Raw genomic sequence first — 114,540 nt, 5'->3', positions numbered from 1 at the left:
TCCACCAGAAGCCTACTAGAACTGATCCAAGAATTCAGCCGAGTTGCAGGGTACAAAATCAACGTACAGAAATCGGTTGCATTTTTATACACCAACAATGAAGCAACAGAAAGAGAAATCAAGAAACGGATCCATTCACAATTGCACAAAAAACCCTAAGATACCTAGGAATAAACCTAACCAAGGATACAAGAGATCTGTATGATGAGAACTATAGAAAACTTATGAAGGAAATTGAAGAAGACACAAAGAAATGGAAAAACATTCCATGCTCATGGAAAGGAAGAATAAATATAGTTAAGATATCATTACTACCCAAAGCAATCTACACATTGAATGCAATTCCAATCAAAATTGCACCAGCATGCTTCTCAAAACTAGAACAAACTATCCTAAAATTTGTATGGAACCACAAAAGACCCCGAGTAGCCAAAGTAATACTGAAAAATAAAACCAAAACGGGAGGTATCACCATCCCAGACTTTAGCCTCTACCACAAAGCTGTCATCATCAAGACAGTATGGTATTGGCGCAAAAACAGACACACAGACCAATGGAACAGAATTGAGAACTCAGAATTGGACCCAAAAGTATAGAGCCAACTGATCTTTGACAAAGCAGGAAAGAGTATCCAATGGAAAAAAGACAGCCTTTTAAACAGTTGGTGTTGGGAGAACTGGACAGCAACATGCAGAAGAATGAAACTAGATCATTTTCTCACACCATGCACAAAAATAAACTCAAAATGGATAAAGGACCTGAATGTGAGACAGGAAACCATCAAAATACTGGAGGAGAAAGCCGGAAACAACCTCCTTGACCTCAACCGCAGCCATTTCTTCACTTGACACATTCCCAAAGGCAAGGGAATCAAGAGCAAAAATGAACTATTGGGACCTCATCAAGATAAAAAGCTTCTGCACGGCAAAGCAAAGAATCCATGAAACTAATAGGCAACTGGCGGAATGGGAAAAGATAGTTGCAAATGACATATCAGATAAAGGGCTAGTATCCAAAATCTATAAGGAACTCACCAAACTCCACACCTGAAAAACAAATAATCCAGTGAAGAAATGGGCAGAAGACATGAACAGACACTTCTCCAAAGAGGACATCCAGATGGCGGACACAGGAAACGATGCTCAGCATCCCTCCTCATTAGGGAAATACAAATCAAAACCACATTGAGATACCACCTCATGTGAGTCAGAGTGGCTAAAATGAGCAAATCAGAGGACTCTAGATGCAGGCGAGGATGTGGAGAAACGGGTACCCTCCCACCTTGTTGGTGGGAATGTAAACTGGTACAGACCTTCTGGAAAACAGTGTGGGGGTTCCTCAAAAAATTCACAATAGAACTCCCCTATGACCCAGCAATAGCACTGCTAGGAATTTACCCAAGGGATACAGGAGTGCTGATGCATAGGGGCACACGTACCCCAATGTTCTTAGCAGCACTTTCAACAATAGCCAAAACATGGAAAGAGCCTAAGTGTCTGTCTACTGACAAATGGATGAAGAAGATGTGGTTTATCTATACGATGGAATACTACATGGCAATGAGAAAGAATGAAATCTGGCCATGTGTAGCAACAAGGATGGACCTTGAGGGTGTTATGCTGAGCGAAATAAGTCAGGCAGAGAAGGACACATACCATATGTTTGCACGTATAGGAGGATTAGGAGGAACCTAATGGAGGGCAGTGTGGGAGAAGAAGGGGAAAAATAGTTGAGGAGAGAGAGGGAGGCAAAACATGAGAGACTCTTGAATGCGGAGAACAAACTGAGGGCTGATGGGGGTGGGGGAGAGGGGAAGGGGGGTGATGGGCATGGAGGAGGGCACTTGTGGGGATGAGCACTGGGTGTTATATGGAAACCAACTTGACGAAAAACTATTAAAAAAAAAAAAAAGAATATCCTGACATACCAGTTCAGGAGCTCAAAGCAAGTGGTGTAGAGAGGGAGCATCTGGGGGCTCACGGCCCTTGAGGAACACGCAAGCAATCCCGGACATGAGAGCCTGACATTGCAGCTAACTGTTGATATACACAACCGCGCCAAAATACACCCTCAACCTGAGCACATGGTGCAACGGATTCCGGCCTGCCTATCCCAGGTGCCCAGCATGGTGCCTGAACACAAAGCGGCTACTCAAAAACTGAATTTAGCGCCTGCCCTGGGGAGAGTGATGGGGATTCTGGAGCCACCACTTAGCTCTAAATCCAGCTCTGCCTCTTACGCCCTGTGTCACCCAGACAAATCCCTTCAACTCCTTGAGCCTCAGAGGCTCATTAGGAAGACACAGAGAGTTGCATCTCTGGCCCCACCAGTCTGAGATTCCACGGTTCTGGAGATCAGGTGGCCCATACCGGGGAGACTGGATGTGGATGGAAAACTCCTCCGGTGATCTAGACAGAGCCTGGGACAGGCGTTCTCCCTGGCAGACTTCATGCCACAGACCCACTGAGAGCCGCCATGAGGACACAGAATGAACGAGAGAGCCCAGATCTGCTCACATGGCCGGAGGCCTCAGATCCATGAGTAACTAATGGGGAAACAATATGATTCCACCCCTTGGAAAGCTGAATTAAAATCTAAGTGGAAACAGGATTTCAACACTGGATAGTTAAAGGAATTAGAGCCTTTGTCTGACAAATGCTGAGTCAGTGGCAACAAGTCTGTCAGAGTTCCTACATGGCACGGCCAATGTGGGGGCAGACTCGGAAGGTGGGGGACATGGCCACGCCACCACTTCCTCTCCACTCCACCATGGGCCTGCCAAACCCTGGCCCAATCTGTGCCCTGTGGCCCTGATTTAACCAGTGTTTTTGAACATTCCTGGATCCCTGGACCTGGCAGGGTCATTCAGCTCAGCCACCCACACAGTAAGTGGCAGGCCAGAGGCATCCATCAGTCAGAGGGTCCTGGGGTACAAGCGGCATCGAAGAAATAGATGTTCATTAGGCACAACTGGGCAGACACTACGAACAGCCAGTGGCAGCAGGTGAGACAAGCTGCTGGTACATGTGACCCATCAACACGACAGGTCACTTTAAGAGCAGGAACGAAGAAATAGTGCAGTGGTATTTCAAGGCCAAGGCAGAAAGCCTGCCCCCAGTTCTATGTTTGGATTTGTCTATTACTCACACGCAAAAGTTTTAAAAACCAGTATCCTCAATTTACAACCCCAAACCTCTGGGATAATCCAAGCCATTACGTCCAAACCCATTTATCTCCTCCCTGGAGAATAATGCATAAAGAAGCATCCAGTATGAGCTAAGGATTATGGGCGAGTGAATCATGCCGCTTCGGAATGAGCACTCCAGAGGTTTCTGAGTCGAGGGCGCCATGCAACCCGTACGATCCAGGTGAAACCAATTATCATCTGGAAAACTTGGAAGCTTAGCAATGCCACCAATGACCTTTCTCTTACACAAGCTTTACCCTTACATTTTTATCAGAAAATCCCACGCCTGGGACTCTCTGGAGTTTCTAAGTCTCCGGAAATAGTGTCCCAGGGTGATCCGAAATCCAAGAGCCTCAGCAATTAACTATGCCCTGACTTGTCGCCTGTCTAGACGGGTCTCTTGTTCAGGGCAGTGCAAATTTTCTCTGACATCTTGCTATCTTGCATTCCTTTTTCTTTGGGAAGTATCATCTTGGAAATTCCAGTTAAATCCTGCAGGAATACTTGAAATAGAATGTTTATTCGCTGTCACAATTACTTCAGTCAGTTAACTGATCCATAAATATTGACTAAAGACCCTCCCCCAGGCCACAGATGCCGTAGGAAGTGAGGGTACACCAAGCTGCCAGCCCTGGCCCAAAGGCAATTACTACTGATGATTACACCCACTTTGTTCGGTGTGGCTTTTTAAAGGAGGAGAACGAGATATTGTACCGCTGGTTACAACTCAAGACCCCCCCCTTGCCCTGTTCATGGGTTCAATTGTAGTTCCCCTACTCTGAGGCACATCTCGCAGAAGCCATGAAGACGATCTAGGTAGTGGTTTGGAAATGGGATAAAGGCTTTCTCTCCAGAAAAAGAACACCCACGCAGGTTTTTGTTTCCAATTCCCAAGTGTTCTTAGAGAAGCCCACAGGCCCCCTCCGTTAACCTTCCTTGGGCCTGCAGTGCCTCCATCGCAGGCATCATCCGCCGATCAGCGTGACTCTAATTCCTGCGGGGCCGCTCTCTGCACTCCCGGGACCCGACGACCCACCTTTACCGCCCACCACCAACAGATAACTGGGTGTCTATTTCCCCAGAAGACAGAAAGCTGTGAGAGAAGGAATTCCTTACCTTCTCTGTCCTGTTGTCCCAAGCGCTCCATCATTCACGGTCTACTTTAAAAAGTAAGTATCAAGGCATTTGGGTGGCTCAGTCAGTTAAGCATCCCATTTTTGGTTTTGGATGGGGTCACGATCTCATGGTTTCGTGGGTTTGGGCCCCGTGCTGGGGTTCACGCTGACAGAGCAGAGCCTGCTTGGGATTCTCTGTCCCCCTCTCCCTCTCTCTGTACCCCTCCCCCACTTGCACTGTCTCTGTCTCTCTCAAAATAAATAAACTTTTTCAAAAAGCTTTAAAAAAATAAATTAAATAAATAAAAAGCCAGTCTCTGGGTAGAGCCCAGGTTTCATTAGAAAAGGGAGAAACTGATTCCATTTCAGAACTCCATTCAAACATCCAAGACAAAAGTTCAGGCTTAAAAGACTCCCACAAACAATGGCCCAAAAAAGCTGACAGTCAAGAAATCACACAATGGCGAACTAAGGGGCTCGCTTGAGAAACTCCCCAAGACCTGGAACCCATTCACACGGCTATGCTGGAGGTTAATCTTGAACCTGGGTATTAATCATAACTTGGCTGCTACAATTTCATACTATGCGATAGCCTGGCAAAAGTGCACCTTCTTCTGTTTAAACTCAACCTTCACCTTCAATTACCCATTTCAGTTGTGTTCTCTGAAAGGAGAACTGATGTAGCATACGTATTCGCGTTTACTAAGGAAACCATTCAACCGCTTTGGAAGGGGCTGTAGCAAAGTGGCCAACAAAAATAATAAATGTACGCTCCAGCTTGCGGCTGCAGTAAGTCTCTTGCCTTACAGCCCCCAACAGAGAAGGTTATTGCTTAAACAGAGGGTGTTCATGGATTTAAAAGCAACCTCTATAGCCAGCACGCCACAGTCCCTACGCATGTAGATTCATGGTGGCACAAAGCCCTGTTTACCTGTGCATATTTCACTCAGCCCCTTTCTCTCCAATGGCCCATCAGCCAAATTATGGGGCTATTAACTCCATAAGTGCAAATACCCATTTGGCTCAAGGGGCTCAGCCAGGCACCACAGGACATGTAAAGAAGGGGAAGTCATGGTAGTGCCTGCCTTCAAGAGCTCAGCATCTAAAGGTATACAGAAACGCGTACGTTCTTATAATGTGCAGCACATGTCACAAACACAAGACAAGCATGAAGCGCCATGGGTGTTTAAAGAAATGCAGAAGCTTTGCATTCAAGGGACCAAAGAAAAGTTTCATCCAAGAGAGGAGGTCATGGGAGGATGGGCAGAATCTGGGCAGACAGGTGGCGGGGGGGGGGGGGGGGGGGGGGGGGGGGGGGGGGGGGGGGGGGGGGGGGGGGGGGGGGGGGGGAGCATCCCAGGTGCAGGAAGTAGTAATCATCAGGAAGAGGAAAGATGTGAGTCAAGCTCTGCAAAAAACGGGTAGTCTGTTTTGGCCACATTTTAGGAAACCAGGAGAGAAAGACTGAAAATTTAGGCTGGAAGCAAATGTACATTCCCCTGCAAATAGTTGAGAACGTTCTAGTTACCTTGAGAGAGGATGGGGAGCTGCTTTTGTAGGAGAGTAACATGATAAAAGTAAAGTTGTACTTTAAAAGACCAGTATCTGGGGGCACCTGGGTGGCTCAGTTGGTTAAGCGTCTGACTTCAGCTCAGGTCATGATCTCACAGTTTGTGAGTTCAAGCCCTGCCTCGGGCTCTGTGCTGACAGCTCAGAGCCTGGAGCCTGCTTCGGATTCTGTGTCTCCCTCTCTCTCTCTGCCCCTCCCCCACTCGTGCTCGCTCTCTCTCTCTCTCTCTCAAAAATAAATGAACATTAAAATTTTTTTTTAAATAAATAACCAGTATCTGGCCAGAGAAAGCAGAATGAGTTAGAATGAGAGAGATTAAAAGCAAGAATGGTCTAGGAATCATCAAAAAGAGAGTGCCTCTATTTTACTTGAAGCATGAGGGCTGATGAGGTGGGAGTCTTTGAAGACAGTGCTTTGAAGGATGGTTTTTGGTGTCTCTGTCAGCACACACGTCTGTGAAAGGAGAAGCAGTAACACCAATACATGGGACTGAAAGTGATCTTGGTGAAGAAAATGCTAGATGAAAATGCCCTGCTCTCTCCAGCATTCCCCCTTTCCTCCCCCCTGTTTAATGAAGACGAATTCTGTCAGCTCCTTACAGGTTTTAACTCCAAATAGAAATTTCCAGCTTGGGCTGTCCCCGGAGAGACTGTAATTGTATATCCTGAGCCAGGTGTTCAGTTCCTAATACTTATCTCCAAATGCCGCACTTCTGGAGGGCTGCTTCGGCTGATGTGGTCTGGCCGGGCTTTTTGCAAACCTCACTTGTTTTACCTGACCGGTGAAACCACACTTCTTCACCAGGTTTTCTCCAGGCATAAGACGCACGGAGCCTTTCTCAGCTCCCACCTGTGCTCAGTCTCCATCTTCAGCCCTCCTCACAGGAGGACGGGGAGTGACCCTCCAAGCTCTCAGACAGAAATGAGGTCTCAAGAGTTGGTTTACACCCTCCTACACTGTTGGAGGTAAACTGGTGCAGCCCCTCTGGAAAACAGTGTGGAGGTTCCTCAGGCAACTAACAATAGAACTCCCCTAGGACCCAGCAATAGCACTGCTAGGAATTTACCCAAGGGATACAGAAATGCTGAGGCATAGGAGCACATGGACCCCAATGTTCATAGCAGCACTCTCCACAATAGCTAAAACATGGAAAGAGCCTAAGTGTCCATCAACAGACGAATGGATCAAGAAGATGTGGTTTATCTATACCATGGAATACTACATGGCAATGAGAAACAATGAAATCTGGCCATGTGTAGCAACATGGATGGACCTTGAGGGTGTTCTGCTGAGCGAAATAAGTCAGGCAGAGAAGGACAAATATCATATGTTTGCACGTATAGGAGGATTAGGAGGAACTTGACGGAGGAACAAGGGGGAGAAGAAGGGCGGAAATGGTGGGGGAAAGGGAGAGAGGCAAACCATGAGAGACTCTAGAATGCTGACAAAAACTGAGGACTGATGGATGTGGGGGGGAGGAGGGATGGGCATGGAGGAGGACACTTGGGATGAGCACTGGGTGTTATGTGGAAACTAATTTGACAATAAACTATTTGTAAAAAAAAAAATAAAATAAAAAGCAAAACATTGCTGTCATGGGGAAAAAAAAGAGTTGGTTTAAACACAGCATAAAAACGGAAATGCAAATCAAAACCACAATGAGCTATTACCTCACACCTGTCAGAATAGCTATCATCAAGACAAGAAACAACAAGTGTGGTCAGGATGTGGAGAAAAGGGAACCCTCTTGCACTGTTAGTAAGAATGTAAATTGGTGCGGCCATTGTGGAAAACAGTATGGAGGGTCCTCAAAAAACTCAAAATAGAACTACCCTATGATCCAGCACTCCACTTCTGGGTATTTATCCGAAGAAAACGAACACGCTAATTTGAAAAGATATCTGCACCCATATGTCCATTGCAGCAATATTTACAAAAGCCAAGATATGAAAGCAACCCAAATATCCACCGATAGATGAATGGATAAAGAGGATGTGGTGTACGTATAGGTATAGATATATATATACATATGTATAGGTATATATATGTATATGTATATGTGTATATATATATGTGTATTACACACAAGGCAATACTATTCAGCCATAAAAAAAGAATGGAATCTTGCCGTATGCAGTTGGCAACATGGTACCTTGAGGACATTATGCTAAGTAAAATAAGACAGAAGGAGAAATCACCCTATGATCTCACTTACATGTAGAATCTAAAAAACAAAAAAACCTAAGCTCGTAGATACAGATAAAGATTGGTGGTTGCAAAACTGGGGTGGGGGGGTATATGGAGAGTGGGCAAAATGGGCCAAAAGGTACACACTTCCAGTTACAAAATGAATAAATCTTGGGGATATAATATAAAGCATGGTGATTACAGTTAATAATACTGTATTGCGTATCTGAAAGTTACTCAGAGAGTAAACCTTACAAGTCTTCATCAAGAGGAAAAAAAAACCTTAAGTACTGATGGTAACTGATGGTAATTAGACTTCTTGTGGTGATCATCTCACAGTGTATACAAATAGCAAGTCATTATGATATACACCTGAAACTAACATAACGTTGTATGTCAATGATACCTGGAAAAAAAAAAAAAAAAACCCAAAGAGAACAGAATAAAAACTCCTCTTATAGGCATACAAACAACCAGACAGACAACTTTGCTATGAACTTCCTATAGATTTCATGCGGATTTTTATAGACACTGTCTTTGCGAGGCTACGAAGAATGAATCAGATGGCCAGGAAAGCTGCATCAAATTCAAAGATAGAAGAACTCCAGAGACCTTCTAGGAGTCGGAATGGGAATGATTTCCTCTCACTCTGACAGATTGGCTGTTAAATCTCAGACAGTTACATAATGGAGAGGGGTGGTGATTTCAGAGGTTCCTGGTTCCAGGCCTCTTACCTTCTCTCACTGGAGACATAATCCACTCGCCTCCGGGAGTACCTCTGAAATGATCTGCAACACTTCTCTGTCACCCAGCACTCGGGGTGACCTCAGCTAACATGATTCCCCTGGGAACCCACTGGCCTAGAGAGTCTCCCCTCCCCAGCCTTCCCAAACCTGTGGTTTGGACTAAAATTCCCTCCTTTGGATTCAACAGCCCCAGAAGAGCGCATTTCCTGAGAGACCCCACCAAGAGGTACCAAATTGGGGGCAGCCTCCTGGCTGGCAGAGCGAGCCAAGCTAGCCAGGGGGCAGCTCTCCAAAGGCAGAAAGGAGTACCCAAACTGGCAAACCCATGATTCTGTGGATGGCTGGGCCCTGGCAACAGGCTACACTATATAAGGGTAGAAGCTGGGAGAACGGAGAGCAAAGGGAGGGCAGATGGAAAAAGAGACGAGGCCCCTTGGCTGTGAAAGGCCCCAGCAGAAGTACAGGCAGCTCAGAGACACCTCTCAGTTCAGCGTGTAGACAGTCAACTTCTCCTCTGCTCCCTGTCCAGTATCAACCTCCCCTTCCCCACTAGGTTCATTTGAACCCAACTCCCACTAAAGGGGAGTGGGGGCCATGGGAATGGCACTTGCCTGGGGCCGAGGATTAAGTAGGTCTCCTTTCCACTCTGCCCTGAATCACAAAGGTTTGCTCGAAACACAAAGGTTCCCGCTTATCACTTTATACATTTGTTTGATTCCCTCATCCATTTGGGGATGTACGGAGTATTTCCAGCAGCTGTCCCTACATCTCCCAAGCACACCATCTGGGGCACCCTCCACCACCCCTCCCCCCTCGTCCAGAACTTCGTAGGTTCATTCCTCAGACCCCCGATTTAAAAACCCACACTGTTGAACACAGAGCCAAATGTTTGCACGCCCTAAAGCCCATGTCACCCACCTTCCCATCAGCACTAAATTAAAAAGCGCCCCTAGATTTCTTCTCCATTCCAGGGGAACAGGGGTGCAAACTCTTGGCTAACCTAAGACTCCCAGATGAGGTAGCTGGCTGGAGCTTTTTAAAAGGACATCTCCAAAGGTTTTAGGGTTTTTTTTTTTCCCCAACACCAAGAGGGTCCTAAAAACCACCAGGGGCTCCTAGATGCTAGAGACCACGCCCCCCAGCAACAAGAAGCCACACCCCCTGCCTCACAGAGTCACGCGTGTGCCGTCCAGTTTCCCTGGGGCTAACGGAGCGCATGCCACAAGTCACCACTCTCAGCTGGCACCTCTCTTCTAGAGGCGCAGACTTTCTCGGAATCCCCAGCAGGGGGGGCTGGGGGGTGCGGGAGAGGCCCCGCCTGTGCTGTCCACAGGAGCCGCTCTCCCGTGGCTCGTGCCCTGCGGCCCCGGGGGTGGCCCGAGACCTCTAGTGGGAGCGGGCAGGGGCTCCCTCCAGGACCAGCTGCCGGCCCCCTGGGCCTCAGCCGCGCGCCACCGCGTGACAGGCACAACTCCAGGTGGCGAGAAAGCAGCCCGCCGCCAAACGTCCCCCCGTGGCCTCGGGCGCCAATGCGGGTTGGCCCCGGACCCCTGGATGCCCAGACGCGGAGGGTCCGCGGCGCCGGGCGGGGGCTGACGGCCAGCTCTCCCCTCCCGGCGCCCAGAGGCGAGCCCGCCGCGCGCCACCCACCCCTCCCGGGGGCCCGCCGAAGCCGAGTCCCGGAGAGACAAAGGGCGCCCCGCGGGGGAGGCTGCCCCGCCCCCGGCCCTACCTGGGAAGGCGCGGACCGGCGGGACCCGCGGCAGCAGCAGCAACAGCAGCGGCAGCAGCGCGGCTCGGAGTGCGGGGCTCCCCATGGCGCGCCGGCGCTTCGCTCGGCTCGCGGCGCTGCGCGCTTCCAGGGGGCGGAGGAGACGGACGCCGCCGAGGGGCTGCGCGGCGAGCGGGCGAAGCCGAGCTGGAAAACTCCTCCTCTCGCCGCTCTCCCTCCTCCGTCCCTCCCGCCCGGGGCCTGCCCACCTCCCTCCGCCTCCCCGGGACGCTGGCGCGGTCCGGGGCTCCGACCCAGCCCCTCCTTCGGTGCCAGCGCTTCTTCTGGAAGCGGGGCTTCCCCCCCAGGGCCGGAGAGCGCCAGGGGCGTGCCCTAGCACACCCGATGGTTCTGAATATTTTCCAGCGTTCCTATTCCGCTCACCCCGAATACACACACTGGTGCCCAACCGCCTCCCAGATCCCGGGCCCCCACACTGTCATCTGTGCAGAGAGCTGCGTGAGTCACACAGAGAGAAGGGGCAACCGATCGGGTCCACAGTGGCCACCGGCGCCCGTTATTAACGACCACGTTCGCTGATTAGACCCCCATGAGCACGTCTCAAGTTTGGTACTATTCTGCCCGTTTTACCCAAGAAGACACCAATGCTTGGAAACTTGCGCAGTTCACCATTATGGGCTGAGAGGAGATTTGAACTTAGGTGTGCTGTTCTGCCGGCATCAGCGTCCATACTACAGCCTTTCTGTTTCCCTTTTGTAAGGGAATGAATCAAGGGCTGGCCTGGGTGCCAGCTGCACTGCGGTCTGGAATGGGGCTTGAGGTTCTCTTTCCAGGGTCGGCTGATGGACAAGCGCGAGGCACAGAAAGTTCCCTGTCTCACTCCCAGTCTTGGGAATCCAGCTGTTGTAGTTTCCTGCAACCAGAGTTCCCCATTTCCTGGGCTGTTCCCTACCACCTCCAAGGACACCAGGACCAGCCTGAAGCCTCCACCCTGTGGCCTGGCATCAGGATAGGGTTTCTAGGCTGCCTGCAGGACGGATCTGGTTTCTTCGAGGCTTTCCCCCTTTTTTTTTTTTTTTTTTTTTTTTTGGTAAACCCACAAGGCAGCACCTCCCTCCTTTCCTGCCCCCAAAGAGATCTTAGCTAAGGCAAATTCCGATGAGGGCTGCTGTGTCAGGCTGTGCAGTGTACAAAGATGCCCGGAAGAAGGGGCAAGTGGGAGCCAAAATCCAGCTACGTCTGGGGCAGGGAGCTCTGTGTCTTGGCAAGGACCACATACATGGTAGAAGGGAACTTTGTCCTTGCCACAAGCAGTCTGGTCCACCAGCTAGGCTAAGGGCCCTGGGAACATCCATCCAGAAGGTTTTTGAATTCTTTTATCTAGAGGGCAAGCCCATTTCCTAATTTCACAAAAGCTCCTGTTTTGAACTTCCATCTTATCTTCTTTAGGGCTGGGTGGGGGGCAGGCAGGGAGGTGGTTTTCTGCATCTCCTGTGGGTTTCTCCACAGCTGCTCCCTCCCCAAGGAGCCAACAACCCTTCAATAACGACGCCCCCACCAGTCACAAGAAAATGAGGGAGATCAGCCTCATCTGTGGCCTCCATCAGACCAGCCTCTCCACCCACAAGAAGTCGGAGGGGGGTGGGTGGTGAGCTTCGAGAAAATACCATGTCAGGGCTGGACCCCAGATCGATGAAACTAGAATCTTTAGGGATGTGGCCTGGAGTTTGACCAGATGCATATTTAAAAAAATTTTTTTAAGTTTATTTCTTTTTAGAGAGGGAGAGCACGAGTGGGATAGGGGCAGAGAGAAAGAGAGGGAAAGAGAATTCCATGAAGGCTCTATACTGTCAGCACAGAGCCCCCGCATGGGGCTCGAACCCACAACTGAGAGATCATGACCTGAGCCAAGATCAAGAGTCACGTGCTTAACCGACTAAGCCACCCAGGTGCCCCTAACCAGATGCATATTTTTGTTCCTCCATGCTCAGTGGGGTAAGTTTTAGAATGGGCCAAAGTCTAGGCCAGCCTTTCTCAGCCTAGGCATTATTGACATTTGGGGCTCCATACTACTTTGTTGAGAGTAGCCTTCAGTGCACCGAAGGATATTTAGCAGTATTCCCGGCCTCTGTGCACCAGATGCCAGTAAAACACCTCATTTTCCAAGTCGTGACAACCAAAAAATGCCAGGCACTGTCAGAATGTCTCCTCGGGGTGAGCACAGGTGAATGTGCACCCCAAATTCCAGGTCCAGATTATTTGGTCCAGTGGCCTTCCTTTCCTAGATCACCTCTGAAGCAAGCTCTCCTCATAAAAACCAGCACAAAGTCTTGGGGTGCCTGGGTGGCTCAGTCAGTTGAGCGTCCGACTTTGGCTCAGGCCGTGATCTCACGGTTTGTGGGTTTGAGCCCCGCATCGGGCTCTGTGCTGATGGCTCAGAGTCTGGAGCCTGCTTCAGACTCCGTGTCTCCTTCTCTCTCTGGCCCTCCCCGACTTGTGCTCTGTTCTGTCTGTCTCTCCCTATCTCTCAAAAATAATGAAATGTTAAAAAAATAATTTAAAAACCAGCACAAATTCTACCACAGGGCTGAGAAGGAACACCTGGCTCTCTCCTAGCCCCCGCGTCTGGCTGAATTATACAAAATACCACTCTTGGTGTTACACACTTTGTTATACACTCGGTATTATGCACTCCTTGCCTGTATAACGCTAAGCGAAATAAATCAGTCAGACAAATACCATATGATTTCACTCATACGTGGAATTTAAGAAACAAAACAGATGAACAAAGGAAAACACAAACCGAAAAACAGACTCTGAACTACAGAGAACAGATGGTGACAGAGGCGGGAGGGGGTGGAACAGGTGAAGGAGATTAAGAGCACCCTGATGGTGATGAGCGCTGAGTAATGTAGCAAATCACTATGTTGTACCACCTGAAGTTAATGTAACGCCGTATGCCAACCGTAACAAAAATTCAAATAAAAAACTAAAAACAAAATATTATACCAAGTTTTATGGTTAAAAAATTGTTTTCTCTCTGCTACCTTAAAGCAAACTCCAATCAGGTTTTATTATTATTACTATTACTATTATTATTTTTTAAGTAGGCTCCACACCCTTGAACCCATGACCGGGAAATCAAGAGTCTCATACTCTACTGACAGCCAGACACCCCGTGACTATTACTATTATTCCAGGCCTTTCTCAGATAGAAGGGATGAAGGCAGAGGAAGAGGAGGAAGAGAGGTTATCAGTTTGTCCCACAGTATCTTGCTAGAAAATAGGAGGTTACGTAGATTCATACATCTGTCAAACAACTGAACCCAGAAGATGGGGTAATGAGTTGATGGAAACAGGAAGAGGAGTCACTCAGGGGGTGCCACAGAGCTCTGATCTCATTCCGGTCCTGCTGGATATAACTATTAACGAATTGAAAAAAAGACATTGTGGTTTGTGAGTTCGAGCCCCACTTCAGGCTCTGTGCTGACAGCTCAAAGCCTGGAGCCTGCTTCGGATTCTGTGTCTCCCTCTCTCTCTGCTCCTCCCCTGTTCAAGTTATGTCTCTCTCTGTCTGTCTGTCTCTCAAAAATAAGTAAATATTTAAAAGAAAAGACATTGTTGGCGTGAGACACCAAGTCAGGCATGCAAGAAGTAGGTTCCAAACATCTCTCTAGGCAGCAATGCTGTATGGACTCTGAATGATAAATAGACATAAATATGACATTCTACATTAGATCTTAAAAACCAAGCGCACAGATACAGAGGAAGGGAGAGTGGCTTCCCACTTTGCGCCATGAGAGCACAACCCAGTTGCTTCCAAACTAAGAAAGTTTCCCAGGTACCTCCGGGCCATGCTCACAGTGCCTGTCTTGTCTGCTGGAGCATTCCTGAGTGCTGGGCAAAGGCCTGAGGCAAGGAGGCGGGAACACACACATCAAAGCCTGGCAGGTGTCTTTCCACCCTCGGCCGGGGTGAGGAGGTTGGCTTAAACACCACAGTCTTGGGGCACCTGGGTGGCTCAGTCGGTTGAGCGTCCAACTTCGGCTCAGGTCATGATCTCACGGTTCGTGGGTTCGAGCCCCGCATCGAGCTCTGGGCTGACAGCTCAGAGCCTGGAGCCTGTCTTTGGATTCTGTGTCTCCCTCTTTCTCTGACCCTCCCCTGCTCATGCTGTCTCTCTCTCAAAAATAAATTTAAAAAGGGGCGCCTGGGTGGCTTAGTCGGTTGAGCATCCGACTTTTGCTTAGGTCATAATCTCGCGGTTCGTGGGTTCGAGCCCCACGTCGGGCTCTGTGCTGACTGCCAGCTCAGGGCCTGGAGCCTGTTTCAGTCTGTGACTCCCTCTCTCTCTGACTCTCCCCTGCTCACGCTGTCTCTCCCTCTCTCTCCTAGAATGAAATAAAACATTTAAAAAAAATAAATTTAAAAAAAATAAAAAAAAAAAAACCCACCACAGTCTTATCCCGAGTCAGAGCAGAATGACCCACTCTGCAGAAGGAAGAGGATTCCCAGGATTCACCCCTCCCTTATGCCTTGAATTTGTCAACTGAGAAACAGCCCTGAAGGAGAACCTGACAGCCACCTACCTGCTGCAGGAGACAGATTCCTGAGGACATCAGTCAAGGCCCTTCCCTCCCCTTACCCTTACCACGTCCCCTACTCATTCTCCTCCCCTTTCAAACCAGTGCTTCTCTTTCCACATCCGGTTAAGAGTTAAGGGCCCGAAGTTTGAGGGGAAAGTTGGTGGCTCCTGTACCTTGGGAAATGAAATGGACTGGCATTTCTCAAAGTCAAGGAGTCACTCCGGAGCGATGCAGCCTGCATCGATGCTTCTCAAACTATCTGTAGTAAGGGACTAGTATTTTAAAATTTCCAATCCATCATTGGCCAATGCTTCTATAAAAAAATCAATAAGCATGACTCACTAGGAAAAAAATGAAAAAAGACAGAGAGAGCAGCACAGCTCCAGGGACCTTGCTTTGAGTAGCAGAGATATAGCATATTTTGCTTTTCTTAAAAAAGTTATTTACTTTGAGAGAAAGCGAGCAAGTGAGCAAGCAAGGCTGAGTGGGGGGAGGGGCAGAGGGAGAGAGAATCCCAAGCAAGCTCAGTGCTGTCAGTGCAGAGCCTGACTCAGGGCTCAATCTCACAACCATAAGATCATGGTCCGAGCTGAAATCAAGAGTTGGATGTTCGACCGACTGAGCCATTAGGACGCCCCACGGATTTTGCTTTTTGCATACTGTTCCCATATGAAGCACAAACTAGAGTAGACTCTGCAAGTTTCTAGCGACTCAAGACAAGGGCAAGGAAATTTGACCTCAGTCTATTGGAATCACGCTAAAGGAAGGCCAGAAAGATAGGGTGCAGGGTGCATTGGGCTGGAACTTTGGCTGATTGGTATCTATCAAATATCCAGATCTGAGAGGGTTAAGGTAAGAATGCTCGAGGTCAAGATCAAAAAGCTAAGGCTAGTCCAAGAATAGTATCTGTTTACAATCCCCTGGCTTAAAGAGATTTCTTTTCTAAGATAAATATTCAGAATGAAACAATACAAGCTCTAGGGTATGAAAAATGTCTGCAGCATAAGGGAAAGGAAATATTTTTGCTTTAAAGATTCAAAGGAAGTCACCTGTTTTATAAAAATAAGCTACAAAAAAAAAGGTAAAGCAATTTCAGAAAATACCTATTCAGTGTATTCAGTAACAGGTTCAAGGAAAATGCTTTTATAAAGTAGGAACAGGAGGCCATACCAAGAATTGAGAAATAAAAGAACGCAGAGATTGCACAAGGTAATTAATGGCTTTCAGTTGCAATTGCCACGTGCTTGGAAGCCATCATTCCTGTCTTGGCAACCAGAAAAGGCTAGGCAAGCAGAAAAATCAGTGCCTTTTCACGGACCCAACAAAGAAGTGCATTTTCAAGGGCAAATCGTCACCCATCACTATCCGGAAAGACAGGCATATTCAGACAGTCACAGTGGAGATCGGCTTCCCTGGAGCAGAAGACCCGGGACCCATACATTGGTAGAAACACATAAATGGCAATCTAGAAAAATTGCCAGAAGCTGAGTGTGGACTGTTAGGAGCATGAGAAACTCCTGGGGCTGAGCCACAGCAGAAACTCCCATACTGCTGTGGGCTTTGCCTCCAAGAACCCTACCAGGTTTTCACGATGAAGGTCCAAGAGAGACCCCCACCTGCTCTGGCAGGGGGAGGGGAAGAATAATCATGCTGAAGTACGCTCAGAGCCATCTCTGCACAAACGGGCCCATCTCTAGGATCACCCGGGTGGCACAGTCGGTTGAGCGTCCGACTTCAGCTCAGGTCATGATCTCACAATTTGTGGGTTCGAGCCCCGCATCGGGCTCTGTGCTGACAGCTCCGAGCCCGGAGCCTGTTTCAGATCCTGTGTCTCCCTCTCTCTCTGCCCCCCTCCCCTGCTCATGCTTTGTCTCTGCCTCAAAAATAAATAAACATTTTTAAAAAATGGGCCTCGTTATGAGGGGCAGGACTTAACCAAAGCCTTATCTCACCTCGGGGAAGGGCATTTCCCTCACTTGATGATTAACTCCGAGGAAAAACATCGTGTCGGGTAACTGCTCATGTGGTTTGGGAGGGGACCCACCAACCACAGCCACTCCAAACCTTGGTCATGGGCATGGTTACAGGAACCAGGGTGGGTCAATGCTAGAACTTGATTCCTGAGACACGGTCACTAGAGAGGTAAGCACAGGTCCCAGGCAGGCCAATCAGGCTTGCCCCCCAAATTTTAAAACAAAGAGGCACTGTGTGAATGTGACCTAGGAAATGCTAGCTCTGAGTGGGGCTCAGAATGACAAAAGATGCCACTCTACAAGATGACCCAGGAGCAGGTTAAGGTGGTAATCAAGGTGTCAAGGGCAGGTAGGGACGCAAGTTGAAGTCTTTGGCAAGCTCCTATAGGGGAAGCAAAACCTGACCCTTCAAATTGGTAGTAATCCCTGCCACCTTTTCTCGATTCCTACTCTCCTTTCTAGAAACAATTCCGGCCTGACACTGGGCATTATTAGGGACTGAATGCCTAACCATGGGTCACCAAGTTACCATGTAATCTGAGCTGACTGTCATGGACTGTTGTTCAACAGCCAAGCCATACAGTTGCGTGTGTAGAGCAGCAGTCTTTCATCAGTTGGAGGTGATATACAGTAAAACTGGTTTGCAGGCATAATTTGTTCCAGAAACATGCTTGGTATCAAAAGCACTTATAAATCAAAGTGAATTTCAAGACCCATTGGCTCAATTGTGGTCACGTGACATTAGGTGTATTGCAAGACATCGCTCGTTCATCAAATTAAAATTTATTAGAAACGTTTGCTCGTCTTGCGGGATACTCGCAGAACAAGTTACAATGCAAGGTTTTACTGTATATGTAGTCAGGCTCCGGCAGGCCCTGAAGGCACAAGTAAGTTGCATCAGGAAGTGGCCCAAATGCCCATGGCACCTACTTTTGCTACGTTACCTTCTCTCTTCCAGCCTACATCTCTGGCCAACACTGCAGCCTTACTCTCTGACAGCCCCGAGGAACAATGTTGAGGGGAAATCCACCTAGGAGGCAGGACTTACAGAATTCCTTGTGTGCCGTCATGGTTTCCTACAAGGATTACTTCCAGTCAAAGGACTCACTTGACATAAAACGAAGTGCGGCAATGAGCCCATGTTCACGGAGTTCACCGGTCTTACCATGTCCCCCTCATCCTGAAGCAGCTTGAGGGATGTAGAGTGGCCTTGGGGAACCTGGGTGGCTCAGTCAGTTAAGCCTCTGGCTCTTGGTTTCAGCTCATGGTCTGTGAGTTCAAGCCCCACACTGGGCTTTGCGCTGACACCAGGGAGCCTGCTTGGGATTCTCTCCCTCTCCCTTTCTCTCTGTCCCTCCCCCTCCCTTGCGTGAGCCTGCTCAAGCTCACTCACACTCTCTCTCAAACTAAATGAAAATACCTAAAAGTAAACGGAAGTAGGGAAGCCTGGCTGGCTCGGTCAGTTAAGCATCTGACTCTTGGTTTCAGCTCAGATCATGATCTCCATGCTAACAGTGCAGAGCCTACTTGAGATTCTCTCTCTCCCCCTCTCTCTGTCCCTCCCCTGTTCACTCTCTATCCCCCGCCCTCAAAATAAGTAAACTTTTTTTTTTTTTAAAGGTAGTAGAGTGGCCTTTTGAAGACATGGTTAATGCACCAGCTAAGTGCATTGCTGGCCTGGGCGAGGTCCTCCTGAACGTTGTATATGTTTTGAGTAAGCATCCAATATATGAAGCTGTTTTGACCCTAACCACTATTCACCAATCCAGGAGTACAGTGGTGAAAATGGGAAGTGATCACTCTTCACTCTTAGCTCTAGTGATCCATTCGCAAAATGTCACTTCTCATCCCGGTGATGTATAGGCTCTGCGGGTCTAGAAGCCTCAGTTCCAAAGACAGGAATGCTTCCATCAAGGGGATCCCACAATGATTCCACTGAAATGGAAGTTGAGACCACTGCCTGGGCCCTCTGGGCTCCTCGTGCCACTGAATGAACAGCAGAGAAGGGGGTGACTTTCTGGTTGGGGTGATTGATCCTGATGATCAGGGAGAAATCGTGTTGCTACTACCACACAATGGGCATAAGGAGAATATCTGGAAAGCAGGAAACCCTCAAGGTGCTACATGGCCTATGATTAAAGTCAACAGAAAATTACAACAAACCCAATTCAGGCAAGGCTGCTAATATCCCAGAGCCTTCAAGAATGAGAGTTTGGAGGCACCTGGATGGCTCAGTCGGTTAAGCGTCTGACTCTGGCTCATGCCATGATCTCATGGTTCGTGGGTTCAAGCCCTGTGCTGACAGCCAGCTCAGAGCCTGGAGCCTGTTTCAGATTCTGTGTCTCCCTCTCTCTTTGACCCTCCCCTCTCTGCTCATGCTGTCTCTCTCTCTCAGAAATAAATAAAACATTAAAAAAATTTTTTTAAAGAATGAGAGTTTGTGCCACCCCACCAAGCAAAGGCCAGCAGCCGAAGTGCCTGCTGACGGCAAAAAGAATATGCAATGGTAGAATGTAGGAAGGAGACAGTCATAAATATCAGCTTGGGCCCTGTGACCATTGCAGAGACAACAACTATAATAGTTATGAATGTTTCTTCCTCATCTTAATATAGGAGTTTGTATATATGTTAACCAGATATTTTTGTTTATCGTTTATATCCCTTTATCATCTAACACAAGATGTATTAGTAACACTTAACTTTATATCTCGGGATTTAAATGATAAGATATCAAAGGAAGAATGTGAACCAGCTTGGAAAAGAATGAATGTCACCCAAGGACAAAAATGGAACTTTGAGATTCTCTTCCGGGGAAAAAGTTAGCTTTTTTTTTTTTTTTTTTAGTTGTATGTGGGATTGTTGTATAATGCTATGCAGAAGTAGGACTTTGAGATGGTCTTTCTTCAGAGATTAAGTATACTTCAAGGAGGTATATATGTATGCTAAGTTGACTAGGGGTGGATTTTAATGGCTTTGTAATGAGTCAACTTGGCGAGGCTGAGCTACATTTCCCAGAATTCATTCTCTTGTTTGTTTCCAGTTAGGGTCAGTCACAAGGGAGATTCTCAGGGAATCTGGAGGCTGGAAGGGAAGCGGTAGCCATATTGTGGTTCTCACCTTGCCAATTTTCTGACTTACCTCGTTGATGGGAAGCAGCAGCTGAGTCTGCAAGTGCCCTGCCTTCCCTGATCCTCCCTCAGCCTGGCTCCTAGGTTAGGTGTATGTGTTTAGCTCTGTGATAAAGAGCCCCACTTCTGCTGGATACCCTTGTCACCATGGTCAGAGGCAACAAGAACCGACATAGGTTATAGCCCTTCCCCACGGGGCTCCACCCCAAGCTTGTGGGTTCCACTCTGCACTTGATCTCCCCCCTCCACCTCATAGCTTTCCTTCTCTACTGCCTGCCCCCGTGAACTTCAAACTCCAGCATTAGACTCAGAGATAACAGCCAAATGGAGACTGGTCAGCAAGCTCCCACAATTGCATAAGAGCAATTTTCAAACCCATACTGGCCTTATGCAATATATATCCCCTACTGACTCGACTTCTCTAGTTGAACTCAGACTGATGCAGGTGAGGAGCCAGTGTGGAGAGAAAATAAACTTGGTTTTGAATATGCTAAGATGGCGGCAGTGCAGGTGAAACAACAACGTGGAGACGTCTGGTGCTGAGATAATTTGCAATTCAGTAGGAGAGTTGAGGAGAGGGGTAGGGATCTGAAATGCTTGCATGGAGGTGAAAGATGAAGTCAGTGTGGTGGACGAATTCCTCGAGGACACTGGAGGTAAGGGAAGAAAAGGAAAGCAGAAATATACAAGCAGAGGAGGGGAAAGAGAAGGAAGCCATAGCAAACATGAGCTAGTGGATCTCCACAGGGTACATCTGAGTTCCAAAGGGGAAGGTCTTTTTTTTTTTTTTTTTCTCTTGCCAGGCAGGACCTGTGGAAATAGATACAAGGGAACATGACCCAGGACTAGAGGCTGACAGATAATGGAAGCATCAGTTAGATCCTGTGACATAACCTCTTTCCTCCAAGGACTGAGCACTGTAACCTCAAACCCGTCTCCTTCGGTTGGAATATGGTTTATGGCCTTACTCCCCCTTCCTAACAGAAGAGCAGAGAAGCTGGAGAGCCAGGAAGGAAGACTCTGATGGGGTGATGAGGAAACAATCAATGGCTGCCCCAGAGGCTAGGCATCTGAAAGGGACTGGTAACTAGCTTGACACGGGGGATGCTTTTTGCCGAAAGGTGATCCGGATCCTCAGAGATAGGCTTCCAACCTTGAGGATACGGATTTCTCAAAGAAGACCCCAGTCCTTGGCCCAGTGGGGTCTGTTCAGGATGCTGCAGAGGCAGTTTTGGCCCTTTCACCCTTTATTCCCAGCAAGATTCTTGTGGCTGCCAACTTTGAAGATGATACAACTGACCCCCTGCTTGAAGGCTGCCTCCACTCAGCTGTTCCCCTTCCCTCCTCTTAATCCCTGCCGATTCTGTTGATGTTGGCACATCCTGGTGCCTCTGTCTTTCAGAATGCTGATTCATCCAGAAAGCATCTGCTGGAGGTAACAGCCCGGTCACATGTTTCAAGTCAAAGAAGGATGTGTTGGAGGAGAGGGAAAGCTTTCATTTACTCTCTTAGAATCAACCCAAAGGTCAGCATCACTGCGAGGACTTAGACTGGAAAATTAGTCTTTGAGACTGAGCTCAAGAATGGCTTCCAGCTGCAAAAGCAGCTAACACACAAGCCCTGTATGTGTGTGGATGGTACAGGCAGCCTCTCCCCGAGGTTGTACCCATGCCCTTTCTCCTTCTCCTAGAGACCTCTCTTGGATCCTGAGAGTTTCTGGCTCGTTGTGAGGTCCTCAGGGAGGCCAGAGCACACGCAGAAACCCTGCTGCTTGGCCAGAGCTCTGAGGGCCCCAGCCAAGTACAAAAACAAGCCAAGTTTAGGAACAATGAGTTAATAGTCCTTCCTGGGTTGCATCATACTATTAGTGATAACTAATCAAATGCTTCATTTAGTCAAATCCTGTTGGACTTTTTGTTCTGAGTGCTTTTCAAGGATCAGCCTTTCTCTGACCCTGGTAAAGAGCCAAAGAAAAGTCGAGGCATGGAAAAGTTACAAGATTTGCACAAAGGCCCACAAGAGTTGAACACACCCAAGCTAAAAAGAGATTCTGAGCTATCAGCTTTGGGATTCTACGTTAGTATTTTTTAGGTGGCTGTTTGAAGCCTTCCTGCATTGCTCAAGTCCTTCTCTCTTTGCTGGATGGAGTGGGTTCAATTTCTGTTTGTTTGGAACGTATACGTCGTAGGCACTTTCCTCACGTACCTCATGCTCCCTTCTCTTTATAAGAATACACCAGTGATGTGTCTCTTGAGTGTATGATGGTGCGAGGAAACTTCATGTTTGGTATACTTTACTCTCAAATGCATGCTATTGCATGATGGTCATGCTGTATTGTTTTCTTCCAACTCTTTCTTTGCCTTTCAAAAAAGTTGTCTGAACTCTGCCTCTATCAACCTACTCCAATCTGGGTCCCACATTGCTCCTCTGAAATAACTCTTGCTGTTACAAACTGCATACTGTTTGCATCAACAGGTGTGTTTTAGTCCTCATCTTTATACACGTCTCAAAAGCATCCAACACTAGTGACTACTTGTCACATTTAGGAACACTAACACTATTTAGCATCCAGGACCTCACACTATCATTCCTCCAACCACTCTGCATGCTCCTTAGCCTCTGGCCACCCACCAGTCTCTGGGAAACCACTGAATGTTAAAATCCATGAGACTCTCTCTACTCTTTCCCTAAGTGATCTCATCCACACTCAGAACTTTAATCACTGGCTGAACACTGAGAACTCGTAACTCTACACCTTTAGCCTGCCCTATGTGTTCCTGACCCTACTATATAACTTCTCTTGATTGTTTAGAGACATCTCCAACTCTACATACACTGAAGAGATTCAGGACCTTTCAGTCTGTGCTCTGTTCCTTTGGCTCAGGGTCTTTGCACATATTCTTCCTTCTGCTTGCTTTCCCCACCCCTTATTCTAGGTAACATCTTATTTTCAGATTGTATCTTCAACAGAAATTCAGGAAAGCTTTCCCAGGCTCCCTAGTAGATAAGCTTAAGTCTGAATGTTTCATGTGCTGTGTATTTTCCAAGATGGCTGCAACAACAGCCCTCCCCCATCCCTCAGTTTCTTCACAATGTGACACTGAACATTCCTCCCATCAAGGGAACTCTACACTCTCCCCTCTTTACCAAGGTGGGTCTGTGGCTATGCCAGAAGTGATCAAGGCTAGGTCACAGGAAGTGATACAGCTTTGTCTATTTTTGTTTGTTTTGTTTTTTGGTTTTTTTTGAGCTACTCACTCTTAGAAGCCAGCAACTGTGGTGTACAGAAGTCACATGATGGTTTCACATATGGGCGTACCACCCGACAGCTCAGATGAGACCCCAGTCGACAGCTAGCACCAAGTGCTGGACAGGGGAGTGAGGAAGCCTTCAAAATGACTCCAGCCACAGTCAGTGTATGACTGCAACTATATGAAAGACGCTGAGCAAGAACTGTGCAGAGGAACCCAGTCAACCCCTGCAACTGCAAAGTAAATGATGGTTGTTATTTTAAGCCACTACCTTTTGAGATGATTCATGATGCAGCAGGAGATAACAGAAACATGTGCTTCCAAGCATGTACCTATTAGTGTGAATCATTTGAATCCACCATAGTGTTTATCTATTTGTATAAATATTTGCATTTGACTAATATCTGTATTCCCCGATAGACTATGATGCCTTTGATACAAGTAGGGACAGTGACTGATTTGCTCATCATTGTCTTTATAGCACTAACAAAGAGTACATGGTAGGTATTCCAAAAACACATTTTAAGTAAACGAATGAATTCCTATTGTTTGCACAAGGTTTAGAAACTTGAACACTTGAGGGCTTTACACTGAACGCCTTAATACATTTAATTGTGTAATTTCTTAATACTTATTTGAGGTGACATTTCTCACCATAAAATTAATTACTCAAAGCATGAGGACTGATGATTTAACATTCATTCATCAAGGACGTGACTATATGGAAAGGCACTTTGGAGATATCAGGAATTACACCACAGGGTTTCCACACTTCAGTCGCTCACACATGGAACACTTTAAGAATTTGACCAGAGGCTACTAGCATTTGGGATTTCCACATTCCCTGTGTTTATTTTTGTGAGAAATTATTGAGACGAGACGGTTGTTTGAGTTTTAAAGGTTAAGACCCTTAGCTGTTGAATGAATGGCTCTTGACTCTCCAGCATCTACATCCCCATAAACTTTTGTTTATTGTTTGGTAATGTTCTTGAAGTGATTGAGCCTGTGTCTTTGTGGCATTAACTTATAGGGTGGTCACATCCAGGAATCACTTAACTACTGAAATGTGATTAGGGCAAAAGCTGGGAATGCATATAGAAATATTCGCATTTGATGGGGTGCCTACCTGGCTTAGTCAGTAGGGCATGAGACTCTTGATCTTGGGGTTGTGAGTTTGAACCCCATGTTGGGTATAGAGACGGTTTAAAAAAATAAAACCTTAAAAATATATATATCCGCATTCGATGTTTTAGTGGGTTAGAAGACTTTGTGAACTCTGAGCGTGTGCTGGGTGACACTAGGGGTGGTGTGGTCAATGAGAGGTCCAGATGGGCTGATGGTGTCAGGAAAGTCATTATGGAGGAGGCACAGCTTAAGGCAGGTTTTGAACAATGGAGCCTGGGAGCAATGTGACCAGAAGCATGGAAGTGGGCATGTGCATTGCACTAAGACAGGAGCGAAATGGTCACGGAAGGGGACAGTGGGAAAAGCAGCTGGAGAGGATAATTAAAGCCAAAGTCATATAGGTTCTTGAAGACCAGACTAAAAGCTACGTACTTAATCCTAGAGCCTAAGACTTATAGGTGAGTGATGCTTAAGGAGACGGCCATATGGCTTCCCAGGGTTGTGAAAAACACCTGCTTCTGCAGAGCCTGATTTGCAGCACCCTGAAGGGGCTGCCCTTCTTTCTTTCTTCTTCCAGGATCCCTTCTGCAGTTAAATAGTAACAAGCCCTTGTGACCCATAGACATATGTTGTTTCTCTGAGTGGGTTGGAGCAAAAGTAAGAAAATGAAAAGACTGAAATTATCTGTAGCGTGATCTGTGTCTATCCGTTTAGGGTTTTTGTTAAAGCATGAAAGCGACATGTACAAGGCAGCCTCTGAGGAAGATGGCCATGGCAGTGCGTGCCAGGAGAAAGAAGGGAAACCCAGAGACAGAAGCCGATTCCTCAAACACTGTTGATCGCCCATCAACATCCATTTTCTGCATCTTTACTGCTAGCAGAACCCAGGTTTGTTCATTTCCCACCAATGCTCCACAAGGATTAGGGGTCTCTGACCCCATCCCCTGCTCCAGAGGCAAATCCTGTTTGTCCTAAGCCAATTGGGCCAGCTTCCCAGGGGTCCATTTACAGGTGTGCATGTGACACAGTGGGGCACTAAAATGTGAGGGGACATCAGAAAGATTTCTTTACCTTCTTATAAATCATGTTACCTAAAAAGCAGGCTCTGAGAAAACAATGAAGAGGCAGGAAGTTCGTAGAGGAGTGCGCTTAGGATCAATACCTGTGGGATGAAGGCGAGGGCAACAAGAGGGGTCAGAGGGAGTTCAGCTGTGATATTTTCTCTGGGAAGGGACCTCAGCCACCACCACAAACAACTCTGAAGATGGTCATGCAGAGTTGTTCTGAGTTAGGGGGAGGAGGCTGCGCCTTTATACACTCATATCCAATAACACAGTTATTGACTGTGTTATTGGGTATTGGCCACTCCCAGGATGGGAAGGTGAACGTGGATTAGGCAGTTATCAATCTATAAAGAGCATTTCCAAAAAGGGCTGACAGCTGCAGGCGCTCCAATCCTGAAATTGCCAGCACTTGCCAGCATCCACTATACTCCCAAAAGGATCATAAGACAAGAGAAGTTCCTCTCTTTCCACTGATGTTGTTATATATGGATGTGATGCCTAGAATGTGTCAGCCATTTCGCAGCCAGCTTGTGACTAGGGCCAATATATGGACATGAGGAAAGTGAAGAGGACTGTATGCAAAACAGAACCAGAACCCAGATCCATGGTGCCTGGGGCCTATCTGTAATTCTGGCCTGCTTGATATAGGTGGTAATAAATGTCCTTATTGTTTGCATGGGTTGAGCTAGAATTTTCTCTTACATGCATCCTAAGGATCGTAGCCAAGGAGGGGTAGTTCAGGCAACAGAGGAAAAGGCAGAGAAAACATGTAAAGAATGGGGAAGAAGGCATAGGTACAAGAAAAATTAAAAAGAAGGCATCAGTAATATCTAGATCCTAGCAGCATAGAGGGTAAAAGGGTGACTTCTTTTTATAGGAGCCACAATCTTGTTTTTGGAATGCCCAAACAAGTATTCCATCTATGGTAGACATTCTTTCTAGGAAACTACATCTCCCTTTTGTAAAAAATCTAGTGGGGTGAGAAACCCAAATGGCTCCCTTTCCAACTATGGACACCCAAGGGGATTCAGGCAGTAACATCCATTAGATTCTTCCTTATTTCCCCAATACAGTGTAAGACAGGCACCATTTCTTGGTCATTTGGACCTTGAATCTAGAACAAGTGACAGAAAAATGGCAAAGTAGTTGGGGTTTTATTTTTTAACCCAAGAGCAGGGCCTTGATAGTTCCGATGCTGCCTATTTCCCTGTGCACCCCATCCCCATCCAAAGCAACCCTCCTTTTCCTTCTTCCCAAATCCTTTTCTTCTGCCTCCCTGTTGATATTGTGCATTTCTGAAACCAGTCTCTTTTACCCTAGAGCTCCTGAGCTTTCCCTAGGCACTGGGATTCCCGGCCCAGGATGATATGTTCTCCCTTGCAATTGGGTGTGGTCATGAGACTAAGTTCTGGTCGTTGGAAGTAAGGAGAAGTAACGTATGCTATTTCTAACTTGTCTTCCCACAGTGGAAGGTTCAGGTGCTCTCTTGAGCCTTTGGCTATATTCTTGGCTTGGAGATGAGAACTGGGCAGACATCTCCTATGAAACAAATGGGAGCCCCCTACGGAGGATTGTACAGCAGTTTTCTTAACCGTGGATGGCACATTTGTGAACTGTGACCTCAGAGAGAAATAGACACATTGAATAAGCTACTGAAAAATGGGCTTCTGTTGCAGTATCTTATCGTGTAGCCCAAGTGATACAACTTGCAAAAGGTTTGTAATTTATGTTCAAAGTTATGTGATATGCCTAGGATATCGGTGTTAATAATATGAGAATATTAAAAAATTCAAGCTTCTGTGGGGTTTCCCAGCCCAACAGAAGCTGCTGCAAATACTGGGATATTTATAGTGTAAGACAGGAAGAATCATGGTATTTGTATTTCCATAAGACTCAGGAACCATTTTCATCTTGGATCCAATTTAGAAATTATTTTTTTCCTGCCAAATCTGAACTTGGATAAAATTCTCCCTTTCACCATTGTGGGGCAGAAGCCATAGGAAGGGAAAACTGAGTTTCCACTAAACAGAGAACAGAGCCACAGCACAGAGAAGGTGATCTTATTTCCAGAGTTGTGCAATAAAAGCAATGGGCTTTTTTGCAGAGTGTTGGAGGGGATGAACCTGCCTACATCTTAGGACTTCGAAGTGCTTTGAGCAATTACTCAATGCAGACATAATTATCTATAAATTTTCTGAAAGGTCCTATGGCACAGACATTTATTGATGACAAAACATCTACAGTCTCCCCTACATTTCCTAGCCTGCTTGCAATTAAGTGGAACCATGGGGCCGATTCAGGCTATGACTAATGTGATACGTCATTCCTAGGCTTTAGCACTTAAGAGCCAACATGTATAGTTAAAAGTCTTCCCACAAAGAAAATTCCAGGCCCAGCTCACATTATTGCTGAATTCTAACTAACATTGAAGGAAGAAATAACACTAATTCTCATACACTCAGAGAAAACTAAAGAGGAGAAGATACGTCTCAACTCATTCTATGAGTCCAACATCACTCTGACAGTGAAACCAGACAAAGATATTGGCAAAAAAAGAAAACCATAGAATAATTTCCCTCATTAATATGGAAGTAAAAATTCTTTAAAATTTAGCAGGTTGAATCAAACCATGTGTAATATAAAAAGTACAATACATAATGACCAAATGGAGTTTATCCTGGGAATACCAACTAGTTTTATCATTCACAATTCAATCAACGTATTTCACCACATAAAAGAAAAACTATATGATAATCTTAATACATGCAGAAAAAGCATTTGACAAAACTCAACATCCATTCCCGGTTAAAAAAAAAAAAAAAATCAGCAAACTGAGACTAGAAACAAACTTCTTCAACCCAATAAAGAACATTCACAAAACAACAGCACCTAATATCATACTTAGTGGCGAAAGACTAAATGTTTTCCCCCTAAGATCATGATGTCCACTCTTGCCACTCAACTGGATGCTCAGTGTTGTACTGGAAGTGCTAACCAGAGCAAGCAGGCAAGAAAAGGAAATAAAACTTTCAGATTGGGAAGAAAAAAGCAAAACTTTGTATTCAAAGATGAAATGATTGTCTATGTATAAAATCAAATGGAATCTGTAAAAAAGCTATTAAAACTAATAAGTGAGTTCTCTATGCTATACACTATACAATCAATTGAAAATTGAAATTGAGGGGCGCCTGGGTGGCTTAGTCGGTTAAGCGTCCGACTTTCGCTTAGGTCATGATCTCGCGGTTCGTGGGTTCGAGCCCCGCGTCGGGCTCTGTGCTGACTGCCAGCTCAGAGCCTGGAGCCTGTTTCGGTCTGTCACTCCCTCTCTCTCTGACCCTCCCCTGCTCACACTGTCTCTCTCTCTCTCCTAGAAATAAATAAAACATAAAAAAAAAAAAAAAAGAAAATTGAAATTGAAATATAGTACCACTTGCCATAGCATTAAACATATGAAAGATTTAGGGATAAGTTTCACCAAAGCTGTGTCAGATCTAAATACCAAAACAATATAATACTGTTGAGAGAAATTAAAGTTCATGGATCAGAAGCCTCGGTATTGTTAAAATGTCAGTTCTCCCCAAACTGATCTATACATTAAATTCAATCAAAATCAAAATCTCAGGAGGCTTTTTAAGTACAAATGAACAGGCTGATTCTAAAATGAACAAGGAAAGGCAAAGAACCCGGAGAAGCAAAAACAACTTTGAAAAAGAACAAATTTGAAGAAATAACACTCCTCGACTTCGAGATTTATTAAAAATCTACATTAATGAAGATAGTGTGGTAATAGCAGAAAGGTAGACAAATAGAGCAATGGAACAGACAAAATCTAGAAATAGGCCTGTCCTTACACGGTCAGTTGATTTGTGACAAAGGTGTGAAGGCAATGCAGTGGAGAAAGAGTAGCCTTCTCAACAAATGATGCTGGAACAATGAAACATTCCTATGTCAATATAACAAGAACTTTGATCCATACCTCACAGTAAAGACAAACACTAATTCAAAAAGAATTGCAGTCCTGGGGCACCTGGGTGGCTCAGTCGGTTGAGCCTCCGACTTTGGCTCAGGTCATGATCTCTCGGTTCATGGGTTTGAGCCCCGCGTTGGGCTCTGTGCTGACAGCCAGCTCAGAGCCTGGAGCCTGTTTTGGATTCTGTGTCTCCCTCTCTCTCTGACCCTCCGCTGCTCATGCTGTCTTTCTTCCTCTCTTGAAAATGAATAAAACATTGAAAAAAAAATTATAAAAAGAATTGCAGTGCTGAATGTAAAATATAAAACTAAAATACCTAGAAGGAAACATAGGATAACAATGTTGTGGAGGAAGAGGCAAGATGGCAGAGAAGTAGGGAGCCCCGTACATTTTGCTCACCCCCATCTCTCAAACAGAGAAGGCCTGAAGCCATAGGACACTGAACCACAGGAGTCTGGGAGGAAGCGAGACAGAGTCCACTAAGAAGACAACCTCATAGGTGTGTGAGTGTGAACTGGGGAAGATAAAAACGGGCCGGGACCCAGAGACGCAGAGGGAGGGAAGGGAACCCCCTTCACGGGGAGCCGTAGAGAGTCAAAGAGAAGAGAAAGAGCGCCTGAAACTGCTCATAGAACTGTCCCCGGAGAAGAGAAAAACCTTGGCTCAGGACGGAGAGTGATCCTATCTCTAGCTGTGGTGCTACCTTTGGGCCGGGTGCCCCGGTCCCAGGCGGCGCCAGGAGAAGCTACTCCGCTGTTCTTCCAGCTCGGTCCCCAGCTGGGAAGCAACCTGGCCTGCAGGATTACATTTTGGGGGGTGTCAATAAAGCACACGGACTAAGACCTGGAAGCGAGGTGGGGCTTGGGATGTAGAACACTGCCCACCTTGGCTACTCCAGCGGCACAGGGAAATCCAACCCAAAAGAGTGATTTGCAATGCTTAGTTCAAGAAGAGACTGTGGCACCACCATTTTTCTCCCCACAACCACCAAGGTGGGACCTCAGGGACCGCAATGGAGGCTAAACCTGCCTACACCAAACCACGCCCATCCCCACTGGAGAAATGCTTTTTTTTTTTTTTTTTTTTAATGTTTTATTTATTTCTAGGAGAGAGAGAGAGAGACAGCGTGAGCAGGGGAGGGTCAGAGAGAGAGGGAGTCACAGACTGAAACAGGCTTTTTTTTTTTTTTAACCAGAGCCCAGGCAAGGCAAACATGGATGCACTGCCATGATTGATTCTAGATCAATTTCTTCTATTCAGATATATTTTTCCCTGTCCCATGTGCATCCCTCCCCTCTGCTGGACTGGGCACTCTGGTCATTGGTTTGCTTAAACAGTCACATTTAACCCATTCTCTAGATGTATATTCTATACCTCCACCATTACCTTCCTCTCTCTCTCTCTGTCTGGAGTAATCAGACTATATAGTTTCTCTGAGTAACAATATCTTCATTTCTTTCTCCTCGCCTCCTACCATATTCTCCTCTTTCTCTCTCTGAATTAAGCCTCTTAGTCTCTCTGCCTGGTCATTGTCCAATTTTGATTTCCCCCCACCTCTGTCATTTCTCTCTTTGCATATGCTCTTCCATCAGCACTGCATACACCCTGCTCTTTCTGCTCTTTATTTGTAGCTGAGAGTTCTGGTTTTATGCTTTTAGACTGTCTTTTGTCTTTTGTTTTTTTCTTTTCTTTCCCTTTTTCTTTTTCTTTTTCCCTTTCAGTTTGCTTGTTTGTTGGATTTGTCTGTGTGTTTGCGTGCCTTTGTTCCCTGTGTGTTTGTCTGTCTGTTTTCCTTTCCAGGGATATCTCAAGAAACAAGCCAAAGTACACATGGTGGAGAGTCCCAAATACCACTAGAAGTAAGGAAATAAAATAACAAAAGTCTCAACAAGAGAGACCAAGAGACACCATTATAAGAACACTTCCTGAACAGACAGGCCCTGGACAGTCAATGAGCCTTCTTTAATATAGCAGTACTCACAGGTGCAGAGTGCATAACAAGCTTTTAAAATTAACAAGAAGGGCGCCTGGGTGGCTCAGTTGGTTGAGCATCTGGCTTTGGCTCAGGTCATGATCTCATGGTTTGTGGCTTCGAGCCCCATGTCGGGCACTGTGCTGACCGCTCAGAGCCTAGAGCCTGTCTTCAGATTGTGTTTGTGTTTGTGTCTCTCTCTGACCCTCCCCTGCTCACTCTGTCTCTCTCTCTCTCTCATAAATAAATAAAACATTAAAAAAAATAATAAAATAAAATTAACAAGAGACAGAAAGTTTGTGAAAACGATGAAATGGAAGAACTCTCCTCTAAAGAAATTCCAGGAAGAAATGACAGCTAAAGAGTTGCTCAAAACAGATATAAGCAACATAACTGAACAAGAATTTAGAACAACAGTCATAAAAGTAATCCCTGAGCTTGAAAAAGGCACGGAAGACAACAGAGAAGTTATTGCTACAAAGACTATGGAGCTTAAAAATAGTTGTGATGAATTAAGAAATGCTATAAATGAGGTGCATAATAAAATGGAGGTGTCCAATGCACGGACTGAAGAGGCAGAGAGAACAGGTGAATTAGAAGACACAATTATAGAAAAAGAGGAAGTTGAGAAAAAGAGAGATAAACGGATCCAGGAGCATGAAAGGAGAGTTTGAGAACTTGAGTGATACAATTAAATGGAACAATATCTGAATCATAGGAATTCCAAAAGAGGAAGAGAAAGGGAAAGGCACTGAAGGAGTACTTGAATAAATTATAGCTGAAAACTTCCCCAATCTGGGGAAGGAAACAGACACTGAAATCCAAGAGGCAAAGAGAACTCCCCTCAGACGTAACTTGAATCGATCTTCTGCATGACATATCATAGTGAAACTGGCAAAATAGAAGGACAAAGAGAGAATTCTGAAAGCAGCTAGGGATAAAAGGGCCCTAACATACAAAGGGAGACCTATCAGGGTGGTTACAGACCTATCTCTTGAAACTTAGCAGGCCAGAAAGGAATGGCAGGATATCTTCAATGTGATGAACAGAAAAACTATGCAGCCAAGAATCCTCTATCCACCAAGGCTGTCATTCAGAATAGAAGGAGAGATAAAGGTCTTATCAAATACACAAAAATTGAAAGAATTCATCACCACTAAACCAGCCCTACAAGAAATCCTGAGGGGGACTCTATGAGGGAAATGTTACAAGGAACACGAGGCACCAGAGACACCACTACAAGCATGAATCCTACAAAGAACACAATGACCCTAAACCCAAATTTTTCAATAACAACATTGAATGTAAATGTACTAAATGATCCAATCAAAAGATATAGGGTAGCAAAATGGATTTAAAAAAATCCATCTATTTGCTGTCTACAAGAGACTCATTTTAGACCTGAGGACACCTTCAGATTGAAAGTAAGGGAATGGAGAAATATCTATCATGCTACTGGAATTCAAAAGAACGCCAGTGTAGCCATACTTATATCAGACAAACTGGACTTTAAAGTAAAGACAGTAACAAGGGACGAAGAAGGGCATTATATAATAATTACAGGGTCTATCCATCAGGAAGAGCTAATAATTATAAATGTCTATGCACCAAATATGGAAGCACCCAAATACATAAAGCAATTAATCACAAACAGAAACAATCTTATGGATAAGAATGTGCTAATGGGAGGGGACTTTAATATTCCACTTACAGCAATGGATAGATCAACTAGACAGAAAATCACTAAAGAAACAATGGACTTGAATGACACAGTGGGCCAGATGGACTTGACAGATGTATTTAGAACTCTACATCGGGAGGCTATGGAGTTCACTTTCTTCTCAAGTGCGCATGGCACCTTCTCCAGGATGGATCACATACTGGGTCATAAAGCAGCCCTCAATAAATAAAAAAGAATTGAGATCATACCATGCACACTTTCAGATCACAATGTTATGAAATATGAAATCAATCACAGGAAAACGTCTGGAAAGGCTCCAAAAATATGGAGGTTAAAGAACACCGTACTGAAGAATGAATGGGCCAATCAGGCAATTAGAGAAGAAATTTAAAAATATATGGAAACAAATGAAAATGAAAATACAACAATCCAAATTCTATGGGATGCAGCAAAGGCAGTCCTAAGAGGAAAGTACACTGCACTCCAGACCTATTTCAAGAAATTAGAAAAAGCACAAGTGCAAAATCTAACAGCTCACCTAAAGGAACTAGAAGGAGAACAACAAGAGCACCCCAAACCCAGTAGGAGCAGAGAAATAATAAAAATCAGGGCATAAATAAACAATAAAAGATCCAGAAAAACAGACGAACAGATCAATGAAACCAAGAGTTGGTTTTTTGAAAAAATAAACAAAATTGACAAACCTCTAGCCAGGCTTCTCAAAAAGGAAAGAGAGAGCACCCAAATAGAGAAAATAATAAATGAAAATGGACTTATGACAACCAACCCCTCAGAAATATAAGCAATTATCAGGGAATACTATGAAAAATTATATGCCAATAAACTGGACAGCTTAGAAGAAATGGACAAATTCCTAAACACACACACACTACCAAAATTCACATGGGAAGAGATAGAAAATCTGAACAGACCCATAACTACTGAAGAAATTGAATCAGTTATCAAAAATCTCCCAACAAACTAGAGCCCTGGGCCAGATGGCTTCCCTGGGGAATTCTACCAGACATTTAAATCAGAATAATTACCCATTCTTCTCACGCTATTCCAAATAATAGACATAGCAGTAAAACTCCGGACTCATTCTACGAAGCCAGCATCACTTTGATTCCCAAGCCAGACAGAGACCCAACAAAAAAAAAGAGAAGTACTGGCCAATAACCTTGATGAACACAGATGCAAAAATCCTCAACAAGATACTTGCAAATCAAATGCAACAGCACATAAAAAGGATTATCCACCATGATCAAGTGGGATTCATTCCTGGGTTACAGGGCTGGTTCNGGGGGGGTGATGGGCATGGGGGAGGGCACTTGTTGGGATGAGCACTGGGTGTTATATATAAACCAACTTGACAATAAACTATTTAAGAAAAGAAAAAAAAGAAAATTCTTAATGGCATTAAACATTGAAGACTCCTGAGACATTTTGCACGAGATTGAATTCTTTTTACTTAGAGTTTTCCAAATCTAATTGATCATAGAGTCACTTTTCCATGGAACACTTATTAACATCTTGCAAGGAATCAGCATTTTTGAGTTGTTCAGTTTGGAAAATGCTCATTTATATAGTTTTCTTTGTCAGGCAAAAAAAATTTTTTTCTTGATGCTAAATTCTAAAATAGGGCCAAATAACTGTTATTCAACATAGTATTGGAAGTCTTAGCCTCAGCAATCAGACAACACAAAGGAATAAAAGGCATCCAAATCAGCCAGAAGGAGGCCAAACTTTCACTCTTCACAGATGACATGATACTCTGTATGGAAAACCCATAAAATTCCACCAAAAAACTGCCAGAACTGATCCATGAATTCAGCAAAGTGGCAGGATATAAAATCAATGCACAGAAATTGGTTCCATACCTATATACCAATAATGAAGCAACAGAAAGAGAAATAAAGGAGCAATTGCATTTACAATTGCACCAAAAACCATAAAACACCTAGGAATAAATCTAACCAAAGAGGTGAAAAATCTATATGCTGAAAACTATAGAAAGCTTAAAAAAGAAATTGAAGAAGACACACACACACAAAGAAAGGAAAAACATTCCATGTTCCTGGATAGGAAGAACAAATATTGTTAAAATGTCAATACTACCTAAAGCAATCTACATATTCAGTGCAATCCCTATCAAAATAACACCAGAATTCTTCACAGCGCTAGAACAAAAGGTCCTAAAATTTGTATGGAAGCAGAAAAGACCCTAAATAGCCAAAGCAATCTTGAAAAAGAAAACCAAAGCTGGAGGCATTACAATCCCAGACTTCAAGTTGTATTACAAAACTGTAATCATCAAGACAGCATGGCACTGACACAAAAACAGACACATAGACCAATGGTATGGAATAGAGAACTCAGAATTGGATCCACAAACATATGGCTAACTAATCTTTGACAAAGCAGGAAAGAGTATCCAATGGAAAAAAGACAGCCTCTTTAACAGATGGTGCTGGGAGAACTGGACAGCAACGTGCAAAAGAATGAAACTAGATCATTTTCTCACACCATACACAAAAATAAACTCAAAATGGATAAAGGACCTGAATGTGAGACAGGAAACCATAAAATCCTAGAGGAGAAAGCAGGAAACAACCTCCTTGACCTCCACCGCAGCCATTTCTTACTTGACACATCCCCAAAGACAAGGGAATCAAGAGTAAAAATGAACTATTGGGACCTCATCAAGATAAAAAGCTTCTGCACGGCAAAGGAAAGAATCCATAAAACTAATAGGCAACTGGTGGAATGGGAAAAGATAGTTGCAAATGACATATCAGAAAAAGGGCTAATATCTAAAATCTATAAAGAACTCCGCAAACTCCACACCTGAAAAACAAATAATCCAGTGAAGAAATGGGCAGAAGATATGAACAGACACTTCTCCAAAGAGGACATCCAGATGGCCAACAGACACATGAGACGATGCTCAGTTTCCCTCATCATCAGAGAAATACAAACCAAAACCACACTGAGATACCACCTCACGCCGGTCAGAGTGGCTAAAATGAACAAATCAGGAGACTCTAGATGCTGGCGAGGATGTGGAGAAACGGGCACCCTCCTACCCTGTTGGTGGGAATGTAAACTGGTGCAGCCTCTCTGGAACACAGTGTGGAGGTTCCTCAACAAATTCACAATAGAACTTCCCTATGGCCCAGTAATAGCACTGCTAGGAATTTACCCAAGGGATACAGGAGTGCTGATGCATAGGGGCACATGGACCCCAATGTTCAGAGCAGCACTTTCAACAATAGCCAAATCATGGAAAGAGCCTAAGTGTCCATCAACGGACGAACAGGTCCAGAAGATGTGGTTTATCCATACCATGGAATACTACATGGCAATGAGAAAGCATGAAATCTGGCCATGTGTAGCAACATGGATGGAACTTGAGGGTGTTATGCTGAGAGAAATAAGTCAGGCAGAGAAAGATGCCATATGTTTTCATTTATAGGTAGAGTAGAAGAAACTTAACAGAGGACCATGGGGGAGGAGAAGGGGGAAAATAGTTGGGGAGAGAGAGGGAGGCAAACCATGAGAGACCCTTCAATACTGAGAACAAACTGAGGGCTGATGGGGGTGGGGGAGAAGGGAAGGGGGGTGATGGGCATGGAAGAGGGCAGTTGTTGCGCTGAGCTCTGGGTTTTATATGGAAACCAACTTGACAATAAACTATGAAAGAAAAAAGTAGAAAATTGGAAAAAAAATAAAAAAATAAAAGACCATTATATTTGAGGAAAAAAATGTGACCTTGGGGTAGGCATAAATTTCTTAGATGTGACACCAGAATCCCAATCCGTAAAGAAACAAAAACGTTGTCAGATAGAAGTTCATCAACATTAAAAACACTTGCTCTTTAAAAGATAGTGTGAGCAAAATGAAAAGAGAAGCCTCAGATGGAGAGAAAACTTTTGTTAAGTCACATATTCAACATACATAAAGAGCTCTCAAAACTAAAGAAAATAACCTCTCAAGTTCATAAAAGAGAGTTCATCGAAGTAGATATATGGAGGGCAAATAAGCACAGAAAAGATGCTAAATACCATTAGGTAAATTCAACTTCAAACCATAACAACATGAATTACATTCCTTTCAGAATGGCTATAGTTTAAAACACTGGCCATATATACCACGTGTTGGCAGAGATGTGGACAAACTGAAACTCATTCACTGCCAGTGAAAATATAAAATGGTATAACCATTTTGGAAAAGAGCACAGCAGTTTCTTAAAAAGACAACCATATACCTACCATTCCCTCCCATTCCCATACCAAGACCCTGTCATTCCACTCAGAGTAATTATGCTGAGCGAATTCAACCAGACCAAAAAAAAAAAAAAAAAGTACAGATTGCATTATTCCATTTAGGTAAATTTTAGAATTTATAGTAACAGAAAACCTATCAATGAATGTCCTGAGGGAGAAGATGGAGAGGGTGGAAAAGAGAGGTTGCAAAGAGGCATAAGGAAGCTTTTGGGAGTAGTAAGATCAGTGTACTGAGTGTGGTATACACACACATCCACCCACACATGTCAAAATTTGTCAAATTGTACATTTTAAATATGTGCCACTTATTATATTTCAATTATACCTCAACAAAGCAATGTTTTGAAAAGTGCTGTAGGGTAAAGATCACATTAAGGGTGTGGCCCTCCATAAAATCTCTCCCTTGTATAAAATTACTCAGGGAAAAGATCTGATTAAGATTATGGCCTTCTCTCTCCTATATTCCCTTACCATTAAAAAGAGAAAGAAAAAGGTGGGGAATTTAGAAAACAGGAAAAAATGCTCCAGATCTGTTAACTATGTCCCCAAATGAACTCCGGGTGTGACTGCAACACAGAATTAATTACAATCATATATTAAGAAACCTAGTAAGTTTTTACTAAGTTGATTTTTTAGGTGTATAGTTCAGTGATGCTTAGTATGTCATAAAGTTATACAATCATCACCATGATCAAATTCCAGAACGCTTTCATCATTCCAAAAAGAAACATCATGCCAAGTAGCAGTCACTTCGCTTTTGCCTCCTCCCAGCCCCTAGAAATCACTAATCTGTGAGCTTTTGTATCTGACTTCTATCACTTAGCATAATGTGTTTTTAAGTTTTCCAAACCCTGCATGTTTTTATTTTTATTTCAAGTTTTTATTTCAATTCTAGTTAACTCAGTGTACTGTTTTAAGGTTCATCCACATCGTAGCACATGCCACCACTTCATTCTTTTTCTTGGCTAAATAATATCTCATTATATGGATGTACTATATTTTATTTATCTCTTCATCTACTGTTAAGTCGGTTATGTTTTTTTTTTAAGAGTCTTGCTCTGTTCAAGAAGCTACAAGACTGACCAATACCAGGCAAAACAAAACAAGCCTTTGCCTAAGACTTACAACCAATCTTCTCATTTTAATTTTAATCCCCAGTCTTCTGAGGGAAACTGAGAAAGCTATACAGACTTTAAGGAGGGCATAGATATTCTTTAACAGCTACTTCAGATATGGCAAGAAGCATGATAGGAATGGGAAAACCTCCAAAGAGCAGATTCAGGGACCATAAAGAACAGTGGACAGCAGTGTTACTCCAAGAGAGAAAATCAGGGCCTGATCCAGAATGTCCTTCGCTCTCAGCGTAGGGGCCTCCAATCATCTGCAAAGCAGAGTTTTGAAATTGCTACATCCCACTGACTACTGTGTGTCTCCCTTTTCCCCTTTCCAAAGAGGAGTGTTTATTTTGCCCTTATACATTCATTGATTAGATGGGACTTAGTGGCCTCCCTTGGAGAATGGAGTCTGTTCTGTGTGTGGGAGTGTTTTAGATCAGGTTGCCTGGAAGTAGAGTCTAAGATTCTTGTTCATGTGATTTATTGGGAGCATGTTCCTAGGATAAAGGAATTTAGAGAAGAAGGATAGAGCAGGAGGGAAATCTAAGCAAAAATGTGATATTAGGCATAGAATACATGCAGTTTGACACTATGGGAGACTTCTGGAGCACTAGAATGTCCCACCCTGATGCAAGAGAAATGGCCTTTGGAACCCTAGGTCATTCGATGACTGGATGAGGTCCACTCCCCAGGGTTAGAAGGTCCACTTACTTTCTGTTCAAAGAGGCTTCCCTTTGGCCAAGGGCAACTTTCCAGAAGAGAGAGAAGCTGTGAGTCATTGGCCAACACCTACACCAGCTAGGGATTTGTCCACCTGCCTAATGAAAGGCATTAAGGCGGGGCACCAGTAGCATCGAGTACAGGGAAGTGGAAGGCATTAGGATATTTTTTTTTTTAAATGTTTTATTTATTCCTAAGAGGGAAAGAGAGAGAGAGAGAGCATGAGCAGGGGAGGATCAGAGAGAGGGAGACACAGAATCTGAAACAGGCTCCAGGCTCTGAGCTCTCAACCGACTGAGCCACCCAGGTGCCCCAGCATTAGGATACTTTTTAAACAGAAGTATGAACTGTGGCAGAGACAGTTACTGCATATTGAGTATCCATATATTTCTCTACATTTCCAAATTCGCTTTATAGTTAAATGGAGTCATATGGCCAGAGGACTTAAAGAAGTAACATTTGTCATCTTCAAGCCAAAGCACTGAAGAGCTTGATAGTCTCCCTCCCTCTGTCTCAGCAACAATGAAGTTCGAGTGTTACGATGTCAGCATCTCCATTGGCCTATGTCCCTGAGTGATTATGTGGAGCAGAGCTACCCCATCACCCATCTTGTTGACTCACATTGGACTTAGATTCTGAGCTCGAAATAAACCTTGGTTATGTTAAGTCACTGGTTCTGAGGTGAATTCGTTAGCATAGTATAAGTGAGTTCGTCCATTAGAGCTCAGTTAGGAAAGCAGAACCCCTATAAGTGATGTGGCATTTGGAATTTAGACCTTAGACAGCTGTGGGGTCTGGTGAGGTACCGTACGGAAAGCTGTCGTCTCTGCATATGGTGATGAGTCTGAGGTCATTACAGGTATCAGGACTAGAAGGAAGAAACACTGAACTTGAAGCAGAAGAGAGCAAGGACACCCTGGAACCCACAAGGACAAAGCAGAGATCATCTGTTCTCACCATCTCCGGCTTCAATGATGTGGGGAACCTGCAGAAGTTGGCACCTGTAGTCAAGGTGCCGCATAGGCATCTGGCCCAGAACATGAAGCTGAGGAAGATCCAGCAGGGGCTGAGGAGTCTACAGGCCCAGAATCCGCCGTCCCAAGCCAGCAGCAATGAATGAACTCTGCAGTATTGCCTGGCACCTTACATGACCTTGAAAGAATAATGACTGCTGCTTCATCTTCACCTTCTACAATCTCTAGTGGCCCCCCGGAAACCAGAACCACACAAGGAATGAAATTCTGGGAAACACAGTTCCAGGTTAGCTGGTTGACACAGTGTGAAGCCAACACGTGTGGCCTTACTTAATACAGGCCCTAATGGAGGGGGCAATGGGACAGCGGGAAGGGGGCTTATCAATGGAACCTGAGTAACAAAGTAACCTAAAACAGGATCAAAACAAAGATCATTTTCTTAGCCACACCTGGTGAAGGATTAGTCATCAATTCTTCAGACAGAGAGAGGAAAAAATACACATTAATGCAAGGAATGCAATACAGTGCTCTACTTTACATAGTTTTCAGTGGTCAAAAACACAAGTTTTGTAAAGTCAGAAACCCATTGACAAGTTTTGTGTTCTTGTGTGAATTATCTTTTCTGTGACTCATTTCTACATCTGAAAACGAGGATAATAAAACACTTCTTATAGGCTTGTTGGTAAGATTAAATGAGTTAATAAAGAGAAGGCACTTAGAGCAGTGTGTGGTACGTAAGTGCTTATTAAGTACTGTATATCATCATGCTTTACCTTTACAATAAAATGTACACATTTTTACTTTTTAATATATTATTTATTTATTTTGAGAGAATAAGTGTGTGTGTGTGCGCGCGCGCGCGCACGTGCGCACACGTATGCTGGAGGGCAGAGAGAGAGAGAGAGAGAGAATCCCAAGCAGACTCTGCACTGTCAGCACAGAGCCCGACACAGGGCTGGAACCTGAGCTGAAGCCAGGAGTTGGACACTTAACTGACTGAGCCACCCAGGTGCCCCTAAATATATATACATTTATGATTCTCAGTAAATTTCTGGATTGTCTTCATGAAGTTCTGGGTAAAATGCTTCTTCTATATGTTATGTATTTCAGCCTGGTAGTTGTAGGCAAGATTCTGGTATCCAGAATGGAGAAAACCAAGTCTGTCGTCTCTCTTGAAGAAAGCTTCCCATTCAAGAAAGTTTCTGATACAATATATACCTCATGAACATGAACTATTCTCCTTTCTATACATTTATATGTCTCATCAACACAGGACTGCTGGCCTAGAAAAATGATATATTCACATTCCATGAATAATCAGAGCAAAAGCAAAAAGCCATATACTATTTAGGAAGCTCTTCTAAATTCTGCCCTGTGTGTTCGATGGAGATTTCTCAGATAAATAAAGTCAAGGTAATCAAGCAAGTGCAACTGTGGTTTATCAGACTCCATTCTGGATCTGGGATGATTTTTACTAGAATGTGTGCACACGTGTGTGTGTGTGTAGTGTGTAGTGTGTGTGTGTGTGTGTGTGTGTGTGTGTGTGTGTGTGTGTGAAGAGAGGCTGTTACCAAATCAGAGTTTGTATTTAGTAGATTTTCACAGCCAATTTGGTTGATTGTATTTTGTTTAAATGTTATTTGAAAGCATTCAGTATCTTTTTGGGGGTAAGCCAGGGGTGCCATGATTGTATAAGACCTCACTGGGTCAGGAAGTTTATAATAGAACCATCTCCTTTTCTGTAAATGTGGTGGGGCTGAGCCTTTCCAGTTGCTGTTATTCAAAAGAAAAAGAGTGTTCAATGCCAGATAAAAATGTCATGAAGTTGTATGCTATTGAGTCTCCTGAGTTCTTTCCAGGGTCTCTATGGTACTGAGCCGACTCTTCTATGGCTGGAGCTGTGGTACCTACCTTGGAACATGGGATGAACTTAAGGACAGAAGAAGCCACGTGGTGAGAATGGCTGAACAAAAAGGATGGCCCTTGATCCCTGATGACTTTGTGGAGCTGTCACATGAATAGTAGACTGTCTACCTGTGATCTTGTTTTATGCAAGAGAATAAACAATTGTGTTTTCAGCACCGTATTTGACTTTCTACTAACAGTAGTTAAATGTAATTCCTGACTACATTTAGGAAATCTTGGAAGGTTATTAGGAATATGCTCCTTTTTACCTCTTGGCTCAGGCTTTTGCCTGGATGGTGTTCCCTGTGCGCCCCCCTTTGGGTCCTAATTAGCTTTCCCACCTCAGGTTGGTGACAACCGATTAAATTCAAATGGCCATTGAATGCTCCCCCATATGATTGTCTCATCCCTTCCCACAGGAAGAATTTTACCCCTGGGTCCCTTCAAGCACTGAGCAGTATCTTTGATTTAAGCCAGGAGTCCTGGACAGAGAGGAGATACTGGTTCGTGAGCAGTCTCAGTTTTAGGAATGAGGATGAGTTCAGATCATCCAATTCTAGTTTAGATACCTCATCAGTGAAAACTGCAAAGTAGATGCCCCATTTAACTGTGCCACCCATTGTGTCCATTTAGGTCCTTTGAAAAGCAGATGCAAATGTGGAGTTAAATGTGCAAGAGGTTTATTGCGGGTAACACCTGTGAAGAAAAGGGAAAAGGATGAAAAGCCACAGATGGGCCAGTAAGAAGCTATAGACTTGGTTTATCACAGATGGGGAAAATCCCAGCTTTGCTGGCCCAAGGCTGAGGTCCTGGTTTGAAGTGAATGTTGAGGATAGCTAGATATTTAATGGGGAGACCCTGGAAATTAGAGAAACACAGAAATGCTGAGATAGATTCTCCATACCTCCTCTGTGGACTTCCAAACTGAGAAACATTGGGGAAGCCCAAACGATCCTGGAGAAAAGTGAAAGCCAAGGGAAACATGAGCACCGGCTATAGCTTTGAATGCATTCCTTAACCATGCACGGTTCAATCAGCAGAGGGTCGAAGTGTTATGAGCTCAACTGTTAGGATACAACTTAAGCCAGATTAATTGGCCAACCACGAAGCTATTCAGACCCAGAGTTAACCTTTAGAAAGTTGGGCTAAAATGTAAAAATAAGACCTAAACTCTGAACAAAGATGTCACCAACGGCATACCAGGAGTAAGGTGGGATGGTAGGGGCTTGTGGGGAGGTAAAGACAGATCCTGAAAGTTCAAACTCAGACAAGTTACTAAACACAAAACAAACAAAGCAATCAAAGAAACACTCAGAGAAATAAAATAATCGAGTTATTATAACATATTACATAAAATATTATCTAAAATGTCTACTTTTAAACCAAAATTTACTAGACATACAAAGACTTTGGAAGGTGTAACCCACACTCAGGAAAAAAGTAGTCAATAGCAACCAACTCTGAGTGGACCCAGATGTTGGATTTAGCAAAGAATGTCTTCAAGGCGAGTGTTATAAATTTGTTCAAGGAATTGATGAAAACTATGTTAGACAAATCAAAAGAAAGTAATAATGAGTTAACAAATACGAAACCTCAACACAGAAAAACTCATAAAAACCATATGAAATTCTAGAGCTGAAGAGTATAATAATGGAAATGAAAAATGTAATAAAGCTGTTTAAAATATCATTTTGGTCAATTTATTTCAGCTCTGGCTTTTTTTTGGGGGGGGGGACAGCTGTAGAGGATAAATGTTCAGCCTTCCTACTGAAACAATCATTGTATTTTTTAAAGGCAGAGAAAACTATTTTCAAACGTTGTTATTTATATTTCTATTGCTTTTTTCCTGAAAAAAAATTTGAAGTGGTAAATAATTGTTGGAATATAAACACAATTTTACTTTATGGTGAATTAATCTACATAAAGGAGGCAAGAATATACAATGGGGAAAAGACAGTGTCTTCACCAAATGGTGCTGGGAAAACTGAACAGCTACATGCAAAAGGATGAAACTGGACCATTTTCTAACACCACACACAAAAATAAACTCAAAATGAATTAAAGACCTAATTGTGAAACCTGAAACCATAAAAATCCTAGACAAGAACACTAGCAATTTCCCCATTATCTGTAGTAACACTTTCCTAGATACATCTCCTAAAGAGAGAGAAACAAAAGCAAAAATAAACTATTGGAACCACAGCAAAATAATAAGCTTTTACACAGCGAAGGAAATCATCAATAAAATGAAAAATCAGCCTACTGAATGGGAGAAGATATTTGCAAATTATATATATGACAAGGGGTTAATATCCAAAATATATAAAGAACTCCAACTCAACACCAAAAAACAAATAATCTAATTTTAAAACGGGCAGAGGACCTGAATAGACATTTCTCCAAAAAAGTCATCCAGATGGCCAACTGACACATGGCCAGATGCTCACCATCACTCATCATCAGGGAAATGTACATCAAAACCACGAGATATTACCTTACACATCAGAATGGTAGAATCAAAAAGATAAGGAATAGTAAATGATGATGAGGATGTGGAGGAAGGGGAAACCTCCACTCTGGAAAACAGTGTGGAGGTTCCTTAAAAATTAAAAATAGAGATACCATATGACCCAATAATTCTACTCCTGGGTATTTACCCACAGAAAGCAAAAACACTATTTGAAAAGATACATGCACCCCTATGTTTATAGCAGCATTATTAAAAATAGCCAAGATAGGGAAGCCACCTAAGTGTCCACTGGTAGACAAACGGATAAGGAAGATGTGACATGTACACACAGTGGAATATTACTCAGCCGTAAAAAGGATGAGATAGTGCCATTTGCAACAACATGGATGGACCTACTGGGTACTATGCTAAGTGAAACAATTCAGATAGAGAAAGACAAAAACTGGGGCACCGGGGTGGCTTGGTTAGGCATCCAACTTTAGCTCAGGTCATGATCTCACGGTCCGTGGGTCCGAGCCCTGTGTCGGGTTCTGCGCTGGCAGCTCAGACCCTGGAGCCTGCTTTGGATTCTGTGTCTCCCTCTCTCTCTGCCCCTCCCCAGCTTGCATTCTGTCTTTCTCTCTCAAATATAAACAAACATTAAAAATTTTAAAAAGAAGAAAAAAGAAAGACAAATACCATATAATTTTACCCATATGTGGAATCTAAACAAAACAAATGAATAAGCAAAAAGCAGAATCAGACCTATACATGCAGAGAGCAAACTGATGGTTGCCAGAGGGGAGAGGGCAGGAGAATGCATAAAATGGCTGAAGGGGAGGGGGAGATCCAGGCTTCCAGTTATGGAATAAGACATGGGAATATAAAGCACAGCATGGGGAAGATAGCCAATGATATTGAAATAGCGTTGTATGGTAACAGATGGCAACCATGCTTGTGGTGAGCACAGAGAAGACATAGAGAAGTAGAATCACTATGGTGTATACTTGAAACTAATGTAACACTGTCAACTACACTCAAATTTAAAAATTAAAAAAATGGTTAAGACTTAACGTCTTCCCTCTCATTGCCCTTTCCAACTCAGGGCTAACCAGAGAAAGCCAAATATGTTCTTCAATACAACCGTGAGGATGCCCCGCTTCTTGTTAGCTTACCTAGGGCTTCCCCACGCCACCAACTTCTAATTAGAGCACACCTGAAGCCTTCCATTTTTTTTCACTATCAAGCTTCTCCATTTCTTACCTATCTGTGAGTGTCTGCCAAATGCGAGTGGTCATGGCTGACTCTCTTGCTATACCAAGTTGTGAACAAATTGCTCCTCTGCGTTTAAAAATAAATAACAGAAGCAATTTTCCAACTCCATCGAGACTTACACAAATATAAGGACTCTCCCTGCAGTAGATTTTGGGAGGTCAGATTTTTACCCTAAGATTTAGAGGGTGTGGCAGCCTATCTGATCATGGGTAAAATCATTTCTATTATTTGAAGACACTTGGACATGGTAGGTAGTTGCTTAAAGGAAAATGTATTTGTATTACGAAACCAAGTTGTTTCAGCTTCTTGAGCTATGCTCAAATCCAAGTTCAGAGGGAAGGTCCATGTTTCTCCGTGTTATTTGGGTCTCATTTCTCTTTCAATCTTGGCCATTTCAGTCCCTTCAAGGCCTCTTTTTAATGTTTCCTACAGTTTGTGAAATGTTACATTTCTTCCAACCTCTCAATTTTCTCTTTCATGATTATTCCCCTTAGTATCGGACACCAACCCTGAGACAGGCACTCTGCTTGGCTCCTTGAGAATGTAAAATCTACCACATGGAGAATTTTAAGGAACAAGTGACACAGAGGCTGGCAAACCACACACCCGTCTCCTAGTTTGACAACAATGTTATCAGTCTATGCATGTGTCTTCTTACTCCTTTTCTTATCGCTTCACCCCCACACTGAGCCCTAGGTCTTAGATTTCAATCCTTAATGAAAATAAATTGTGCTGATTTTCTAAATACCAAATCCCGCCCCTGAGAAGTCACAACCCTACAATGCAGTTCTGACGCTGACCTCATGCTGAAGACTAGGGTGTGGGCTTTTGGAGTACTCTCTCTCTCGACTCCCGAAAACACTTACTTGGATGTATTTATTCGTGGCTGGAGCAATCCTTTTACTAAAGATTATGAACGTAGGAAAAATACTGTCCAATTATGTTACTCCAGTTTTTCAGGAAGGAGGAAAAAATCCTTTACAAGTCATCTGGTCTTGGAAACAAAATTTACTTTCAAGTCAATGCAAATGTGTCTGTTAACAAACACAGGGAACAGACCAGGTGTACTGTTTGATATTTGGGACCTTCTAAGAAAACAGGGGATAAATTCCTCTTTCCGTAGATCATAGACAATTCCTATTCTTCCATTTCTTCCTCTTTCCAGGTCTTCCCACATGTACAAATGTTGTTGGCATCACTATCACACAACCCAAAGGATCGTTTTATTGAGCACCTAAGTGGAAAGTGAAGGAGATATGGGATATTCCATGCGTGTTCTTCTTGGAACACTTCTATGATGCCACCACACTGATCATATCCAGTGTATCTATCATATGTGCTAAGATACAGGGTACACATGTTATGGTTATGGCTAATATTTTCATAGACTGCAGTAATAAATGTGTAATAAGGATATTTTTCAAAAGCACACTACTGTCTGTGTGGGCGGTAGGAAGGGGGAAAACAGATCTGTGTGGATCTTCACTGAATATTCTGGAGAACAGAGCTGACAAACCAAACCTAGAAGACGTGCCCATTCGCTGGAGTACAAGGGAAACAACCAGGGCTAATGTCATCCGGTCTTTGTGATCAAAAGCGAGCAGGGAGAGTTCTTATGTTTGTGTGAGGCTCGATGGAGTTGGAAAAGCCCAGTCACGTCATTTCATCTGAAGCTATTATGTACTTATATTGGCAGAGGGGAGTTTGGGATCTGGTTAAACTCCGTTATGTATTTACTAGTATTCGCAGGAACTCACAATCATGTTTTGGAAACTTCACTGCTTTATGCAGATTGAATGGACTTAAAAATGAGTTTTAGTCCATAAAAAGTAGAAAATATTCTATGGTCCTTCACTCAGGTAACTGTAAAGGCACGTGGCTATGCCCTCCACCGGCATGTATAGTAAGCATATCCAATTGTGGCAGCTTCCTGGTTTTCCTGGGAACACAATTAGCTTCCATTTTCAATTTACCTTGAAGTTGGGCCCATACCACTGAACGGCAATGGAATGTAGGCAGAAGGGATATGTACAACTTCTAGGCCTGGAGGATGCCAAGGCACAAAGGTGCTACCAAAGCCATCAAATTATAACAGCCAAGGTCCCTGACTCACTGTGTGAAGCAAGGCCATTCGCTGACCCTTGGTACGTTTGGACACGACCGAGAAATAAACACTTATTGGTTATTAAACAATTAAGATCTGGCGTTTGTCACAGCAATGAAACTACGTAGAGTAATGTGCTGAGGATCGTTAGTAGAAACCAATGTGGAAATTTCTGATGTCTAATGATCTCACAGCTTGCTTGCGAGAAATAACATTCTCAAGTTTTGTAGTAATTTGCCAATTTTGATCAGCTATTCTCCACTTGATGTGTCACAACTGCGTCTGGAGTTATTTTTAAAGACACATCCAGGCCCCGGTCTTGACCTTGTGAATCAGAACCAGGTAAGGCATAGGCAGTTACTATTTTTAAAAACTTCCCTGTGTTTTACATATACCCTTGGCAATGAGCCACTACTCTAAAATAAGCCAAATCTGACCTTCAGATTAAGCTAGAGTGTCAAGCCTCATATTTTTGGGAACATATAATTGGACTGAATTGAGTTTTTTAAAGTATATTTTGATTGTATTAAAAATATTAACATGTCACAATACTGACCTTTTTTTAGATGTACAGTTCTATATATTTTACACAAGTATCTTTTTAGGTAACACTACCCAAATCAGCATATGGAACAGTTCATCTCTCCTTTTGTAGTTGCACACTCCCTGCCCGCCCCCCAGACCCTCACGACCACCCCTTTGTTCCCCACCATTAGTCTGGTCTTTTCCAGAATGTCATAGAAATGAAATCATACACAGGTGACCTGGCTTGACTTAGCATAACACTTTCGTGATTCCTTCGTGTCACTGGCATCTACCAATAATTTCTTTTTAATGCTGAGTAGTATTCGATCGTAGGGACCTACTAATGTTTGCTTTCCACTCACCATAGAAGATACGTGGACGGTTCCCAGGTTCGGGAGATCGGGAAGAGAGCTGTTATAAAGCGTTTGCATACCAGTGTCTGTGTCAACCTAAATTTTCCTTTCTCGAGGGCCGCGTTTCTCAACTGCAGTACTGGTGACATTTTGGGATGGGTAGTTCATTTTCAGGGGGGCTGTCCTGTGCACTACAGGATGTTCAGCAGCACCTCTGGCTTCTACCCACTAGATGCCGGCAGCACCCCCCCCGCCCCCGCCCTCCTTGTGGAAAAAAAAAAAAAATATCTCCAAATATCGGCCCCCTGGTGGAGACCGACTGCCTTAGGGAACACAAACCCGACGAATATTCCTTTTTGTCTCAAAATGCCTTTATTCATCTACATTTCTGAAGCCACTTTTCTCTGGACACGAAATTCTAACTTGACAGTTGTTTTCCTTCAGCGTATTAAAAAACGATCCTGCTTTCCTCCAGATTTCATGGTTTCTGTTGACAAGTCAGTTATTAAGTCCTAAGCGTTCCTTTTGAGGTAATGTAACATTCTTTCTGGTCACTTGCAATATCCGTATGTATAGTGGTACTGTGGGTGAAATGAACCTGTGACAGAAAGATGATTTACTTCTGATAACGAAACCGATGAGACCCCACATATACCCAAAAAGTAGCGAAGCTCTGCTACACACAGAATGGGGCTCACTGGGGAGAGCAGGGGCGGCTTCCCAAGCCTGTCTGCGAATGGTTTGAGAAAGCGGGGAAAGAAGAATGGCTTGGGATTTTTGTGGCAGTCAGGCAATGGGGCTGGACCAAGGGTTCTCACCTATAGGCCAAGGTTTGAACTTTGGTCTGATGCCAAAGGAGAGCACCAGGGCTTTCCTTAAACAAAAAAAACAAACAAACAAAAAAAAAGATTTTATCTTTAAGTAATCTCTACACCCAATGTGGGGCTCAAACCCACAACCCTGAGATGAAGAGTTGCACACTCTACCGAGCCAGCCAGGTGCCCCAACACCTGGGCCTTCTTACCAGCTTTCCCAGATGTGGGGCAGAAGGGAGAGAGGGTGAGGTGGGCTTAAGAGTTGCCAAGCAGCATGAAAGATAGGAGCCATACTCTATTACAAGGGTTAAAAGGTTTTTTATGGGGCGCCTGGGTGGTTCAGTCAGTTAAGCGTCCGAGTTCAGCTCAAGTCGTGCTCTCGTGGTGTGTGAGTTCGAGCCTCGCGTCGGGTTCTGTGCTGACAGCTCAGAGCCTGGAGCCTGCTTCAGATTCTGTGTCTCCCTCTCTCTCTGCCCTTCCCCCACTCACACTCTGTCTCTATCTCTAAAAATTCATTAAAACATCAAAAAAAATTTTTTTTGTTTTTATGAAGTGTATCGGTGTGGCTTTATATTTTCCTTGCGTGAAGTTTCTAGTGCTTCTTAAATTTTTAGGCTTTTGGTCTTGAAAAGTTCTCTGAGAAACGATTTCTTTAAATCGTACTTTGGTTCTATTTTCTCTTTTCCTTTTGGGATTCCAAATACACACATATTCAACCTTCTCACAGTACCACAAACGTCTCAACAACTCTTTTCTATATTTTGCATCCTTTTGTCTCTTTGTGCTTCAGTCTGAATAGTTTCTCTGGCCTAGCTTTCAGTTTACCATTTTTTTCCTGTCAATCTATTAAGCCCATATAATTATGTCTTAATTACACTGCTTGTATTTAGTTCTTGAATTCACATTTAGATTTAAAAAAAAATTTTTTAATGTTTTATTTATTTCTGAGAGAGAGAGAGAGACAGTGGGAGCAGGGGAGGGTCAGAGAGAGAGGGAGACACAGAATTAGCACAGAGCCTGGCGTGGGGCTCGAACCCACAAACTGTGAGATCATGACCTGAGCTGAAGTTGGATGCTCAACCGACTGAGCCACCCAGGTGCCCCACATTTAGTTCTTTTTTAAAAAAATATTTATTTTGAGAGAGACAGAGAAAGAGAGAGAGAGAAAGAACACATGCGTGTGTGTGGGAGGAGCAGCAAGGAGAGAGAATCTCAAGCAGGCTCCACACTGACAGGGCAGAGCCCAACACATTTGTTTTTTTAAAAATAGTTTCCATTTTCTACCAAAATTCTCCATCTTCTGTATTAATTCCTTGAAAATGTTAGACTTTAAAATTTTTTAACATTTCTTCCTTTTTGAGAGACAGAGTGTGAGCAGGGGAGGGGCAGAGAGAGAGGGAGACACAGATTCTGAAGCAGGTTCCAGGCTCTGAGCTGTCAGCACAGAGCCTGACCCGGTGCTCGAACTCACGAATCTCGAGATCACGCCCTGAGCCGAAGTCAGACACTTAACTGACTGAGCCACCCAGGGGCCCTGAAAATGTTAGACTTTAGAAGCAACCAATACCTTTTGTGAAAAGCAGCCCCGTGAGCAAGGCACATCTATTCGGGCTTCCTTCCTCCCAAATTATAGCCCCATACTATCTTCACAGCACTCTGATACTTTCAAATGCTTCCAATATATGTATTTGACCAACTATTCTATCTGTTCCCAGTGCCTGGGTGGTTTGAGCCACTTCCTAGGAATTACCAGAAGACTGCAGACTTGCTTTTAAAAAAATTTTTTCTATGTTTATTTTTTAGAGAGAGGGTGACAGAGACAGAATGCGAGCAGGGGAGGGGCAGAGAGAGAGGGAGACCCAGAATCTGAAACAGGTGCCAGGCTCCAAGCTGTCAGCACAGAGCCCGGCATGGGGCTTGAACTCACGCACCAGGAGATCATGACCTGAGCCAAAGTCGCACACTCAATCGACTGAGCCACCCAGCTGCCCTCAGACTTGCTTTAAAGCCTGGGATTATTTTATAAAACAATGGTCCCAGTTTGTCATGAAAAACAGATGATGAGGGAACTCTTTGAGATTAAGAGAGACTCAAGAGACAACCTAATATAATGCATGGACCTTGACTGATTCTCGACTTAAGTGAACCGGCTTCTAAAAGGTATTCCGGGAGGAACAAGGGAAATCTGAGTAAGAGATTGGGGAGAAAATAGCTGATATTGGAAAATTATTGATAACTTCCTTACACGGAAATGCTGGCATTGCAGATATGCACAAAAATCTCATTTTGAGAACTGTACACTGATGTGACTACGGTTGGAATGTCAGGATGTGTGGGTAGAGCATGGAACACAGAGCAAAGGGTAATTCACTGAAATCCACGTGAGGGGTTCATGGGCCTTAATGATATTTATCTTCCTACTTTTCTACATATTTGAAATGTCTCACAATAAATTTTTTAAAACACACAAGAGATTAATGTTACTAACCAGATTTCACGTTTAAAGTCTCTAGCTTTAATTTTGAAAGCTGTATAGCATCTGGTAATGAGGAAAATCAATCTTTACATCCATCTGAGGTTTTAAAGCTTTCCCAAACTGGTTTATACTTCTGTATAATTTTGTAATTCTTAATTACTATATGCAGTGAGTTAAATAATTATAAGAATTAAGGAGCCAATATAAGTCCGATGCCTAATTAGAAAATAGACATTATCCAAACAAATGAAATTAAACATTCCTATGCACAGAATTTTAATGATTTTAAGCAACTGACAGACTAAAACTTTTCATAGAAAACTTTTGTTATAAGAACCTTCATGCCCACAGGTAAAGTTCTGCAAAAATTTAAAAAGCAGCGTGCTACTATTTTGACAATTCAAAACAAATTATTTGTAAAGACTGATTATGAGGAAGTTCAATAGGTTTTCTAGAATATAAAAAAAAACATTTCACCTGGGGACAAATGTTTACCATTGACTGAACCAGCTAAGACTTTTTTCTTTTAAATTTTAACGTTTATTTATTTTTGAGAGAGACAGATAGTGGGGGAAGGGCAGAGAGAGGAGGAGACACAGAATCAGAAGCAGGCTCCAGGCTCTGAGCTGTCAGCACAGAGCCCGATGCGGGGCTCGAACCCACAAACTCCGAGATCATGACCTGAGCCTAAGTGGGATGCGTAACTGACTGAGCCACCCAGGCGTCCCCCCAGATAAGACTTCTTAGATAAAAATAAAAAGGTATACTGGGGTGCCTGGGTGGCTCTGTCAGTAAAGCGTTCTGCTCGACTTCAGCTCAGGTCATGATCTTGCCATTGGTAAGATCGAGCCCCACGTTGGGCTCTGCAGTGACAGTGAGACTGTCTTTCTCTGTCTCTCGAAGTAAATAAAGAAACTTAAAAAAGGTATCACCATTATTTATACATTTCTTAAAATTAGCTACAGCTCTCTGGTCCATGGCTAACCTTATTTAAGACACCTTACCTATCATAATAGACCTGTGTTATACAGGCCGGATGAAACTTGAAGAAGGTGGAACTATTTGGGAACGCAGCCTGGCCTGGACAAGTAAGTTTTCCTGCTGTAGGTTTAGTAAATAATTTTAGGGGTAGGAGAACATTTCCTGATATTTTCAGTATCAAGGATGTGTTGTGACATTATACCCAAGTATCACCTGCCACAATTGTTGGTGGAACTATTTATCGAAAGCCTGTCCGTCTGCGCTCTATTTAATGTAGCTTCTTCAAATTTAAACATTTCATTTTATTGTATTCAATATATTTATACTACGTTATGCCCCCAACATCTCATACTCCCAAGAAGGCTTATTGTACATAGGTATGCAACCAAAAACTGACCTCAGTGGAATGATCAGATCACTCTTCTCATTAATTCCTTTTTTAAAAAAAATTTTAACATTTATTTTTTTGAGGGGCAGAGAGAGAAGGAAACACAGAATCCAAAGCAGGCTCCAGGCTCCGAGCTGTCAGCACAGAGCCCAATGTGAGACTCAAACGCACGAGCCTTGAGATCTTGACCTGAGCCGAAGTTGGACGTTCAACTGACTAAGCCACGCAGGCTCCCCTCGTTAATTATTTAGCTCTCTTTTCCTGCTTAAAATCTATTATCAAACTAGGGGAGATTACAAATTAGATAAATCCAGGGCCCAATTAGTTTTTTCAACATATTTTCCTTGTGGACACATTTCTCTTGCCAAAATCATGTACTTTGTTTAGAAGGAAGGTCACGAATTGCTTCTTGTGGGCCAAAGTTGGCCTGCAGCGATGGCTTGGCTCTCCCTAACTTACATACATGCATGCACGTATATACATGCAAGCAAACGAGTTACCCATATAAAAACCCAGATTTCCACCTTCTTTTTAAAATGCTGAGAATCGGGGGCGCGTGGGTGGCTGTTGGTTTAGGGCCACACTTTAGCCCAGGTCATCATCTCATGATTTGTGGGTTCAAGCCCTGTGTTGGGCTCTCTGTGGACAGCTCAGAGCCTGGAGCCTGCTTCGGATTCTGTGTCTCCCTCTCTCTCCCCCCTCCCCCCCCACTCGTGCTCTCTGTTTCTCTCTCTCAAAAATAAACAAACATTAAAAAAAAAAAACAATAAAATGCTGAGGATCGGGCAGTACTGGGCGCAGTTTGAGAAGCAGGAATCACTATCTAGAACAGACGGCAACAGCTCCCACATGCATACCTGTTTAGCCTTTGAAAATACTTTAGTTACGCGACCCCTGGTTTAAATACGTTGTTTAATTCACTAAAATATCTCCATCATTCTTGAGATAAAGACTTTCCAACCTTCTGATTTCTCTCCTCTTTTTACTTACTGACTCCTTACTCTTACAAGGTAAAAAAGTAAACCACATTTTAAAGCCCTGTCTAAAAAAGATACTGTAAGCTTTTTTTAAGAACTACTATCAGATGAAAAATCTTTAAACCATGTGTCCTGGTGGCAAAAGGGAAATTTTAAGTATGGAAATGCTTTCAGTTTTGGCAGCCTCCCAAAATCAAAGCAGGCAGAAAAATGTTTAACTGAAACTCAGGAGCATAATAAAGAAATCAGTGTGGCTGCCTCCCCAAATAATTATTCAGAGTTTCACCTCTAACTCTACTGCCACTTGGGTCCCCGATGGTAAAGGTCCATGACAATAATTTTGGCTTCATTCTTGTGGCCAACGCTGATGATTATAAAACGGTTGGCCTAATTTTCTTTTGGATGCTTCTGCTCATGGAAAGACTTTCTTTTCCCTCTACGGATTTATAATGGCCTATGGGCAGAATTACACTGCAATCAACCATATGGTAGATACTTTAAAAAAAAAAAAAAGAGTTTAAACTTACACTGTGTATGTGCAAATTTCTAAGAAACAGATCCTTACCTAAACTCTGTGACTGTATGCGTGCTAATGTATGTGACAGCCATTTGACATTTAACACGCGCCCACCGTGCGTGGGATCCTGGAAAAGAGAACCGCCTGCTACAATTCCTGCTTTGAGGTAACTGGTGGTACATGAGATAGAAATCTCAGTATCCCAGAGTGCCCCCACTGAAGATACGTTTTCAGTAAAGATCCAGAATTTTGCAAGTCTTTACATTTTAGGAAAAGTCGTAGCAAGAATATACCAGGGTAGAGACTACGGACGACCGAGGATGCTTTGTGCGGTCTGTAGCTCGCAGCCTCAAGTCTCGCTATGGGTTGAATGGTCTCCTGGCAAAGATACTGATGTCCTAGGCGCTCACAATGTGGCGTTATTTGGAAAAAGAGCCTTTAAGGAAACAATCAAGTTAAAATGAGGTCAGCAGGGTGAGTTCTAATCCAATAGGACTATCGTGTCCCTACAGAAAGGGGAAATTTGGAAACGGAGACGGACACGCAGAGAACAAAGACAATGTGGAGACAATGCCATGTGAGGACAAAGGGCTGGAGTGATGGACATAGACGACAACGCCTGAGCCTATTCCAGAAGCTGGGAGAGGCTCCCGCCAGAGGGAGCAGAGAGAACCTCAAGTTCAGACTTCTGGCCTCCCGGACTATGAGACAGTCAATTTCTATTGTTTTAAGCCACGCAGTTTAGGGTACTTCGTTACAAAAGGCCTAGGAAAATCATGCAAGCACCTTTCCAGAACTGTACGGTTTCCTCATACATAGCAGCGCCTTAGAGCCTCCTGAGAGTTCCTTTTTCTTTAATGTTTTCACATGGATTCGCATGCTCTTTTATGATGCCTAAAAAGTTCTACCATCTACCATCACTGACATTTAAAAAAATTTTTTTAAATTTTTTTTAAATTTATTTCTGAGAGAAAGACAGGGAGACACAGAATCGGAAGCAGGCTCCAGGCTCTGAGCTGGCTGTCAGCACAGAGCCCAACATGGGGCTCGAACCCATGAACCGCGAGATCATGACCTGAGCCGAAGTCGGACGCTTAAATGACTGAGCCACCCAGATGCCCCTGACATTTTCTAAGTTAATATCCATTTAACATTTGGTTCAAAATAATCTGAACAAGGTCAGTGACCCCCTAAATGTTCAAGTCAAAAGATTCTATTTTCAAGTTCCAAAAAGGTCAGTAAAAGTGTCCAAAGCAGGGGGGCCTGGGTGGCTCAGTCAGTTGAGCCGTTGACTTTTCATCTCAGCTCCGGTGCTGATCTCACAGTTCGTGAGATGGAGCCCTGCATCAGGCTCTGCACTGACAGCATGGAGCCTGCTTGGGATTTTCCCCCTCGTCTCTCTCTGCCCCCCTCCTCAAAATAAATAAATAAACTTAAAAAAATGTCCAACGCAAATTTATTATATAGAGGAAAGAGGAATTAATAGAAAAGATAATGAAGATGAATAGTTTGGGGGGTTAAAAGAAATCATTTCACTTTCTATTAAGCTAAGGTTATTGGTAAATAGAATTCCTTTTATTTTTGAAACTAGTATAAGTTGATCGTTCTATTCAATTGTATCAGGGACTTTTCTGGCTTCATTTGAAGCGTTCTCAAATATGTGAGCTTTGTTTTTGGTTTGTTTAAGGTTAGCATCCACTGATCTCCTTTCCATCCATTTAGGAAACTTCGGTTTCTAAATTGCCCGAACAGCTCCGGTTGAGAATGCCGAATCATTCCCCATTTTCTCCCATTCACTCCCATGTAAGTGTGACTCTGTTTTCTTAGTTTGTGGCATCATATCTGTGCTCGGTTAGTATTTCTTCAAAGTAAAAGCCAGATATGAAAGCATAGTTGGAGAACCAATATAACAGAAGAATTCACGGCCCATGGGCAGACACCTGGTATGGTGTTCTTACGCGGCTTTTTAAAAAGGTATTTATTACTCCTACCACTAAAATGGACTCTCAGTGTTGATGATTCTCCACCAACCACCAGATTAAAGGCTGAACTCCTGCAGACGCGGGTCTCATGTACACCTCTTCCAAGCGCTTTGACTGAATCCTTCCCCTGGTCTGTAACCCGCCCTGTTCTCCTTTTCCAGAATCGGCCGCACGCCCGGCATGGGGGGAGGCTCGGAGAGGGCCCCCGTCACCCAGAGCCCTTGCCTCCTGGTCTTCCTGCCCTGCCCTCATGCTGAGTATGAGTGCGGCGTGTGGCTTGCTTCTAACCAACATGATGTGTCAACGGTGACAAAACACCACTTCCACGATTATGTGCCCTAAGACCGTGACCACTGTCTTGTTAGCAGCCTCTACAAACTCTCGTGCTGGCTCTGACAGTGGAAGCCACCAGCCAGAACGGACTTTTGCCAGAATAAAAGTGCTATCAGTTTCTATTGCTGCATAACAAATTATCGTGAAGTTAGTGGATTCAAACTACATTTATGTTTTATCTCGTAATTTTCCCATGTCAAGAGCCTGGGCGCTGCTGAGCGGGGTCCTCTGCTCAGGGCCTCACAAGGCTGCAGTCAAGGTGTCAGCCAGGGCTATGGTCTAAGGAGGACTGGGTTCCTCTTCCAGCCTCCCCGGTTATTCGCAGAATTCAGTGCCTCGCACTCGTAGGATGGCAGCCCTCACATCTCAGAGGCTTCCCACCACTCCCTGCCTCGCGGCCCTTTCTGTAATGTGGAAGTTTGCTTCTTCAAAGAGAGCATCTCCACCACTCTCAACTGTCTTCTTCCATCTCTCACCTGTAGTGCCTCTTTGAAAGGGCTCACCTGATTAGGTCAGACCCATCTAGGATTATTTCCCTTTTGCTTAAAGTTAACTGATTAGGAATTTTAATTACAGCTGCAAAATCTTTCACCTTTTGCATATAATGTAACCCAAGCAACAGAGTGGTATTTCATCATATTCACTGCCCACGCTCACGAGGAAGGGACCATTCAGGGTATGTACACCAGCCGAAGGGAACCCTGGGGGCCACCTTTGAATTGTGCTTACCACAACTGGCAGGCCTCGGTACCATCTGTGTGCTTCATCTCGCCCTGGCTCCTACACTTTACGTTTTGCTGAAGTATTCTTGCAATACTGTACTAGTACTATAGCGGCAGCAGCAAAATCAGAATCGCCTCCGTGTAATATTGACACAGAAGGGTATCTTGTAACATTTCAAAATCACATCTACTCTAGACTAGCAACCCTTTGCATGAAACAAGAACGGAGTCTCTGTTCCTGTCTTTCAATGGGGCAACAGTGACTGTCGCGGACCTCACGGCTCTAGCCTTCCTATGGGCCGCGGCAGCGCGCTTACCGCGGCCCCTGCTACAGACGGTTGGAGTGAGTGAGCCTGGCCGCGTCCCGCTCCGCTACGGTGGCGATCTGGGGCAGGTTCAACGCTCCAGACAGCCTCCCGCCCCCCCCCCCCCTGCAGTCTGCCACGCTCCCACGCCAGGTCCCCTCCCGGAACAAGAGTGGGAGGCAAAGAAACGTCAACAGTCTCTCCACAAAGATGGACTGTTGACACAATTGCGCTGATATTTTCTTTACGCGGAACGAAACGAATTTTGTGTCTCTCGGTATTTTAAAAATAAACAGGTTGGTTTACTTTTTTCTCGCCCCCATTCTGTCAACTGATAGAGAACTCCAAGTACCTCTTGATTTTATTGATAGTCACACATTTAAACAGTGGAAACGACCAGATATAGTTTATTAAAATGTGTTCATCGAAAACAATTTTGACTCAGTTTTGAAAAATTGCAAATACATTAAAAACTGTTACAGTGTCATGAGATTGCAAATATTGCCTTATGAAATTATAAAGAAATTGTTCAGTAAAAACTATGAAATATCTTAATTTCATTTCATTTATAAAAATATATATTTTATGCAACACTGAACAGTTAAGGCCATAGAATTTGAAGGAGAGTTTGAGATACACATCTTTTGAAATTGCTGGTCAAAAATATTAGCATAAATAAACACCAAAACTGGTCGTAATGTTGGAAATAAAACACACTATTAACTTCTGTCTTGAAAGGTTTGTTATCAGAAACTTTCCTTCAGAAGTCAGAATGGTTTTCAAGTATAAATTACAACGTGCTTGGTGGTCATGGAGATACAGCTGTATTATTATAGTATCGTACAAGACTTTGACCTTCTCTCCATACTTGGGGGTGAAGTATCCTGACGATTTTGCCCCATGTGGCTCTGGTTGGCATCTTTCTTATTGCGTTTAAAAGCTATTTGATCTCCTATTGGTTTTATCTCTGGGAGTGGCTCATTATTACTCTGCATACTTTTTTGACTCGTGAATGACATCCTTTTAAAGAGGAAAATCTAGAAAAAAACCCACACACACAAAGAATTCATTTCAGTAAGTGAATAGCCACTTAACAGAATTTAGGGGGGATAAGCTTCAACTAGTCTGAACATTATTTCATCACACCCTTACGGGGCGCCACACGTACCAAGAGACATTGCTAGTGTCCAGCAGCGCCTTCTTTTACCAATGGCAATCACGACTCTTCCCTAGTATAAGACCTTTCAGGGTCTAACCTGCAACACGGTCAGGGCCTTGGTGACACATGATCATTTTTCCTTAAAGAGCAAAGTCAGAATTGCACTTTGTTGTATTGTGACGAGGAAAAAAAAAAAAAAAGGAAAAGAAGTAGAGTATTAGGGAGGATTTCCCCATTCTTGTAGATCAGAACTTCCGGCCAAACGTTACTGCTCCCAAATGCTGGCTTGGGGGCCCAGGGGTCTGAGTAGGCAGCCAGATATATGGATCTGCTACTCAGGGGGGTCCGGGGCCACAAACAGGGAGAAGACACATAACAGCTGCAGAGGCGAAGGTTGACGCCATAACCCAGGATCGCAGGCACACAGGAAAGGGAGCAGAAGAAGAGAGACAGAAAGAGCCGCATGCGAGACACAGGCAGAGGAAGAGGCGCCAGCACTGGGGACAGAGCTCTGTAGGTGCAAAGTCAGGAAAGAGAGGCACCTCAGAGGCCAGGGAGGAAAATGTATCGAGAAGGGAGTGGCTAGCAGAACACAGACAGGAGAAATCAAGGGAGACAGATGATGACTGGAAGGCTGACTTATACCCTTTGAGGATTTAGTCAGAGAGAAAACAGGATTCCTGAAGAGTAATAGCCCAAATCTCCGTTGTGACAAGATGCCCCAAACAAAAAACAGGTAAGGACTTGGCTCGTTCGGAAACCAAAATGATGCAAGTAATGGCTTGCCGGTAGTCTTGAAGAAGGGAGGAACTAAAGTGAAAAGGCATAACCCAAAAAGTCAGAGTCTAGCTAGAAAAGCGTCTATGGACTACAATGGGGGAACTCCTCTTTTGTTTCTGCTATTGTACAGGAATCCCAATCGTGAAAATTCTGCTATTACAAGATATCAAGAAATTCTGAGTGAGTGTAAAAAATATAATTTCATAATGTGTATGGAAGTTCACAAAAAAAATGAAGGACAATCCCTGTGGGCCACAAAGTGAAGAGAGAGCAGGACGCCTCAGAGGTGAGCGAGCAATAAAATGGCATTTATTGATCTCACAACTTGGACTCACTTTGTTAAGCATATCTGATCTCATAAAATGTGGAAAACCGGGACTGAGACCCCTATATAAAGTGAGGACCCTCTAGGGACTATGCCCTTAATAAGCCCACCTACAAACACTGGGAGATGACAAAATAACATGTGTTATTTGCCCCTGGTCTAGGCTGTGAGGGAGGGAGAAGCATCTTTTCCTAGTGTGGGGCCGGGTTCCCGTTTACTTTACTGGTGCGGGTGAGGAACCCTTAGTGTTTCCGGAATGGTAACGCCCAGGAGGGGCAACGGAGGCTCAGACAAATTCTCTATGGTTGGATTTTAATGAAAACCTTCAAGGGTGTCTACAAAAAGCCTCGGCTGATCATGAACTCAGAATCCAAATTTCGAAACACATGAGGAAGCAAGACAGTACCAGCGAGTCAACCAAAGCAACGAACAGATTTGGATTCCTGAAGATGTCAGACATTGGAATAACTCAGTATACAACCATGCTGAAATTATTTAAAGGACCAGGATCCAAAACATGAGCACAAAACAAGATACTAGTTTTTAAAAGATCAGATCGATTTGAAAAAGAATCAAAAGAGAATTTCATTTCAAAATGAGAAAAATATAATCAATGAACACTCACCAGGTAGGTTAAAAAGATTAGTTTTAGCTGTAAAGAAACTATGGCATCCAAGAGCTCCGAAATATGAGAACTGTGAAATTCCCCCAAATATTACTCAGACACAGACAATGGGAAATTAACACTGAAAGGCATGGACAACAGAATGGAAAACTTCATACCAGGGGGCACCTGGGTGGCTCAGTTGGTTAAGTGTCCGACTTCAGCTCAGGTTATGATCTCGCAGTTCTTAAGTTCCAGCCCCACGTCAGGCTCTGTGCTGACAGCTCAGAGCCTGGAGCCTATTTTGGATTCTGTGTCTCCCTCTGTCTTTGCCCCTTCCCTCACTCACACTCTGTCGCTCTGTCTCTCTCTCAAAAATAAACATTAAAAAATTTTAAAAAAGGAAAAGTTCATATCAGAATTCCAAAGAGGAGGGAGGAAATATTCATATATACAATGGGTGAGAATTTTCTTAAACCGATGAATGACTTGAATTCTCAGAGTCAAGACTCATAAGGAATGAAAAGAAAGTTAAAGCAAAACAATTCACACATAGGTATCTGGTAGTGAAGTGAAGCACCTCAAAGGTAAACAATGTGAAAAACAGCCAGAGAGAAATGACAGATTATATACAAAGTTATCAGCAATTATACTAAAGCAAGTTTCTTAAAAGGAGCGACAGGAGCAGATACCAAGAGAAAATAACTGTCGCCCAGCCATCTCATCATTGATTTGCAAGGGAGCAGAAACCGAAAAAGTAAACCACAAAATAGACAGGAACATCCAAAGGATTTCTTCAGGGAGAAAAAAAGGATCCCAAAAAGGACATCTGAGATGTAAAAAGGAATGGTGAGTAAGAAAGTGGAAGAACAAATAATAGCAACATTTGATGGGTGAGGTCAAAAACTTAAAATACTTGATGATAACACGTAAAATGGGAAGCCAGGGGTGACAGGAGGGAAGACTCTTATAAGATTTTGCTATTATTTGGGGGGGAAAGAAAGGAACATTAATTAGCTTTAGATTTTAGGTATGTATGTTAAAAATTTTTAAAACGAAAATCCAGCTTGTAGGCCATTTGCAAGAGGCTCCTCTAAAACACAAGTCAAAGAATGAAAACAGATGTATCAGGCAAGAGCTAACCAAAGGAAAGAGAGCACAGCTATATTATAGCAGACAACACAAACTTTAGCATTTTGTAGGGATATCGAAGAATACAAATAGTGAGATGACAAATGTAAATGTAAGTGCATTAATAGATTAAACACAAACAGGCTCAGTGCTCCAATTAAAAGGCAGAGCTTGTCAGGTTAGATAAAAAAGCAAAACCCATCTAGATACTGCCTGTATCAAATGTACTTCAAATATGAAATCACAAATAGGTTAAAAGTAAAATGATGGAAAAAGATATAACATTATAAGTCTCATCAAAAGAAAGCCAGAATGGCTATATAATATCAGACCAAGCAGATTTCAGAGTAAAGATTATTATCAGGGGTAAAGAAGACCATCTCATGATGAAGGGGTCAATTAAGAGAATAGAATAAACCTAAGTGTTACAGAACCTAATTAACAGCTCTAAAATACATGAAGCAAAACCGAACAGAAGTACAAAGAGAAACAGACAAATCCACAATTATATTCATGGTTTTTTTTTTTTTTTAAAGCTTATTTATTTATTTTGAGAGAAGGAGGAAGAGAGAGAATCACAAGCAGGCTCCGCGCTCTCAGCCTGAAGCCCAGTGTGGGCCTCAAACTCCCGAATCGCAAGATCATGACCTGAGCCAAAATCAAGAGTCAGATACTTAACCGACTGAGCCACCCAGGGGGCCCTACTCAGGAATTTTTAATTCTTTTCTCTTAATAATAGATCTTACAAGTAGACAGCAACCCAGGAAGGATAGAAAATACGAAAACAACAACTGTCAACCACCTTGCTGCAATTGGTATTGATAGAACACTGCACCCAACAACAGTATTCTTCTCAATATTCTCAAGTGCACATGGAACACTTTCCAAGATGGACCCGATTCTGGGCCATAAAACAAGTCTTAATAAATTTAAAAGGACTCAAGTCATACTAACTATGTTCTCCAATCACCACGTAATTAAGTTAGAAATTAATATCAGAAACATCCAGGGAAAAATCCCCAAATAGTTGAAATTAAATAATTCATGAGTCAAAGAAGAAATCCAAAAGTATTTTGAACTGAATGAAAACGAAAACACAACATATCAAGTACTTCAGTGGAAATTTATAGCACAAAAAGCCTGTATTAAAAAATAAGAAACGTCTCAAATCAGTGACCTCAACTTCCATGTTAAGAAACTTTAGAAAAAGAAGAGCAAATTAACTCAAAGAAAGTAAAGGAAAGGAAATACAACAGTAAAACTGTGGATTGTGAGTAACTTGCTCTGCGAGTGTTCCACAAGACGAGCAAATATTTCTAATAAATGTTAACTTGATAAACGAGCGATGTCTTACAGTACGAGTAGTACATGCCAAATACCACAGGATCACAACTGAGCCAATGGTTCTTGAAATTCACTTGGATCTATGAGTGCCTTGGATTACAAGTGTGTTTCCGGAACTAATTACGCTCGCAAACCAAGGTTTTACTAATAAAGGTTAGAGTGGACATAAATAATATAGAAAACAATACAGAAAAATCAATGAAACCAAAAACTGGTTCTTTGAAAAGATGAATAAAAATGTTAAACTTCTAACCAGTTAATCAGGGAATAAATACAGAAGACATAGAATAAATGACAAAATCTGTGTTAAGACCTGTACACTAAACACAACAAAACATTGCTAAGAGAAATTTAAGAAGACATCCATAAATGGAATGGTATCTTCATGAATTAGGAGACTTAATATTGTTATGATGTTAATTCTTCCCAAATTTGTCTATACATTCTAAGCAATCCCAATCAAAATCCCAGCAGACATTTTTTTACCCAGTAAATGACAGACTGATTCTTAAACCTCACATGGAAATGCAACGGGCCTAGAACGGCCAAAACAAGTTTGAAAAAGAACAAAGTTGGAGGACTAACGCTTCCTAATTTCAAGACTTATTATGAAGCTATAGTAATCAAGACAGTGTAATACAGGCATAACATAAACAGGGGGAAGGAACAGAAGAGAGACTCCAGAAATATGCCCGCACATGAAAAAGTTAACTGATTTCTGTGAAGACGATTCAGTAAAGAAAGGGTCATCTTTTTTCAACACGTGGTGCTAGAATGATTGGATGTCCATATGCAAAAAAATAAAATAAAATAATTTCACTTCATACTTTTATCATATTAAAAATTCACTTAGAGTATTACTCAGCAATATAAAGGGATGAACTACTGATACATGCATGGACGGATTTCAAAATAATTGTGCTGGACAAAGGAAGCCAACAAGCTAAAAGAGTACATGGTGTAGGGTGGTCTCATTTATATAAAAATCTAGAACTTGCAAAATAACGTATGATAACAAAAAGTAGGCTTGCTAAGGATGGCAGGGGGTCAGGGGGCATAGACGGAGATCACAAAGAGGCACGAAGAACCTTCGGCCAATAATGGCACTGTTCACTCTCTTATGATTATGGTTTCACAGGTGCACACGTAATGTCAAGACTAACCAAATTATATACTTTAAATATGTGTGGCTTATTATATGTCAATTATACCTCAATAAAGCTATTTTTAAAAAGCAGGGGAGTCATGATTGGGTGGCCTGAGACCGTCTCAGGTTTCAAGCTTGGGAAACACTGGTAATGACAGGACACCATATGTGTAATCTACCTCGAAGTTTCCTCATAATACAGAGTAAAGCTAACCGTGTACTTGAGGCGAGCGCTCCTTTGTAGCTTGCAATGGATGAACAAGCATGTCATCATAGGAGAGAGAGTAACTAGGAAAGGCAAGAATTCACAAGCATATTTTTCTGGTGGAAAATTCTCATCTCAGCATCTTTTATTTACGGTAGTGACAACGAATAAAAAATCTATTGGCTTTTAACTGGCATGGGGGTCTATCCAGAGAATCTACCATGTTCCAGCTACTTTCTGAGGGAAGGCAGTGCATCTTTAACCTCTGAATCTGCAGCCTCTGGCCTTGTGCCTGGCACATTAATAGATAACCGATTAGTATATGCTAAATAAATACATGAATAAACTCATTTAAGCCAATAACACGTCTTTCTTAGTGGCTAACTGTGGATCCAAAAAATCAGCACTGACTACAGTTTGGAAAGGTATTATTTGGTAATTTCTAGATACAACAATCACCTAACAAAAGATCTCTGGCCCCAGGTAAAATCATAGGTCATAGCCTATCTATTGGAAACATTTAAAATCACCAAAACAAAATTCAGTGGTGAATTCTGTTTTGTAGATGCCAGGAGTACAATTCTTTCTTTTTTTTTCTTTTTAGATTATCTTTGGGATGTCTAATTACCTGGGGTAGTGGGGGGTGGAGTGGGAATGCAAAATCTCAAACACATGTTTCTTTTGATAGGAGTTAAGGCATCATTTATTTTCCAAGTTTTAAAAACTGTCTGATTTGTTTGGCTCAGATAGTATAAAAAGGTTAGAGACACTCACTATAGATTAAAACAGGTCATGTGGGAATGACTGGAAGAAAACCTCACCTAAATCATCTATTTCCTTTTTAAAATATGTAGAATAACAGTATAATCTTTAAGTAGGAAATAGATTTATTACTGCTTGACTTTTGAAATATGATTTTCATTACTTTCTTTTCTTTAACCAAGGACATGTGCATTTACTGAAATAAGTTTTCCACTAGATGTCAATGAGAATTTAAGCAGAATCCAAGTTTAAGACTGAATTCTTCAACCTGGCACCTGCGGCCCACTGTATCCTGGCCTGACCTCACCTTTGTCCTGTCCCCTGGCGCTGGCACCCGGGGGGGTTCCCTGCTTGGCCTGCTCACACAGGAGGGGCCACACTGCCTCCCACATGGCATTCCTTCTCTGGCTCGGCCCCCTCTCCTAGTGCTAAGTATCCAAATCCTACCACCTATGAGCGACTGCAACGCTTAAGACTGGAGAGCCTGAAAAACTCTTGAAACTCAGTCACGTATTCCAGAACACACAGTTCCATTTGGTCAGAGGTATGTTTCAAATATTTCTGCTGCCTCATTTTGCTTTTCCTCTTAGGCTCCTCTGTCTCCTGACTCCTTTACTTTTCATCTTCCTCCCTCACATTTCATTTCCTTTTCCAGAGTCTTTCCCTGAGCTTTATAATTGGAAAAACGTCTTCGCGGGACTGCTATGTAGTAGAATATCTGGTAAATGTTCTTTTACTGGACAGAGAGTCTAAAAAGTCCCTAACACTTGATCCGATGTGCTGAGGATACAAATTACACTTCTGAGAAGGACAGTAATTCTGAAGTATCCTTTGAGCTGGGTCACAACTCTTTCTTGGAAATGACAATCTAAACAGAAGGCCATTTTCAGCAGGGTAAGAATATTCACGAAGTAAGTTTTAGTCCAAGATAACACCGGGGAACCTGTGCCGGAAGTTGCCCTGAAAGGAATTTTGGAGTAGCAAGAGACAAGCTGCCTACTGCTCTAAGGGCTGCCGCTGCTTTTACCTTCACCCTGTGCTCTTTCTCACTTCCTTAAGCTTTACAGTTCACTGCCAACCAAAACTGTTTGCTGGGCATTTACCATGTACCAGGGACAGTGCTACTTGCTACAGATCCACTGGAAAGCAAAACAGAAAATAGTTTCTATCCCCTGAAGTGGCAGGCCCGTGGAGAGAGAGACAGTCATAAAGCAAATAAGCATACACTCAACTGTGCAACTGCCAGTTAGGATAAATGCAAAGAAAGGACAAGAAAGGGCTGTTACGTGAGAGAGCAGTAAGGCGCCCTAACGTACCTCAGTGCAGCTGGTCACAAAAGGCCTCTATGTAGCAATGGCTAACTTAAGCCCAAACCTGAAGGCTGAAGAGGAATTACCAAGGCCTTTCATTTACCTTTTATCCACATTTTCTCCTAACACTTCTACTCTGAAATGTGGCCTCATGATTAAAGAAAGTTCTTCTACAAGTGGAAGAAGTAACTTCCAGAAAGCAGCGGCACCTCCATCAGGCTGTTAGCAGCCCCAGAACAGGCACTGGGCAGGAGGGGCTGGAAGAGCCGGTTGCGAGTTCTCCTAAGCCCGGGATCTTGAGTTTTGCACTCAGCCTCTCTAATTCTCGATTTTGCCTTACTTTCTTTTAGACTCTCATGATTATACTCTTACGATTCAAGCAGGAAAGCTCTTTTGTGTTATCTTTTACCATAAGTCGAATCAGCACGAGTGGGATTACTGAAAGGAACATGCTATTAAATTCTGGCAGGGCACCCTGACTCACCCTCAAGTCCAGTAAATAAACACGCGTGTTAAAGTGTCAAACAGTGCTTGAAATCCTTCCCATGTTTTGGGGCCTTAAAAACCTCATATTAAAGAGTTAAATTATGTGGACCACCATATAAAAAGGACGAGGAGGCAATTCGATACTTTGGTCTTAACACTAAAATGAAAAATAAATTTCACTTACCTTCATTGATTTTTTTGGGTCTTTCCTTGCCGATTCAGTGTCTTCCAGGACTTCTGGAGAACTGCTCTTTGCACGGTCATGCAGACTCCCTACAAAAGGATATATTTAGAAATACTTTTTTTTTTCTAAGTAACGGAAAGAAGAAAGGTCCTGACGCCCTCAGCGCATCTCCATCAAGCCTGACTTAAGGGATAAATACTAAAGAGGGCGTGGCGCTGGAGCACAGGACAAGGTCTACGCTGCATATTTCCTGAAAGACTGATTTAAGGGAAAAAAGCCCAGAATGATCTGAGCGACGCTGTAGACATTTGCATGACCAGTACCCAGACATAGCTACAAAGGTTAAGTGTTAGGAAAGACTTCCGTAAAATATAAAGTAGCTTTTTTAAATTAAATTCTTTGCACTCAAATGGACATGTTACTTTTTAGTGTTTCAAACTGATCTATGTGTTATATAGTTGAAAAATGACTTTTTATTAAAATTTTTTAATGCTTATTTATTTTTGAGAGAGAGCGAGAGAGAGTGAGCGAGTGGGAGAAGGGCAGAGAGAGAGAGGGAGATAGAACCCGAAGCAGGCTCCAGGCTGAGCTGTCAGCACAGAGCCCGACGCGGGGCTCGAATCCACCCCGTGGCCTGAGCCAAAGTCGGATGCTTAATCGACTGAGCTACCCAGGTGCCCCGAAAAATGATCTCTTAAATACACTCTTGAAGCATATGCACTCCTTTAATTTTATATTGTCAACTACTTAAATCTTACTTGTAATTTATTTTTAACACTTTAGACTACATGCTAAAAAAACTTACAGATGATTAAATATTTTAACATTTTCCTTAAAATATTCTAAAACTACTCTTTCTGCAGAAGTCAGAAGGAAAAAAGTAGTAAGGGAACTATTCTTCCTTCTGCCTAAGTTCAGATCAGATATCCACTGCTATGAATGGTTATTTTCAATGAGAACACAGCAAAAAGCACACTTTGATGCGATGGTGTGGAAACATGATATAGAGGTGGGCTGTACAGCAAAAAGAGATAGAATGTAGGTCTCAAGGGTAACCACAGTCCTCTCTATTCTGTGGCAGCTGTTCTGACACCTACAGCCAGGCTTGGGGAAGGACCTGTCTTAAATGTCCATGATAAGATCAAAGAGTCAGGTCTGAGCTCTGGGGGGATGTGAGGCGAGTGACGGCGGTGGCTCCAGGCCAGCCTGATCATTAGCAATGGGGTCTGGCAGTGCCCCACCGGGCATATAAATCGAGATGTGGGACAAAAGCCCAACTACTACTACTGACTGAAAAAGAAAAAAAGGCAGTGAAAAGGCTGTCCTAAACCACTTAACGCTGACACAGTAGCCATGAGTGATGTGAATATTTTATGTGAAGAAGTTGTGGTGGTATTAATGAGAACAAATAAGCCTGTTGTCACATTGATTTCATAGCTTGTTATGAGAGTCAGGTGACAGTAAAGATAAAATAGAATACAGGCGTAAAAGGTTTAACGACTTAGTGACGGCATATACGCGCACACGTGTGTATGTACGTGTGTGTGTGTGTGTGTGTGTGTGTGTGTGTGTGTGTTTAGGTATCTAGTCTTTTGGAAGTATGCTTTTGAAGTTAAATGTGTTCACACCTTTTGGATTTTCATTGTATTCACAAAGAGCTCGTTCCTCTTGGTTGGTTTTCTCGTCCTATAAGCGATAAAGAAACAATGTAATAAAAAACATAACTGAGATGGCCTCGAAAATGTCTTCCTGGATTCAGGCAGGGGTTCTCGAGTCCGCCTCTAGCAAATAACATAAACAGGCAACTACTGCTTCACTTTGCTGGGCTTTTGCTTTAGATGTGGAGTCCCTTCTAGCTTAAAGTTCTATGATTACAAAAAGCTGCACGATTCTACTCAAAGAAGATTCAGGAATGTTAGTTGGTATATGAATTAGCTCAACATTTTATGCCGTCAGACTGGAGTTTAAGGAATTCAATGTTAAAGAGTTTTACGGATCCCCCCCTACCTGGAGCTCATAAATATTCCTTATAAATCTGTCCCTCCCTCTGAAAGAAAATAGCAATTGCTAGAACATTTTTTTTTTCTCAGTGAGAGGAAGGAGTCTTGAGAAAGAAAATGACCTCTACAGCACAATCCCATTTTGAAAATTAAAAACACACGGATGTGAAACAACACACGTTTTATAAGGGGTACAGACACTGAAACTGAAACTGAATCAATATAGTGTCATTGAGTTTGGGTTTCTGAATTCCACGCTTGTGAAATTAATGCAGAGCAGCGTGAGCGAATGAATGATTTCAAACCTACCAAAGGTCTCCTAGCAGTGACACTCTTGGACAAAACTGCCAAAAAGAAGAGATGTTTCTGGCATTCCTAGCTCCACTCTCAGGCTGACATTCTTCCTCGGTGACAGCGCCTCCTCTGCCTCCTATAAACCCTTTCTTCTATGCCATGTCGGTGCAGAACTGTTCACAGCCTCCAGCACTGCTGTGAACAGCATTCACTTAAACACATACGTGTAAACACGTGCTTGTATGTGTGCACGCGCACACGTCCCATTTCTGCCACTTGAAAAGGGCTCCTAACTTTGTCATTTCATCCTGTTAGGGAGCCAGTGCTGAACCTTTCCGGTAATTTCTCAACAGTGCACTATACCAGCCCGTATCAGTTGATTTCCACTCAAGCGGGGAGCAGAATGCCACCAAGAAGTGTGGAAAGTGTCAGAAACAAAGTGTGCCTAAGTCATCAAGTTACCAAAATCTTTTCCTACAGCACATGAACGAAGGTGTTCAGAGAAGTATTTCTGCTGGCCTCTGCCCTCTGCAGTGGCCACGGAGCCCCATGCTTTCTCTTAGGCAGGATGTCAGGGTTTAAGCACATATCCTCATACCTTTTCAGTGGAGTCAATACCTTTTCAACTGAGTTGTCACGGGTTTCAGCTGCAGGAAACTTTTTCTCGTCTTCCAGATACTCATCAATTTCACTCATGTCCTCTAGCTCTTCAATTTCTGAAAATTCATGATCCTGTATCAAAAATGACAATCAGGGAAGAGTTAACATTTTCTTCTTTTCAAAAAAGGCATTTGATATTGCTGTCATAAATAACTTATACCATTCTCAAGGAACACATAGAATGTGGATTGAAATGCTGAAGTGAAAGAAATAAAAGGCTGCATAATCTATGATGCATGCCAAGTTACTATATTACCAGGGCTTTTTATGCACATCGTTCTATTTCAACATTTTCAATGGCTAGGATTTCCAAAATTCTATCTGCGTCTATGACAAGGTTAAACTGGGGGGAAAACTAAATATGCTTTCTGAGCTATCTCAGAAGAATGCTTTTAAACTTTAGAGAAGTTAAAAAGCTTTCTACTGTAGCATTATAGCATGACCACATCTATATATTATATTCACTTTCCAAAACATAGGGATTTAAAATCACTCTAGAAGTGCAATTCACTGATATTCACAGAGAGAGAGAGAGAGAGAGAGAAGTATAATTACTTACATTCCAGGAAGAAGATAAAGGGACGTAGGCAGTTTAAATGGTCTGCTCTTGGTTAGTTAAAGCAGAGGGAAAACCAAACAGAGGCAGAACTTAGTCCATCTGGCTCCTGTCCAACTAATCCAAATTATAAGACAGCCTGCCTATAGATTTGGGTTTTTTTTTTTAATTTTTTAATGTTTTTATTTATTTCTGAGAGAGAGAGAGACAGTGTGAGCAGGGGAGGGTCACAGAGAGAGGAACATACAGAATCTGAAACAGGCTCCAGGCTCTGAGCTAGTTGTCAGCATAGAGCCCGATGCAGGGCTCGAAACCACAAACTGTGAGATCGTGACCTGAGCTGAAGTTTCTCATGGTCACCTTCCTAGTGGCTATTTGGCTACGGATAAGCCGGACACCCAAAGGAATCTTTCATGGGTAGTTTGAAAATAATACTTCTAATAATTAACTCACCTCTCTTCTGGCAAAAATACAGAATGTGAGAGTTCAGGCTAGGGAGAGGATATGTTTAGATTTCACACCTTATTAACGGATGTACGTGGCATCCTCAGGCCAGTAGCAATAAGGGTGTGGCCTAACAGCACTGCCACTAAGGACAAGCAATCTGGAAGCGAAGTCTTCAAATTTAAAAGAGTTTCAGAAGTTGCTCTGGGTGGGCTTGACTTAGGTCAAGCAAAGGTCGGTGCTTGTGAGAGGGCAACGGGGAGAGGAAAGCGGGTGCCAGGGTAGACAGGTACATTAAAGGATGCGCTGTACCTTTAGGTTGGGTAGGGTTAACGACAAGGTAGCTACCATTTGCCAAGAATTTCTAAAGCTTTCTTTTTTGTTCTAAGCGACTTTATTGTATATTATGCCTAGCCATAAGTACATTATGAGTAGGTGAAATGACCAGAGACTACCCTGGAGGGGAATGGGAAGCAGGATTACTATATTTAAGACTGATGGCTGATGGACAGAGGTATTCATGAATGTACATAAATGAAGGCCAACTAGAAAAGAACAGTGTTCCTGAGACAGAGAATTTCAGACTCTGTCCAACTATCTCCCAGAGGAAGGGTCAGTGAGTTGTGTTCTAGCAAAGTCCTTTTCACTTGGAGAGTTCCACTAGTTTAGCATCTGGTTCAACTCGTCATGCCAGTTAACTAAGGTATCAATATAACCATAGGACAACATCATGCAATTGTACAAAGGAACATGAGATTTTATCCTATTTTAGAAATAAGCAAAACACTCATCTCTTATATTGAACTATAAATTTACTCATTAACTTTATGAAAATCTGCAACAATGAACAACTGCTGAATGATATCATCTTCTAATTTGCGAAAGCTCTTAGAAAACATTTTCACTAGAAACCACATCAACTGTAGCACGTTGCACTTAAGCACATTGAAAATTAATCTACTCACATCTGGACAACTACTTTAAATCACATACAGTACTTACCTTCAAACCGAAACAATTTAGGAGAGATTGGCAGAATACTATCATTTTACAAAGAGAAAGGGTAAAGTTTAAATACATTCTTGTCACCACAAGCACATAAGACATAAGGCAGTCTAGAATGGTGAGTGGAAAACACATGCTATGTTGGGACCCCAGTAAAGAAGCAAATGGGCCTGGCTCCCACAAGACAACTGCTGTCCCACTGGTCAGACACAGCACAAGCTGCTGCAGCCTGGGATCTGGCCCAGGGCCACGTGTTTTACATTCCTTATGAAAAATACCAAGAAACCAAACGTTCCTCATGAGGTGTCACTTTGCTTAAGAGTACGATCACATTGCATACTTGGAAAACTAGAGGTTGCCATCAGAAACTGGCATAGTGGTCACCCTGGGGGGAGGGGAAATGCCTGTAAGAAGGTTGAAGGGGAGCCACGAGGGAGCTGACAGTGTGCCCTTCCTTGATCTGGATGTTGACTATACGTGCAGGTTCAGTTTGTGGAAGATACACTGAGCTGGATATACATGCACGAGATTCACTCTTTTCAGTATGTATTATACTCCAAAAAAGGGTTTTTAAAAAAGTTTTGAAAAGATATTGTAAAGTGTAAAATTTTGTGCTAGGATTCTGGATTGGTGAGATGCCTCGATGTCACGTAGGGCGATGTTTTCCAACAACGTAAGTAGAGCACAAAACGTTGTATCTGTATCATACTAGGTGGGCAAGTGTATAGTCTAACATCTCAGTTTCAAAGTTTTTTAGGACAAGAAGGGTTAACATGTAAGTTCGTGTTTATACTACCCTAGAAATCACTGAGGCCTGAGGAGAGAAGGAAGGGCATTCAACACAAAGACCTAACTACTGCTTTCCAAGCTCTGCTCCATCAGTTATGGCCTGAGCAAGGTGCCTAATTAATATATTTTACAGTCTCTCTGTAAAATGGGAGGATGATACTAGCAACACCTACCTCGGAGGGTTCATATCAAGATGAAAAAGATGACTTACAGAGAAAATAACAAAAGCAAACAATAAGTATCTGCATAGAAACAGAAGTGATTTAAAAAATAAATATATGCGATTTTAAGACTCCCTGGTGTACATTGAGGCCTACCGATCCAAAAAAACCAAAACCAAAACAAAACAAAAAACCCAAAATGGTTGGACACGTTTGCACCATAATGTCCCAGAACTTATCACCAGAAAATGGTTCATTTAAGGTGTACACCCATTTGTTCTACCCTCTTGCACACATCCCTTTATCCCTGCCGGGAGCCTGGCAGCTAGAGCAGGCAAGGCGAGAAGGCAGGACCGGTCCAGGAGCAGCCCAGGATGACAGGGAAGTGGAGGCGCCAGTCTGACTGGGCTGTGGGCCGGTGCTGCCTCAGGTTTCCAAGAGAAGTTCGCAAAACACGGTTTCGGTATAAAATTTCCGGGTATTTCAATGTTGGCAATGGACTCAAATGTTAAAAAAAAAAATCACTGTGTATGCCAAACAAAGTCAGTCTGCAAGCCAGAGCACACCTATGGACTCCCAGGTGGGCCTCCAAATCATCAGCTTCTCATGTCACTACTTTGTAATCCCCAGACTTTTCCTTCTCTCTCTGCACCAATCCCTGAGCTCACTCCTAACCCGGTATCTCTACCACCAAATCCATTCTGGTTGGACTCTGACAAGCAGGCCTGCAACTGTCAATCTAATGCTCGGCATACAGAACCTCTTGCTGGTAGGCAGTTTCATGTGCTGAGTTATTCTTTAATCTATCTTGATTAAAAAAAAAAACAAAAAACAGTAGGATACAGGGAAATCTGTTGTCCGGTAGCAGTGATGACGCCTAACCGTGTGAGTACCGTTGACTCTCACCATGCTTCAGACGCTGAGGGGCACGGATGACCCGTGGATGGTGTGCAGAGGTTCACTCTACCCCATATTGAAGAGTTATTTATCATTATTGTTAACTCACTCCGTTCCCATAGATCTACTGTCTTAAGTCAATTGGGGGGGGGGGGAGGTAGCTATGTGGTATTTAAACAGAAGTCAGGTTCACAGGACTAAATTCATGCACATCTGTCAGTGATCAGGAGATTTGTGAGGGTAGTTCTGCACCTGACTTGATATGGTCAGAGGGGACAGAGTGACACAGGTTGCCATTTGCTGAATACCTCTAACATGTTTCATGTGTTAACTAATTTAACTACCCAAAGACCCTTCCCTTTCTAAAAAGAAAGAAATAAGCCTCAGGAAAGTTGAAAAGAGAAGAGAAGAGAAAAGAAAAAAGAAAAGAAAAGAAAAGAAAAGAAAAGAAAAGAGAAAAGAAAAGGAGAAAAGCTCTTCCAGGTGTTTACACAGCTAATGTGTGAAGGGCTGGGGTTCTGAATCCAGGCCTATCGGGTGCCAGGGCCCAGGCTCTTTCCCAGCTCTGCCCGAACAACGCGACGACCAGAACTGCTGCCCTCAGAGCTGTTCCCCTCACGTGCTGAAATTCAGGGGTCTGTAGGCTCTTCCTTTTTGTTGAGAAGCTCGCTTCAACAACATCCTATGCTGACGTACCCTCGTGTAGAGTCATCGCAGGTAAAAGTCCAAGATGGTTTTCCCAGGGCACCGAGACCCCGATCCTATTTCTCTGCAGGGCAGGCCTCCTGGGGCGCCCGCCCAGCCTCTGCCCTGCCTCCGCCAGACCTCTCTGCTGCCCTCTGCCACTGCTTCCTTGGCTGGAGCGGCACCTCCCTTTCCTAGAAAGTGTTCCTACCCAGCCTCCTTCTCAGACTTCCCTCGCTCAACGTCCGCCTTACCTACTGATGTTTCCTCAAACTCCGTCTTCAGTTCTCTTCCCTTCTCATACCACGAGTGCCGTCTTCTCTCACTCAACTCCATGCTTTTCTCTCCCCATAAAAGCTGGCAACACCCAGCCATCTCCCCTGAGCTCCAGGCCCAGACACATACCTGTCTGCTGAACACCTCTGGGATCAACAGGCCCCAAGCAGGCTCCTAAGTCTGCCCCTACTCCTCTGTTCCCAGCCGTGGCGAATGGCACACGTTCCACCCGGTTCTTCAGGCACAAACAGGAAAAACCTGGCCTTTCCCCTCCCTCCAAGTTACATCTCTTTACTAAGCCCTCCAATTCTCTCCCTAAAGTTCTTTTGATAGCACATGACACCAACTCTCTGTCCACGCCGTCCCAGTTCAGCCCCTCTTCTGTCTCTGTCTGGTCCCCTAGAGCTGCGTCCTCACTGGCGTCCCCGGCTCCGGTCCTCTTCCTCTCCGACCCACCCTCCACACCGCTGCCAGAATGTTACAAAGGGCCAAGTGTGATCTTCTTAATCTTGCTGTTGAACCACTTTCATAAACACATAAGGCCCCCTGCCTCTGTATCCAGGACCAAGAGACCCTCTAGGCTGCGGGCCCACTGAAACACGCCCCGTGGCTCCCAGCCTGGAAAGCCACAGATCTGTTTTCAGATCACAGCTGTGTGTTTGCGTAGTCCTAGCTAAGAACACGGGGGTACGAGGGGACGAAAGGGCACTGTTAAGCCACCATTAGAGGCAGAGTTAGAGGAACTCTTTTTACCTGGTGTTCTTTCAAGAAATCTGTACCTACCTAATGTCCCTGACAGGTAACAAGGCCACGGAGTTGGACTATAAGCAGCCCTCATTTCTTGACATCTACCTGATTTCGGAGAGCTTCTGTTCTGTTTTTGGTGCTTAGGTACACACTTATTGGTTGAGTGAACCGTAGGCAACCAAATATGAAGTTGTAGGCCAGGTACAGAGGAAGGAATGAAGGAAGGAGGAATTACAGCACCTTCCTCTACGGCAGCCTTTTGCCTTTACAGATGCGAAGAGCAAGTTTACGTCTATAACGAAGTAAGAGAAAACAGCTCCGTGCACTCACCTCAAGAGCTGCTCTTCGGCAGCTGCAGACGTTCGAGTGGAACTCCTTTGTAGCTTCCCTTAAAGTACTGTTCTGCCAGAGTCCTCCTTGCAACTGTAACTCAGTGGACTCTGCATCCACAACTCACACTGGCCTCGGTACTGGTCAGTGACAGACCATAATCAAAGCTTGATCAACCAGCAGGTGGGAACGATACGGAAGGGAACGGGTTATTCCAAACGATTTAACCTAGTACTAATTCCCATCTCCAGACGCCTAGGCCTGTGCTCTTCTAACCAGAACACTGGGCCTGCACGAGCTACTATTCCTAAAAGAGCACAGAACATGTTTTTGGCCAAGGAAATGTGAAGAAATGGGCAGGAAACACTGTCTGAAAAAGCGCCTCTCTCGACCAGTTCCAATGCTGAGATGGCCACCGGTAAGAAGTCCATTTCAGCACTGCTGGCTGATGATGTCTTCGCGGCAAGAGGAATGCCCACACCTTTTACATTAGTAACTTGAGTGTAAGAGTTTCTCTTCTCCCTGAAGGCTTTTCCTTTATGAACTCCTCTTCAATCATCCGTCTCAGTTAATCCTTTTAAGTCGACTTTTTCAATAACCATATGAGGCCCTAGTACTGACAACATGGCACGTACACTTTGCCAAAGCATCAACTCTACACCACTGGCACTTACTGAACGTGGCAGAATTTGGTAGAACTGTGCAATGCCAAATTAGCATATTTGGTTAGTTAGGGGAAGCAACCAGAGAGCCCTGCAGCTAAAACAAAATCTACAAGTGCTCCTAGGAGTTTCTTCTCTTTGTACTCTAGTCTCTCGCCCCTGATTCTTGCTCATGGAGAATCAAATGTGCAAAGGATCCCACTTTACAAAATTCACAGGAAGTTTACCATCAAGATCCTCCTCCTCGATAAAAGAAAGTATAAGAAATCCCTAATGCCCAAGATCTGGAAGGGACCAGAGCAGTGAATCCGTTGAAAAGGGAGCTATGAATAAAGAACAATCTGGCTGCATTATACATACTGAACATCTTAAGGGAAGATTGAATTTACACTAATAGAAATCCAGCCTCCCTAAAATTCCATACACAAACAATATACGTTTAATGTTTATTTTACTTGAAACATTCCGACAAGCAACAAACTGAGAATTACAGAGTAGTCAGCGGAGGACAGGTTGAAGGGTACATCATAGACACTGGGGATGAGGATTCTAACAGGACAGTTAAAGGTCAGAAGTGATGGTTTAGAAATACAGAATGACAGAAGACAAGAGACGTGAAAGCTGCCATAAGTTTGTATGAGTAAAGATCATTATTTTATAGAAACTCAATTAATTTTAAAGTATAATTTTTCTTCCTTAAAAAACTCTTCTGCAAAACAACAAACACGATGGGAGGAAATCAGCCTGTTCGAATGAAAGAGTCTGAGTTAAAAGGGACTGGAGTTCTATCATCTAACCTATTCCGTTTCACGGGTGAGGAAACCGAAGCCCGGGCGGGGAGCTCTGTCTGGGCAATAAATACTTAAAAGTTGTACATACTTCCAGAATAGACATTTAAGTTCATCTCCACTTCATGAGATATACTGCCAGTTGCCCAGGCGGTCACTGAAAGACATCACATTACAACCCAAGCCCCGAATCTAGCTGTCACTTGGTAGACTGTTGCAAAAAGGACACGTAAAAGGTAAAAAGACAGCACTACTTTTTAAACATGTGAGTCTTCCATTTTAGGTCTAGAAAGCCTTAAAAAAAATCTTCAGAAAATCTTATAGAATTATTCTACATAGTAGGCAACTTGTAATCAGGGACTGAAAGAAATGTATGAGAAATGAGATGTTCTCATGGCACTTAAGGGTCTGTGCCATCTTTAAAGGGACCCTTTTGTATATACAAACGGTCTCTAATGAGGAATATATAACGTTAACTATCTGCTACGACCATTTTCTAGTGACAGAGTTATAATTTGGAGGGAAAACATACCAAAACATTAGCTTAAGAGGAGCCAAATTTACCAATGCCTTGTGTTGTCTTATCAGTCGCTGCTGTAAGACACACAAAGTGACCGTGACATCAAATCAATTTGATACGATGCACTTAGTGCCTATTACATGTAAAATGTTCAAATTATTTGGCTGGATGTTGTTACTTCAATTCTAAATAATGTGGTAATACATTATTCCAGAATTTTCTGGAACCTGGCAGCCCATTTTCTAAAACCTGTTTTGACTGCTCCGGCATTTTGAACCTCTGTACCTCATGCTCTTTCCCCTTTCCCTCTGGGTTAGGGATAAACTTTCTGGGGTAAGCCTTATTTTTGTCGTATCTCACAGACCCTTTGATTTTGCTCACTTTGCTGGACTCTCTTCCTTCGCCCTGCCTTGCCTGTTTTTCCCTCTCTTCATCTCCCGTGTCCGCATATTTCCCCTCTTCTTCCTCACCGTCCTCCTCGTCTTCCCTCTCCCTCACTCCCCACTCTGCTTCCTCCCCCTCTCCTTCCTCCTCCCCTTCTTCCTCTTCCTCCTCTTCTCTGTACCCCTCCCCTTCCCCCCCTCTTTCCTCCTCTTCCTCTTCCCCCTCGCCTTCCTTCTCCTCTTCCTCCTCCCCCTCCCCCTCCGCTTCCTCTTCCTCCTCCCCCTCTCCCGCCTCCTCCTCCCTGTCCCCCTCTCCTTCCTCCCCCTCCCCTTCCTCTTCTCCTTCCTCCTCTTCTCCCTCTTCTTCCCTCTCGCCCTCATCTTCCTCCCCTGCTTCCACTTCTTCTTCCTCCCCTTCTCCCTCTCCTTCACCTTCTTCTTCCTCCCCTTCCCCCTCTCCTTCCTCTCCGTCTCCCTCTCCTTCTTCCTCCCCTTCACCTTCTCTTTTCTTTGCTTCCTCCTCTTCTTCCTCCTCTCCAACCTCCTCCCCTTCCCCCTCCTCTCCTTCCTCCTCAGCTTCCTCCTCATCTTTCTCTGCTTCTCTCTCTCTCCCCCCTCTCCCTTCCCCTTCCGTCCCATCTCCCTCTGCTTCTCCCTCTTCCTCCTCCCCTTCCCCTTCCCCTTCTTCCCCCTCTCCAGGTCGTTCCTCTTGAGCTTCTTCCTCTTTCCTTTGTCCCTCCTCCTTGCCTTCGTCCTCTTCCCTGTCTTCTTCTCTCCCCTCCCCTTCCTTGCCATCTCTTTGCCCCTCCCCTTCCCTTCGCCCCATCCCGTTATGACCTCGCTCCCTCTCCCTGTGGTCCTGGTCCTCCTCCTCCTCTAGGTCTTGCTCCCCCTCATCCGGGCTCTCCATTTCTCCCCCTCCCTGGTCTTCCTTCTCTTCCCCCTCCTCACGCTGACTCCGTTCCATTCCCAAACCGCCCTCCCGCCGGACCTCCCCCTCACCTCCACCTTCGGGCACATCCTCCTCCGCTTCTCCCCCTGCCTTTCCCTTGCCCTCACTCACCTCTGCTCTGTCTGTAAGATCGTCTGACAGGATCTCTACTTCCTCCTCCTCTTTCCCTGCGAGCACCTCCACAGTTTCCTCACTTGCATCTACCTCTTGCTCCTCTATTCCACTTTCTTCTGAATCCTCTGCTCCTTCCTGCTCCTCTGGGATCTCCGACAAGTGGTCACACTTAAAATCGTATTTTGCCGCGAATTTGGACATTTTGTGTTCAGCTTCTTCCTCATGTCCTTGCTCAATAAATTTCCTGCTATACCACAAGTTTGGGTCAATATCCACTTCTTCATCCTCTTTCTCTCCGCTACTGAATTCTACGGACTCGGGCTGTTCGAAGCCGTCAATGGTACCTTGCTGGCTTTCACTTTCGCCTTCCACGTAACTGTCTGCCCCCTCTACGGACTCCCGTTCACTGTCACAGATCACATCTTGCGTGTTCCTCTCACCGTCCTTAACAAAGCTTTTCCTCCCTTCATCCTCAAGATTCACGTCTCTATTTGGTAAGTCGTCAAAGAATGTGTTAATATGTCTTAAATGCTCTTCACTTTGTCTCATATCCTTCAGACCTGCCATTTCCAGCAGCGCAGTTTCTTTCTCAGGCACTGCTTCTGCGGCTGCTGAATCCTTCTGACCGTGGCTTCCATCACCTTCCTGTTCTATCTCCTTCCTGTCAGGTGGGCAAATGCTGCGCTTGCTCTCAAGTCTGAATCTCTCTCTGCACACACCCTTGGCATGGGTGTTGGCCTGAGGCCCCGGCTGGCCCGACGCCTCACCTAAGTCCTTGTCTGAAAACAGGCGCCCATTCCCAAGTGCTGGCAGCATGTACGTTCCCTGTGCCACCAGCTGTCTATACGCTTTTCTCTCTGTCACCGTTTTGGATGTCTCTTCCTTTGTACGCTCTGTACTACCATCGTGTTCAAAGCGAGCTGCACGCTGGTTCAGTTTCGCGACTGTTTCTTGTTTCTGCAAATTTTGTGAAATAACTGTCACACGACTGTTAATTGACAAAGGTTAACTTACCTGCTACAAAATACCGCCAAGATTTTGTATCACTCTAAGTGTCGCTGGCAGAACAAAAAGTGTCCAGTTTGACCAGACGCTTTGCTCCAATGTCACTTTCTCTGGAGATCATTTGTGCCACTCTCTAAGTCTACGGGACAACCGGTTCGGATGTGGCACTGTGTCTCTGCGGCTAACCTGCACATCCGTACCACCTGTCTTCATCTGGCCGTTACTCACACGGTGCCACCGGTATTCTTCTCTACTCCTTTTCCCAGCCTGAATCAATTCTAGAACCGAGTACTCTTCCAGACTGATTTTGCAGAATACTGTTAAAAGTGTACACTTCCCTTCCATACAGTGCAGTTTCAGTTTTTCCTACCTTCCCTAGTATTTTAATTGCCAAACTGTGATTAGTCTTTTGATTCCATGAACTTCCCAAAAGAAAATAAGTGAAAACATGAAACTGTCAAAAATTAGAAAAAATGAATAGCTTATCTCTAGATGAAAAATCTGAAATGAAAACAGCCAATGAAATCTTTTTATCCACATACTAGACAAGAATATTTTTCTTTGCAAAACAAATATTTGGGTTTTCAAATTTTTGACCCTTTCCTTTTATCTACTATATTCTTTCATTATAAAAACTTGCATACATGAGAGAAATCACTATGAGGAAAAAACACTTCAGGTAAAATGTAAGATTTTCATATAAACTATGAAATTAAACATTGCGACTCAAATGATATATTAAGACCATGAAATTAATTTCCTGCTGGACAAAATAAGGTAAAAAATCACACTGTTAGCCTGAATTCTACAGGCCTAATGAACTGAAATATTTGATGAATTTTTGGTCTCTGGATAGTAAAATCTCACTAAATCAAATTTTAAAAATTGTTGTGAGTGCTAGGCGTAGAAGGAGGTTGTTTTTTGCTTAAAAATATTACTAAAACAGCACAAGTTAAAAATTAATATATGGAAATACTAAAATAAATCATTTTTTATTCACTAGAATAGGTCTGGTCAGGCTGCTACTTAAAAGGACTATGTGTATAAAATATATCTCAGTTTACAAGGAAGTGCTTTCCTTTTCCATTTGTTCTAGGTCCTATTCTTTAAAGTCACAATTCTTCCCAGGGCCCTAAAGAGAGACGGAGGCCCAGTTGCCAAAAATGATTTCTACATGTATGTGTCTTTATTTCCCTAGTACAGTAAAGTAGCAAGGAAGAGGCAGAGCCTTGAGTCTAAAAGAGGAAGAAAAGACACAAGAAAGATAACTGCTTAGAAGTATAGTCAGTCAGTAAAGTCAGTCAACATTCACCGGGCTTCCTTGGTGTGTTATAACAACACCTCTCCCACATTCACCAGGAATGCTGTTACTCACCACGCCTCTCAGTAAACTAGAGAGAAGACTAAATGAAGCCTGGCACTAAGGTTTTATAATTCAGCAAGATTCTCCTGGATTTCGATTAAGGAATTTTAGCTTATTAATGTGGCAAAGGCACTGGAAACGGAAATTCAATGTTTTCTGTAAGCCTCCTTCCTTCAATTTATAGTTCTCTAATTTACTTTTCTAATTGCCAAAGCCCTCCTCCTTTCACCTCACTGGTCATAAAAGTCAGGAGAAGCAAAGGATGTGAGGGGCAGGCCTTTATCTCTACAGGGTTGTGAAAACCAAACTATCCCTTCCTTTTGTTATTCTTTTGTTATTCATTAAAAGTCTCTCTTTGTCACCCATGCATGGTTTCTGATTATGTTCCAAACCTTTAATTCTGGTTTTATGCTATCAATTCCTGATAGATTAAAACCCATTCCACACATTGGAAAAACAATTATCAAATATTTTCACCAAAACCAACCAATTTCAGAGCTAGAAAAGATCTTTGAGATCAGCATGGTAACTCAACCAAAGTTACACTCAACCCAAGTCTGAGAATCATTCTGATTAACAGTAGCCTCTCTTCCATATAATCCTTTAATGATAAGAAAATACTGTTGTTACAACTTGGTGATACCAAAGAGCAAATTTCAGCAATGAAATTGTCACTTTTTCTGTCCCACAGAACAAACCCAAATTGAGGCTATCTCCGATGTATTCCTCTGTCTGTAAAAATCTAAAGTAAATGAATACTTATCTTTCATGTGTACTTTCTAGAAATTTTCAAGAAAAAAATGTAATTTAAACTGTTCTTACCCACAATAATGAAAATAAGTCTCTATATTTTACCTTTTGTTTTTGAATTGGTGACAATTTAAATGACTTCTCATTAGAATTCAGGCTCATCATGTGTGTCTGAAATAAATAAAAAACATGTTCTAAAAAGAACAGATACTATCTATAGAATTACACATTGACACATCCTAATGTATGTACAAAATTAACACAAAACAGTTCAGACAGTAATATAATCAACTCTCAACTGCATATTAATGTTATGAGGATTGAAAATAATTGTATTTGTATGAAACCTATACCTCAATAAAATAATGTGCAACATAAAAATAACAAACAAAATGAAAACAAAACCAAAACCAAAAGCTTTTGTGACGCATTTAACATAGGAAGTACACATACATATGAATACATGACGAACTAAAATCCAAACATATTTATATAGATAAATAAGACAACCAGTACCATATTTAACACATCAGTAGTTTCTCCAAGGCTTTGTGAATCTGTTGCTGAGAAAATGTCTGTATCTTTCCCTGTGGTCATTTTATCTTGAAAACAACCTGATTCAAAGGGAAAAGGAAAAACCAGATTTCAATGGAAAAATGAAAGACAACTGGACAATAAATTATTCCATGATATAAAGTGCAGGCATGATTTTACTAAAGTCTTTTAACCTCATGCTTACAGAACTGAACAGAATTCATTCATAGTAATAATAGGTTTTAAAGTCTCTGTCTGAAAGTTGAAAGACTTTGATGCTGATGATAACAACTGCTTCATTCATATGAACGGGCAAACACTATTCCTTTGGGAGAAGTACTACCCAGGTATCAAGCACTGTGATGGCCAATCCCCTAAAAAGTGCCCCAGTGACCCCATCCTCCTGGTATGCGTACCCTTGTGTTGTTCCCTTTCACATTTTACCAGATTGATCTGTATGGCCAATAAAATAAAGCAGACATAATTGTCATGTCATTGCAGTTTACACCTTGGTCTCCCCGCCACCCTCCCCGCCGCCATCTCTCTTTCTTGCTTCCCTTTCTCCAGGGGAAGCCATGCTAGGAGCATTCCTAGGGAGAAGTCCATGTGCTGAGGAAGTAAAACCCCCTGCCAATTGCCACGTGAGTGAACATGGAAGAGGATCCTTCGGCCCCAATGGAGCTTTAAGATGACTACAGCCCCGTCTGACAGCACGATCATAACTGCAGGAAACACTCTGAGCCAGAATCCCTCAGCTGGGCTGTACCTGGATTCTTGACCCTCACAAACTCTGAGATAAGTTTTAAAGTTTTAAAGTCACCTGTTACATAGAAAAAGATGACTAGTACAAGCACCTACAAACTTGCATGGAAAACTGTATTACATCATAAAGCAGATCATTAAAAGTTATGAGCTTGGGGCACTGCGTGGCTCAGTCAGTTAAGCATCCGACTCGGCTCAGGTCATGATCTCACGGTTTGTGGATTCGAGCTCTGCATCGGGCTCTGTGCTGACAGCTCAGAGCCTGGAGCCTGCTTCGGATTCTGTGTCTCCCTCTCTCTCTTGCCCCTCCCCCACTCATACTCTGTCCGTCCTTCTCTCTCAAAAATAAACATCAAAAAAAAAAAAAAAAAAGACTTATGAGCTCTACTTGACCTTACATTTTTCTCATTCACCATACCCACATTTAGCACCCGCATTCGTAGTTGAGAGGAGTTCCTGAATGCAGTCTTCACTAAAAACACCATTCCCCACTGATCTCTCCCTTGTAAATACATTCAATTCCAATGAGCAAATAACCAGTTTGTGTTTATTCCCATGCGAGGTACTGTGCGGGAGATAATCAACTTAAGTAACTGCTAGTTCTTCATGAACGTACAGTCTAGAAGGGAACATAAAATATGTGATATACTGGCATGAGAAATCACACACAAATGTTGGGAATCAGGAAATATTTCACTAAATGGGTGCAGGGAAGTGAGTAGAATTCTGAGAGGTGGAGGAGGAGGCAGACGGAGAAGAAAAGACAGCCCAGCGCTAGGAGAAGTGGCAGAATGGCTTGTACTATTGGCTTTCCATGTTCTGGGAGCACACGCCTTCATACATGTCGAGTGATCTCCGTGACAACGAGTGGTAAGTAGCATAACCCATTTCACAAATGATTACTTAAGCGCCAAGTGTCAATCTCAGGTCTGGCTTGACTTCAACAGCCTTTCCACTAAGTCTGACTGTGAAGAGGTCAGTTTAATCAAGATTAGGAGCTGGAAAACTATTTCTGTAAAAGGCCACACAGCAAACATTTTAGGCCTTGTGGCTATATAGTCTCTGTCCTAATGACTCAAACTCTGTCTCTGTAGTGGAAAAGCAGCCGTAGGCAATACATAAAGGAATGGCATGACTGGGTTCCAATAAAACTTTATTTACAAAAATAAGCAGCTGGCTAGATTTGGCTCATGAGCTGTGGTTTACAGACCTGTGACCTAAATTAAGGCTTTAAGAAAAAGACTATTGAGAGATGAAGCTTAAAAAGTGGGTTGGTGTTATATGGGGAAACTTATACTTATTTTCAAAAATATTAAGGATTATCAGAAGACACTGGAACAGATAGGAACTGAACCATGCCTGAGGAAGGTTAACACAGGAAATGCTAAGCAGGAGAGGTTGGAGATGGCAGAGAATGGAGGTTTGGAAAACAGACAGTAGATCATTTAAGCTTTGCCTTATACCTGACTGAGAAAATAGAAGTCAACAGACCTGATCTGCCTTATCTTCCCACCAACAAATGTACACATTTAGCTCCATTTTCCTGTTAAAATACAGGATGTGTCTTTCCTTCTTACTGTTGGGAACCATTTCTGAACTCATACGTTGAGAAAGAACTCCTTGTGAGGTTAAGGTAAGTTGCACGGACTCTTACCATAAGATGGCAACCGATATCCACCCCCAACCAACTGAGCACTGACCCCCAAGTCACCTTGTTGATTGGTATTAGGAGTGATTCATTCTGGTCTTGATGTGCCAACTGCACTTTGTGAAGGAACTTACTATAGGAACTCCTTTTGTGGTTATGGGAGCAACACTGCATTCCTGAAAGACCTGTGTTTCTTAATACCTCCCATTAATCGATAAACAGGCTATTGGCCCCTACTCACAAAGAACTAACTTTTGCCTTTACTATGCTAATGCCGCCTCTGGGCTGTTCCCCATACCTTTTGCATATCAATGTTCTGGAGAATCTTTAGTGATCAAAGGATTGATCATCAGAATGCCACTTCTGCGCCATCCCTCAAACACTAAACCATAAAATAAAGTTGAGTCTCAGTGTGGAGAGGCCTGGCTGGTGACAGGAAAGAATCTCGCGCCTCTCTCATCCCTCCCTCGCCGACACTGTCCATCCTTCAGGGACCCCTGGACCAGCCGGGGCTGCACTCCGGCAGCTTACAAAGATTGTTCAGCATGCCAGCCCCACTCTTCTCAAAAGCTTTGCATTCTGGGGACTGTCGTTGTCATGTGCTACCAATCCGTCTGGGACAACTGGCTCGTGTCCACTAGCATACAAAGATGCTCTGGTATTTCCCATTGAACGCACATCTCCCTCTAACTGCCAGCCCTTTTCTCTGCTCCTCTTCACGACCACTACGCCAAAGGGTTATCTACACACCCCATCTCCTCTTCACTTCCTCATTTCCCATTCCTGCCTCAACTCTTAACCCTCTAGCTTCTGCCCTCATCTTACCCTGGGACTACTTGTGTCAAGATCACGGGTATTCTCCATGATGCCAAATCCACGGGATGCCTCTGCAAGCTTTCGCCTTGACCTCTGAGCAGTGCTTTGAATTCAGGACCCTATGCTCTCCTGATTTCTCTCCTCTTACCCTGCTGGCTGACAGAACATCTTTGCTGGCCCTCCTCCCATACTCTCTAAATGTGAGATGTTCTTAGGGCCAAATCCTGGGCTCTCTTCTCTATCTAATAAGTGATTCTACCTATGAGGTGCTTTCACAAAGTCCCACGGATTGCAAATACCATCTGTGTGTTGTCGGGCTCCAAATTTCTCTCTCTAGTTCAGACCTCTCCTCTGAACTTGAGGCTTGCATCTTCAACTGCCTGCTCGGTATTCCTGCTTGGATGTCTCACAGGGGTCTCAAGCTCTATTTTTCATTTTTTCTTCAAGCCTGCCAACCATCCTCTTGCCCAGGAGCCATCATTGATTCCTCCCTTTCCTTCACATCTATGTGTCATCCATTAATACGGTGAGCAAATCCAGTTAGCTCTATGTCTAAAATGTATTTCCCATCTGCCCCCTTCGCTCCGTCTCCACAGCAAACACCTTGGACCATACACTGATGTCTCTTGCAAAAGGCTGCTAAATATTCTTCCCACCTTCAGTCGTTCCTCCCTACAATCCATAGAGAGGCAGAAGGAGCATCTTAAAATGTAAATTGGATTGGAGCACATCAGTCCACTGTTTAAAACCCTGTAACGGCTTTCTATTGCACTTAAGAAAAACACTCAAATCAAAGAGGCTTCTCACGGCCTACAGTCATGAATGCTTTCCCATTCTTTCTCTGGCACCTTGTCTAGCCTTTTCCCTCACTCTCCAGCTCCAAAGGTCTTCCTTCCTTTTCTTATAAACTGCCTCCAAACCTTTGCCTATATTTATTATTCTCTTTGCCCCAAATGCATATTATCCTCTCTCTTCACGTGGCTGTCTTTCTTATCCTTTATGTTTTAGCTTAAATGTTACCTTCTCAGCAAGATCTTCCCTGGCCTTCCTACCTCCTCCATAAACACTGAAGTCTGCAAATAATTTAGAAAATGTCACATTATATGTTAGGTATAACTTTCAGAATACTTTGAAGACAGTTTTAGCAAATAGCCACAAAAAGATAAGGGATCGCTTTTCCTTTGGATCTAGCTACGAAATTCCATGTATGTTCACATTCAAATCTCTTGAGGTGGGAAACAACTTCCCCCAAACTGTAAACTTCTCTTTTCCTTGTACATACTGTTGTCGGACACAGCTTTTTCCGTATATGGTGCCAGGGACTCTTATCTCAAAAGGAAGCATACAAAAGTTGTGTACGAGATGCAAGAAAACAGCTCATTACCAAGGTCCTAGCTGTAGATAATATTCTATTCTCGTGGCATACAGGTCTGGCATTTATGACCTCAACTTCCCTCTAGGTTCTTGATTCCAAAGATACCAAAAATTATCTGTGCCATGGTTCTTAATCCCAGATGCCCAAATTGTCTTATTTCCAAACCTATTGCTGACTCTGATCTCTCGGGTCCTGGCTTCTTGCCCTGCCCCTACTATCCAAGCATATTCCCAGTATTAACATATATACGCTCTTAAGATACACAAATGTTTGTACACAAAATTATTTATATGAGGAGTATGTAGCCAAGGAGCTGGGATTACAGTTTAAAACATAACATGGGTAGGGGCGCCTGGGTGGCTTAGTCGGTAAAGCGTCCGACTTTCACCTAGGTCATGATCTCGCGGTTCGTGGGTTCGAGCCCCGCGTCGGGCTCTGTGCTGACTGCCAGCTCAGAGCCTGGAGCCTGTTTCAGTCTGTGACTCCCTCTCTCTCTCTGACCCTCCCCTGCTCATGCTGTCTCTCTCTCTCTCCTAGAAATAAATAAAACATTAAAAAAAATTTAAAAAAAAATAAATAAATATAACATGGGGGCACCTGGGTGGCTCAGTCAATTAAGCGTCTGACTCTTTGATTTTGGCTCAGGTCATGATCCCATGATTCATAAGATGGAGCCCCATGTCGGGCTCTGCACTGACAGCACGGAACCTGCTTGGTACTCCTCTCCCCCTCTCTCTGCCCCTCCCCTGCTCGCGCTTTACTATTTCAAAATAAACAAACATTAAAAAAATAAAACATAGGAGCACCTGGCTGGCTCAGTCAGTTAAGTGTCCGACTTCAGCTCAGGTCATGATCTCACAGTCTGTGGGTTTGAGCCCCACGTCAGGCTCTGTGCTGACAGCTCAGAGCCTGGAGCCTGCTCCAGATTCTGTGTCTCCCTTTCTCTCTCTGCCCATTCCCTGCTTGCACTGTCTCTCTCTCTCAAAAATAAATACATATTTAAAACAAAAAAATAAAATAAAATGTATATCTAATAGACAGTGAGGTAGAGGTGTTAATAATATGAATGACTATCCTTACAAAGAGCTTCCTAGAGGTGCTAGGCTCAATGCTAAGTATTTCATATACCTTATCTCATTTAATCTTAGTCACTCTCTAAAGCTGTATTAGACTCATTTCAAAGACAGGGAAGCTGAGTCTCAGAGAAATTAAGTAGCTTTCCCAAAGTAAGTCACATAGTTAATAAATGTCAGAGCGAACATCTTATTCCAGATCAATTTAACCCCATACCCCATGCTCTTAACCACTATGTTATACTATCTAAATGCAGGACTTCACATTGGTCCAGAAGACCCATATTCGAATCCTGCTCACTTCATTTATAAGCTGAGTGACAGTGGCCAAGTCACTCAGTCTCCTGAAGTCTTGCATTTCTCATCTGTAAAAATAAGGAACTGATTAACTCCTACCTATTTCGTGGAGTTGCTCTGGGATTTAAAGGAGATGCTGAAAGAGAAGGCACTATGTATGTTGTGCATTGCTCCGTAAAAATATGCTATTATTACAACATGGGGTTTCTAAGGCCACTTACGATGCTTTGTATTTGTGAGAGTACTGCTGGGCTTGAGCTCAAATGAGAGATGTCAGCCTCTAGCTAGGAAGAAAACATCTTATGATAACCACGAAAACAACGGCACATTTCTTATGCGAGCCTGCGGAGTGTCAGATGTTACCTGGCATGCGCATGGGCTTTATGGGCTGCATGAAACTGTCCTCTTTAGGTATCATTTTCTCTGGCAGATTAATTGGAGACAGATGGAAAGGAACCGGGATGGGGGGAAAGCAAACGGGTAGCACAGGAGTCCCTTCAAGTGGAGGTAGTGTTCGTGTCATTCGAAAAGAGTCGGGCGATTTCTCCTTTAAAATAAACAGATTAAACAGTTAGATGAGAGTATGTATTTAAGATTGACATAAACTACGCTCCAGGTGCTAAAAATATTTACGAAAGAGACTTCAAAGTTGCCCACTGTCCCACATTCATGTTTAAGTAATCCCCAAGGAGCCAAAAATGGTTTGTTCTGTATCTCTGTATCTAAATTGCTCTAAATTGTTAATTTAGAAGCCTGTTTTTCACATGATGGGGAAAAGTGTATATGTGTTTTCTCTGCTAGGAAGCAAAAAATCGGTCATGAGACTCAAACAAAAACAGTAAATCCAAAATATGGATATTTCTCAATCTTTCTATATACACTTTTTCATAACAAAAAGTCAAACTTGACCTTTTTACTTCAAAAGGAATGTGTTTTGGAACTTAATTTTTTAAAAAAGGAATGTCTCCTTTAAAATTTATTTGACATTTTCTTTTTTTAAAATATTGCCATTGAAATAATGATTTTAAAGCTGAATGAAAACCCTGAAATTTCAATGAGAAAGAACATGCCCTATCTCAAACTGAAGTCCTTATTTCTGTTTCCCACGTTTCATTGTTTATAATGTAGAACCTTCTACGCCTCACGAGGTATATAGCTAACAGATAAAAAGCAAAGTACAAGTCAATCGACATAGAGGTGAGAAAACAATTCAGCATTAGATGTGAAGAGCTAAGAGAGGCCTCTAAAATGATGCTGTGTATCCTTGCATTGTATCCGTGCTCTAGAAGTCAAGGTTATCCATGAGCATTTGAATTTTCTCATTTGTGTGTGTCAGAGCTTGACTCTGAACTTGCTTCAAGTTCGTAAGCCTGCAACGCTAACAACTTTATTTTGTAAATGTGTCTAAAAAGACCCTTCTTTGATTTAAAAAGAAAATGATTTTTTTTTCTGTTTTCTTTGTAGTGCCGTGATAGAGAATTGGCCACAACTTTATACCCTCTCTCTTCGCCGCACACGTGCTGATAGACTTCTGTGCAGAGTGTTTCCTGAGGTTAGACTGTTGAAGGGCAGAGAAGGCACTGCAGGGAAGCAAGGAGGCTTTATTCCCTGTAACTCAATTTCTTCTGTCCCACCAGGTCTTGGAACGGCAAAAACTAGCATGTGACATCCACCACAGGCCACCTACAGCAAAAAAAAAAAAAAAAAAAATCCACAGATAAATCAATCAATCAGCATTGGCTTCAAATGCAAATGGGTTTTTAACAGTTTTCAGCCACAAAACGTTTACTTAATGGTAGACTTCCTAGGCAGTCTGTCTGCCCCTCCCCGCCAAGTTATACACACGCATATGAATGACAATATATATATTCTTTAAACACTACAAATGAAAATGAGAACAAGTTTAATGTACCATTTTACTTTCAATTTAATAGAGTATAGAGAAAAAACTATCTGGCACATTACATTTCTCTTCACAGGTTAGGGAATGTTATTTTAATTTGGAAGCAACACTAACATCTTGAAAAAATTACTCCACGAAGTTCTACTTAGAAAAAAGTGATCCAAGCATAAATCAGTCTCTGGGAGAAACTGTATCTCCAAACTCTTTTCTTTACGTGAATACTTTTTAATTTTAATGATTCAAAGTCCTTAGAGCGAAAAGTAAGCACACACAATGGTGGAGCGATAAAAAATGAAACCAACATTCAAAGGATTTTCAGAAATAGCTGATTTTCAGTAAAATGCCTAAACCACCACTGTGTAGCATTTGCGATACACAGATTTTTAGTATCTTTATAGTGTTCCATGTGGTGGATACAAGAATAGCATACTCTCAACCTTCACTTCATAATATTTTGAAATTATTATTATTTCTTTTTTAATGTTTACTTGTTACATTGAGAGAGAGAGTCAGAGCACAAGCAGGGGAGGGGCAAAGAGAGGGGGAGACACAGAATCCGAAACAGGCTCCAGGCTCTGAGCTAGCTGTCAGCACAGAGCCCGACGTGGGGCTTGAACCCAGGAACCACGAGATCATGACCTGAGTCGAAGTCGGACGCTTAACCGACTGAGCCACCCAGGCGCCCCGAAATTATTATTAGTTCAAATAAGTCTCAGTAATAGCTAATTCAACACATACTGACAGCTGAGTACTGTCAGACACTCTGCTGGGTGCTGGAGGCGGCCAGGAAGCTTCCAGGCATGACACTTCCAGCTCTCTAGAGAGACACAGGAGGATAAAGCAGGAGAGTCCTGATCAGGGCAAAAAGGAAGATGCGGAAAGGAGGGCAAATAGGAAAGGGACAGATCTTCCAAGTGGCACGATGTCTGACGTTTAGCTTTTAGGAAATGAGTATACTGATTAGACATAGCCATGGTATTCTTTTATACAAATATAAAATTACTCAGCTTCTATGAAATACCAAAACTCAAATACTGGAATATGAAAATGTAAACAGGCAAATGTGGTGCCCTTACCAACTGAACTATAAATCTCAAAAAATGAGAACACAAAGTGGGAGTGAACTGATTGGTAAAGTTCTCCAGTCCGAGGCCTAATTTTCCATATCGACCATCTCCACAAGTATACAGAAGACCTATATCTAAAATGCAAAAAAAGAGAGAGAGGATTATAAAAGTCTTACTTATATGGATCTACTTGTAAATAGACAAGTATATTTACTTACATTGCAATTGTGATTTTTCCCTCAAATTCTGTACCGATTTTACTCTGATTCACTATTTCTACACCCTATGTGGCCTCTGTGGTCCTGCACATAACGTGAGGCAATAGATACTCTGAGAAAAATCACTAAGCCCGTGGCGGTTTGTGAATTTAAAGCTGGTCGTGCGAGGCACTGTGTGCAACAGCAGCAACCCAGTGTAAGTGCTCTTGTGAAGGACACCAGATTCTCAAGGGGAAGGAGATTTTTGTATTCTGATCCCCTATGTTACAATACAATCTATTTTTTCCCCCTCAGCTCATTGATTACATCAGGGCTTCTCAACCTTGGCACTACTGACATCTGGTGTCAGAGAATTCTTGGCTGTGCAGTCCATCCTATGCTTTGTGGGTGTTTAGCAGCATCCATGGCTTCTACCTACTAAATGTCCAGAAAACACCCTGCCTCTGCAGTTGGGACAGTAAAAAATGTCTCCGGACACTGTCACGTGTCCCTGGGGGATAAAATCACCACCAGTGGAGAACTACTGGCTTAGATCGATCCAACTGTCTCTCTTACTAATTCAGCTCCTGGGTGGCAGAATGCCACTGAAGGATGTGCCATAAACCAACCAGGCGGACTGGTCCCTATGCCAATAACTGAGGACCCCTCCGTAGCTGGGCCCATGACAATGAGGAATCACCTGGCTGCTTCTGTCCAGTTAACCCACTGCCACAGCAGCTATTCTGAACCTTCACTCCTCTTCTCAAGCCCTCCTTCACATCTTCTCCCTTTGGTGGGGGAAAATGCCATGGAAGCAGAAGGAACGGGGGCCAGGCTGGGTGCATAGGAGGGGATTTCCTTCTAGTGTGGGGGTTAGGAAGGGCTTTCAAAGTGAAACCTAAAGGACAATTAGGGTTTTAGCTGGAAGAAAGGAGCACATCTGAAGGCTCTGAATCAAGAGAAAATGTAACACAGTCAAGAAGCTGAAAGGCAACAAGTGGTAGGAGGTAAGTCTGAAGAGGTTAGAAGAAACCACACCACAGAGGATCCTATTAGTTCGTATTAAGAATTTGTAAACTCTGTCTTAAGGGCAACAAAGTGAATGAACGGTTTTGAGCTAGGACATGGTAAGATCTCATTTGGGAACTTCTAATTAAGATGGCAAAGTAATGTCATCCTAAGAAAATTCAAGAGAACTAAATGAAAAGTGATGAGAAATAATAACATTATGCAGTAAAGTGTCAAGTTCAAAAATTAATACAAAAGACAGATTCCCCATAAATAGGCAATAACCAGCATTTAGACCCCAAACTTAGACTCTTGTAATAATACTTAATATTAGCTAATTTCCTTCCTTTAGATACACTCCTTATCATCCTTTTCCCTTCTTCTTCTTCTTTGGACTCCTTAGTTCCTTATCCAAAGTGCTTTTTAGGCTTTGTGTTTTAACTTGATGATCTATAGCCAGAAAAAATAAACTCTGATCCAAGCTACCTGATTGTACTTCCAGCTTGAGAGCTGTTTAAAACATAAGCCGCTGGCTACATAATGGGGAACTGGCAAGAAGCTACAGATAACTCACTGCACACCTCTCACTAGTCCTGGAAGGAAAACAATGCATAACACCTCTCCCCTGAGGAGGCTTCATGAGCAAATAGGCAAACCAACTGAATGTTCAATTATTTGGGCTATGACTTCTTCCATCAGGAGGAAAGGTAGTATCAAAGTTTAACCAAATAATCTAACTGTATGTTAGATGATCCATAAAAACTATGTATTTACCATCAATGGCAATTTAGAGTTGATGAAAAACAGCAATAAGGACAGGGAAATGGACATTAAGAGCCTGCAGTAAGGGATACATATGAATAATAATTCTTTATGTCCTATATAGTTCTCTTTCATGCTACATTGACAAGGACATTGATACTTGAAAATGGGCAGGTAGTTCTTTCTGAAAGGCTCTTTGGGGAAGAAGGAACAGTGTATGGTAATACATCGTATTTGCAGATTACTAGTTCCCCCAACTAGGTACCATGAGATGAGCTCCATTTAGCAGTAGCTTTTTTAGAAAGAAGGAAACAAATATGGAAATACCACTATCTGGTTTATTTCAAAACGCTGTATGATTTCTGCCTTTTTATGCTCACTTCATTTTCAGATAGAAATGTGAACTGGAAATAGTGAAATTACAGAGCTTTTCATTCCAGAGCAATTACAATTGTGGAGTATATCAATTATCTACAGGTAAAGGAAGGCAGTCATTTCTAGAGGAGAATCTTATATTGAGTCCGTATTAGCAGCACATAGTTTCTACGGTTGAGAAGTAGGTGCAAAGCAGTATCTCCATGGATAATGGAGAAAGTACAGAGCGGAAGATCTCGAGGACTCAGGTGTCCACTTAGCGGCCTTTGAGGCACCCTTTCATCACTGTGGAGAAAGCAGCAGAGGCACTCCTGAAAACGCCTCCTTGTGGCAAAAGCTTCATAGGAACTGACTTGGCCTGAATATAGCTGTGTCCAGCTGAACATGGAGATTGTTTTAAAGTAAGTTCTTTCTTGTAAGACTTTTCCCTCTGTCCTGAGCGGAGTTAAGAGCCTGCAAACTGATGCAGTTTCTAAAAGATTCCAGCTTTCTGCCAAGTATAATTCTACAGTCTTACCTCTGACAGCACTGACTTGTCTTGAGGTTCTAAATCTTTGGATCATTTACACTGATTTTAAGTTGAACCAATATTAAAAAAGAGTTTACAGCTTCACACTTTGGCATATTAAACAAGAGCTTTCATTGTCTCAGTTATTGATTCCTTTGCCTAAGTTAGATACATTTGTTCCACATAGTTTTTATTTTGTACTAAAGCATACCCAGTTCTAGAACTATGTAACAGAAATTCTCATATGTACCTGTTATCAGAGCTGTGTGATTTTCTCCACAGGAAATAGAACTTATTTTCTGATCCTTAATTTGCTCAATGACTGTGGGTACTGAAGTTTCAAAAAGAAAAGTACCAAGACCCAGCTGACCAAACTGTCCCAGTCCAAAGGTATACACGGCTTTCTCTGAAAGGGAATTAGCAAATATAAGAAAAGGATCGCAGAGAAGCAGACGCTGGCACCATTATAGCTACAAAAACTGTCACATTCAAACTTTTATGATGAGAATTAAGTGTCTCTGAAATATCCATATAAGAACACCTAATACACATTCTCAATGACAAAGGCAGAGAAAAATGACAAGGCACACAATTCTAAAAGTTATAGCATAGGCCTGGTTTTATCTTTTACATATAACCATAAAAAGAATTGCTAAAGACACAAAAGTCAGTGAACTACCTAACACGTCCCTATAATTAGCACTCAGCTCTTTAAAAATTGCATCGTCATTAAGCTAATTCTTTTCATTGCCTTAAAATAAAAAAAAAAAATGAGTAGTGCTGTCTATAGAAAAACTTCTTACTTTTCAGAAGGAGTTTAACAGAATAACCTATTTTGTAAAACAATTTCAGAGCAGAATTTGCATGAGAATTACAAGTCACCAGGACCCCTGGGAGCCTCAGTCCCTTAAGCATCCCACTTCTGCTCAGGTCATGATCTCAGGTCATGAACTCACAGTTGAGTTTGAGCCCTGTGTTGGGCTCTGTGCTGACAGGCCAGAGCCTGCTTCGGATTCTGTGTCTCACTCTCTCTCTGCCCCTCCCCTGCTCGCACTCTGTCTGGCTCTCTCTCTCAAAAATAAATGTAAAACACCAAGTGCCTATCTCTAGCTGGCCAAGAATTACTCTAGTTTGCGTGGGCTGTCTGAGATGAGCCTGGGAAATGACGCCATTCTGGCAGCCTGAATCAGGCTACAGAAGTTTTGCTCTTGACCTTGTTGAGTTCACTCTCAGGTACTTGAATGATTAGCAGTGAAAATAGTTTCCATTTTTTAAAAAATGACCAAAGACTCTTTTACTTAAGGATGTTACATATAGCAACTAATATATTTTTGGTCATATCACCTTTGTAACATTGAACAATGTAATTCGATGCTGATTAATAATACCCTATTAGGAAAACCCATTTTATTAGTCGGCTTCATATCAATATTATTCTGATTTCTCGGAATACACTTGATCGCATGACTAGTAACTTGTTGCCCTGTAGAGATCCTGAGTTTGTCCAAACATAATCTAGAGAAGTTAAGGTAAATTCTGATTTTCCTTGGGATCCAGACTTCACTGTGGACCCCATGTTATAAGCAGGACTTCCTCGTCTGTGGGGAAGGCTGTGGACAACAGACCAGATTACATCTATCACTCTGCCTCACTCGGTGCATCCCGAGTTCCGGGCTGACACTTTCTCAACAGGAGTCCACTGTCTCCCTGAGTCTAAGGAGAAACTAATCATACCGTCGCTACAGCCAGTTGTTGTATTTTCTAACCTCCTACAGTCAATGTAGAAATATTATGCTTTAAATAAATTCATCAACAATGAACTAATTTAAATTATCTTTAAAGTATTTTAATGAATTATACCAAAACAGCTTTTAAGGTCAGGGTTACAGACAAAAGGAAAAACAATGCTAATGCTAGGGAGGGCCCCCCATAGAATCACCTAATCCAAGCCCTTTCTTTTAGTGAAGGGAATGATCTGCAATGGATGGTTAGCTATTCTTTCCTTTAAGGTCTTGCACAGTGCTCTGTAACTCTTAAGTATTCAATTTAGTACTTAGTCAACAATAATCAATACATGCTTCAGGTCCATTTCTTCATCAGTTAGGACTACACATCTCTGTCCACACTGTACTCCAGGATACAGGCTTCTCACCTGGGCTGGATCATAATAAAGCTCTGACAGGTCCATGGAGATACGTGAAAAACAGGTAAAGTAGTGACTTTTCCAGACAGATCAATGCATATATTTAAGAGGGTGTGTTTTACAGTAGAATTGAGAGTTTATGAATATTTGTTTTGAAATGCCCCTTATTTATGATATAATAGTGGAAAGCTTGTATTTTTTATGCAATGTCCATATTTAGCCAATGCAAATGAGAAGATGGCCAGTATCTGTTGGTCCTCATATTCTTTAAAAAAAATTTTTTTTAATGTTTATTTATTTTTGAGAGAGAAAGAGACAGACTGCAAGCGGAGGAGGGGCAGAGAGAGAGGGAGACCGAGAATCCAAAGCAGGCTCCAGGCTCTGAGCTGTCAGCACAGAGCCCGACGTGGGGCTCAAACCTACGAACTGTGAGATCATGACCTGAGCTGAAGTCGGATGCTTAACCAACTGAGCCACTCAGATGCCTCTGTCGGTCCTCTTACTCTTTTCACAAAATTAAAAATTTTATTTATTTATTTTTTTTATTTTTTTTTAAATTTTTTTTTTAATGTTTTATTTATTTCTAGGAGAGAGAGAGAGAGAGAGAGAGACAGCATGAGCAGGGGAGGGTCAGAGAGAGGGAGTCACAGAATCTGAAACAGGCTCCAGGCTCTGAGCTGGCTATCAGCACAGAGCCCGACGCGGGGCTGGAACCCATGAACTGCGAGATCATGACCTAAGCGAAAGTCGGATGCTTAACCAACTAAGCCACCCAGGCGCCCCCACAAAATTAAAAATTTTAAATACAAAAACTTTACTGCTCGTGAGATCCCAAAGGCTACAAAAATCTAGAGAGAACAATTTCTGGCAGCATAGTTTTTAACTTCAAAATTAAATCCACAAAAAGATAAATTTCTATAATACTGCAAGAAAACATCACACTTCAGGATATTTAAAAATTTTAAGTATAATTAAGAGTATTATAGATTATATGGGTGCTCATTTTATATAATAGTATTTAATAATATATGGTTGAATGACATATTATATAATTCATATTTGTCTCCTTTAGAATAAGCTTCAATCTCCTAATAAATTCTTTCTATAATCTTTGTATAAATTATAGAAAATATATGACATATAAAGAATAAGTTGTATTTCTGCCTATAGAATACATTTCAGATAATTTACAAAGATTAATTTCAAAGTTTAATTCCTAGAATAAGTCTTTTTGTTTGTTTGTTTGTTTGAGGGAGAAAGAGAGAGCATGTGCATGGGGTAGGGGCATGGAGAGGGAGAGGGAGAGACAGAGAATCTCAAGCAGGCTCCATGTCCAGCACGAAGCCACACGTGGGGCTCACTCTCATGACTCACAAGCTGAACTGAAATCAAAGGCTGGATGTTTAAATGACCGAGCCACCAGGCTCTCTTAGAATAAATCTTTTGAAAACTATATGAAAATTCATTTTGTTGGCAGAAATTCAAAGAAATCTTAAACCCCAGAATTACTTCCGAAATTTAGAGTGGAGATCTTGGAAAAAAGTTATTGCTAACTTGGAAAAAAGACCCCATCTGGGCATTGTAATTCTGGAAAACCACAGCTTACTATGCATGACTGGGACGAGAACAAAAGTCAAGGCAAAGTGATAGAAGGGAGGGAAATCTAAAGGTAAAAAGTCGCTCAATCACCTTGCAATGTTAAGCATATCATCTAAGAATTGGATATCATTCAAAATTTGTCTAGAATGCTGCTAACTTTGGGTTACTGAAGATTAAGTGGTAACTTCAGAAACTTCACTTCTTTTTGACCAAAAAGAACCCATAATAACTCACTGACTATATTATCTGTGTACTATTCGTCTTAAAGAATCTGATGCTGAACAAATTTAGGGGCAGCAATTTAGTAAGTGTATTATCAAGTAGCACATATATTTCACCGGACTGACTAGGATCCTGAAAAGTGACATGTCATACCAAATACAAAATTCAGAAGCCACAAGTGACATTGCTATTAAGCCTCTAACTTTCTTCTATTATCTAGAATTTAAAATCTTAACACTTTTTGATGAATTACTACAACAGAACCCAAAAACCACAAAGAAATTACCACCTTTTACATTGTGAATATCACAAAGAATCACCAACGATATGTAGAAAATTGCATGAACAGGAAAAAGAAAATACTTCAGGAAAAATAATGTCAATTTTAGATAAATATAGACTATACACATACATACACACACACACACACACACACACACACACAAATGAGGAAAATGGTTTGTCCTTGAAAACAAGCTAAAAACAATGTTAACCACTGCCGTTAAGGGTGTTAAGATCATGAAAATGTCCATCATGTCAGCAAAAATAATTCAACAAGATTCATTTTTTTCTACTTACAAATTTCCTCCACAGGCCAGGAACGTGTATGAACTATGGAAATCAAAGATGGGGATCCTAATGAAAACCAGATGCAAGGCCAGCCTATGTGAGGTATCTTAGACGTTCAAGCTCATAGAAGCACAGATTAGAATGGTGGTTGCTGGGGTTGGGATGGGGAAAGGGTTGCAGCTTATCAACGGGTATTAAGTTTCAGCTACACGGGGTAAGTTCTAGAGATGGCTGTGCAACATTGTGCCTTGAGATAACGATACTGTATTACAGACTTGAAAATCTGTGAAAAGGGTGGGTCAGATGTGAAGCTTTCTTATGACAAGAAAACAAACGTAAATGGTTTTTTTCATTGGCCACCACAGAAAGTTGGGAACGGAGCAGCAGGCTCCCCACGTACCTGTGAGAACCACAGTGTGCCCTCCACCGCAAGCTACCTGCACCACCTTCTCAGGAATTCCGGGCACTGCCTGGGGCATCCTGTGGTTGCAAAGCAGCTGATTGGGAAGACCTAACTTCCCACTCTCTGGTTCTCCAAACGTGTACAGTTTTCCCTCCGCTATCGAAGGAAAAGAAAAGTAGTCAGTGACGACAGACGTACGTACAAAACACTGGTCTTTGGGGCACACGTTCTCATGTTCAACTAAAAATGCAGACAATGACAAATTGATAAATTTAACCCTTCTTGAGATATTTTTACTGTGTGGTAAGGCAATAAAGCAAAGGTTTTCTTTGCCCTTTGATTATTCAAATCCAAAATGTTCATGAATTCACAACCATCCACTACTGATGAGCTAGAAAGATTTTAGCTCTTTCACAAAACATAGAGAAGACCGTCTTACTTCCACTTACTTTGAGTAAAGCGAAATGACTAGACGTTAAGCCCACATAAGGACACGGATTTGTCTTGTTCACTCTGGTATTCCAAGAACCTAGCAGTGTCCAGTATGTGAAATATTTAACGAACACTTGTTAAATGTTTTTATGAAATTTGTTTTAAAAAACTCATTTATGTGTGAAATAAATAGGCTGAGTAAGCCTCAAGATAGCAGATTTTACTGAATTAGATGGTACTTTCTCCAGAAGGATTCTCTTATCTAGGAACTCATGATGTTTAGTCATGGTCTTGTCCGTACTAATACTATTGACTTGCTTCTGTTATACTTACCACACTAGGACCATGAGCTTCCTGAAAGCAAGTACATTTTTTTTTATCCATTTCTGTGAATGGATAATAATAACTGAATTCTATAAGGCAGAAATTTAAAAACCTTTGTAGATATGTAATGTTATCTGACACGGAACATATCACCGATGGCGTGAGGAAAGAGGGAGCAGTACACCTGATTGCTTATTACTTGCATGTGTTCAAGAGAACCATGATTGAATACTGACCAACCCCCCGGAACGTGGCCCTTGGAGTGCTCTTCACATTAGGGCTTGATATTTTTGTTTTGTATGCCTGGAGCACTGAGTTATGGCAGCTTGGGTCCTTAGGGCACCTGGTTTCATTGTCGAGGGACCTGAGTTTCAGTTGCTGTGACTACTTGCTAGAAGGTTATTCCTACACAGCCAGCCCCCCACAAAGAAGCCTAAGACCCTGAGAATACAGTGGGCTTCTCTGGGCAGGGACATCACACACACATCCCTGTAGTTCACCGCCAAAGAGAAAGCATGTCCTATGCAGCCTCAGAAGAGGAAGGACTAGGGAGTGTATTCTCCAGCTGTTACTGCTCTATATCCTTCGCTGTAATAAATCTGTATGGTACATGAGCTATATGTTGACTTAAAAAAATTTTTTTTTCCATTCTAGTCAACGTAGTGTTGTATTAGTTTCAGGTGTACTATATAGGGAGTCAAAACTTCCATACATCACCCGGCGCTCATCACAACAACTGCACACCTTAATCCCCTTCCCCTCTTTCACCCATCTGCCCCCCACACCTCCCCTCTGGTAAGTAGTGGCTTGTTCTCTACAGCTAAGAGTCTGTTTCTCAATCTGTCTCTTCCCAACCCCCCCCCCCTTTGGTCTTTTGTTTCTTAAATTCCACTCAATAAAGCTGTTTTTAAAAAGGCATAAAAACAAACAAAACAAAAAAAGCTCCGTGTAATGCCTGCTGGTTACGATGAGCAACTCCCCTTGTTTTCCTACTGGTAAAAGCAGAGTTTGGTCATAACACTGAATCTGGCCCTTTTATTAAAATCTAAGTATAAGACAATGCTTTTGCCTGGAGTTTTTGTTTGGACTGCTTTTCCATTTATGTGCGTTTTTGTTTGTCTCATAAAGTGAGCACAGACTAGAGCAACCCTAGAAGCCTGGAAATTGCCAGTAAGTTGTTAGGTAGCACTGCCCCAAGGAATACAACTCATTGTTCATTCACTCACTCCCTCATTTGGTGATATTTATTATTAGTTTGTTCGAGAGACACAAACTGATACAGTGGTGAACAATGCCAGGTGAGTTGGAGTTTGCCCTCTCTTGGTACCCTGATGCTACCAAGTCATTGGTAGATCTGGGGGCCACTGGGATGGGTCAATCAGCACGTTCTAAATCTGAATCTAAGGTGCACGGAAAAAGGAGTGAATGTATAAAACAAAGATTTCAAGATTTCTAAGAGGGGCCACGAAACTATATTTTCTCTAGGTGTTTTTGTGCTTAGAAAAACCGCCAATAAGATGGAAGGATCATACGCCAATACTCCTAGTGTAGGTGCAGATTATAACATTCTAAATATTTTAACTAAGGCAGAAAGGGTTGCCAGGGAGCCCCGGAAAGGAAGAGATTGTGGATACGGAGCAGAGTCCCAGCAAAGGAAATCATATCCCATCCTGAGCAATCTTCTTTTTCCGTCTCCCCTATATCTCTGTTCTCATACTGAAAGCCTGGGACTCCCTTGCTGAAATGAAAGCAAATTATCAGGACAAGAGTAGAGCAGGTCAAAGCACACAGGTGAGTGCACCCAGGGGAAAGTGGCCCATAGGTCTCATTTCGAACGCCGAGGAATCCAAGAAGTTTGAGAACCAAAGTTGAGAAGAGTTTCTAACATCTACGTTTTGTTTTTCTCACAGACCGGATATCCACTAAGAAGTTGACATGTCAGAATGAGTTTGAAATGATAAACTCTTATCATTAAAATGGAGAAACACTGTGACCCAAAACAGACCAAAATTATTTCATTACATAGACTGCCATGGCCTCATTTCCAGAGAACGGTGGAACGTTGGCTCATTTTACTACTGAGTAAACACTCTGAAATGGGGGGACCATGATAAATCCAAAATGTCCTATCTTACTTGTTACAAAAGCTGAATGGTAATATCCACAGGATATCCAGGAGATAGGCTTCCCAACGGTCACTTGCTGAGGGACACACACATTAGTTAGATCTTTTAACCCAATTTGTCCTTCAGAATTGTCACCCCACATAAAGAGCTCTCCGTCCTCTATAAAGAAAACACAGGAGGAAAAAAGGGTTTAGAGGTAGCAAGGCTATCAAGTCAGTATATTTCCAACACACCACTGATTTTTTAATTTGGAAAAACTACATGGTTTGAGAGAAAAGCGGTACTAAGGCACTGAAAAACTAGCTACTTAAGAGTTCAATTTCCATTATGAAATGCTTCTGTGAAGATTAAAGGACAGAAAATAATGTGATGCAAATCATGTCCATATTTTGATCTCATGAGCAAAGACAGAATCTTCTTCCCTACGATAACCTTTTCTTAGTCTACTGCCTCTAAACAGAAAATGTTTCTTCCTTCCAAGCAGTCTGCCTGCAACTGAATGACAGTGTGAGCGCCACTGGACATCTTCTGGGCAAGTCCTATGTCAAAAAGGGCCTGGAGGCGCTCGCCCTTGAGAACAGTGTGAAAGTGAAGTGTTAAAGGAAGACAAAAAAATATATACAGAAATATATTTCACTATTTTTTTTATAATTTATACTTGAAAACATGTAACACAGCTCCAGAGAATGAGGACATACAGCATCTCCGAAATAAGTTTGCTTATGTTCTTTCTGATAAGGGTTTCGATGGAAGAAAAAGTTAAGCTGGGTGTGATCCTTTAGAAAGGAAATTTTCAAGACTTATGTCTTTTCATTAATTTAATTTTTTTTAAATCTTTGAAGTGGTGTAACAATAAGGCAAATAAAAGGAAAACTGAGAATAAGAACCAAAAGAAGGACTTTGGAACGCTAAGTGGATGGCAGACAGGGCTGAAGGCAAGGGGCTGGGGCTCTGAGCCCGGCCTTCCTGGCAGCCGGGAGCTGTGCGGGGCGTCCCGGGCTTGGCCGACTGGAGCCGACAGGCCCATCGGCAGCCTCCTCACAGGCACCAGGTAGATCTTGGCTCCAATTTTAAAGGCATTTCTCAAATGGGCTTTTGAGAGTGAGAGAGAGAGGCCAGAGAGATACAATGGGCGTTACAGACTGTATTTTAATAACATACATCCTGTACATTTCCATGTTTCTGACAGCAACTTTATTAAAGCTGCAAGTATAACTTTCAGAATAAAATTAAGATAGTCTTTAAGAACATCTAAAGGAGTAGATGGACAGCAGAGCAGCTAAGTGTGTGTTTACATCTGACTCTAAATAAACACGCAATTGTAATGTATGTCATGACTTAAAAGTTCGATTTTAAATGTCTTCTGGAAACACACAGTTACTGAAAGAAAATTAAACCAGCAGTGCTGTCGTCAGTTTACTAAGTTGGTATAACCCAGTCTAAAGGAAAGGAATGGATCCCAGCTTGAACCGATCAAAGTCTCACCAGTTAGAGCAGCTGAAGTGTTAGACCCAGCAGAGAGCTGTTTAATCTTACGTTGGGAGGTAAAAAAACTAATTAGATGAAAAGTGCTTCTCTCTTCGGTGTCACCAAGTCCCAGCTGCCCTTCATTATTTCCTCCAGCTGCATACACTTTGCCTCCTTCTGCACACAGAAAAGAAAACATCAGTATACCATAGTCACCATCTTTATTAGACAGGCCAGTTAGCAGATATTTCCTCTGCTAACAGTGAAGAAAGCTGAAAGCTGACATTATCCTACAATTTGGTGAACTTCAATTCATTGTCAAAACTGAAGCAAAACAAGCAAGGTTCTACATTTTTGTGAGATTTCCTAAGTAGCTCTAGAGCTTCAGTAGCAACTGAAAGGCGCAGAATGTGAGGAATGTATTTTCTTGCTAATGTAGCACTTTATTAATTCAGAGCAAAAAAAGAGGAAAGTAATTTCCAAATTAATTTATAATCCAAATCCAACCATTTTAAGAGATGTGGTTCATTAATTTTAACTTCCATACCCATTAAAGTTAAGCTATAATATGTAACAAGTAAAATGAGGCAAAACCAAAAAGAGTATCATTAGAAACATGAAAACTCTATGCTGTGTAATTATTTTGATTTTCGAGCTAAACAGGAAGGCAGTATAGTATTGGGTTTAGGAGAAAGGACTGGAGAGCCAGATTTCCTGGGTGTAACTGCTGGTTTGCCACTTAGCAGCTGTGTGAGCTATAGCACGCTGTACTTAACCTCTCAGTGGCTCATTTTCCTCATCTGTAAAACGGGGATAAAAATGCTGCCTACTTCCCAGAGTTGTCATAAAGATTAAATTAGCTGACATAAAATTCTTAGAACAGCACTTGGCTCACTGTCAGTACTATATAAATGTTTGTTGCTTTATTAATTAAATATGAAGTATATCATGCCTAGATAATAAAAATTGCCAGTAAGCTCTAAAGTAATGAAGATTTTTTAAAACCTACATGCATTAAAAATTAGTCATAAAAAAGCACATGAAATTAAATTACAGGGGAAACGAAGGGCAAAATAAGCCTGAATTAGTAAAAATTTAGTTATGTATTATTTTAGGAAAAAAAAAATGAAACCTAACTGAGGAACCAAGACTAGCTTTCAAATGGAACATACTAGAAGGCCAAGTGGAATTGGACCACACAATTAACACATATGGCGTGAATGAGAGCTGGTGGAATGCTAAAGCAGTTCAGAGAGCTGTATGAGTCAAAGTTGAATAGCCACAGAAAGTTCCATGGAAGAAGACTTATACTGGATCTTAAAAGGTACAAACCTGAATAAGAGAAAGACATTTCAGTGAGGAAGATGTATGAATGAGGGCACAGAGCTGAGGAGCAGCTGGAGGCAGTGAGAATAACCTGAACACGGAAGGTGTGGGGAGGAAGGGAGGCAGGAAAGGCAGCTGGGTGATGGGTGCCTGAGTTTCCATTTGCTCTTGCAGCATTTGTTCGAAAGGATGACTCTCTCCCCATTGGGTTGCCCTGGCCCCTTTGTCAAACGTTAGTTGGGCACACGCATGTGGGTCTACTTCTGGACTCTGTTTTGTCCCGTGACTCACTGTCCCTCTTTTTGCAAGTAGCCCACTGTCTTGATTACTGTGGCTCTACAGGTCTTGAAATCAATAGTGCTAGTCCTCCAATTTTGTTCTTTTCAAAACTGTTTTGGCTATTCTACGTCCTGTGCTTTTCCATATAAACTTTAGAATCACCTTGTCAGTTTGTGCACGCGCACACACACACACACACACACACAGTTTGGATTTTCACTGGAATTGTGCTCACATCAATAGCCTTTTGGGGACGGCTCCCACTCACCCTCAGAAAAGAGGGAAGTGCAGGACAGGAGATGCCGCCCCTTGACAATCTAAGAAAAGATTTTCTTCAGTCATTTAACATTGATCTACATATTTTCAAAGGCAAACAAGTGTGCTAACCATTTACGTTTTTAAAAACCCTAATCTTACTGTTGCCAAGGTGCCATTTCTATCAATTTTACAAAGTCACAAACGTTACTGGGGCGCAACCTCAGTCCTCAGATCCGGCAGGAAGGCGTACAGATTGAATACTACACCTGTTGAGACTAGGGTGTGGTTCCTTCCACAGGCAGCGAATTTCACTTTTTCAGGTTTTAAAGCTAAAAATATAAAAAGACAGGACAATTAAACTCTTTTATGGTTATGAAAATGATAAATAACCCAGGTCCAAGGGTAACTAAGCAGAAGTGAGATTTAAACCCCGGCCTGCTGACTCCCCAGTAGGTGCTGACTAATGAACAATTCAGGACTGGCTGTGCATCACAGTAACCAGCGGAGCGTTGAGAATGCAGACAGCTCAGCCCGCCCCTGGAGAACTTACACCAGTAGGTCTGAGGTGCGGGCCAGGCATCTGCATATTTTTTAAAACTCGGCAGGTACTTAGTAAGTACTGAGATCCACTGCGCTGTTAGGATGCCTCCTCGCCAACCTCAGCCATTCCCTAATCTGCCGTCAAGCTTGCCTTCTACCGCACACGATGAGATGCTCCAAGTCCCATGGTCACAGGCATACACCCATGTTAAAGTCCTTCACTCACTCATTTACATATTCAAAAAAGATTTACAGAATATCTCCTAAGTGCGCAGCAGAGGGGCTGCAAAGATCACCAGGACAGAGCCTCTGGTGTCAAGGATCTCACAGTCTAGACAATGCTGTCACCTCATCTGTCAGACAGTTGAGAGTAAAGATCATGAGGGCTGTGAATAAACCCAGGGTTTAGGAGACTGTGCTCCATCAATGCTTTTTGACCAAGTGGAATACTGTGAAATTAAACATGTGGCTAGGAAGTTAAAGAACACTGCTCTGGTCACATCCTAGGGAATCTCCATCATCCCTCAGGCTTAGCTGATGTCCACAGGTCATGACCAAACAGAAGCTTTGCACATAATGCCATGAAAGCTTTGTAAAGGTGTGATACACCCATGTTTTCTGGGACAGTCCTGATTTAAATTAGTTTAAATTAGTTTAAATTAGTCCTGTTCTTGTAAAAACGCTAGGAGTAATCAATGCCTAGTCCCGATGTCCCGCTCAGCACATCTACTCACTATATACAGCAGGGTAAGGTAGAACTTCTAAAGCCAGCAGTTACATAAAACCATGATGTCTACAAATCGTAACAAATGAGACAGAGCTCAAGATTCTAATATATTGTATCGCTCGTTCTTTGTATATACAGTAACAGTAATATTTGAGTAGGTTTACAAACAGACAAAATAAAAAGATATTCAAGTGCAATACTGAAGAATCATTACTTCCTTTGTGGTCTTTGGGTTTAAAATCAACGTGATGCTTAGACCCTAACATATAAAAGTAGTTCAGAATATCAAATGAAAAATAAAGTTAAATACCAGTAATAGTCAAGTAAATACTGGAGAATAAAAGAACTAAAGGCTTTATTATTTGTAACATGATATTAAAGAACGTCACAATCAGCATAAAAGTACTATAGGTAGCTTAAGTATTTCAAGCGATAAAAAAGAAAAGACCCCAAACCTTTGACACACGTTGGCTTGCTAACAGTTGACTTGGATCCTAATCCTAACTGGCCCCAGTTGTTACTGCCAAACATGTAAAGTTTATTATTTCCTGGGGGGAAGAAGAAAAGACATAAGAAAGTGAAGCCTTTTCAACATAAAGTGATGGGAGATGAAGTCATCACAAAGCAATAAAAAAAGCTATACTTAAGAATTGTACTGCTTTTCCATGTTAAAACCGGTTACCTTGCCCAGGTTAAAATGAATTATTTTAGGGGCGCCTGGGTGACTCAGTCGGTTAAGCCTCCGACTTCAGCTCAGGTCATGATCTCACGGTTCGTGAGTTCGAGCCCTGCGTCAGGCTCTGTGCTGATGACTCAGAGCCTGGAGCCTGCTTCGGATTCTGTGTCTCCCTCTCTCTCTGGCCCTCCTCCACTCATTCTCTATCTCTCTCTCAAAAAATAAGTTTAAAAAAATTATTTTAAAAAATTAAAAAATAAATAAAATGAATTGTTTTAACTGTCCATCTACAGGTTACCAGATTCTGTTAGGTGTAGAAAGTTTCCAAGATTATACAGTAATCACTTTTGATGACACAGATACATTAAAATAAATTTATTCCAAGAAAGTAGTGTGTATGGAAAATCATATTTAAATATACTCAGGGAATTTAAAATTTCAAACACTCTTGATGAATAGAATTATCAAGAATTCTTTGGTAAAAGGGAAAAACACGCTTCCGGTAAAGCAAAATATGTATTCAACATGTTTCAAACACAGCAAATCTCTGAGATACATTTAGGATTTCAATACTAACCTGTAATAACTGCAGAGTGTTCATCTCCACATGAAAGAATTATAGGTATATCATGTTTAAACCAGAATTTGCTGGGAATATTTTCAGCAAATTTGGTTTTTCCAAATGTAAACACAGCACCCGAATCTGCAAAAACATGCGACAGTTTCTATTTTACAACTGTTACTATGTTGCCTGTTACTAAAACACGTTTTCAGTAATTTAGCTGTACCGATTCCGTGTCTCCTGACCTCTTTGCTTCCACTCCAGCACTGTTTACGGCTCTCCTTCTACCTTACTTCGGTCTTATTCCTCCGACTTTATTCGAGTTTTATTTATGAAATCTGCTAAATCAAATATTCATTATTCATTTACTGGTGTAAAATAATTTTTAAAAATCACGGCAGTCCTCCATTACTAAAAGTCCTGCTGTCCCCACATGGACCATCTGCTCCCTGGAATGACCTGATGGAATTTGTGCCGCCGTTAATGCTCGTTAACACCTCATGGTCCCGCCCCTCATTGAAGGCTTGTCTCCACCCTTAGGAACAGGACAGTATTGTTTCATCATTAGCATCCTGTGGATACAGGCTGTGGAGATTTAACACTCTTAAATTAAGTCAGGAATACTACCTGATCTGCGTAGTATTCACAAACTATTTTGGTCCAGTACCATTTTGGAGGGAGACCAAAAATCCCTACCAGTTCCCAATAACCATTTACACACACACACACACACACACACACACGCGCGCGCGCGCGCGCCAGATCCAGATTTTGAGGAAATCTCAAGAATAATCACACAGAAAGAAACTAATGGGTACCAAAAAGTAAAACATAGCAAGCATAAGTATTAATAAGATGTAATAATATACAAGAGACTAGGCATTGTGACAAATCTTTTGAGAACAATTGTGAGGCGTGACAGTTCTAACTGATAACTGAGATCTGAGAGGCCAGGTTCTAGAACAGGCTTCTGGGTTTTTCTAAAATGAATAATTTTAACTGTTTTGTCCTATTCTGGCTTCCCAGATAGCTGCCCTGATCGCCTCACCGCAAGGCAGGGTTTGGTGGCTCTGCTGTGTCCTTTGGTATCTCCTGTGAGATAGTATTGTCATTTGGTTTACTCTCTAGTGTCTCTCACTAGGCTGTGAAGTCCAGGAGGTCAGGAATCTAATCATGTAGGAGCCAAGAGCATGGCAGAAAACGCAATACATATTTATTTATCTCAGTGAATGCCTGATTTTGCTGCAATCCAGTGTTATTCTAAACTCTTGTTCTTGAGCCATTAGTGGGTCAGAAAATCAATTTAGTAGGTCACGATTATCATTTTTAAAGGGCTGTAATATAGAAAAGATTTGAGCGCATACCAAGCGGTTAGAATAAGCACTGCTTCATTAAACGTCTATTTCTGTTACACTATACATGTGGTACAGAGTCACAATGTCAAATGTATTTCTGGAATTCAGGGAAAAAGTATTAGCCGAGCACTCGATAACAGCTCCCGCTACATCATTTCTTACCCCACGCTCCCCTGGTCACCCACTCTTTACTGCATTCAATACACCACTGGGTCCCGGGGACCTCGAAGGACGACTTTGAGAAGTTTACAGGGAGATAAAAACTGCCCCTGCCTTCGAGAAACTCGTCGAAAGCTTGTTTTAAAAGAAAGAGAAGAAACACAAGCACCGCGTCTCCGTGCTCCCCTCCCTTCCCTTCCGCTCTTTTCAGCTTTTCCGCCCGGGTGCGGCCTGAGCTCCGGACCCAGCCCCGCGGCCGCCGCCCGGGTCTTTCCCCCGACGGGGCGGCCCGGAGGCGGGACCTGGCCGCCCGCCCGCCCGCGGACCCTCCCTCCCGGCCCGCTGCCACCACCGCGGACGCGACTCACCGGGCACCTCCTCCTCTTCGGATTCCCCCATGCCGAAGGCGGTGCGGAGAGTCTGCGCCTGAACCCGGAAGGTCGAGGGGGAGACTCGGTGGGGTCTATGGCAGCTTCTCGGCCCCAACGCTGGCCGCAGAAGCCCCCCAGCTCCCCATTGCGACAACCCGGACATCGGCAACTGCCGCGTTCCCGGAAGTCAACAAACAGCCGCTAGGGGCAACGGAGGCGGAACGCTGGGGCGCGAGGCGGGGCGGGGCGGGGCGGGGCGGGGCGGGGCGACAGTGGGGAAGGGGGGGTGGAGTCCGGGAGGCAGGAGCGGCGCAGGCGCAGGCGCAGACGCTGCGGGCGGGGCGGTAGAGGCCGCGCGCCCTCTGGTGGCCAGGAGGGGAGGGGCGGCCACGGCGTGCAGTGATGCTTTGAAGATCCAGGCCCTGCCAGGACCCCTTAAGGGTAGTGGTGACAGACAACGCAAATATCACATGCGGTCTCACTCGGGCTGTGTGACACAGGCAAACGTCGACACACAACTGTAATAATACTAGTAATAAGTGACCGTCTATAACTGCACGTGAAATAGGCATTCTGTGAAACATCCACAAAACGCATTTGTATCCTCAGCATATAAATCGAGACATTGTATATACTAGATGCTCATTAAATCTTTATTGAATGAATGAGTCCCACTGCAGTCCTGTAAAGTAGTTAATGTTACTCCCTTTTATGGATGTGGACATTATACAATGGGGGAGAGCTGGGGTCTAGCTTAGCCAGCCCAACCTATGCTTTGAGTGTCCCCCTCTGTACTCCCACAGAAGGCGGCTGAGGTGTGCAATCTGCTACTGACAGAAAATGCTCAAAGAGATTCACCAACAGCCGAACACCATTGCTTTAGGATTCATCCAGAGATGCTATATTTTTCTACAGTCAGACTTTAGTTTCCCATGCATCATAAAACAAAGAGGCACAAAGCCATCTTACAGGAGGAGTAAATGTATGCACACGTAGTGGTCGTGGCCATGGGCTCTAGAAATAAACAAAGCTGGATTCAGGAATCTTGCCTGTACTAGAGCATGTTATTGGCTTTCTCAGGGAGTCTGATTAAAATGGGAAGGAGAGATTACACTACGCAATCCACAAACAATCATTTACTTTCAAAGCAAAGTGGGAGTTACCAAGAAAGTGTTTACGGGGGAGCACTGACCTGGTGTGAGAGGCTAAGAAATGCTTCTCTAAAGAAACGTCATTAAATCTAAGAACTGAAGAAGGAGAAGCAAGGAGAGGTGGGAGAGCTCTGGGCAGAAAGGAAATCGTGGGCCAAGGCTCATAAAAAGTGTAGCTCTTTCTAGGAGCTCAAAGACGTAACACTGACTCATGGTACAGTGGGCCTGTTAGGGACCTGAGATTTTATCCTAAGGACAATGGGAAGCCATCGAGGGGTTTTAAGCAATGAAGCACAGGATCAGCCATGTGTATTCCGGGGAGCATTCCGCCTGGCTGATCGGTGGGGAGTAAACAGGAGCGAGGAGGAGGGTTCAGAGGCTAGTGCAGATAACAGTCACCATGGCGTGGCAGATGATGTACTGGCAAATCTGGGGCAGGCAGATTTGAAAATATCTCAGGAGGTAGAATCAATAGGAAATGGTGTCTGACTCTTTCCTCGCAGGCAGTGCCGGGCTACCAAACAGCTCTCACAACAGCAGCCAGAGGGCCCTAAATTATGTTGGGAAAAAGCAGATATTCTTTATGAAAGCATCGTAATAGTCACTATGGGAAAATAAGAATTTCGAAAGACTTACTTTAGTTACGATATGCTTTAGGGTTGTTGTTTTTTTTTTTTTAATTTCAAAAAGAGAAAGCACATTTTGCTGCCGAGCTCTCCAGAAGGTATTGATGTAGCTCTACTCCAGGGTTTCCAACGTAAGCAAATAGGGGAAGGGGGGTGCCATTCACCAAGATGGGGAACACCGAGGAAAGAAACGGAAGGGTGGAGTAAAGTGGTGGGGTGGAGGGCGTCCATCCAACTGGAGGTGCCGAGCTGAGCAGCCAGCTGGCAAGTAGGAGCCCCAGATAGAGGCACACATTTGGGGGTGCGTGGGTCTAGGTAGCCTTGGGAAAGACTTCTAAGTGAAAGACTGGCAAGTGACTGTAGAATGAAAAGAAAAGAGAGGCTGGGATGAGTCGTGATGAAGGCCAACATTTAATGGCCCAGCAAGAGAGGATGAAGCCGAAAAGGAGAGAAGAACCACAGAGGGAGGGCTGGACAGAACAGGGTTTGGACAGGAGGGGTGTGGTCAGTTGTGTCACGTGATGCTGAGAAATGAGGTAAAGTGAAGGCTGTCCACTGAATTTCACAATGCAGGGATCATCAGAAGTGCTGAAAAGAGGAGGTTGGTACAGTGATGGAGGAAGAAATAATACTGGAGTTGAGAGTGGGAGAAGCTGAGATAGACAAGTGAAGGTGAACACTTTAGACATAGGAGACGGAGATGGAATAGGAGAGAACAGGAGATAGTGTTTGGAGGAGGAAGGGGGGTAGATGGAGGGCTTCTGTTAAGTTTGGAGAGACCTGAGAATGCTGAGGGGCAAACGGAATAGGAGAGAAAACACAGGTTCAAGAGCGTGAAAGAACCACCAATAATATAAGGAAGAGATAGCATCCAGATCTCATGTGGAGGGACCAGCCTTAGCTAGAACAAGAGACAGTACTTTTAGCATAACCAGAGGAAAGTTAGAAACCTTGCACATTATATCACTATATAGTAGATGATATCTATATAAAAGAGATACATATGGTATACGTATGTATCACATATGTCATATAACATATGATAATACTATCATCTATCTCAGAAGGTTATTGTGAGATATTAGATAATGCATATAGAACTTAAAGTACAGAGCCTGGACTAGAAAGTGACAGTCAGCAGTGTTAGCTATTACTAAAAAGGCAGAGTCGGCTTTGTTCCCTGCATCAGTATAACCCAGCCCATGCCGCATTGTAAGAAACACTCAGATCTCAGTGGCTTAACACAAACAAAAAATGTTTTTTCCTCACTCATGCTACATGTCCAACGTGGCTCAGTAGGAGGACCCGCTTTCACTGATCACTCAGGGGCCGGGACACCTGACAGAGTCTCAACAGTGTTCACAGAGGCACCATTGTGACTCCTGACTTCTTTGATTACCATAGTAGGTCAAGACGGAGAGAGGAAGCAGGAAATGAAGGGTTTCAGGCCAGAGGTGACACCTTTGGGCTTCTTAGAACCCACTGGCCGGATCCAATGCTGTAGCAAGCAGGGAAATGTGGCCACATCCCTGTAGCCCGATGGTCTCTGTGGAGTCAGCTCCCTCATGCTGGAGAAGTGCCCCCTTCATAGCT

At 42.9% G+C, this 114,540-nt stretch overlaps 2 protein-coding genes across 11 annotated transcripts in view; both read right to left on the bottom strand.

The window, feature by feature from the left end:
* The window catches only part of SRPX (sushi repeat containing protein X-linked), a 105,403-nt gene extending 94,687 nt beyond the window's left edge, over positions 1 to 10,716 (bottom strand). For both annotated transcript variants that reach the window (XM_039256420.1, XM_039256426.1), the window contains exon 1: positions 10,538 to 10,716. In XM_039256420.1, the coding sequence (XP_039112351.1) occupies positions 10,538 to 10,622 (85 nt within the window). In that variant the 5' untranslated portion in view covers positions 10,623 to 10,716. The remainder of the gene's footprint in view (positions 1 to 10,537) is intronic.
* A 38,626-nt stretch (positions 10,717 to 49,342) lies between these two features.
* RPGR (retinitis pigmentosa GTPase regulator) lies at positions 49,343 to 114,224 on the bottom strand. Of its 9 annotated transcripts, none has more exons than XM_039256499.1 (18): positions 111,168 to 111,347; positions 109,301 to 109,426; positions 108,503 to 108,595; positions 107,047 to 107,109; positions 104,936 to 105,094; positions 103,460 to 103,609; positions 100,566 to 100,724; positions 95,882 to 96,037; positions 92,791 to 92,915; positions 91,309 to 91,494; positions 90,175 to 90,358; positions 83,823 to 83,920; positions 83,412 to 83,477; positions 80,186 to 81,145; positions 70,839 to 70,952; positions 69,555 to 69,612; positions 67,927 to 68,015; positions 49,343 to 49,591 (listed from the first exon to the last, which is right to left on the bottom strand). In XM_039256499.1, exons 1-18 carry the CDS (start codon positions 111,331 to 111,333, stop codon positions 49,499 to 49,501), a joined length of 3,045 nt encoding a protein of 1,014 aa, XP_039112430.1. In that variant the 5' UTR covers positions 111,334 to 111,347; the 3' UTR covers positions 49,343 to 49,498. The 9 variants fall into 9 exon arrangements, with proteins under 9 accessions (XP_039112430.1, XP_039112440.1, XP_039112469.1 ...); XM_039256481.1 differs by lacking the exon at positions 49,343 to 49,591 and adding an exon at positions 58,905 to 59,526; XM_039256492.1 differs by lacking the exon at positions 49,343 to 49,591 and adding an exon at positions 65,313 to 65,476.
* Between the last annotated feature and the right edge of the window lie 316 nt (positions 114,225 to 114,540).

The sequence above is a fragment of the Hyaena hyaena genome, unplaced genomic scaffold (assembly GCF_003009895.1).
Source record: "Hyaena hyaena isolate Hyena2069 unplaced genomic scaffold, ASM300989v1 scaffold_12, whole genome shotgun sequence".
NCBI lineage: Eukaryota > Metazoa > Chordata > Mammalia > Carnivora > Hyaenidae > Hyaena > Hyaena hyaena.
This window is presented reverse-complemented; position numbering and strand designations above follow the sequence as displayed.

Bases quoted from the DNA above. Each gene is read 5' to 3' on its own strand.
- RPGR (XM_039256471.1), bottom strand. From the start codon at position 111,333: ATGTCCGGGTTGTCGCAATGGGGAGCTGGGGGGCTTCTGCGGCCAGCG. The intron at 105,095-107,046 runs GTGTAGTATTCA...TTCTGTGTGCAG, and splicing joins CCACACCCTAGTCTCAACAG to AAGGAGGCAAAGTGTATGCA. The intron at 90,359-91,308 runs GTATAAAGTTGT...TTTATTTTAAAG, and splicing joins GTGTGCGGCGAAGAGAGAGG to GAGAAATCGCCCGACTCTTT.